This window comes from Rhinoraja longicauda, chromosome 25 (assembly GCF_053455715.1).
Source record: "Rhinoraja longicauda isolate Sanriku21f chromosome 25, sRhiLon1.1, whole genome shotgun sequence".
NCBI classification, from domain to species: Eukaryota; Metazoa; Chordata; class Chondrichthyes; order Rajiformes; family Arhynchobatidae; genus Rhinoraja; species Rhinoraja longicauda.
In genome coordinates this window covers 31,957,413-32,101,591 of record NC_135977.1, presented here as the reverse complement: position 1 = coordinate 32,101,591, position 144,179 = coordinate 31,957,413, and positions in this window count along the sequence as shown.

Below are 144,179 nucleotides of genomic sequence, written 5' to 3'. Positions count from 1 at the left end.
AAATTATACTTATACCAAGTATACAGACCCAAGCTAATTAACCTACAAAACTGTACATCTTTGAAGTGTGGGAGGAAACCAAAGATCTCGGAGAAAACCCACATGGTCACAGGGAGAACGTACAAGCTCCGTACAGGCAAGCACCCGTGGTAGGGATCGAACCCACATCTCTGGTGTTGCAAGTGATGTAAGGCAGCAACTCTACTACTGCACTACTGTGGCTGCCTTCAGTTTACACCGAAGATAGACACAAAATGCTTAGTGACTCAGTGGGACAGGCAGCATCTCTGGAGAGAAGGAATGGGTGACGTTTAGGGTCAAGGCCCTTCTTCAGACTTAAGAAAGGTCTTGACTCGAAATGGCACCCAAAAGATTGGCCAGTCCAGACTTGGGATGTTGTGTACAATTCTGTTTTTTTACGCTGCAGAAATAAAGTGGTAGCAATAGAGAGAGTATAAAAGAGACTAGAATGTAGACTTAAATATTTCAGAGCACTTTTGTAAATTGCCCAATGCTTTATATTCTTTGTTTCTGGGAATCTACATGTGTCGGTAAATTAAATGCAAAGGAGAGGGGTGAATCCCTGTGGCATTAAAAGGAAGGCTTGATGGATCAGCTGGCCTGGTCTTACCCCTTCCAAAAGCATGCTTGAATATTCTCTTCTGGTTCAACGTCATTCAGAGGGTCCACAGAGGGAAACCAATTGTTAGATGATTTAAACAAACGGTGTAAAAGGGTCTCGACCCGAAATGTCACCCATTCCTTCTATCCAGAGATACTGCCTGTCCCGCTGAGTTACTCCAACATTTAGAAAGTATTTATTTCACAAAATGCTGGAGTAATTCAGCAGGTCAGGCAGCATCTCAGGAGATAAGGAATGGGTGACGTTTCGGGTCGAGACCATTTTACACCGTTTGTTTAAATCATCTAACAATTGGTTTCCCTCTGTGGACCCTCTGAATGACGTTGAACCGGAAGAGAATATTCAAGCATGCTTTTGGAAGGGGTAAGAACAGGCCAGCTGATCCATCAAGCCTTCCTTTTAATGCCACAGGGATTCACCCCTCTCCTTTGCATTTAATTTACCGACACATGTAGATTCCCAGAAACAAAGAATATAAAGCGATTTATTCACAAAATGCTGGAGTAACTCAGCAGGTCAGGCAGCATCTCGGGAGAGAAGGAATGGGTGACGTTTCGGGTCGAGACCCTTCTTCAGACTGATGTCGGGGGTGGGACAAAGGAAGGATATAGGTGGAGACAGGAAGATGGAGGGAGATCTGGGAAGGAGGAGGGGAAGGGAGGGACAGAGGAGCTATCTGAAGTTGGAGAAGTCGACGTTCATACCACCGGGCTGCAAACTGCCCAGGCGAAATATGAGGTGCTGCTCCTCCAACTTCCGGCGGGCCTCACCATGGCACTGGAGGAGGCCCATGACAGAGAGGTCAGACTGGGAATGGGAGGGGGAGTTAAAGTGCTGGGCCACCGGGAGATCAGTTGCGTTAATGCGGACCGAGCGCAGGTGTTCAGCGAAGCGATCGCCGAGCCTGCGCTTGGTTTCGCCGATATAGATAAGTTGACATCTAGAGCAGCGGATGCAATAGATGAGGTTGGAGGAGGTGCAGGTGAACCTCTGTCTCACCTGGAAAGAATGTTTGGGTCCTTTGATGGAGTTGAGGGGGGAGGTAAAGGGGGAGGTAAAGGGAGGTAAAAGAATATAAAGCATTGGGCAATTTACAAAAGTGCCCTTGAGGTCTCGACCCGAAACGTCACCCATTCCTTCTCTCCTGAGATGCTGCCTGACCTGCTGAGTTAATCCAGCATTTTGTGAAATAAATACCTTCGATTTGTACCAGCATCTGCAGTTATTTTCTTACTGCAACATTTAGAGTCTATCTGCAGTTTTTTGTTTCGGTATCTAAGCTTTGAATGTTTAACTCTTTTCTTGCTTTTAAACTGGGATCATTTTGTTTCAGCGATTAAATTGTTAATGGTCTCATCAGCAGAAATAGCTGCTGTTCTCTGTGATGTTGTCAGTCTGATTGAGAGTCTTCACACATGAGTCTTACTGATTCACCAATGCAAATTAGTGGTGTTTGCATCACTGTAAACAGCAGGGTTCCCTCTTTCTACAGAAGTGATCACTGATCCGCTCCATTCCAAATGTCTGATCAAAAGCCTGACATTCTGAAAATCATGTAAATTGAATGAAACATTGTGAAGAGAAATGATCATTGCAAATAGGTACTGTGAGATTCACCACGCTCTGTAGACATGCAATAAAGTTTTCTTTTTTTTACAATAATTATACGATTAAACGTTACAAAGGTTGGGGGGAAAAAACATCTCTTGGGTATTTAGAAAGTCAAAGCGATACTTTAATATCTCTGAAAGACAGCCGATGGAGATTTTACAGTTGAGTTACTTCCAATAACTAACATGGAGGTGAATTGCTCTCATATCATCCCTTAGCACTTTCCTCTGACTCTGATTTCTTTCAACTAATTTACCTTTCGATGAGCAGTTGATACCAGACAAGAAAGTTATGCTGAGCATACAGAAACCGCAGATTAGGCCTCAGCTGGATGATTTATCTTGTTCTGGACACCACACCTGATGCAGGATGACAGGGCTTTGCATGGGTTCACAAGAGGGCCGCACGGTGGCGCAGCGGTAGAGTTGCTGCCTTACAGTGAATGCAGCGCCGGAGACCCGGTTCGATCCCAACTACTGGCGCTGTCTGTACGGAGTTTGTACATTCACCCCGTGACCCGCGTGGGTTTTCCCCAAGGTCTTTGGTTACCACACTCCAAAGACGTACAGGTTTGTAGGTTAATTGGCTTGGTATAAATGTAAAAAATTTCCCTAGTGTGTGTAGGATAGTGTTAATGTGCGAGGGTCGCTGGTCGGTGTGGACTGGGTCAATATGTTGCTAAATGAGCCTGGCCTGGTCACCGGTGTTTCAGTGATAGAGCACATTTTGAGGATAGTGATCATAACACTATACGTTTTAAGATGTTTTGAATAGGGAGAAGGCTGGACCTTGCAGGAAAATTGGAGTAAGGCAAACTACAATGATATTAGTGTGTAGGGAGAAACGACAGATGCTGGTTTAAACCGAAGATAGACACAAAAAGCTGAAGTTACTCAGCGGGTCAGACAGGAATAGGTAACGTTTCAGGTTGAGAACCTTCTTCAGATTGAACCTTCTTCAATCTGAAGAAGGTTCTCAACCTGAAACGTCACCTATTCCTGTCTGTCCCGCTGAGTAACTTCAGTTTTTTGTGTCTATCTTCGGATCAAACCAGCATCTGTCAGGAGAAAGGGCAATGAGAGATATAGACGATGGTGTAGAGAGATATAGAACAAATGATTGAAAGGTATGTACAAACGTAACAATGATGAAGGGAACGGGCCAATGTTAGCTGTGGCCTAGGTGAAAACGAGTATAGACAATGAGACTCAACAAGACGACTTTGAAGTTGGTACGACTTGGGTGGGGGAGGGATGGAGAGAGAGGGAACGCAATGAGTTACTTGAAGTTAGAGAAATCAAAATCATACCACTGGGTTGTAATCAGCCCAAGTGAAATATGAGGTGCTGTTCCTCCAATTTTGTTTGGCCTCACTCTGACAATGGAAGAGGCCCAGGACAGAAAGGTCAGTGTGGGAATGGGAAGGGGAATTAAAGTGTTTGGCAACTGGGAGATCAGGTAGGTTCAGGCGGGCTGTGAAGGTGTTCAGCGAAAAGACCGCCCAGTCTGCGTTTGGTCTCGCCGATGTATAAGAGTCCACACCTTGAACAACAGATTCAGTCGATGAGGTTAGAGGAGGTGCAAGTGAACCTCTGCCTAACCCGGAAGGACTGTTGGGATCCCTGAGCGGAATGGAGGGGGGAGATAAAGGGACAGGTGTTGCATCTCCTGCGGTCGCAGGGGAAGGTACCTGGGGAGGGGGTGGTTGGTTGGGAAGGGATGAGTTAACCAGGGAGTTACGGAGGGAACGGTCTCTGCGGAAAATGGAAAGGGTTGCAGATGGGAAGATGTGACTACTGGTGGGATCCTGTTGGATGTGCCAAAAACGTCAGAGGATTATGTGTTTTATGGAACAGCTGATGGGGTGAAAGGTGAAGTCTAGGGGGGCTCTGTCCCTGGTGCGACTGGGGGGAGGGGGAGCAAGATATCAAGGAGACCCTACTGAGGGCCTCATCTATGATGGAAGAGTGGAACCCCCGTTCCCTAAAGAACGAGAACATCTCGGATGTCCTGGCATGGAACACAGCATCTTGGGCACAGATGCGGCGTGGACGGAAGAATTGGGAGTAGGGGATAGTCTTTGCAGGAAGCAGGGTGGGAAGATGTGTAGTCGAGATAGTTATGGGAGTCAATAAGGTTTATAATAGACGTCAGTCGATAGTCTATCTCCTGTGATGGAGACGGTGACATCGAGAAAGGGGAGGGAGGTGTTGGAGATGGTCCAAGTGAATTAAAATGATCATATATAATATAATATAATATAATATAATATAATATAATATAATATAATATAATATAATATAATATAATATAACATAATATAATATAATATAATATAATATAATATAATATAATATAATATAATATAATATAATATAATATAATATAATATAATATAATATAATATAATATAATATAATATATTAGATAATGATAATAAATGATAAATGATAACGGTCCAAATGATATTAGGCAGGAGGTCGGGGGGGTACACCAGAGGCAATTGTTATTGAGTAAATCCACATCTGACGTTTAAAGGCCCATTGGTCGATGTTCAGAACTGGCATGTTCCAATAAGGAGCAGGGATAAGAATGGGAATGTAAGAGAATCTTGGATGACCAAAGATATGTAAATATGGTCAAAAAGACAAAAGAAGCCCATGCAAGATTTGAGAGGGCCTTTGAGGAATATAAAGAAAGGAGGAAAGAAGTCAGGTGGGGGATTGGAAGGGCCAAACGTGGGCACAAAATGGCTGGTGAGTCTGATTAAATTAAATGGGTGGCACACTGGCGCAGTGGTAGAGTTGCTGCCTTCCAGCACCAGATCCCGACTACGGGTACTGTCTGTACAGAGCTTGTACGTTCTCCCTGTGACCGCGTGGGTTTTCTCCCGGTGCTCTGGTCTCCTCCCACATTCCAAGGGTCCAGATGTGCAGGTTAATTGGCTTCTGCAAATTGTCCCACGTGTGGAGAATGAAAATAGTGTACAGGTGATCATGATCAACGTGGACTCTATGGGCAGAACGGCCTGGTTCAACGACATATCTCTAATCTAAACTAAACTAAACCCTGAAGCATTTAATGCCGACACTCAGAACAAGAAGATGACCAGGTAGAAGATTCGGCCGCTCAAGGATGAAGGGCAAAATTTGTGCTTGTAGTTTGGGGATGTAGGTGAGGCACGAAGCAAGTACCTTTCACCAAGAGGAAGGATATGAAGGACGTGAGATCAGTGTGGAGAATATTAATATGCAAGGGCAGTTTGAGATTGAGGAGGAGGAGGAGGAGGAGGAGGTGCAGGGGCTATTGAAGAACATTAAGGTGGATAAACCCCCAGGGTCTGATGGGATTTAACCCAAGTTATTCAGAGAGGCAAGAGAGGAGATTGTGGGAGTTTTGTCAAGGATATTGACAACTTCTCCAGTCATAGATGAGATCTCAGAGAAGTGGAAAGCAGCCAACATTGTTCCTCTATTTAAGAAGGAGAGCAGGGAGGATCCAGGGAATTATGGGCTGGTGAGCCTCATGTCAGTGCTAGGGAAACTGTTGGTGAGGATTCTTCAGGACAGGGTTTACTCCCATTTGGAAGATAATGAGTTAATTAGGGACTGTAAACTTGGGCAGCTTGCAGCCCAGCAGTATGAACATCGACTTCTCCAACTTTAGATAGTTCCTCTGTCACTCTCTTCCCCTCCCCCTTCCCAGATCTCCCTCTATCTTCCTGTCTCCACCTATATCCTTCCTTTGTCCCGCCCCCCCTGACATCAGTCTGAAGAAGGGTCTCGACCCGAAACGTCACCCATTCCTTCTCTCCTGAGATGCTGCCTGACCTGCTGAGTTACTCCAGCATTTTGTGGTTAATTAGGGACAGTCAGCATGGCTTTGTACACGGAAGGTCGTGAGTTACTAAAGGAAAACATTTTTAGTTTCTTTTAAACTGGCCCTCATGGAATGAACAAACCAACTGATTTTTTTCTTAGGCAGTCTTTTAGTTTTAGAGAAACAGGCCCTTTCGGCCCACCGAGCCCGTGCCGCCCAGCGATCCCCGCACATTAACACTATCCTATACCCGCTAGGGACAATTTTTTTTGTTGCATTTACCAACCCAATTAACCTGCAAACCTGTACGTCTTTGGAGTGTGGTAGGAAACCGAAGATCTCGGAGAAAACCCATGTAGGTCACGGGGAGAACGTACAAACTCCGTACAGACAGCACCCGTAGTCGGGATGGAACCCGGGTCTCCGGCGCTGCATTCGCTGTAAGGCAGCAACTCTACCGCTGCGCCACCGTGCAACCAGTCCTTTGGGTTTATGAATAACTTGCTATATTCAGGTCCTGTGGGTTTTGAAGTGGCTGATGGGGCCTGTGTAGGAACTGCAGATAGTCCACCAGTGGAGCAGGTCGGGTCCAATAGTGTTGGATGGATGGTAGTTTGGGAGAGGTACATCTTCCGCTGTTTACACAGGGAATGCATGCGCTCCTAACACATGGCTCTCAAGGTTCTCAATTTCATCCCAAACGTTCCTTCTTTGCTTTTTTTGGACAGTCATTGGTCAGGGATCTCCAATAGTCAGTGAGGATGCTGTAATTTTCACGGGGGATGTCAATACTTCTTCCAGTTAGAGTCACGGAGCCATACAGCATGGAAACAAGCCCTTCAGAGCAACTCATCCACACCAACCACAACTCCCCATCTAAGGTAGTCGGATTTGCCCACGTTGGGCCCATATCCCTCTCAACCTTTCCTATCATAATCTGGTAATATTGGGACCCTTCAGGGTCGCCCCCCTGACCCCCTGAAGGGTCTCGACCCGAAACGTCACCCATTCCTTCTCTCCTGAGATTCTGCCTGACCTGCTGAATTACTCCAGCATTTTGTGAATAAATACCTTCGATTTGTACCAGCATCTGCAGTTATTTTCTTACACAGATCTCAAATCGCCAGGAACTACTGCTAATCGGTGTCAGATTTGCACTCTTGATTATTAAAAACTCCCTTTCTCAGTCAACTAAAAACTTTGCTTGCACATTGGGGCTGGATCACTGATGTCTGCCTTCGCCAAAACATGGCTCCTGGGGCTTGTAGGTGGTCGGTATTTCCCTGGTTCATGTGGTGAGCCTTTATTCTCAGAGGGTGGTGCTGTGCAGCGGAGGCAGGTTAGTTGAGGACCATTCAGTGGATGTCTGGCTTGGAGCTTGGTTGGTTGGAGCTGGCACAAACACACGTGTTACCTGCACACTGCAACACGGCTACTGAAGATCAGCTAAACCTGTCTCCGGAGGGTAGTTGCCTTAGGTTTCCCGCACGGTCTCAGCTGACAAATTATTATTGTGCATTCCCCATTTAGAAGCAATCAAATCATTCTTGCTGTACACAGTGAAACAATGTAAAACCATTCCAAATTTATCGTGGTGAGTGTTTTTGCATTTATAAGCAGTAAATAAATGACTGTAATAATGCATTATAGATTAATGCAATTACTGAACCTTAAAGGTACCAATATTGCAAAATACACAAGAGCCCAGTGAATTATAGCAGATTCTGCCTTACTCAGGGAAAACCTCACTATCAATATTGGCTTCTATGCAGTCTAGTTTAAGGCAATGCTGCATTCACATCTGATAAATAAATCATGAGGCAATACAATATATACCACTGAAGTCAAAAGGGGTTTGAATAATGTATAGTCGCAGAGCCCTGTGATTCATTTATTGGGAAGGACTCTGTCTGCTAAGGTCTTCAAGGACAACAGCAAGGAGAAATGCTATAGGGTGTGACGGTCACTTCAACAAGGCCTGCAATATTGCCAAGGCAGTTTATCTTCCAGCATCCTCTGAATGCAACTTTCAGACATCAGAACGTAAGAATTATTTTTCTGCTAGTTTGCACCACTGTGATGAAACGTTCAATTGCTCACATGTGTCCTTTGACAGTCATTATCCATTATGGGAAACTGGCAGGCAGGAAAAGACCTGCCCCATACATTATGTGCCTTTTCGTTCTCAGCACTCTCACTATTTGTCCACACAGCACTTTTCACCAGTACCTACTATTATACATGCCCGTCGGATCAATTAAACGCATTTGCCTCTAAGAATCAGAAAACCTTGCAATGAAACGAAGAATCAACTAATCTGATGAAGCTAAGACGATGGCATTTGAAACAACATACTCTTCAGCAGCACCTCCAAAGAGGACTTTTTACCACGCTCCATCTTTCTATTTCCTTCATTATGCATTTTCAGCTGTCTGCGAAGCAGATGTCTAACCCCTTTGACAACTTCAGATCATTTTGTAGTCAGAAACTGATGGAAAACCCTTGCGGAAAGAGGAAACGTTAATTCCATCAGTCTGGCCTTGCTAAAGCATTGTCAATAGTCAATAGTCAATAGTCGTTTATTTGTTACATACACATAAATGTGTAGTGAAATGAAAAATTACCCGCAGTTCAACAATAAGACCAATAAGAATAATCAATAAAAATGCAATAACACATACAGTCATAAGCCAACACCAAACAAAAGAAACATCCATCACAGTGAGTCTCCTCCAGTCCAGAACAAGGGGCCACAGTTTAAGAATAAGGGGTAGGCCATTTAGAACTGAGATGAGGAAAAACTTTTTCAGTCAGAGAGTTGTGAATCTGTGGAAGGCAGTGGAGGCCAATTCACTGAATGCATTCAAGAGAGAGCTAGATAGAGCTCTTAAGGATAGTGGAGTCAGGGGGTATGGGGAGAAGGCAGGAACGGGGTACTGATTGAGAATGATCAGCCATGATCACATTGAATGGCGGTGCTGGTTCGAAGGGCCGAATGCACCTATTGTCTATTGTCTATTGTCCCTCCTCACTGTGATGGAAGGCCAGAATGTCTTTTCTCTTCCCTGCCGTCTTCTCCCGCGGTCAGGCTGTTGGAGTTGCCACGTCGGGGCGGTCGGGACTCCCGACATTGAAGCCCCCGCCGGGGATCCCTTAAGAAAAGCATTGAACTTGTTCTCAGAGGCACGAGTCAGAGCAAATAGATTGAATTCATTCCTTTGAAAGAGATGCCAAGGTTAACAAAACACTACTTGCCCGAGAGTGTTTATGTGAAGCAATACACATAACTTAGGAGACAGCCTCCCGGTCCATCGTTCTATGGTGGCTCTCAGAGCAACCCAGCAATCCCATTCACCGTGTACTTCCCTGAAATCTATTGTCTCTCACATGCCCTTCAATCCTCCCAATCTCCCCACCACCCACCTACACTGAAGGTTATCTACTGTAGCTGGTTTACCTGCCAACATGTCTCCAGGACACGGTGAGGAAACTGGAGCACTCAGGGTCACAGGATGAATGTACCAACTCCACTGAGACAGCTCCATGGGTTACTGGAGCTACAAGGCAGCAGCACTAACTGCTGCACCACAGTGCCACCTTATTGTTATAGCTCCTCCCTACATAGAGCATAGAGTCAGAGTCTGAAGAAGGGTCTCGACCTGAAACGTCATCCATTCCTTCTCTCCTGAGATGCTGCCTGACCCGCTGAGTTACTCCAGCATTTTGTGAATAAATACCTTTGAGTCAGAGTATAGAAGTGAGATCGACTGATTGACCAATTGGTGCCAGCACAACAACCCTGACTCTCAATGTTAGTAAGACACCAGCACTGGCTGCCTCCTTTCTACTGTTTTTTATATTTTAAGTATATGTTAAAGTTTGTTTTAGTGTTTCTTGGTTTGTTTTATATGGGGTGTGTGGGGGAGGGGTTTGGGGGAAACTTTTTTCAATCTCTTACCTCGACGGAGATGTGATTTTTCTCCGTGTCGTATCTCCGTCCCCACTGCGGCCTAACATCGAGGAGTGGGCGGCCATTCCTGGAGACCGTCCCGGCGCTCCAAGCCACGGGCACGGCGCGACTTTAACATCGTAGAGCTGCGATCCTTTGCCGAGGATCGACTGTGGAGAGCTCCAACCGCAGGGCCGGTGGACTTTAACACCGCGAAGCCCGCGGTCTCTAATAAGAAGAGGTCGATTCAGGAGCTCCACGCTGTGGAGAGAGTTTGTCAACCTTCCCGACGCGGGGAGTTTCAATCATCCCGACGCGAGGGCCTCGGACATTGGACAGTCGGCAGCAGCGACCGTGGACGGTTCAGCAGCCCCGACCGCGGGTGAACAAAGAGGAAGGTGATCGAACTTTATTACCTTCCATCACAGTGAGGAATGTGGAATCCACTGTGATGGGTGTTCATGTTAAATGTTATTTTATGTGGCTGTGTGTCTTGTTGCGTTTTACTTAGTATGGCTGTATGGTAACTCCAATTTCACTGCACCTTAATTGGTACATGTGTCAATTAAATTGAATCTTGAATTTTGGATCTTGAATCTTGAACTGACATTGGAAGAGGAAGATTGCGGACCCACAATCCTGTTTATATCAACAGGATTGTGGAGAAAGTCAAAAACCTCAAATTCCTGGGCATGCATATTTCCAAAGATCTTTCCTGGACCCAGCACACTGATACAATTATAAGCACATCAACGCCTCTACCTCCTGAGAAGATTACGGAGATTCGGTGTGTGAGAGAGGATCCTCTTGAACTTCTACAGGGGTAAGGTAGAGAGCACATTGACTGGTTGCATCACGGCCTGGTTCAGCAACTTGAATGCCCAGGAGTGAAGAAGACTGCAAGAAGTTGTGAACACTGCCCAGTTCATCACCGGCTCTGACCTCCCCACCATCGAAGGGATTTACCAGAGTCACTGCCTCAAAAAGGCAGCCAGCATCATCAGAGACCCACACCACCCTGACCACACAACTCAGCAGGACAGGCAGCATCTCTAGAGAGAAGGAATGGGTGATGTTTCGGGTCGAGATGCTTCTTCGGACTGATGTCAGGGAAGGGGGCAGGACAAAGAAAGGATGTAGGTGGAGACAGTAAGGCTGGTGGGAAAACTGGGAAGGAGGAGAGGATGGAGAGAGATGGAAAGCAAGGGCTACTTGAAGTTAGAGAAGTCAATGTTCATACCGCTGGGGTGTAAGCTACCCAAGCGAAATATGAGGTGCTGTTCCTCCAATTTGCAGTGGGCCTCACTATGACACTGGAGGAGGATGACAGAGAGGTCAGACTGGGAGTGGAAGGGGGAGTTGAAGTGCTCAGCCACTGGGAGATCCGGTTGGTTAAGGTGGACTGAGCGAAGGTGTTGAGCGAAACGATCCCCGAGCATGAGTTTGGTCTCGCCGATGTAAAGAAGTTGACATCTGGAACAGTGGATACAGTAGATGAGGTTGGAGGAGATGCAGGTGAACCTCTGCCTCATCTGGAAAGACAGTTTGGGTCCTTGGATGGAGTCGAGGGGGGAGGTAAAGGGGCAGGTGTTGCATCTCCTGCAGTTGCAGGGAAAAGTGCCCGGGGATGGGGTGGTTTGGATAGGAAGGGACGAGTGGACCAGGGAGTTACGGAGGGAACGGTCTCTGCGGAACGCAGAAAGGGGAGGGGATGGGAAGATGTGGCCAGTAGTGGGGTCCCGTTGGAGGTGACGGAAATGTTGGAGGATAATTTGTTGTATATGCTGGGTGATGGGGTGGAAGGTGAGGACGAGGGGGAATCTATCCTTGTTACGAATGGAGGGAGGGGGAGCAAGAGCGGAGCTGCGGGATATAGAGGAGGCCCTAGTGAGAGCCTCATCTATAATGGAAGAGGGGAAGCCCTGTTTCCTAAAGAATGAGTGCATGTATATATATATATATATATATATGTGTGTGTGATCTATATAAATGCGTATTTGTGAGTATTTGTGTCTATATACACACACTGATCTTTCTTTTCTCTCTCGTTATTATTATTGTTTACAGTGCACTATGTTTACATATTGTGTTGTGCTGCTGTAAGTAAGAATTTCATTGTTCTATCTGGGACATATGACAATAAAAACACTCTTGACTCTTAACTCATATCAGAAATATTATCATGTTCTGAAGTTGACTACCTTTGATTGTGCGGCATCCTGAAGTTTAAGGTTATTGATCGAGGATATGCAGGGTGACAATTGTGAACCTACTCTTTGGAGATTAAATTACCTGCAAGACACGGAGTGTTACTGCTGCCCAGAGCTGCCATCATAACAGATTTTTTAATGGAAGGAATGTATGAGTGGAAGAGATAGCAAACCTATCTCGTTAGCCAAACACCAGTAAACGGGGCGGACACGGTGGCGCAGCGGTAGAGTTGCTGCCTTACAGCGCTTGCAGCGCCAGAGACCCGGGTTCAATCCCGACTATGGGTGCTGTCTGTACAGAGTTTGTAATTCTCCCCGTGACCGCATGGGTTTTTCTCCGGGATCTTTGGTTTCCCCCCACACTCCAAAGATGTACAGGTATGCAGGTTAATTGGTGTATGTGTAAATTGGCCCTAGTGGGTGCAGGATAGTGCTAATGTGCGGGGATCGCTGGTCGGCGCGGACTCGGTGGGCTGAAGGGCCTGTTTCCGCGCTGTATCTCTAAACTAAACTAAACCAGTAAACATGGAGAAGTCCTGAGAAGCACAACAATATGGCTCGTACTTCACACCATTTCAATGTTGTTGTCACTCAGGCATGAGTGACATTTATGGCAATCATGCCACACATTGACTCGACTATAGACCCGGGCTGACTAAAACCCAACATTGTACTCTAAGGAAACCCTTAACACTTGAATCAAAAACGGACGCACATGTACAGAGCCATTAATGCACTGGCATAATCACATTTGGTTGTGACAAATAGCACATCCATGAAAGGGACTGAACACCATACATGGCCCCAAGTTACTCAGTTTGATGTGGGAGTTCACATACATTAATGAATGCATGCAACGTTCATCTCCAAACATTAGCTTTTCATTTATTCCTTTATTTCACACCCAGAGGAAAAGCATAAAGTGGGCATGATTTCATTAGGATGATGGCATCAGGTGGTTTTTACATGAAGGTATAAATTTCCTTTGTTCACCAGAGCAGCGGCGATTCCACTCGTCTGGAAGATGCTTGAGGTTATTGAATTATGTAAAATGAAGCCTCTGTTTTTATTTCAGACTAACAAAAGAATTAGCTGGTTTGAAGGAAATGCTAAATCATGTTGATTGTAAATGTCAGGGAATCTCAACGATCATAGAAACATAGAAACGTAGAAAATAGGGGCAGGAGGAGGCCATTCGGCCCTTCGAGCCAGCACCGCCATTCATTGTGATCATGGCTGATCATGCACAATCAGTAACCCGTGCCCAATTTCTCCCTATAACCCTTGATTCCACTAGCCCCTAGAGCTCTATCTAACTCTCTCTTAAATCCATCCAGTGATTTGGCCTCCACTGCCCTCTGTGGCAGAGAATTCCACAAATTCACAACTCTCTGGGTGAAAAAGTTCCTTCTCACCTCAGTTTTAAATGGCCTCCCCTTTATTCTGAGACTGTGTCCCCTGGTTCTGGACTCGCCCAACATTGGGAACATTTTTCCTGCATCTAGCTTGTCCAGTCCTTTTATAATTTTATGTTTCTATAAGATCCTTTCCTGAAAATGCTGGTCCTGGAAATTATTCCAGCAAGTTAAAATAACAAGTGAAACCGCTGCAATCTCACACGTGTTAATAACAAGCATCACCATTCTGCTATCATTTCCAAACAAAGAATAGGGGCAATTATGCCAGATCTCCAGGTCACATCAAAGTGTTGAGTTCATTGCTATGTATTTTGTTCCTCGAGTCGTGGAGTCATCAGCAACATGTCCTGGACCAGCCTTATTGAAGCAATGGCCCAGAAAGCACACTTAGAAACATAGAAAATAGGTGCAGGAGGAGGCCATTCAGCCCTTCGAGCCAGCACTACCATTCATTGTGATCGTGGCTGATCGTCCCCAATCAATAACCCGTACCTGCCTTCTCCCCATATCCCTTGATTCCACTAGCCCCTAGAGCTCTATCTAACACAACACCAACACCTCTACTTCCTTGGAGAGCTTTGGAAGTTCGGCATGTCCCCAACAACTCTCCCCAACTCCTACAGATACGCTGTAGACTGCAGTTAATCAGGATGCTTCACACCACGGGTTGGGAACCGCTCCATCCAAGACCGCAGGAAATTGCAGAGAATTGTGGACGCAGCGCAAACCAACCTCCCTTCCATTGACTCCATCTCCATCTCACGCTGCCTCGGCAAGTTCGCCAGCATAATCAAGGGCCATCTCCCCTCTTCTCCCCTCTCCCATCAGGCAAGTGGTACAGATGTTTGACAATGCACACCTCCAGATTCAGTGGCAGTTTATTCCCAGGGATAATCAACTGAACCATCCTATCACCAACTATGGGGTGGTCCTGACACACCATCACCCTCATTGGAGATGCTCGGACTATCTTTAATCGGACTTTACTGCACGTTATCCTTTATCTGTACACTGTGGGTGCCCTGGTCATAATCATGTACAGTCTATTCTTTAACAGGATAGCGTGCAACAAAAAGGCTTTTCACTGTAGCTCACTACACATGACAATAATAAACGAAAGTCCCGTCTGACAAACAACATCTCATTTACACTAATCCTATTAGCAAGATTAATTCAGACAGGGCTCATGAGGAATGTAAACATAGAAACATAGAAAATAGGTGCAGGAGGTGGCCATTTGGCCCTTCGAGCCAGCACCGCCATTCATTGTGGTCATGGCTGATCATCTACAATCAGTAACCTGTGCCTGCCTTCTCCCCATATCCCTTGATTCCACTAGCCCCTAGACCTGTATCTAACTCTCTTTTAAATCCATCCAGTGAATTGGCCTCCACTGCCCTCTGTGGCAGAGAATTCCACAAATTCACAACTCTCTGGGTGAAAAAGTTTTTTCTCACCTCAGTTTTAAATGGCCTCCCCTTTTTTCTTAGACTGTGTCCCCTGGTTCTGGACTCCCCCAACATTAGGAACATTTTTCCTGCATCCAGCTTGTCTAGTTCTTTTATAATTTTATACGTCTCTATAAGATCCCCTCTCATCCTTCTAAACTCCAGTGAATACAAGCCCAGTCTTTCCAAGAAAGCAAGAAGGAGGTCATAGAGTCATAGTGTCATGCAGGGCGGAAACAAGCCCTTCAGCCCAACTTGCCCACACCGACCAACATGCCCCATCTACACTAGACCCACCTGGCTACATACGGCCCATATCCCTCTGAAACTATCCTACTTGCGTACCTGTCAACTCTTAACTATATCCTCTGGCAACTTGTTCCACACAGCTATCACCCTTTGTATAAAGAGTTGCCCCACAGGTTCCCCATCAGAACTGCTCCCTCCATCGACTCCTTTAAGTCCAGGCTCAAAACCTATTTCTACTCCCTAGCGTTTGAGGCTCATTGAGGAGGAGCTGTGAACTGTTTGCGTGCTACTGTATGTTTCATTTTTTTTCCCATTGGAACCTAATCAGATGTACAGCACTTTGGTCAACGTGGGTTGTTTTTAAATGTGCTATACAAATAAAAATTGACTTGACTTGACCTCTATAAGATTATGCCTCATCCTCTTGTGCTCCAAGGAATAATGTCCCAGCCCGCTCAACCTCCCCCTGCAGTTCAAGCCCTCAAGTCCTGGCAACAACCTTGTGAATCTTCTCTGCACCCTTTCCAGCTTAACAACATATTTCCTATAACAAGGTGACCAAAACTGAACACAGTACTCCAGATGTGACATCAACAATGTCTTGTACAACTGTAACATAACCTCCCAACTTCTGTACTCAATACTCTGATTAATGAGGGCCAAAGCGCCAAAAGCCTTCCTGACCACTGTATCTACCTGTGGTGGAACTCTCAAGGAACTATGTACCTGCACTCCTAGATCCCTCTGCTCTACAACACTCCCCAGGGCCCTGACATTCAATGTGAAAGTCCTGCCCTGGTTAGACTTTCCAAAGTGCAACACTTTGCACTTATTTGTATTTAAACATTAATGACTTAGATGAAGGGATTAAAAGTACCATTAGCAAATTTGCAGATGATACTCAGCTGGGGGGTAGTGTGAATTGTGAGGAAGATGCAATAAGGCTGCAGGGTGACTTGGACAGGTTGTGTGAGTGGGCGGATACATGGCAGATGCAGTTTAATGTAGATAAGTGTGAGGTTATTCACTTTGGAAGTTAGAATAGAAAGGCAGATTATTATCTGAATGGTGTCAAGTTAGGAAGAGGGGATGTTCAACGAGATCTGGGTGTCCTAGTGCATCAGTCACTGAAAGGAAGCATGCAGGTACAGCAGGCAGTGAAGAAAGCCAATGGAATGTTGGCCTTCATAACAAGAGGAGTTGAGTACAAAGAGGTCCTTCTACAGTTGTACTGGGCCCTGGTGAGACCGCACCTGGAGTACTGTGTGCAGTTTTGGTCTCCAAATTTGAGGAAGGATATTCTTGCTATTGAGGGCGTGCAGCGTAGGTTCACTAGGTTAATTCCCGGAATGGCGGGACTGTCGTATGTTGAAAGGCTGGAGCAATTAGGCTTGTATACACTGGAATTTAGAAGGATGAGGGGGGATCTTATTGAAACATATAAGATAATTAGGGGATTGGACACATTAGAGGCAGGAAACATGTTCCCAATGTTGGGGGAGTCCAGAACAAGGGGCCACAGTTTAAGAATAAGGGGTAGGCCATTTAGAACGGAGATGAGGAAGAACTTTTTCAGTCAGAGAGTGGTGAAGGTGTGGAATTCTCTGCCTCAGAAGGCAGTGGAGGCCAGTTCGTTGGATGCTTTCAAGAGAGAGCTGGATAGAGCTCTTAAGGATAGCGGAGTGAGGGGGTATGGGGAGAAGGCAGGAACGGGGTACTGATTGAGAGTGATCAGCCATGATCGCATTGAATGGCGGTGCTGGCTCGAAGGGCTGAATGGCCTACTCCTGCACCTATTGTAAAAATAAAATTAAAAAATATAAAAAATTTAAAATCCATTAACCAGTCTGGATAGACTAGGCTTATACTGGATAGACTAGGCTTATATTGGATAGACTAGGCTTATACTGGATAGACTAGGTTTATACTATGCAGGAAAAATGTTCCCAATGTTGGGGGAGTCCAGAACCAGGGGCCACAGTCTTAGAATAAAAGGGAGGCCATTTAAAACTGAGGTGAGAAGGAACCTTTTCACCCAGAGAGTTGTGAATTTGTGGAATTCTCTGCCACAGAGGGCAGTGGAGGCCAAATCACTGGATGAATTTAAGAGAGAGTTAGATAGAGCTCTGGGGACTAGTGGAATCAAGGGATATGGGGAGAGGTTGGGCACAGGTTACTGATTGTGGATGATCATCCATGATCACAATGAGTGGCGGTGCTGGCTCGAAGGGCTGAATGGCCTCCTCCTGCGCCTATTTTCTTTGTTTCTATGTTTCTATAACCTTCCAGAGTAGCCTATCATGCAGAACCTTGTCAAATGCCTTGCTGAAATCGCTATAAGCAACGTCTACTCCTTTGGCCTCTCAACCTCTTTTGGTTACATCGTCAAAAAGCTTGATCAGATTCATGAGACATGATCTCCCATGTGCAAATCCATGCTGACTATCCCTAATCAACCCTTGTCTATGTAAATGCATGTATACCTTATCCCTCAGAATACTCCAGTAACTTCCTGACCACAGATGTTAGACTCACGGGCCTGTAGTTCCCAGGTTTTTCCTTGCAGCCCTTCTTAAATAGATTCCACTATATGGACTTCCTGCACCTCCTGATGACAAATAAATCTCAGCTAAGGCACCTGCAATTTCTTCTCTAGCTTCCCACAGTGTCCTCGGATATATCTGATCAGGCCAGAGAGATTGGTCTACCTTCATACGCGTTGGGATATTCAGTACCTCCTCGACCACCATACAGGCCGCCCTCAAGACACTTCATTACTACCTCTAGGTCCCTGGTCCTCATGTCTTTCTCTACAGTAAATACAGAGGAGAAATATTGAGGACCTTGCCCATCTCTCATGGCTCCAACAGAGATGACCGCTTTGATTCCTGAGGGGCCATATTCTCTCTGGTTACCCTTAATGCACTTAAAAAATCTTTTGGGATTATCCTTAATATTACCTTCCAGAGCTATATCCTGCCCCCTTTTTCGCCCAGCCGTTTTCCTTTTTTTAGTGTGCACCTCCGTGCCTGAAACTCTTCCCGGGATACACTTGATCCCAGCCTTCTATACCTGTCCCATTCCTCCTTCTTATTCTTGACCAGAGCCTACATTTCTCTCATCGTCCAAGCTTCCTTATGCCGACCTGCCTTGACCTTCACTCTAACAGGAGTATGCATGTCCTGAACTCTTGTCACCACATTTTCAACAACATCCGGCATTCCGGACATTCATTTTCCTGCAAACATCCTGTTCCAATCAACTTGAGCAAGTTCCTGTCCAATACCACCACAGTTGGCCTTGGCCCAATTTAGAATTGTAGCTCGTGGGACTGCCCTGTCTTTATCCACAGCTGTCATATAGCAATCAGTGGTTGCCGGTCCCTAAAGGCTCATCCACGAACATTTCACCCACTTGACCTTTCCAATTCCCTATGATGAGATCAAGCATTGTCTCTCCCATGTGGGGCCTTTACATATTGTCTGAGGAAACTTTCCTGACTGAACACATTTGACAAATTCTGCTCCATCTAAACCTTTTTTGCACTATGAAATTCCCAGCCAATATTGGGAAAGTTCATATCCCCTATTATAACAAGTTTATTAGACCTACAACAGTCTGCAATCTCCTGGCATAAATGCTCCTAATTCCTGTTGACTATTTGGGGCCTCCAAACATGATGATCATCTATCTCTTTCCTATTTCTCAGATCCACCCATAAAGTCTCACTGGACAAACCATCAATAATGTCATCTCTAACTTCTGCTGTGACATTCTCCTTAATCAATAAAGCAACACCCCATCCTCTTCTACCCCCACCTATGACATTCCTGTAGCAACAGTACCCTGAACATTAAGCTGTCTCCCTTAACCAGTCCCTCCCTTAACCAAGTTTCTGTAATGGCAACAACATCCCATTCACAAGTACCTAGGGTTGCCAACTGTCCCATATTAGCCGGGACATCCCGTATGTTGGGCTAAATTGGTTTGTCCCGTACGGGACCGCCCTTGTCCCGTATTAGGCCCGGGGGGGCATTATAGGCTCAGACACTGTTGGCTCGAACACTGTAGGCCCGGCCACTGTAGGCCCAGAGACTGCTGTAGACCCAGACACTGTAGGCCTAGACACTGTAGGCCCGGGGGCTGCTCTAGGCCCGGACAGGGTATGCCCAGAGGCCCAGGTGCCGCCTAACGGAGATTGCGTAGCAACCTGCCTCCCGGCCCGGGCAGCCGCCGTTGGTGGAGCGGGAGCACGTGGCCACTGGCTGGGTGAGGTCACGTGGGGCGCGGGGCAGTGACGTCACCTTTTGTCCCTTATTTGGGCGTGAGAAGTTGGCAACCCTACAAGTACCCTATCCATGCCGTGGGTTCATCTGCCATATCCATCAGGCCTCTCGCGTTACAATAACTGCAATTCAACTGAACGGTCCTTTCTCGCTTAGCTCCTGTCTATTCTTCCCACTGAGCTATATTTTATCACCATCCATACTGACTTCCATTCTCTCACTCCTCAGTCCTGCCCCATTTACAATCTAGTTTAAACTCATTGACCCCCCTGACTCTCAGTCTGAAGAACGGGCCTCAACCCAAACGAGAAAGGCTAATTTTGAGGAGATGAGAAAGGATTTAAAAGGAGTGAAATGGAAATTGTTGTTTTATGAAAAGGATATAATAGAGAAATGGAGGATATTTAAAGGTGAAATTTTGAGAGTACAGAGTCTTTATGTCCCTGTTCGGTGGAAAGGAAAGAATAATAATTTGAAAGAGCCGTGGTTTTCCAGGGAAATTGGACACTTGGTTCGGAAAAAGAGGGAGATATACAATAAATATAAGCGGCAGGGAGTAAATGAGGTTCTTGAGGAATATAAAGAATGTAAAAGGAATCTTAAGAAGGAAATTAGAAAAGCGAAAAAAAGATATGAGGCTGCTTTGGCAAGTAATGTAAAAGTAAACCCCAAGGGGTTCTACAGATATGTCAATAGCAAAAGGATAGTGAGGGATAAAATTGGTCCATTAGAAAGTCAGAGTGGACAGCTATGTGCTGAGCCGGATGAAATGGGGGAGATATTAAACAATTTCTTTTCTTCGGTATTTACCGAGGAGAAGGATATTGAATTATGTGAGGTAAGCGAAACAAGTAGAGTAGTGATGGAAATTAGGAGGATTAAAGAAGAGGAGGTACGGACACTTTTGAAGAATATAAAAGTGGATAAGTCTCCAGGTCCTGATAGGATATTCCCTAGGACATTGAGGGAAGTTAGTGCAGAAATAGCAGGGGCTATGACGGAAATATTTCAAACGTCATTAGAAATGGGGATGGTGCCGGAAGATTGGCGCATTGCGCATGTTGTGCCGTTGTTTAAAAAAGGTTCTAAAAGTAAACCTAGCAATTATAGACCTATTAGTTTGACGTCTGTGGTGGGAAAATTAATGGAAAAGATACTTAGGGACAATATATATAATTATTTGGATAATCAAGGCCTGATTAGAAACAGTCAACATGGATTTGTGCCTGGAAGGTCATGTTTGACTAATCTTCTTGAATTTTTTGAAGAGGTTACCAGGGAAATTGATAAGGGCAAGGCTGTGGATGTTGTCTATATGGACTTCAGTAAGGCATTTGACAAGGTTCCACATGGAAGGTTGATTAAGAAGGTTAAATCGTTGGGTATTAATAGTGAGGTTGCAAGATGGATTCAACAATGGCTGAATGGGAGATACCAGAGGGTAACGGTTGACAATTGTATGTCAGGTTGGAGGCCAGTGTCTAGTGGAGTGCCCCAAGGATCTGTGTTGGGTCCACTGTTGTTTGTCATTTACATTAATGATCTGGATGATGGTGTGGCAAATTGGATTAGTAAATATGCAGATGATACTAAGATAGGTGGAGTAGTTGATAGTGAGGTAGATTTTCAAAGTCTACAGAGAGACTTAGGCCTTTTGGAAGGGTGGGCTGAAAGATGGCAGATGGAGTTTAATGCTGATAAGTGTGAGGTGCTGCATTTTGGTAGGACAAATCAAAATAGGACGTACAGGGTAAATGGTAGGGAATTGAGGAATGCAGTGGAACAGAGGGATCTGGGAATAACTGTGCATTGTTCCCTGAAGGTGGAATCTCATGTGGATAGGGTGGTGAAGAAGGCGTTTGGTATGCTTGCCTTTATAAATCAGAGCATCGAGTATAGAAGTTGGGATGTAATGTTGAAATTGTACAGGGCATTGGTGAGGCCGAATCTGGAGTATGGTGTGCAGTTCTGGTCGCCAAATTATAGGAAGGATGTCGACAAAATGGAGAGGGTACAGAGGAGATTTACTAGAATGTTGCCTGGGTTTCAGCACTTAGGCTACAGAGAGAGGTTGAACAGGTTGGGTCTTTATTCTTTGGAGCGTAGAAGGTTGAGGGGGGACTTGATAGAGGTTTTTTAAATTTTGAGAGGGACGGACAGAGTTGACGTGGGTAGGCTTTTCCCTTTGAGAGTGGGGAAGATTCCAACAAGGGGACATAGCTTCAGAATTGAGGGACAAAGGTTTAGGGGTAACATGAGGGGGAACTTCTTTACTCAGAGGGTTGTGGCTGTATGGAATGGACTTCCGGTGGAAGTGGTGGAGGCTGGCTCGATTTTATTATTTAAGAGTAAATTGGATAGGTATATGGATAGGAGGGAATTGGAGGGTTATGGTCTGAGTGCAGGTAGATGAGACTAGGTCAGGGAGAATGGTCGGCGTGGAGTGGTAGGGCCGGACAGGCCTGTTTCCATGCTGTAGTTGTTATATGTTGTTATATGTTATTCCATTTCTTCAGAGATGCTGCCTGTCCCACTGAGTTACTTCAGCATTTTGTGTCTATCTTCGGTGTAAACCTGCATCTGCTGTTCCTTCGTACATAGTTTAAACCCATCCCAATAGACAATAGACAATAGGTGCAGGAGTAGGCCATTCAGCCCTTCGAGCCAGCACCGCCATTCAATGCGATCATGGCTGATCACTCTCAATCAGTACCCCGTTCCTGCCTTCTCCCCATACCCCCTCACTCCGCTATCCTTAAGAGCTCTATCCAGCTCTCTCTTGAAAGCATCCAACGAACTGGCCTCCACTGCCTTCTGAGGCAGAGAATTCCACACCTTCACCACTCTCTGACTGAAAAAGTTCTTCCTCATCTCCGTTCTAAATGGCCTACCCCTTATTCTTAAACTGTGGCCCCTTGTTCTGGACTCCCCCAACATTGGGAACATGTTTCCTGCCTCTAATGTGTCCAATCCCCTAATTATCTTATATGTTTCAATAAGATCCCCCCTCATCCTTCTAAATTCCAGTGTATACAAGCCTAATTGCTCCAGCCTTTCAACATACGACAGTCCCGCCATTCCGGGAATTAACCTAGTGAACCTACGCTGCACGCCCTCAATAGCAACTTCAATGAATGACAGTAGATTAACTACTGATTAACAAGGTATAGTTACCTTGCGAATCTCTCAAATAATCGAGCTCCATTTTCACCTCAAGTTTATCCTGTTGGGCATGATGTTTGCAAACTTACATTCGTGAAGTTTAGTTTACGTGAAGTTTAAAGATACCGAGCAGAAACAGGCCCTTCGGCCCATCGAGTCTGCACCGACCAGTGATCCCCGTACATTAAAGGGCCTGTCCCACTTTAGGCGATTTTAAGGCGACTGCCGGTGACTAGGCTGTCGCTGACAGTTCACCGGGTGTCGTGGGCATGATCGTGAGGAGTCTTCCAAAGATCATAGTGGATCTCAGCGCGTCGCCTAGAAATCAAACGGTTTGAAATCTCTCTGCGACAGTTGGCTTGTCGCCAGGTATCGTTGCTTATTGCGGGCGCTGTCACCTGTTGTCCCCAGGTTTGCTAGGTTCTCTTAGATGCATTTAGAAACACATTGTATTAAAATAAGTAAAGTCATTTCAAAATATCATAAAATGCTTGTGTTTAACCAATTTATTTACCGTCAGGATATTTGACAGGTAAATTGGAGGCCAGGTAAGGTAAGCGTGGGAATTGACGGTCAGGTAAGCATGGGAATTTTCGCGATGTTTATGGCCATCAGCCATTACATTTAAAGTGGGCTCCCATCCCAGATATGCAACCCAGAAACCAGATATGCATCTCCCGTACATTTTCAAAGAATGCCCACACACCTTTCACAAAAATCCACTTAACCACTTTTTAAGTTATTTTTTTAATACAGCTATTAGTAAACTGGAAGTAAATCCAGTTTATTCCTTATTACAGTGAAGCTTGGTTTTTGAGTAACCCATACAAGATGTTATAGTTCAAAACTCTCAAGTACTTGCCGACTTGTCAGTGATTTCAGCGAAAATTAGGACGTCGGAGAAGCATTGACAGCGTGGGAATTTCACGATGTTTCAGAAGACGCTGTAATCTCGACTTGACTCGGCATTGTCGTGGTCATTGTCGTCGGGTAAAAGAACAGTTCAGTGATCTGCTACGACTTTGACAGTCGCCGGCAGTGGCCTAAAAAATCACCTAAAGTGGGACAGGCCGTTAACACTACTCTACACACACTAGGGACAATTCACACCTACACCAAGCCAATTAACCTGCATACCTGTACGTCTTTGGAGTGTGGGAGGAAACCCAAGATCTCGGAGAAAACCCACGCGGTTACGGGGAGAAGGTACAAACTCCGCACAGACAGCACCCGCAGTCGGGATTGAACCCGGGTCTCCAGTGCTGCAAGCGCTGCAAGGCAGCAACTCTACCGCTGCGCCACCGTGCCTCCCTAGATTCACTACAGAAACCTTTACCTAAGGTTTACCCCACTCCACAACCCATCACGACCAAACCCACCCTCCCTTTTCCTACACCACAAATGATTTTGTATTATTATCTCATTGGCAAGCAAAGCCCCATACAAAATGCCCACATTTAGAAAGTTAGCCATCGTCGGGTGCTTGAGTTCAGCAACTATTTTGACATGAAGATAGACACAGAAAGCTGGAGTGACTCAGTGGGACAGGCAGCATCTCTGGAGAGAAGGAATGGGTGATGTTTCGGGTCGAGACCCTTCTTCAGACTAGTTATTTTGACATGATTGTATTATACATTCCCTTCTAAGAATAAAGGGGAGGCCATTTAAAACTGAGGTGAGAAGGAACCTTTTCACCCAGAGGGTTGTGAATTTGTGGAATTCTCTGCCACAGAGGGCAGTGGAGGCCAATTCACTGGATGAATTTAAAAGAGAGTTAGATAGACCTCCAGGGGCTAGTGGAATCAAGGGATATGGGGAGAAGGCAGGCACGGGTTACTGATTGTGGATGATCAGCCGTGATCACAATGAATGGCGGTGCTGGCTCGAAGGGCCTAATGGCCTCCTCCTGCACCTATTTCCTATGTTTCTATGTTTTGTATACATGTAGTCTCTGCAACCATAATCCAGTTGGTACCATTCTCTACGGCACTCTCCACCATTAGCTCAAAGCCTGGTCGACTTTACATCAGAAACTACAACAAACCCGTTGTGGATTTCCATGTGGTAATCACTGTTCTCTGTGCCTCAGCGACACAGCATTCTTCCCGCTATGCAGTGACTTCATGCGCACAGAGTCAACGACATCTTACCTAAATGCAACCAGGCAGCTACTGCACAGCAGCAGCTAAACCTTTTGTGGTGGGCGGATGATTCCATGGTGTTAATCTAAATAAAAGCATTGCTTAAAGCAGGTTATTTTGCCAGAGAAGTCTTGCACATTCCCAATGTGCACTACCAACCAAAGACAAAAATAGCATTCCTAGTATGTATTGATGGGCTTCCGGAACGGAGTATACAAACATATTAATAAGGTAGACACAAACATATTAACAAGAATTTAAAAAAATTTAAAGTGCTTCAGCCCAGACTTGGAAGGATCAATTTGAGTTCAGTACATCAACAATGCCCACTCTGCATGCTCCAATTACCACCATGTTTTAAGTCAGTGTGTGTTATTTGAGCTGGGTTTGCTAAGATTCAACTGTGCTGTGCTCATAGCAGACTTCCTCTCTTATTCAGATTAAAACACAGGTCACAAATGTGGTTTGAAAACGTAGTGTCACAGCCACCGAGTGCCCAGTGTAGATAGTGGCACAGTGTGCCCAGTATAGGTGGCAGTGCCCAGTATAGATGGCACACTGTACCCACTGTAGGTGGCACAGAGTACCCAGTATAGGTGGCATAGAGTACCCAGTATAGGTGGTAGCACAGAGTGCCCAGTATAGATGGCACAGTGCCCAATATAAATGGCACAGAGTACCCAATATAGATGGCACAGTGCCCAGTATAGGTGGTGGCACAGAGTACCCAGTATAGGTGGAAGTACTGTGCCCAGTCTAGGTGGCAGCACCTTGCCCAGAATGGGTGGCAGAAGTGCCCAGTATAGGTGGCAGTACTGAGTGCACAGTACAGGTGGCAGTACTGGGTGCCCAGTGCAGGTGGCAGTACTGAGTGCTCAGTATAGGTGGCAGCACTGTGCCCAGTACAGGTGGCAATACCGAGTGCCCAGTATAGGTGGCAGCACTGTGCCCAGTCCAGTTGGCAGTATTGAGTGCCCAGTATAGGTGGCAGTACTGGGAGCCCATATAGGTGTCAGCACTGTGCCTAGTCTAGGTGGCAGCACTGAGTGCCCAGAACAGGTAGCAGCACCGTGCCCAGTATAGGTGGCAGAAGTGCACAGTATAGGTGGCAATACTGGGAGCCCAGTATACATGGCAGTACTGAATGCCCAGTCTAGGTGGCAGCACTTAGTGCCCAGTATACATGGCAGTACCGTGCCCGATACAGGGGGCAGTACTGAATGCCCAGTCAAGGTGGCAGCACTGAGTGTCCAGTATAAGTGGCAGTACTGAGTGCCCAGTACAGGTGGCAGCACTGAGTGTCCATTATAGGTGGCAGAAGTGCCCAGTACAGGTGGCAGCACTGAGTGCCCAGTACAGGTGGCAGTACCGAGTGCCCAGTACAGGTGGCGGTACTGAGTGCCCGGTACAGGTGGCAGTACCGAGTGCCCAGTACAGGTGGCAGCACTGAGTGCCCAGTATAGGTGGCAGAAGTGCCCAGTATAGGTGGCAGAAGTGCCCAGTACAGGTGGCAGCACTGAGTGCCCAGTACAGGTGGCAGTACCGAGTGCCCAGTACAGGGGGTGGTACTGAGTGCCCAGTACAGGTGGCAGTACCGAGTGCCCAGTACAGGTGGCGGTACTGAGTGCCCAGTACAGGGGGCGGTACTGAGTGCCCAGTACAGGTGGCAGTACCGAGTGCCCAGTACAGGTGGCGGTACTGAGTGCCCAGTACAGGGGGCGGTACTGAGTGCCCAGTACAGGTGGCAGTACCGAGTGCCCAGTACAGGTGGCGGTACTGAGTGCCCGGTACAGGTGGCGGTACTGAGTGCCCAGTACAGGTGGCAGTACTGAGTGCCCAGTACAGGTGGCAGCACTGAGTGCCCAGTACAGGTGGCAGCTATAAATTGGGGCTTTTTTTTGCTTGTCCAAGTGGATTCTGCTTTACATGTGTCCGTTTTCTTTCATTGCTTTCTGAAGAGATACCTTTGGGGCATTTATATTGCATGGCATTAGTCATAGAATAATCAAATTAGCAACTGGCATCTGTTCACCAAGCAGAAGCTTCGTATTAATTATGCATGCAAATCAGTTTATAATTAAAATTATATATAACAACACAAATGTTCCCAACACCCTCTGCTCACTTGAAGCTGAAGCAAGAGCTGTAGCATTATTTTGTTCTCAAAGGAGAAAAATAAAATCTGTCAGGTTCTTGATAAAAAAAATTGTCTGTGTGTGTCTCTACATAACTAATTTTAAATTCCTGTCAACAAGGTTCGGTAAGGTTCATTCTGATACCCAGCACAGGCATAAAGGCAGACATGGTAGGAGCAAGGCTCAGCTATTCTAATGATGACTCTCCTTTTATTATAAGAAAATAACTGCAGATGCTGGTACAAATCGAAGGTATTTATTCACAAAATGCTGGAGTAACTCAGCAGGTCAGGCAGCATCTCGGGAGAGAAGGAATGGGTGACGTTTCGGGTCGAGACCCTTCTTCAGTCTGAAGGAGGATCTCGACCCGAAACATCACCCATTCCTTCTCTCCTGTGATGCTGCCTGACCTGCTGAGTTACTCCAGCATTTTGTGAATAAATACTCTCCTTTTTAAAATATTTTTCGCTGGGCTTTTGTTGCACAAGATGCTAATGCATTCCTACAAATAAACTTTCTCCACTGCTTTTTGTTATTAAAACACAAAATCAGCCAGCGTTTGTAGGCACTCCCTCAGGATGGTAGATGACCAGCGAGCAACATAATGTGCCCGTGATTCACACCTGATTGCAGAGCCCACACCCACTTCTGCAGCCCCCTTCCATCAATCCATCCCATCTTCACCCCTTCTTCAATACCCTCCTCTCCCTGGACCCTTCCTCACTCCGCCAATCCCCTTTCCCGCAATTCCTTCCAACTGCTATCGTTCTCACCTCCTCTCATTCAACCGCTTTTGTCTAGGATGACACGGTGGCGCAGCGGTAGAGTTGCTGCCTCACAGCCACTGCAGCGCCAGGGACCCGGGTTCGATCCCGACTACGGGTGCTGTCTGTACGGAGTCTGTATGTTCTTCCCATGACCTGCGTGCCTCCTGTCCCTGTCTTCCACTCTTTGCACTTGGTTTTCTGATCTCTGCTTCCCTCACCAGCTCTCCATGTCCCCCTCTCCAACTCTCCGAACATTGTGCCCCCCCCAACCCACACTCCATCTCCCACTTTCCTCCCCTCTGTTCTCTGCCCCTGCTCTCCACTCCCACCACATCCTCTCTCTCTCTCTCTCTCTCTCTCTCTCTCTCTCTCTCTCTCTCTCTCTCTAACGTCGACACCCTCCCCAACTCCCCAGCCCTCTACTCTCCATCACCTTCCTACTCCCTTCCCCCTCCTCACCTTCCTCCTTTCCTCCCCCCTCTCCAGGCTCACAATCAAGTTGATTCATGCTCACTCATTATCCCCAGGGTGGCACGTTGGCACAGCGGGCAGAGCTGCTGCCTTACAGCACCAGAGACCCGGGTTCCATCCTGACTATGGGTGTTACCTGTACGGAGTTTGTACGTTCTCCCCGTGACCTGCGTGGGTTTTCTCCAGGATCTCCAATTTCCTCCCACACTCCAAGGACGTACAGGTTTGTAGGTTAATTGGCTTGTTCAATTTGTAAATTGTCCCTAGTGTGTGTAGGCTGGTGTTAGTGTGCGGGGATCGCTGGTCAGCGCAGACCCTGAGGGTCAAAAGGCCTGTTTTTACGTAAAATGCCTGCATAATTTAATTTTCTATATGACATCTGAGTCTATGTGCCTTTGATGCTGATGCAAGTCGGTTTCTGTAGAACCTGGTCTTCACTGTACTGGTGAACATAACAATAAACTCGACGTGACTAGACAAGGCTTGAAATTCCTCCAGATGCACATTAATTATCCACATAACATTCACTGGAGGGTTAGGATTGGTAATCAACTAAAGAAGGAATCTCTAAATGAGCAGATTAATGTTCTTGTAATGGCTCCATAAGTCTTTAGTACACCGTCACTATATGTGTGTGTGTATATGTGTGTGTATAGTGTGTGTGTGTGTGTGTGTGTGTGTGTGTGTGTGTGTGTGTGTGTGTGTGTGTGTGTGTGTGTGTGTGTGTGTGTGTGTGTGTGTGTGTGTGTGTGTGTGTGTGTGTGTGTGTGTGTGTGTGTGTGTGTGTGTGTGTGTGTGTGTGTGTGTGTGTGTGTGTGTGTGTATGTGTGTGTGTGTGTGTGTGTGTGTGTGTGTGTGCGTGTGCCCACATTATCTCTGTTTTCTGGGAAACGGAGCATATAACGTACCCAGTTCAACACAAAATGCCGGTCATATGGGCGGTGCCTGTCGAAGTGTGATTGTATTCATAGTCCAGCCACCACTAATAGCTTTGCTGTATAAAGTCAATTTATCAGTGTCTTCTGGTTGAACAGCCAAAGTGTTATGCTTGAAAATGGAATGTGCACAGATAACTTATTTTTCCTGTTTTATGTATTTTTTTCCTGAGTAACTACAGCTTTGCTGAAATATCATTGACACATGTTCGACTGACTGACAGCACTAACAGACAACGTGAGTCATGGTAATAACAGTTGCAAAACATCTCAATCCCAGCAATGTCATAGTAATCTTACCGTGAGACAAGCATTACGGTCACCAATGATTTAGGTTAATGCACCATTTGCTCCACTGATAGGTTGTATGCTGAGCTTGACACTGCGGATGATTACCTCATTACCTCCATCACCACCCCGTCTCTCCCAGGCCTCCTGCCTTAACGTTAAGCCACTGGAATTCAGAATCGTTCAGTTATCACCTCCAACTCCGACTCCACGTTTAGGAACATCTCTCTCCTCCTCATCATCTTTGATTTGTGAACTTCAATCTCCATTTCCTGATGCTTTCAAACCGTTCCACAATGACAAACTATAAATCCAAAGGTTGTAAAATCAAGATCATAGAGTGATACAGTGTGGAAACAGGCCCTTCGGCCCAGTTTGCCCACACCGGCCAACATGTCCCAGTTACACTAGCCCCACCTGCCCGCGTTTAGTCCATATCCCTTCAAACCCATCCTGCCCATGTACCTGCCTAACTGTTTCTTAAACATTGGGGTAGCTCCTGCCTCAACTAACTCCTCTGGCAGCTTGCTCCATACACCCACCACCCTTTGTGTGAAAAAGTTACCCCTATTAAATCTTTTCCCCTTCATCTTAAACCTATGTCCTCTGGTCCTCGAGTCACCTACGCTGGGCAAGAGACTCTGTGTATCTACCCGATCTATTCCTCTCATGATTTTATACACTGGTGTGTCCTTCTGCAACGCTCTGAGTTTCTTCATGTGTACTTCAGGCTAGCAACAGGAGTATAACCACAGACTCACCAGAGCAATGGTGAGCAATTGATGTTTGTGACATTAGTGGTTGAAGGTTGAACCGAGGATTATTTCATGCCTCTCGCACACTGGAAACACAGTGGGAGTTTTTGATTTCTTCTTTTCATGTGATTACATAAACTGAAGCAAAGTATTGAATACTCAGCAAATGCAAGGAAGGGCTGTAAATATTCACCTGACATCAGTGGAAAGAAAAACAGAGACAGAGTATTTAATTGTTATATGTGCCAGGAGCAGAACAATCACATTCTTAATTGCCGCAACTTTACAGGCACTGCAGCACAACAAATAAGTATACATGAATCAATCATATCAGAAGGTCATGAGTGATACAAGCAGAATTAGGCCATTCGGCCCATCAAGTCTACTCTGCCATTCAATCATGGCTGATCTATCTCTCCCTCCGAACCCCATTCTCCTGCCTTCTCCCCACAACCCCTGACACCCGTACTAATCAAGAATCTATCTATCTCTGCCTTAAAATATCCATTGACTTGGCCTCCACAGCCTTCTGTGGCAAATAATTCCACAGATAATGATATATTATCAGTAATACTAGGTAACCAGATCATAATAGTGCAAAACCAAAGTACACAGTGCAAAGTAAATGGAGTTACTAGCAGATTGTTGCTGAGGTAGGTTAGTGTAGTGGTTAGTGTTGTGATTAGTGTGTGGTTAGTGTGTGGTTATAGTGGTTGGTGTTGTGGTTAGTGTAGTGGTTAGTGTTGTGGTTAGTGTTGTGGTTAGTGTTGTGGTTAGTGTAATGGTTAGTGTAGTGGTTAGTGTAGTGGTTAGTGTAGTGGTTAGTGTAGTGGTTAGTGTTGCAGTTAGTGTAGTGGTTAGTGTAGTGGTTAGTATAGTGGTTAGTGTAGTGGTTAGTGTAGTGGTTAGTGTTGTGGTTAGTGTAGTGGTTAGTGTAGTGGTTAGTGTTGTGGCTAGTGTAGTGGTTAGTGTAGTAGTTAGTGTAGTGGTTAGTGTTGTGGTTAGTGTAGTGGTTAGTGTAGTGGTTAGTGTGTGGTTATAGTGGTTAGTGTAGTGGTTAGTGTAGTGGTTAGTGTAGTGGTTAGTGTGTGGTTATAATGGTTAGTGTAGTGGTTAGTGTAGTGGTTAGTGTAGTGGTTAGTGTAGTGGTTAGTGTAGTGGTTAGTGTTGTGCAATGTGGTTCTAGAGCCTGATTGTTGATGGGAAGATGCTGTTCATGAACCACAAAATGGTGATTGTCTGGCTCCTGTACCTTCTTCCCGATGTGAGAAGGGTTATGAGAGTGCGGTCAGGGTGAAGTAGGTCGATAAAGATACTAGCTGCTTCTTTGAACCACATCACTGTTGATCACTTCATTGGTGGGGAGGTTGTTGCTCGTGATGGACTGGGCAATGTCTACCACTGTCTTTCTGCAGCGCCATTATTCTCGAGCATTTGAGTGATGACAATAGGCCATGATGCAAGCAGTCAGTGTGCACTCTACTAAACACCCTGTAAAAGATTGATAGAGTATTCAGTAACACGCAAACTCTCTTTGATCTACACTACAAGTAGATGCCTTGATGAGCTTTCTTTGTGATTGCATCAAAGAGCTGGGTCCAGGACATATCTTCAGAGATACACACACTCAGGAATTTGAAGTTGTTCATTCTCTTCACCACCCATCCCATCGTTGAAGACAGGTTCATGAATCCTCAGCTTTTCACTCCCTGAAGTCAATCAGCTTGGCCTTGCTAACGTTGAGAACTAGATTGTACTCCTCCACAGTTCAATCAGAGTATCAACCCACCTCCTGTGCACTGACTCAACGGTACCCATTATCAGACACATTATGATGGAATATTCACTAAGATTAAAGATGGCGTGGAGCCGTTTCTTGCTACACAGTCATGGTATGGAAAGAGTGGAACATGGGACCGGGCACACAGCCTTGAACTGCCGCTGTGCTGATGATCGTCAAGGAGAAAGTGTTGTTGCCATTTTGTGCAAATTCAGGTCTGCTGATGAGGAAGTCGAGGATCCAATTGCACAGGGACGAACAGCGAGCAGCCTGAGGAAGGGTCTCGACCCGAAACGTCACCCATTCCTTCTATCCAGAGATGCTGCCTGTCCCGCTGAGTTACTCCAGCATTTTGTGTCTCTCTCAGTACCCTGAGTTTGACGATGTTTAGGGTGGATGATGGAGTCGAATGGCAAACTGTAGTCAATGAATTACACCCTGATGTGTGGCTTCTTTGAGTCTAAGTGGTTCAACATAGAGTGGAGACCCAGCAAGATTGCATCTGCTATTGGTCTGTTGTGGTGGTAGGTGAATTGTAATGAGTCCAGGCAGTGTTGCAGTGATAATTGTTTAGGTTCCAGAGCGGCCGCTGTTAAATTCTCAGCTAGTTAAAATTCCCCGCTGTTTATCTTGGGGGTTTTTACAGAGGTGCCGGAGTGGCGCTGCGGTGAGCCCTGGCAACTCTGCACCCCTGGGTCCAGGTCTGTACAAGGCAGGGGTTGATATGCCTCATTACCAACCTTTCAAAGCGCTTTTGGGACCATTTTTAAAAGGTAACTAGACCAAGTGGGCCCAAACCTCTCCTACATTGGTGCAGCACCCTCTTTCCACCCCTCCCCTCTCTCCTCCTCCCTTCCCCCCTCCCCTCCTCCCCACTCCCATCTTCCCCCTCCCTTCCCCCCTCCCCTTCACCCCCTCCCCTCCCCCCCCACTCCACCCCCCTCAAACCCCCTTATCCTCTCTCCTCCACCCCTCTCTCCCCCTCCCTCTCTCTCTCCCCCCATTCCATCCCCCTCAACCCCCCCTTATCCTCCCTCCTCCACCCCTCTCTCCCTCTCCACCCCTCTCTCCCTCTCCCCCTCCCACCCTCCCTCCCTAGGAAATAGATTTAAACTTTAAAATGTGAATAATTTAAAAAATATAACATCGATTTCAATTAAACTTCTTCCATTAGCACCAAAGGGACGACGGTGAGTTAGGTGGGCCTAACATTGTCGCGCTACCGTGTACCATTTTGGCTGTAGTTCAGGAACAAACAAACAAACAAACAAGAGTTTTAGTACATGGATGAGATAACTAGCAGAACCATATTGACTTTCATTAGCAGATCTATTGGAAACTGTTGATTCTGATCAATGTGGACCTCAGTTCAACATGACTTCTGCACATTGTGACACAGGTGAGAGGCAGATGAGACCTAATCTCCCGCTTCACCAGTGGACCGCACTGGGCTCAGGGATTGAGAAACTACCTGCATCAGGTCCCTCAGGTTAACTACCGGTAGCTGACATAGGCTGTGTGATCCAATTCATTTGAATAGGGTTACCAATTTCAACAAAACATTAATTGCAGGTAAACAGTTTTTTATTTTATTTAATAAGGGTATTTTCAAATCAAGGTACTCTTTTTTTAAATTATTGAAATCGATTCTACTAGTTTTTAGATGTTATTGGTCACTAGAGATTGAAAAACCTTTGGCATACACAAAACGCTGGAGGAACTCAGCGGGTCAGGCAGCATCTCATAGTTATAGGTGACGTTTCGGGTCGAGTCCTCAGATTCGAATAGTTTTTAAGTCTCCAGTGATCAGAAACATTTAAAAGCTAGTCAAAGGTGGTTTGAGAACTACAAGCTGTGAAAGACAATGCAGTCCAGGGTGGAGTCTTGGGATCTTATCCTGGGGCAGATGGTGGGAGGACCGCAAGCACCAGGCTTGCAGGTTTGGACCAACAAGGACATGGGAGAAGCTGACCAGATGTAAATCCATGCTGTGTGGTCTGAAACGTTCCAGATCCTCGTGTCCTTCCTCGCCCCCACATCCAACCCAGCCAGCATAGAGATCTCCTGCGGTCATGTGCGGGAAGGAACTGCAGAGGCTGGTTTACACCGAAAATAGAAAAAAAAAGGCTGGAGTACCAGAGGGTCAGGTATCATCTCTGGAGGGAAGGAATAGGTGACTTTTCGGTTCAAATCTTTTCCTCCAGCACCTCATGTTTCGCTTGGGCAGCTTACAACCCAGTGGTATTAATATTGATTTCTCTAACATCAAGTAACCCTTGCATCACCTCTCTCTCCGCCCCTCCCCCACCCTAATCATTGTAGTAGTTTCACTGTCATCCTGTTGAGTTTGACTGCCTGTATAACTCGTGATCACCTACCCCGCAGCCAACAATGGACCATTGTGGGCTCCACCTTTCCTTGATCATCGTTGCTTTTTGCATATCTTTCGTTCATTTGTTCTATGTGCCTTCGAAATCTCTCCTATCCCTTGCACCTGACTCTCAGTCTGAAGAAGGGTCTCGACCCGAAACGTCACCCATTCCTTCTCTCCAGAGATGCTGCCTGACCCGCTGAGTTACTGCAGCATGTTGTGCCCCATTTGCAGTTATCCTTGTTTGGTTTACAGGAAAAGGGAGGAAGGAAGTGGAGTAAACAAAAGGTGAGGTCTTTGTGAAAGGAAGGAAACAGAAGAGATCATCTGGCAAATGCAGGCTGGATCAGGCAGGAGGGAATGTTCATGCAGCAAGGAAAGGAACAAGATATGGTTCTTGAGATGGGACCAACGGAGACAGTTACTTATACAGACAATGCAGCAATTAGTTCAGGCAGCATCTGTGGAAGGAGAAACAGAGCTCACATTTCAGGTTTGGGACCCTTTGTTGCAACTACAAATGAGGGACTGGGGTCTGTGCTCATTATCAATCAATCAATCAATTAATTAAGTAATACTTTACTGTCACGTGTGACAAGCCACAGTCAAATTCTTTGTTTCGCATACCGAACGTTTGCGAAGAGTTGCCATATAAAGGGCGCCAAAGACCCCCCCCCCCCCCCTCCCGCACCAGATCCCCCTTTGTTCCCTCCCCCCTCATGGCGGTTCCCTCCACGTGGGCGTTGCTTTGTTCTCTTCCCCCAAGTCACGGCGACCCCCCCCCACGCCAGATCCTCCATTGCTCTCTAAAACTGGGAGGCTTGAAAGTAGCCAATTGAAAGAGGAAGTGCTGCTCCTTGACCTGACCATAAGGACAGCAAGGTCCGGCCAGACCATTTCACATGTCACTGTCCTTTATGGTCAGGTGTGCATACCCCTTACAAACAGCATAGCTGTAACACTCGGTTTATCTTTGTGTTAGTAGTGTCTGTCTATGTGTGAGCTTTGGCCTTTAATAAACGTAGTGAAATGCCTGTGTATGTGCTTGCCTCATTGATCTAAATAAATGAATGAAAGTTGTTCTCATAGCGCAGCGCATGTGTCAGCGTTTGATTTTAATGGTCAATAGAAATTCAATAAATTCCGACACCTATTTTTTTTTTAAATCACCATAATCAACTTTATTCAAAAACAATATATTCATATGAAAGATGGAAAACTGCATGCCAAAATCTTTTTTTTTTAACGGACACTTCACACGAATGCAAAATATACCTAGAAATGTCACTGGATGGACCTTGCTGTCAGTTTGTTCACGTGTGAGTTGTGCTTGTGACACCTCCACATAAGTGCAGGTTGTCGTTGGTTGTCTTAGCTTGCCGTGGTCCCTGTCGTAGTGGACGTCCTAGGTAGCAAAGACTGAGTCGCCGGTTGTCGTCAGCTTGCCGTCTCCTATGTGGTAGGTTGTCTTAGCTTGTCGCGGGCATTGTCGCGGGCATTGTCGTGGTCATTGTCGTGGTCATTGTCGTGGTCATTGTCGTGGTCATTGTCGTGGTCATTGTCGCGGTCATTGTCGCGGGCATTGTCGTGGTCATTGTCATGGTCATTGTCGTGGTCATTGTCGTGGTCATTGTCGTGGTCATTGTCGTGGTCATTGTCGTGGTCATTGTCGCGGTCATTGTCACGGGCATTGTCGTGGTCATTGTCGTGGTCATTGTCGTGGTCATTGTCGTGGTCATTGTCGTGGTCATTGTCGTGGTCATTGTCGTGGTCATTGTCATGGTCATTGTCGTGGTCATTGTCGTGGTCATTGTCGTGGACATTGTCGTAGGGTTAATTTTTTCGGCGATCTGCTACGACTTTGACAGTCGCCGGCAGTCGCCTAAAAAATTGCCTAAGTGGGACAGGCCCTTTAATCTATATAGACACAAAATGCTGGAGTAACTCAGCGGGACAGGCAGCATCTCTGTAGAGAATGTATGGGTGACGATTCGGGTCGTGACCCTTCTTCAGACAGATTAATCTGAAGAAGGGTCTTGACCCGAAACGTCACCCATTCCTTCTCTCCAGAGATGCTGCCTGTCCCGCTGAGTTACATAGAAACATAGAAAATAGGTGCAGGAGGAGGCCATTTAGCCCTCACAACCAGCACTGCCATTCATTGTGATCATGGTTGATCATCTACAATCAGTAACCTACAATCAGTAGCCTTCTCCCCATATCCCTTGATTCTAATTGACCCTAGAGCTCTATCTAACTCTCTTTTAAATTCATCCAGTGAATTGACCTCCACTGCCCTCTGTGGCAGAGAATTCCACAAATTCACAACTCTGGGTGAAAAAGTTTCTTCTCACCTCAGTTTTAAATGGCGTCCCCTTTATTCCTAGACTGTGTCCCCTGGTTCTGGACTCCCCCAACATTGGGAACATTTTCCCTGCATCTAGCTTGTCTAGTCCTTTTATACTTTTTATACGTCTCTATAAGGTTTTGTATAAGATCCAGCATTTTGTGTCTATCTTCGGTTCCAACCAGCATCTGCAGTTCCTTCCTACACATATAAATCTATATGGATCTTTACAACATCTTCCTTCGTCAATCATCTTCAAAGTTGTTTGCTCAGAATTTCCTGGGCAGCAGAAAACCTCAGATGTCATGTCTAAATGATTATATTTACACTTGATGCTCAACTTGCACACACACACAAGCAGAGGTATTGTACGCAAATGTGTGTATTCGCGCGCACACACACGTTTTCTCTCTCACATCAAGACACCCATAGAGAGGAGGAATGCACGCATGCTTTCCCCATTCACATGATATATTTAATCCTGAAGCAGAACTTACACAGATGAGCTTTGCTCAGTTTTTCTAGGTGTGGCTATTATTGTTTGGGATTTTACCATATTTGCTGATACTGAAACTATGGTGTGCGTATTCATTGCTCTCTACATCTGCATCTGATGCAGGGCAATGAGAGCACGTACCATGGTTTCAGTTCCAGCACACTAGACACAACATGGGATTGGCATGCAGAGAGGTATGCACAATAATGTACGCACATGTGTGCACTCACGCACACGCACACACACACACACACACACACACTCTCACATCAAGACATACAGAGCAAATACATGCATCTTTCCCCATTCACATGAAATATTTATCATGATGCTTAACTTGCACGTACACAGACAGAGGTACGCACAGTAATCTAGTTTAGTTTTGTTTTGTTTTGAGAGTCTGCACTGACCAGCGATCCCCGCACACTAACACTATCCTACACACACTAGGGACAATTCACACATCCACCAAGCCAATTTAACTACATACCTGTACGTCTTTGGAGTGTGGGAGGAAACCGAAGATCTCGGAGAAAACCCACGCGGTCACGGGGCGAACGTGCAAACTCCGCACAGACAGCGCCCGTAGTCGGGATCGAACCCGGGTCTCCGGCGCTGCAAGCGCTGTAAGGCAGCAACTCTACCGCTGCGCCACCGTACAGACACACACACACACACACACACAGACACAGACACAGGCGCACACACACACACACACACACACACACACACACACACACACACACACACACACACACACACACACACACACACACACACAGACACACACACACACACACAGACACACACACACACACACACAGATACACACACACACACACACACACACAGACACACACACACACACACACACACACACACACACACACACACACACACACACACACACAGACAGACAGACACACACACACACACACACACACACACACACATACACACACAGCCACACACACACACACACACAGACACAGACACAGGCGCACACACACACACACACACACACACACACACACAGACACAGACACACACACACACACACACACACACACACACACACTCTCTCACACACACACACAATCTCAGATCAAGACACACACACACAGAGGACAAAATCATACACGCTTTCCCCATTTACATTGTGTATTCAATATAATGGCAGCAACCAGTGTGTGGGGTAGTTGGGTGCTGGGTGGGCAATGGGAAGGTCCTTACCCCATGTAACACTTTGCAATGTAACCCAAAGCATCCACCGTGAGATGGAAAGGAGCGCGAGACCAGTGAACATAATAGGAAGCGTATTTTCATGGCACAGTCAAAATTGAATAAGAACGTACAAATGCAAGTGATGAAAAAGAATTCTCTTTGAATTCATGGAAGATTTCGCTTCTTGTAGAGATAGCACAGAAAGAAAGAACTGAGGCCGAGCTCATTTGAATTTTAACAGGTTTTATATTCCTCAAAGTGTGGTTCTTGCATCTTCAGCCATAACATTTAGAGTGCTATTTTACCTGAATAATGTGTGAACAAAAATTAACTTTAAAAGACAGATTCCAATTTTTAAAATAGAAAATTGAGTTACACTTGAAGGAGAGTTGAACATTCAGAGGATTCTGACACATGAGGAGGAGCAACTTAACTTTAAAGAGATTTCTTCTCGCATAAGTTTTATAGCCCCATCAGATCTAAGATAATGATATGTCTTAGGAATGCTAATAAGTTGAGAACTCACATCTGCATTCCCTGTACAGTACACAAAAAGATTGGCAGTCCTTTTAATGTGGGAATTCAATCCTGTCGAAGGCGAGTTAGATAAATTGTGTAGGAAAATATACCTGCAGATGCTGTTACGAATCCAAGGCTAGTTGGGCAAGATCATTTCACAGACAAGATAAAGGGGGATTATCCCCCAATCACTGAAATGCCTGAAGGAAAGCAATTGTAATTGGAAAAGATGGTGAAACATAACAGTGTGAGTTGTATCGGAGAACTCAAGTATTTTTAGCTATACATCAATGCAAACATCTTCGCATATATAAACAGAAAATGCTGGAAGTACTCAACAGATCAGGCAGCATCGTGGAGGCTAAAACAAATTTAACAGGGTGGCACGGTAGCACAGCGGTAGAGCTACTGCCTTACAACGGCAGAGACTCGGGTTCGATCCTGACTACGGGCGCCGTCTGTACGGAGTTTGTACGTTCTCTCCGTGACCTGCGTGAGTTTTCTCCGAGATCTTCGGTTTCCTCCCACACTCCAAAGACGTAAAGGTTTGTAGGTTAATTGGCTTGGTGTAAATATAAAATTGTCCCTAGTGTGTAGGATAGTGTTAATGTGCAGGGATCACTGGTCGGCACAGACTCGGTGGACTGAAAGGCCTATTTTGCGTGCTGTATTTCTAAACTAAACTAAACTAAACAGTTCAGATTATTGATCCTTTGTCAGAACTCTTGTTGAAGCTGACTTTCCTGATTAACTTTTGACTTGGAACAAATTATACATACTGACTTGTTAATGGTTCCTGTAATTAGTGAAGAATAGAATTCACTTCTTATAGAGATGCAATGGAATGTAAATATCACTGATACAGTAGGTATTTACTATCAAACCATAAATAACCACTGAGGTGAGACTGTTACTGGTCCATTCATTCCATGTTTAGTTTGGAGATACAGCATAGAAAAAGGCTCTTCGGCCCATCGAGTCCATGCCAACCTTGGATCAACTGTTCACACTAGTTCTATCTTATCCCAGTGTAATCACTCGCTCCACCTTAGGGGCAATCTACAGAGGCTAATTGCCCTACAACCTTGTGTGTCTTTAAGATGTGGGAGGAAACCAGAGCACCTGGAGAAAACACTCATGGTCACAGGGAGAACGTACAAACTCCACACAAACAGCACCCGAGGTCAGGATAGAACCCATATCCCTGGTGCTGGGAGGTTAAGTTAAGAATCTTAAGAAGCTGAAGAAGCTTAAGAATTTAAGAATCTTAGGAAAGTTAAGAATTCACACGATATGAATGTATGGCAAACCAAATTCCTCGTATGTTGCAAAACATACTTGGCTAATAAGTCACGATTATGATTATGATTATGATTATGATTCACTTGATTTCTTTCCCTGGCCTGCTGAGTTTTACAACCCTTTCTGTTTTTTTCAGATTTTAAGCATCTTCAGGTTTTTTTTATTTCAATCATCTTCACAGTGAAGAATTCATTCAATTTGGTATTTTCTCTGCAATGAGATATAATTTCTGCCACTTTCTTAGAACTCAAAAGTTAAAATGCTAAGCAAGTACAAAATTATTCATTTATCCTACAAACCTAGCATGTGAGTTCAAGTATTTTCTGTTGTGTAAAATGCAAAACGTTACCTGCAATAGCCCAGGAGAAGAATGTATTCACCTTGATACAGAGATTCTGCTTTCAAACTCTTGGTTCACCTGTTTGATCTCTTAAAGCAAAACATACCATTCAGGTTCACCTTCACCTGCTGAGCTCATGTTAAAGGTGTAAGAAGGAACTGCAGATGCTGGTTTAAACCGAAGATAGACACAAAAAGCTGGAGTAACTCAGCGGGACAGGCAGCATCTCTGGAGAGAAGGAATGGGTGACGTTTCAGGTCGAGACCCTTCTTCAGACTTCAGACTGAAGAAGGGTCTCGACCCGAAACGTCACCCATTCCTTCTCTCCAGAGATGCCGCCTGTCCCGCTGAGTTACTCCAGCATTTTGTGTCTATCTTGAGCTCATGCCAAAAAAAAACATGCGGAAATTTGAGGCACACTAGCAGAAATGGAGAAAACATTAATCTGAAGAAACAAAAGCCGTCTCCAACAAACCTGCGTTAACCTTTTCTACGAATTAGTGAAAAACAATTACAGGAAAAGCTTCTAAAAGTAGCAGGTGCCATGGGTAAGCATGCATGATGGATTACCTCAGAGCCAATGAATTCAGTGATTAATAACACACTCTTTAACAACAGAGACCAAGAAAAAAAACCATCATTCCTCCCCGAGATGCCATTCACATTATTAGCTTTCATCATCAGGCAGCAATCAGGGTGCACGATGCAATTAACTTCATGACCTTTGTGACTTTCGTTTGTATGCACTCCACGTCAAATAATATACACCCCAGAAGATGTATGAGTCTCACTCACAGCAAGTCAGCATGATGAACTTTGACCACAATTACTAATTTTACAAATGGCAAAAAAACAAAGTGCTGGTGGAACTCAGCAGGACAGGGAGCATCTGTGGAGGGAATCTGTGGACAGACAATGGGTCGGGTCGGGTCGGGTCGGGTTCCTTTTTCAGACTCTCAGTCAGTGGGGTCTGTGGTGGATGTCAGTCAGCGGTCTTCTCCATGTGATGAGGTCAGAGAGATCAAGAAAAGAGAGAGAGGTGCAAGAGATGGTCCAAGTGAATTTGAAGGCAGGATGGATGTGAGTGGTAACATTGATGAAATGTCTTGGGTGCAGGAGACAACCCAGATGCAGTCATCAACGTAGCAGAGAAAGAGTTGGACAATGGTGCCGAGGTACATTTGGATTAACAGAGAAACATAGAAACATAAAAAATAGGTGCAGGAGTCGGCCTTTCGCCCCTTCGAGCCAGCACCGTCATTCAATAAGATCATGGCTGATCTTTCAAAATCAGTACCCCGTTCCTGCTTTCTTCCCATATCCCTTGATTCCAATAGCCCTCAGAGCTGTACTTAACTCCCTTTTGAAAACATCCAGTGAATTGGCCTCCACTGCCTTCTGTGGCAGAGAATTCCACAGATTCACAAATCTCTGACTGAAAAAGTTTTTCCTCATCTCCTAAATGGCCTACGCCTTATTCTTAAACTGTGGCCCCTGGTTCCCAACCCCTCCTTCAATATCGGGAACATTTTTCCTGCATCTAGCCTGTCCAATCCTTTAAGAATTGTTTATGTTTCTATAACATCCCCTCTCATCCTTCTAAATTGCAGGGAATATAAGCCCAGTCGATTCATTAAGGAGCGTCCAACATAATTAACAAAAAAACAGCCATAGCTGGGACCCAAACGAGTGTCCATGATCTAAAGAAAGGCCCTGACCCCAAACATCATCTGTCCATTCTCTTCTCAGATGCTGCCTGACCCACTGAGTTACTCCAGCACTTTCTGCAGTCTCTTGTGTTTCCATTTTTCAAATGGCATTACCATGAGGCAGATACCATGTAGTTCTCAGTGCATTTATGGTCAATGTTTGCCATTCAAACATGATTGCTCTGACATTATCATTATTATTACATAGCCCATGTTTAGCTTTATTAATGCCAAGGACATAAATTATCATGTCACTCTTTCTCTTGTAAAAAATAGTTTATATGAGAAGATTAAATGTTGAATATATTAATAGCAGCTGGACATTTTCTCAAGATTTCATGAATCAATTAATTTTGTAGTAAGCTAATAGGAAGCCATTTTTGTTCTGTTTTCTTGTGTCAATTCTTATCCAATATGTTCAATTGCTCTGGTATTTTCCCCACACACTACTACATTCTTATTTATAAAGTATTTATATACTTACATTTTACAATTCGTTTACACTCTCCATTTGTTCTCAGCTGGATCTCAACCCACATTCCCTCTGTATAAAAATTAATTGTCTGACTTCTTTCTTCATTCTTTTGCTAGCAGTTTTATACCCTCCGGTAACTGCATAATGTTGGGTGGGTGCAGAAGATTGGATAAGGGAAAAGGAAATAGGAAGAGGGGAGGCACGGTGGCGCAGCGGTAGAGTTGCTGCCTTACAGCGAATGCAGCGCCGGAGACTCAGGTTCGATCCTGACTATGGGAGCTGTCTGTACGGAGTTTGTACGTTCTCCCCGTGACCTGCGTGGGTTTTCTCCGAGATCTTCAGTTTCCTCCCACACTCCAAAGACATACAGGTATGTATGTTAATTGGCTAGGTAAATTTAAAAATTGTCCCTAGTGGGTTTCGGATAGTTTTAGTGTGTGGGGGTCGCTGGTCGGCACAGACCCGGTGGGCTGAAGGGCCTGTTTCCGCGCTGTATCTCTAAAAAAAAAAGTCAGAGTATAATGACAAGATCTGGCATTTTCACAGTCTAGGAATCAACTACAGAGAAGGGCCCTACGCCTCAGAATTACCTCCACCTCAAAGCTGTCCAAAAGAGATTCATTCGGTTATTTCCTAGGTTAAAAAGATTGCCTTATCACTGGTAGCTAAAGAAATGAGATCATGCAAGAGTGCTGGAGTAACTCACCGGGTCAAGCAGCATTCTGGGGGGAATGGACAGGCCACGTTTCAGGTCAGGTCCCTTCTTCTGACTGATGGTGGTCAAAGCAGGGCGAAGGCTGGAAAAGAGGTGGAGGCAGGACAGGGCCTGCCAAGTGATAGGTGGATACAGGCGAAGGGGAGGTGGTTGATTGGCAGGTGGGTGGAGTGAGTGGTAGAGGATAGAGATGCAAAGAAGACAAAAGGATATCAGATGAGAAGGGAAGTGGAGTGAAATGTTATGGCAGAGGGAGAGATATGGGTGGAAGCGGATGGAGGGGGAAGTGGGAAATGGGTGGGATAGCAAGAGAAATGGATGCACTTTGGGGTGAGGGGAAAAAGAGAAGGCAAAGGGAGTTGTTACTTAAGATTCTAAAAGTTTACTGTTCATACTGTTGGGTTGAAAGCTACGCAGTGGAATATGAAATGCTGTTCCTCCATTTTGTCGGAAGCCTCACTCTAGCAGTAGAGGTGACCATGGGCAGAAGTGTTGGTGTAGGAATGGGAAGGAGAGTTAAAATGTTCAGCGACTGGGATAGAAATTGGTGCTCAGCAAAACAGTTGCCCAGTCTATGCTTGGTCTTGTCTATGTAAAGCTACAGGAGCAAGATGGACCACTCTGTTGAAATCGCCTATACTGAAGTGTAGGAGCCATTTTAGTAAGCAAAACCCGCCTTTCGCTATGCTTCTCGCAGTGTAATCAGTGTTCTGGGGGACAGTATGTGTGATGATACTGTTAAAATGCAGAATATATCTCATCTATCAATTCACAGATTTTTGTTATTTTTCGTTTAAAATGTTTCCGCCCACTAAAATGGCGTCATGACGTACTACGTTTTTTATCTTGATCCTCTAGTATCTTTGATGTAAAGGGTCTACATCGGGAGCATTAGATGAGGTTTGAGGCGGTGCCTATGATGCTCTGTCTCGCCAGGGAAGGGCTGCCCGGGGTCCCTGGATGGAAGTGAGGGAGAAGGTGTGGGGACAGTTGTTACATCACCTGTGGTTGCAAATGAAAGTACCTGGGGCAGGGACAGTTTGGATGGGAAGGGAAGAGTGGATCAGGGAGTTGCGGAGGGAGAGGTCACTGTTGGAAAGGGGTGGGGATGGGAAGACGTGACTGGCGGAGGGATCACATAGAAGGTGGTGGAATTGTTGGAGAGGCTGATGGCATGAGAGGTGAGGACAGGTAGGGTGAGCCGGGCTCCTCTAACATAGATGGGTCAGCATTTTAAGTCGTTCAATTTCACTGATATTCAACCCAATTTTACACGTAACTACGCATGAAGGACATTCCAAGGTTTCTTAAACTTGCTGTTGACACTAATATAAGAAATAAAAAGAATTGATGGGCTTTATTAAAAATTAAGCAAATACTCCATTACATGCTCAAGCAGTTTAAGAAAATAACTGCAGATGCTGGTACAAATCGATTTATTCACAAAATGCTGGAGTAACTCAGCAGGTCAGGCAGCATCTCAGGAGCGAAGGAATGGGTGATGTTTCGGGTCGAGACCCTTCTTCAGTCTGAAGAAGGGTCTCGACCCAAAACGTCACCCATTCCTTCTCTCCCGAGATGCTGCCTGACCTGCTGAGTTACTCCAGCATTTTGTGAATGCTCAAACAGTTTTCTTTATCCTCTACCAGGGAAGGTTAGTTTTCTGCCCTTTTAGTTTAGTTGTTTAGAGATATAGAGTGGAAACAGGCCATTTGGCCCATCGAGTCCGAGCTCACCCGGTGATCCCCGTACACTAGCACTATCCTACACTATCACTAGGGACCAATTTACAGATTTTTTTTTACTGAAGCCAATTAAGCTACAAACCTGTATGTCTTTGGAGTGTGAGAGGAAACCGGAGCACCATGGAAAACGTACGTGGACACAAGGGAGAACGTACAAACTCCGTAGAGATAACACCCGTAGTCAGGATGGAACCCAGGCCTCTGGCGCTGTAAGGCAGCAGCTCTACCGCTGTGCCACCATGCCGCCCTTATTGCGCACGGAAGGTTTATTTCAATGCAAGGTCAGTTTCAGATCCGATCAAGATGACGAGGCCCTGGTTGTCTCCAACTGTCTACTGAGGTGGGGCCAAGTGAAACAGCGCACACTGGCAGACAAAATGGTAGGAAGTACAGAGTGGAGCAGAGACAACACAGTTCACTGGAGTAACAACCAACAGAGCAGGGTGTAGGGGCAAAGACGCAGTGTCCAGGAACATCCAGAACATATAATCAGCCCTGTCAGCAGCTCAGTGGAACAACAGTCTGAAGAAGGGTCTCGACCCGAAACGTCACCCCTTCCTTCCCTCCAGAGATGCTGCCTGACCCGCTGAGTTACTCCAGCATTTTGTGTCTACCTTCAATTTAAATCAGCATCTGCAGTTATTTTTCCTACCACAGTTGATGAGAGACATCTGCAACCTGGGATGGCTCAATAATGTCTACAGACTCCGTGAAATCTTATGGCATCAGGTCGAGGAAGCCCCTTCCTAATTACAACTTATCCTCCTCACTCAGCTGATGGGCCAGTATTCCTCCTTGCATGGAAGGATCACTGGAAGTAGAAAAGGCACAGAATGGATGGAGACTATCATTGAGAGTAGCTCGATAGCACTACTAGCCGAGTCTTCAATGACAGAGCTATGCAACCCCACTATCAATGGATCGGATCAAAGCTCTGCAGACTATTAGTTTATTAGTTTATTATAGTCACGCACACCGAGGTACAGTGAAAAGGTTTTGTTTGCATGTTATCCAGTCGAAGAAAAGACTATGCATGATTACAATCAGGTCATCCACAGTGTGCAGAAATGGGATAAAGGGATAAAGGGTATGATATTTAGTGTAAGATAAAGTCTGATCAAGTCTGATTAAAGAATGTTCACAGGTCCCCGATGAGGCAGATGGGAGGTCAGATGATGAGTTGCCTAATTACAGCTATGAAGAAACTGTCCCTGTATCTGGAGGTGTGCGCGTTCAAACTTCTGACCCTCTTTCTTGGTGCGAGAAGGGTGAAGAGGAAGTGGCCAGGGTGAGACTGATCCTTGATTCTGCTGCTGGCGGCCTTGCTGAGGCAGCGTGAAGTGCAGATGGAGTCAATGGGAGGCAGCTTGGTTGGTGTGATGGTCTGGTCCATGTCTATGTTCTGCCACAGCTGAAGAGAGGAGAAGACTGGTTCACAATTAACAGCAGAACCCATCATCTGAGTGCTAAAGGTAAGGCTGACACATTCATAGCTGTGTTCAGTCAAAAGATGCCAATTACACGATTGATCTCAGCTTCTTTCTGAAATTCCCACCGACACAAAAGCCAGTTTACAGCCAATCTGATTTACTCCACATGATATCAAGACATGCCTGAGGGTGCCGGATGCAGCAAAAGCCAAAGAGCCAGACAACATCTCTGCTGTGAAGATCCCCATCCCAGAGCCCGGTGGCACGGTGGCGCAGCGGTAGAGTTGCCGCCTTACAGCGAATGCAGCGCCGGAGACTCAGATTCGATCCTGACTACGAGCGCCGTCTGTACGGAGTTTGTACGTTCTCCTCGTGACCTGTATGGGTTTTTTCCGAGATCTTCGGTTTCCTCCCACACTCCAAAGACGTACAGGTATGTAGGTTAATTGACTGGGTAAATGTAAAAATTGTCCCTGGTGTGTGTAGGATGGCATTAATGTGCGGAAATCGCTGGTCGGCCGGACTCGATGGGCCGAAGGGCCTGTTTCCACGCTGTATCCCTAAACTAAACTAAACTAAACCAATTGGACAATTCTACCAAGATTGTTACTCACTCTCCTTGCTTTATAAATGTGCAGTCGATGGTTAACTTATGACGATCACATGCTGAAGATTTATAACATTAGTGACTCAAGAGGCAGCAGACTGAGCAAAGCCAAATTGGTGGAGGAGCCCATTGGGTCAGGCAGAATCTGTGGAGGGGATGGGCAGATAACCTTTAGATTTATGACCCTTTGTCAAACTGATAAAAGTCTGAAAAAGGGTCATGTCCCAAAATGTTCTCGATCCAATTCCCCTCACAGATGCTGCCTGACCAGCTGTTCCTAGCGGTAGAGTTGCTGCTTTACAGCGAATGCAGCGCCGGAGACTCAGGTTCGATCCTGACTACGGGTGCTGCACTGTAAGGAGTTTGTACGTTCTGCCCGTGACCTGCGTGGGTTTTCTCCGAGATCTTCGGTTTCCTCCCGCACTCCAAAGGCGTACAGGTATGTAGGTTAATTGGCTGGGTAAATGTAAAAATTGTCCCTAGTGGGTGTAGGATAGTGTTAATGTACGGGGATCCTTGAAGAGACAGGGTTTCTAGGACCTCATGGTCAGAGTCATTCTCTCTCTCTCTCTCTCTCTTTCCCACATCTCCCTCTCTCTCCCACTAATACTGTCCTATTCATCCCCCAGTGGCAGTGCCACTTCTCAATAACTCCCCGTGCCCCCAATGAGCAACTGGTTTTATAAAGCCTTGGTATCAGAACAAAAATCACTTCAGTGTTTATGTATCCTTGTAAATGTTAGCAAATTAAAATAGCCACAGAAATCTACAAACTCCTGCAGGATCAGTCAACATCTATTGTGCCCTGTACAGTTAACAGGAGGGCACGGTGGTAGAGTTGCTGCATTACAGCACCAGAGACCTAGTTCTAATCCTGACTGTGGGTGCTGTCAGTACAGAGTTTGTACATTCTTCCTGTGACCGAGTGGGTTTTCTCCAGGAGCTCCGGTTTCCTCCCACACTCCAAAGATTTGTAGGTTAATTGGCCTCTCTAAATTGTCCCTAGTGTGTAGGACAGAACTAGTGTATAGGTGGCCGTTGATCGGCACAGACTCGGTCGACCAAAGGGCCTGTTTCAGCACCGTATGTCTGAACCAAACTGAACTAAATTAATGATCTGTTCAAATTGCAGAGTTTGCACATGTTATTGATTATTAACTCTTCAACTGTGCAAGGTTAAGGGAAGATGTCAGCTGTCACAATGAGCTCCAAAATTGTCTTGCCAACAACAAAGCAGCATTGCACACTGATTGTTGATGTGATCTCTGCATGCTTCCAGTAGAGGTTCACTATGGACTGGATTGTCCTCACTAATATCATTCATCTCACAAATGAGTCCTTGTGCCAGATACGCCATGATGGAAATCTAAATCCAATAAAAAGGAGATCCTAGAAGAATTTTGTCATCAAAAGTCTTTTTAAATGGTCAACTAAAATCTTGACCAGGGCGTGCAGAGTAGGTTTACTAGGTTAATTCCCAGAATTGCGGGACTATCAAATGTTGAAAGACTGGAGCAACTAGGCTTGTATACACTGGAATTTAGAAGGATGAGAGGAGATCTTATCGAAACGTATAAGATTATTAAGGGGTTGGACACGTTAGAGGCAGGAAACATGTTCCCAATGTTGGGGGAGTCCAGAACAAGGGGCCACAGTTTAAGAATAAGGGGTAGGCCATTTAGAACTGAGAAGAGGAAAAACTTTTTCAGTCAGAGAGTTGTGAATCTGTGGAATTCTCTGCCTCAGAAGGCAGTGGAGGCCAATTCTCTGAATGCATTCAAGAGAGAGCTGGATAGAGCTCTTAAGGATAGCGGAGTCAGGGGGTATGGGGAGAAGGCAGGAACGGGGTACTGATTGAGAATGATCAGCCATGATCACATTGAATGGCGGTGCTGGCTCGAAGGGCCGAATGGCCTCCTCCTGCACCTATTGTCTATTGTCTATTGTCTATTGATTTTGGCCTAATTGATCCCCACCCGATTTTCTTCATTTCTAAAAGTTGGACAACAGGAATAATCTAGCTAGTTAAGAAATTACATTTTATATCCATTATACAGTTACTTCATATGGCAGTGCTATTGTAAATCATGTTTACATATTGAATGATAGGGATTTTTTCCAGGTGCATCTCTGTTTGAAAGGGAATTCAGGATCGATTTTGCGCTGTCAACGAATCCTATCTGATTTTTTTTTGGAGCACTTAATCTAGAAGTCGTAGGGTTGACTTAGTTCTATTATGAGCATGGAATGTTCTCTACCCAATTCCCTTTTACGCCTGACACCCATGTCAATCCCCGCAATGGCGGAACTAACAAATGTTGAAAGAATGGGTCGACTGGGCTTGTATTCATTGGAATTTGGAAGGATGAGAGGGGATCTTATACAAACATAAAATTCTTAAGAGATTGGACAGGCAAGATGCAGGAAAAATGTTCCCGATGTTGGGGGAGTCCAGAACCAGGGTTCACAGTTTAAGAATAAGGAGTAGGCCATTTAGGACTGAGATGAGGGAAAACTTTTTTCACCCAGAGAGTTGTGAATCTGTGGAATTCTCTGCCACAGAAAGTAGTGGAGGCCAATTCACTGGATGTTTTCAAGAGAGAGTTAGATATAATTCTTTGGGCTAAAGGAATCAAGGGTTATGGGGAGAAAGCAGGAACGAGGTACTGATTTTGGATGATCACCCATGATCATATTGAATGGCCGTGCTGGCTCGATGGGCCGAATGGCCTACTCCTGCACCTATTTTCTATGTTTCTATGATTGAATACTCTTCAGCGCTGTAATAGAGAAATCCATCCAGTGGTTTAATGCAGGATATAATGATGAGCAGATTATCCGGTCGGCACACAATCCTGGATCATTGAGCCAGAGCCTGATCGCAGTCCAATGTGAGAAGGATACCATATAAATTATCTAGCAGTTAAGAAACGCGTGCCTGTCCAATACAATTGTTAGTCAAGCAAAACAATCCAATTTACCATTTTTATTCATTTCCATTATCCAAGTAAATTCCCTGTTCGAGCCTAACATTACGTGGCAAACTCGTTATGTTTTTATCAGGGTTTATTTGTGTTCAAATACTATAATCAGCGGAGGCTGTTAGAACTTGTTTTCCCATTATAAGTATGAACAGACTCTGTGTATAAAAGCTCAAACATTGGCATTTGCTTCATTTCTGGCCGGACACCAAACCAACCATTCTCACCAACTCACTGCTCCTTTTCGATTTCAATTGGCAATGGACACAAATCACAACTTGCTTAGAGTTTGCTAAAGAAATAATTAATGCCATTTGAGACTTTTGAACAAACTCAGAGAACAAATCCATCACTATTTACAGTTATGAGTGGGCATGGGGCAAATCAAATTACTTTTAAACCACTCTGCTAATAAAAGGCAAGTGCAACTGTATTCAATACAATTCCATGCACCTCGGGAGAATCATTTTAATGGCATTACATTATTCTGGCAGCATTAATTTATTACATACAGAATTCCACCGACATTGAATTTAAAGCTTGAATGTCAGTTTGTTTTAAGAGATTGGGACAAGGTCTGTGATTCAAATTACGACAAGATGAATATGATTTTTTTTTAAACAAATGTATCACACATTAGCTATTAACTGTAAGTATGTTGAGCGTACGTTCAATACCTGATCCATGAAGCTTAGATTAGTTGTTAGTTAGTTCTCACATACACTGCAAGACCACTGACAAGAAAATTCCCTACCAATCCTGGAAGCTAGCTGGGACTCGCAGCGTAAGATCTAGCAGAGTTTAAAACTGAAATATTCCTTCGCAGTGAGTGTGAACAATCATGTTGTCTCCGACCATCAAATTTTGCCAGGAAACATAATGGTCAATCTTAACCCAACCTGCCCCTTACAGATTGGGTCTGAATCTTGCGTTATTCCTTGCTGAATTTTGTTCTCCATGGGTCATGGAAGTGCATTAATGTGCAGCGTTTAGCAACAGGACCACACTGCATTCCATGCTTTTTATCTGCCTAGTTAAAAATTCCACTAGACAATAGACAATAGACAATAGGTGCAGGAGGAGGCCATTCGGCCCTTCGAGCCAGCACCACCATTCAATGTGATCATGGCTGATCATTCTCAATCAGTACCCCGTTCCTGCCTTCTCCCCATACCCCCTGACTCCGCTATCCTTAAGAGCTCTATCCAGCTCTCTCTTGAATGCATTCATAGAATTGGCCCCCACTGCCTTCTGAGGCAGAGAATTACACAGATTCACAACTCTCTGACTGAAAAAGTTTTTCCTCATCTGTTCTAAATGGCCTACCCCTTATTCTTAAACTGTGGCCCCTTGTTCTGGACTCCCCCAACATTGGGAACATGTTTCCTGCCTCTAACGTGTTCAACCCCTTAATAATCATATACGTTTCAATAAGATCTCCTCTCATCCTTCTAAATTCCAGTGTATACAAGCCTAGTCGCTCCAGTCTTTCAACATATGATAGTCCCGCCATTCCGGGAATTAACCTAGTAAACCTACGCTGCACGCCCTCAATAGCAAGAATATCCTTCCTCAAATTTGGAGACCAAAACTGCACACAGTACTCCAGGTGCGGTCTCACTAGGGCCCTGTACAACTGCAGAAGGACCTCTTTGCTCCTATACTCAACTCCTCTTGTTATGAAGGCCAACATTCCATTGGCTTTCTTCACTGCCTGCTCTCCCTGCATGCTTCCTTTCAGTGACTGATGCACTAGGACACCCAGATCTCGTTGTACGTCCCCTGTTCCTAACTTGACACCATTCAGATAATACTCTGCCTTCCTATTCTTACAACCAAAGTGGATAACCTCACACTTATCCACATTAAACTGCATCTGCCATGCATCCGCCCACTCACACAACCTGTCCAAGTCACCCTAGAGAAGCCCCATGCTTTCCTGTGTCTGGATGCCATTTCCCAGTGTCAAACCATGTAGCAGAGGAGGCTTCTGCAATCCTTGGGCCCTGAAGTGCAGGCAGAATTTTGAGCAAAGATTAGTGCAATTACAAGAGTTTATAGTCACGCTGAGACACATAACTGAGTGTTGGAGCCACATCTACACTGTTCCCAATCCCTTGCATTGATGTGAGGGAAATAATGGGCTATGCCACATTTTCATGCAATTAGAATGCAACTCTTTGTTTTAATAATCTTTAAATAAAACTAGTGGCATGACGTCATATTGTTTTGATTGCAGTAGAGAGTGGGGGAATCTCTGCATGAATATTAACCCTCCAGGATCTTCAGTGGCCACATATGGCCAATGTGTTGTGAATGCATTAACAGCTAAGATCCAAAGATCTACAGGAAAGATGGTCAAGTTAGCTGTGGTGACAAGGTGGCATAGCGGTAGAGCTACAGCAATGCAGCGCCAGGGACCCGGGTTCGATCCCGACAGCGGGTGCTGTCTGTATGGCGTTTGTACGTTCTCCCCGCGATCCGCGTGGGTTTTCTCCAAGATCTTCGCTTCCCTCCCACACTCCAAAGATGTACAGGTTTGTAGGTTAATTGGCTTAATGTAAATGTAAAATTGTCCCTCGTGTGTGTGTAGGGTAATGTTAACGTGTGGGGACCACTGGTTGGTGTGGTCTCGGTGGGCCATGCTGCATCTCTAAACTAAACTAAACTAAAGTTAGATCTGGTGCTTATATTAAGATAGATTTCTCATATTCTCAGGCAATGACATTCATCTGTGCATAGAGGACAACTCGCTTTGTTGACTTGTACCAATTTGAAACCAAACATTAAAGTTGGCAAAATAAGACACAAAGTGCTGGAATAACTTAGCGGGTCATGAAGCATCTCTGGAGAACATGGATAGATGACGTTTCGGGTCGGGGTCCTTCTTGAGACTATAAGTAACGCTTTGGGACAGGACCCTTCTTCAGACAAGTAGGTGATGTTTCGGGTGGAAACCCTTCTTCAGACTCTCCAAAAATTAAATCCTCCTTTCAAGGTGGCAATATTAGTCGGAAACGATTTAATGTCTGCATGCAGTAATTGACAGTCTCCCACTTTAGCTTGTTTAGTTTAAATGGGTTAATGACTCCACTTAAGCAACAAGCACGAGAAATCATAGTTGTGTGTTTGCATTCGTCTGCCATCATTATCTCCTGTCCATTTTTAACAGTAATTTCTAGTCTTTAGTGCATGCAAAACAATTGTAATCTTTCCCTATGGGCTTAATATTACTGTGGAGAATGATTTTACTTTAATGTATTTTATTGGAGCATTAAGGACTTTTGGTTTGTTAAGCACCATTTAGTGGGAAATGCGTACAATTTATACATGGCTCAGTTCACAGGAGGGGTGTCAAGGGTTATGGGGAGAAGGCAGGAAAATGGGATTAGGAGGCAGAGATCAGCCATGATCGAATGGTGGAGTAGACCCGATGGGCCGGAAGGTCTAATTCTACTCCGAAAACCTGTGAACTTGTTAAAGGCACCTGCCTTAAAGCTGCAGAATCAAAGCAGCCTTAAAGCTCTCATGCAGAGAGCCGGCATTAGGCAAAGTGGAGCGATGGAGGGTAGATCTCACTGTTCCAAACGTGCAACAACCAGGGTGCAGCAACAAGGATCCAGCATCCGCTGGAAGATGAGAGGGAACCACAAGGAATGACGGAAGCTGCAGACAAAATAAATTGAATTAATCCACAGATTGCATGCGAGAGAACAACTTTGACTTCACCTTCCAAGACGGCAATTCATTGATGCAGTCATAAATAAAGTCTGCCATCTTCTGGAATCAAACTGCAGTGAGGGACATTATTGCAGAAGAAAGAATTGTGCTCTGGTTTGTCCATTAACATCATCAAATTCTACCTTAATTCTACCCCTTCAGGATAACTACGAAAAGATACACAAGAAAATGTGTCTGGCGTGTATAATTTATTCTAATGGATCCTTGATTTATTTATTTATATATGATGAAAATATCTGCTTATTGTTACATTGCTGATTAAAATTAGTCATACAGCATGGAATCAGATGTCTAGGCCCACCGTGTCCAATCAATTACCTAACTGTGCTGATTGCCAACTTCAATAAAGGTGATCACGTATTTCACTTGTTATTCAGTTGTTCTTTCTCCTCCAGGAATTTGGTAATATCTGTTCTAAACAGTGTAGATATAGTTGCTTGCATTTATCTCTGAGCTCAAATTCAGGAGGTTTAAACTGTTTAAACTGTTGTTTAAACTGGGCTTAAACTGTTGAAACACATGTTTAAACTGTTTTGTTGTATTCTTAATGTTTTATGCTTTTATTCTTAATTGTTTACTGTATGCCCGTGTTGTTACTTGCCAGCGGAGCACCAAGGCACATTCCTTGTATGTGTACGTACTTGGCCCATAAACTTATTCATTCATTCATTCAAGTTCCTTGGAAAAAATATTACGGGCAATTTGACCTGGACCAGCAACATTGAAGCTAAGGCCCAGAAAGCCTCTACTTCCTTAGAAGCCTTGGGATGTTCGGCATGTCTCTAACAACCCTCACCAACTCCCACAGATGGGCCATAGAAAGCATCTTTTTGGGATGCATCACAACCTGGATTGGGAGCAACGCTATCCAAGACCCCAAGAAATTACAGACAATAGACAATAGACAATAGGTGCAAGAGTAGGCCATCCGGCCCTTCGAGCCAGCACCGCCATTCATCGTGATCATGGCTGATCATGCACAATCAGTACCCCATTCCTGCCTTCTCCCCATATCCCTTGACTCTGCTATCATTAAGAGCTCCATCTAACTCTCTCTTGAAAGCATCCAGAGAATTGATCTCCGCTGCCTTCTAAGGCAGAGAATTCCACGGTTTCACTACTCTCTGGGTGAAAAAGTTTTTCCTCATCTCCGTTCTAAATGGGCTAGCCCTTATTCTTAAACTGTGGCCCCTGGTTCGGGACTCCCCCAATATTGGGAACATGTTTCCTGCCTCTAGCGTGTCCAATCCCTTAATAATCTTATATGTTTCAATAAGATCCCCTCTCATCCTTCTAAATTCCAGGGCATACAAGCCTAGTCGCTCCAGCCATTCAGCGTATGATCACATTGAATGGTGGTCCTGGCTCGAAGGGCCGAATGGCCTACTCCTGCACCTATTGTCTACGACAGTCTCGCCATTCCGGGAAAAGTTGTGGACGTAGCCCAGATCATCACACAAACCAGCCTCCCTTCCATCAACTCTATCTACACTTCACACTGCCTTGGCAAGGCCGCCAGCATAATTAAGGACCAGTCTCACCCCGGTCACTCCCTCTTCTCCCCTCTCCCATCGGGCAGGAGATACAGAGGTTTGAAAACCCAGAACTCCAGTTTCAGGAATAATTTCTTCCCAGCTATTATCATGAAACTGAATCGTCCTCTCCTCAGCTAGAGTGTGGTCCTCACCTCTCATCTACCTCGTTGGAGATCTTCGAAGTTTCAGATTTTAATCGGACTTCAATGTTAAAACTTTGCACTAATTGTTGTACCATTTATCCATTATATTTGCACTGTGGACAGTTTGATTGTATTCCTGTGTCGTTTCCTGACTGGATAGGACTCAGATGAAAGCCTTTCACTGCATATTGGTACACACGACAATAGTAATAAACTAAACTAGACTAAACTAGACCATTCTGCACACATTGTCTCTGCTGACTCTTTGTTCTAGAATCTATATTGGTAAATGTTCAAACCAGCCATTGTAATCCAGAGCTGTGTTGGCCTTCAGAGAACAATATTTGTAGGTGTCATCGAGAGATAAGGCATGAAACTAGTTGCATTGACCAACAACCACCCATATTAAGACACCGATTCCTGGACTAACTCAGCCCAGCAGGCAGCATCTCTGCATTTTACACTGACTTTATATTAATCCCATGTTATACTCTCACCAACTTCACACCTCACCTACACACTTGCAATGGTGGTGCAGTGGTAGAGCTACTGCCTCACAGCACCAGAGTCCCAGGTTCGATCCTGACTACGGACGCTTGTCTGTACGGAGTTTGTACATTCTCCCCCTGACCTGTGAGGGTTTTCTCCGAGATCTTCGGTTTCCTCCCACACTCCAAAGACCTACAGGTTTTGTTGGTTCATTGGCTTGGTATAAATGTAAATTGTCCCTAGTGTGTGTAGGATAGTGTTGGTGTGCGGGCATCGCTGGTCAGCACGGACTCGGTGGGCTGAAGGGCCTGTGACAATGCTGTATCTCTAAACTAAACTAAACCCAACCAAGAACAATTTGCAGCAGCCAATTTACCTCCCAGCGCGCACATGTTTGCGATGTGGGAGGAGACTGGTACCCGGAGAAAACCCACATCTTCATAGGGAAAATTTAGTTTAGTTTAGTTTAGTTTAGAGATACAGCGCAGAAACAGGCCCTTCAGCCCACCGAGTCCACGCCGACCATCGATCCCCACACATTAACACTATCCTACACACACTGGGAACAATTTACATTTACACCAAGCCAATTAACCTACATACCTGAACGTCTTTGGAGTGCGGGAGGAAACCGAAGATCTTGGAGAAAACCCATGCAGGTCACGGGGAGAACGTACAAACTCCTTACAAACAGCACCCGTGGTCAGGATGGAACCCAGGTCTCTGGCGCTGCAAGCGCTGTAAGGCAGCAACTCTACCGCTGCGCCACCGCGCAAATGTGCAAACTCCAGACAGAGAGTGCCCGAGATCAGTATTGAACCTGGGACTCTGGAGGTAGGAGGTAATGGATTTACCAGCCATGCCACTGTGCCGCCCAGAGTTATAGCAATGCTTTGACATTGAGACAGTAACGTGGCATCAAATTAAAAGAATCCTCCATGATCTTTTTGAATGGCAGAGCAGATGTGAGGGTGGAATGGGCTGATTAAGGGCCACAGTTATGAAAATCTGATAAATCTATCAAATTTAAATGTGATAAATAATGTAATTGACAGAAACATCAGCTCCTGTTGCTGTTTCCTATGTTCTTATGTTTCTTCGTATTGATTACTCAGTCAAACATTGCCTCGTGCTGGCCCAAGGCAATGCAGGATCATTTAGATTTTGCAACAAATAAAGGCAAATAATTTAACTCCTGACAAGCTACACGTTATAAGGCAGAAGGTTAAGAAAGGTTTACATGGAATCTGCTGCAGTCAGAGACTCATGACTCAGAAATGTTGATTGAGGCATTATATATTTTCACTGGGATTTGAGCTGATTTTCCAAACAGCTATAGGTTATGCATAATAACTAGGTCCATGTACAGTTTCTCAATGGTAACACAAGGCCACAATAACATCGGTTAATTCTGCATACTAGAAGTGCCAACAGAGTTATTTAAAGGCAACAGATAGGAAACTCTGTTTAAACGTGATAAATAATGTCATTAATAGATATATCAAACACAGGTTTTATGTGCAAGATATAAGAAAATAACTGCAGATGCTGGTACAAATCGAAGGTATTTATTCACAAAATGCTGGAGTAACTCGACCCGAAACGTTGCCCATTCCCTCGCCCAAGATGCTGCCTGACCTGCTGAGTTACTCCAGCATTTTGTGAATAAATACAGGTTTTATGTGCAATCATTTACTCTCTTCTGGCACAGGAGAGTTTCATGAAATTTAATGTTTCTCTTCACTAAAAAGGTGAGTTTATCCGTGTGCATTGTGCATCAGGCTGATTAATACACGATACACATTGCATACTTAGAACGGTACAGCACAGGGACAGGCCATTCAGCCCAGAATGTTTGTGCCGAACATGATACCAACCCTTATCCGTCTAGATATAATCCATATCCCTCCATTCAATACATATATATGTGTCTATTCAAAAGTCTATTTGAAAAATTAATACTGACTAGCTAATTAATTTATTGCATCATATGGGAGGTGCATTCCCAATCTCGTTGTACCCCTGTACAATGACAATAAAGATGTATTGTATTGTATTGTATTGTATTGTAATGCCACTATCATATCTGCACCACTACCATCCCCAGCAAAGCATTCCAGGTACATCTCCTTTGAAATTTGTACCTCTCACCTTAGAGTGATAGAGGTACATAGTCATAGAATGATGCAGTTTGGAAACAGGCCCATCGGCCCAACTTGCCCATACCGGCCAACATGTCCCAGCTACATTACTCCCACCTGCCTGCGCTCAGTCCATATCCCTCCAAACGTGTCCTATCCATGTACCTGTCTAACTGTTTCTTAAACGTTGGGATAGTCCCAGCCTCAACTACCGCCTCTGGCAGCTTGTTCCATACACCCACCAACATGTGTGTGAAAGAGTTTCCCCCTCAGATTCCTATTAAATCTTTCCCCCTTCACCTTAAACCTACGCCCTCTGGTCCTGGATTTCCCCACTCTGGGCAAGAGATTCCGTGCATCTACCCGATCTATTCCTCTCATGATCTTCTATAAGATCACCCCTCATCATCCTGCGCTCCAAGGAATAGAGACCCAGCCTCCTCAAACTCTGCCTTTTGCTCAGACCCTCTAGTCCTGGCAACATCTTAAACCTTAAAGCTATGCCCTCTTGTAGTTGATATTACTATCCTGGGAAATAGGTTCTGATGGTCTAACCTATATATACCTCTCATAAATGTCTATATTTTGTCTGCTCTCCACGCAACCACCTACATACTGGAGAAAGCAATCCAAGTCTGTCCAATCTCCTGCTGCACCTATTATTTAGTTTAGTTTAGTTTAGAGATACAGCGCCGAAACAGGCCCTTCAGCCCATCTCGTGTGGTGCCAACCCAGTGCTCCCCACACATTAACACCATCGTATGCACTTTACACTTTACACTGGACAATTTACGCTTTACCTACATACCTGTACGTCTTTGGAGCGTCTTTGGAAACCGAAGATCTCAGAGAAAACGCACGCGGCCACGGGGAGAACGTACAAACTGCGTACAGACAGCACCCGTAGTCGGGATCGAACCCGCTCTCGAATATGCTCCAATCCAGGCAAGATTCTGGTAAACCTCCTCTGTGTCCTATCCAAAGCCTCCACATCCTCCCTGCAATGGGGCCACCAGAACTACATGCAGTCAGTGAAAGAATATGACAGAGTGAAAGGTATCACAAAATGCTGGAGTAACTCAGCAGGTCAGGCAGCATCTAGGAGAGAGGGAATGTGTGACGTTTCGGGCCGGCAGAGTGAAAGGAGGAGGTAGGTTACATTGACCTGTGCATTCACTTTCCTGCCTCTTCAAACTTTAGTGAAAGTCACCATCAGGAAAGAGATACAGATTACTTGGCATTTTTCCAGTTGCTGACAGAACTTGGCACAAAGGCAATTTATACATTTTAAAATAAAAGCTACATTTCTGCAAGTCAAGAGTTGCAGCTTCAATCGATTGATAATGGAAACTTCAGAAATTGGTGCAGTTTTACAAACATATCATAGAGTCTCTCAGCACAGAATCAGGTCCTTCGGCCCAAATCGTCCATGCCGACCAAGATGCCCATCTAGGTTTGTCCAATTTGCCTGTATTTGGTCCACAAACCTCCAAACCTTTCGTATCCACACGTGCTCCATCCAGCCTGAATCCAGAACTTGAGGCTTCACTGCTGCACTCACTCACACAGCAGCACAATCCATCAGCAAAGATCTTCCTCAGGTGGTGGAACCCGACAGCCCTGCGCCAAGCTATTCCCATGCTCCTTCCACACTGATGCAGAGGGCCATTGAAGTGATGATCAGAAGCATTTTAAAAAACGCTTCATGGATGAAAAATTAATATAATCAAACGAAAAAATGTAAAAGCACAAAAATTAATAAACTCACTTAAGGTCATAAGTGATAGGGACAGAATTAGGCCATTCGGCCCATCAGGTCTACTCTGCCATTCAATCATGGCTAATCTATCTCTCCCTCCTAATCCCATTCACCTGCCTTCTCCCCGAAGTACCTGACAAAGTAGCAAATTAATATGTTTTTTTTAAATATATACCTTTCCAATATAATCAATGACCCCATTGAACGAAAAGGCCTGTGCGAGATGTAAGCGTGAGTGCATGCAACCCCTCAGCTCGACACATTAGGAACCCTGCACCTGGACAACAGTGGGGTTGAAGGTCGGATGCACTCGTCAAGTGTCTGACCCTCACCAAGTGTCTGGCTCCCACGTTATAAAGGCACAGGCATCAGGAACGAGCTGGCCTACAACGCAGGTAGACACAGAATGCTGGAGTAACTCAGCGGGTCAGGCAGCATCTCGGGAGAGAAGGAATGGGTGACGTTTCGGGACCCGAAACGTCACCCATTCCTTCTCTCCCGAGATGCTGCCTGACCCGCTGAGTTACTCCAGCATTTTGTGTCTACCTTCGATTTAAACCAGCATCTGCAGTTATTTTCCTACACATATGACCTACCACGCAGGTAACCTCAGGTGCTTCATGAAACGACTCACACCAATCCACTGGAATCCCCACCTTTAACTTTTTACTCAACTACTCATTTATATCAATATTGTTTGACGGACATTGTTGTGCATAAATTGACCACCGTAGAACCCTATATGGCAGCAAAGATTATACATCAAATATACTTAATTAGCTGCAAAGTATTTGAAGTTTTCTGGATTCATTATCTATATGTCAGAGAGATGAGAGGGAAGTATTCAAGAAATTCAGAGAAAGTTCAAGCAAGAGCCACCCAACATTGGCACACAATAAGCTGATTCTAACTTTAGGAAACATAGAAACATAGAAAATAGGTGCAGGAGGAGGTCATTCGGCCCTTCGAGCTAGCACCGCCATTCGTTGTGATCATGGCTGATCATCCCCAATCAATAACCCGTGCCTGCCTTCTCCCCATATCCCTTGATTCCACCAGCCCCTAGAGCTCTATCTAACTCTCTCTTAAATCCATCCAGTGATTTGGCTTCCACTGCCCTCTGTGGCAGAGAATTCCACAAATTCACAACTCTCTGGGTTAAAAAGTTTTTTCTTACCTCAGTTTTAAATGGCCTCCCCTTTATTCTAAGACTGTGGCCCCTGGTTCTGGACTCGCCCAACATTGGGAACATTTTTCCTGCATCTAGCTTGTCCAGTCCTTTTATAATTTTATATGTCTCTATAAGATCCCCTCTCGTCCTTCTAAACTCCAGTGAATACAAGCTAGTCTTTTCAATCTTTCCTCATATGACAGTCCCGCCATCCCAGGGATCAATCTAGTGAACCTAGGCTGCACTGCCTCAATTATTAGGATGTCCTTCCTCAAATTAGGAGACCAAAACTGTACACAATACTCCAGATGTGGTCTCACCAGGGCCCTATACAACCGCAGAAGAACCTCTTTATTCCTATACTGAAATCCTCTCGTTATGAAGGCCAACATTCCATTAGCTTTCTTCACTGCCTGCTGTACCTGCACACCAATTTTCAGTGGCTGGTGTACAAGGACACCCAGGCCTCGCTGCACCTCCCCCTTACCTAACCAAACACCATTGAGATAATAATCTGCCTCCTTGTTGTTGCCGCCAAAGTGGATAACCTCACATTTATCTATATTATACTGCATCTGCCACGCATCACTCAATCTGTCCAGGTCACCCTGCAACCTCCTAATATCCTCTTCACAGTGTACACTGCCACCCAGCTTTGTGTCATCCGCAAACTTGCTAGTGTTACTTCTAATTCTTTCTTCCAAATCATTAATATATATATCGTAAACAGTTGCGGCCCCAACACCGAGCCTTGCGGCACTCCACTCGCCACTGCCTGCCATTCTGAAAAGGACTCGTTTACTCCTACTCTTTGCTTCCTGTCTGCCAACCAATTCTCTATCCATGTCAACACCCTACTCCCAATACCATGTGCTCTAATTTTAGTCACCAATCTCCCATGCGGGACCTTATCAAAGGCTTTCTGAAAGTCTAGATACACTACATCCACTGGCTCCCCTTCATCCATTTTACTTGTCACATCCTCAAAAAATTACAGAAGATTAGTCAAGCATGATTTCCCTTTCACAAATCCATGCTGACTTGGACTTATCCTTTTACTGCTATCCAAATGCACCGTTATTACCTCTTTAATAATTGACTCCAGCATCTTTCTCACCACCGAAGTCAGGCTAACTGGTCTGTAATTCCCTGTTTTCTCTCTCGCTCCTTTCTTGAAAAGTGGGATAACATTAGCTATCCTCCAATCCACAAGAACTGATCCTGAATCTATTGAACATTGGAAAATGATCACCAATGCGTCCACTATTTCTAGAGCCACCTCCCTGAGGACCCTGGGATGCAGACCATCAGGCCCAGGGGATTTATCATCCTTCAGTCCCACTAGTCTACCCAATACTATTTCTCGCCTAATGAAAATTTCTTTCAGTTCCTCTATCCCACTAGATCCTCTGTCCTCTAGTACATCTGGGAGGTTGTTTGTGTCTTCCTTAGTGAAGACAGATCTGAAGTGCCTGTTCAACTCTTCTGCCATTTCCTTGTTACCCATAATAATTTCACCCGTGTCTGCCTTCAAGGGACCCACATTTGACTTTGCTACTCTTTTTCTCTTAACATATCTAAAGAAGCTTTTACTGTCCTTATTTATATTCTTGGCCAGCTTCCCCTCGTACTTCATCTTTTCAGCCCGTATTGCCCGTTTTGTTACCTTCTGTTGTCCTATGAAAGTTTCCCAATCCTCCGGCTTCCGGCTACTCTTTGCTGTTATACATCTTTTCTTTTAGTTTTATTCCATCCCTAACTTCCCTTGTCAGCCACGGTTGCCTCCTACACCCCTTAGAATCTTTCTTCCGCTTTGGAATGAAATGATCCTGCGTCTTCCGGATTATGCCCTGAAATTCCTGCCATTGCTGTTCCACCGTCATTCCTGCTAGGATCCCTTTCCAGTCGACCTTGGCCAGCTCCTCTCCCATGCCTTCATAGTCGCCTTTGTTCAACTGCAATACTGACACTTCCGATTTAACCTTCTCCCTCTCAAATTGCAGATTAAAACTAATCATATTATGATCACTAGGACATTAACACAATCCTACACACACTGGGGACAATTTACACATACACCAAGCCAATTAACATACAAAAACCTGTACGTCTTTGGAGTGTGGGAGGAAACCGAAGATCTCGGAGAAAACCCATGCAGGTCACGGGGAGAACGTACAAACTCCATACAGACAGCACCCGTAGTCGGGACCGAACCCGGGTCACCGGCGCTGCAAGGCAGTAGCTCTACCGCTGCATCACCGTGACTGCCCTATTAATTTGTCATTCATTTTAATAAATTAAAAAGTTTAAAAGCCCGATATTTGTGCAAATAGCCCGGTCCTTAGTGTAACTCAGACTGTTCATAGTTCATTGTGTAGTTAGTGTTTGGAAGGTTCAAGGGCATAATAGTTATTGGGAAGAAACTGCTCTTGAGCAGGTCTTGAGAAGTTCTTGAGAAGTTTTCAGACTTCTACATCATCTTCAAAATAGTTGGAGTGAGTTGTGAGCGTGGCCAGGGTGGTGTGGGTCGTTGATGATGTTGGTTGGCTTCATGAGGCAGTAGCTCTTATACATCCCTTCGGTGCTGAGGAGGTCAGCACCCATTTTTAATTTATTCGTGTCATCACACAACTGTCTGCCAATAGTGAGCAAATGTTAGTGCCACGTCGTTGGCCTCTGCAAGATCCTTCACAGTGCATGTGTCATGTAGCACGTCACAGCTCAGGAGATGTTCCATAGTCTGGAGGCCCCATCCACACTTGCAGCCTGCCGCCCCCATCCACACTTGCAGCCTGCCGCCCCCATGATGGACTGTGCGTCCCAACGGTTCTCATGCATAGGTCTTTGAAAGTAGCAGGACATGTTGTGATATGTTAGCCAAGCATATGGGACCTTGTTCTTCATAAATAGAGGCACTAGAAACATAGAAACATAGAATATAGGTGCAGTAGTAGGCCATTCGGCCCTTCGAGCCAGCACCGCCATTCAATGTGATCATGGCTGATCATCCAAGATCAGTACCCCGTTCCTGCTTTTTCCCCATATCCCTGAGTCAAAGAGCTGCAAAAATATTTGCTGAACGTTACTAACTGTGTGTCACAGTGATGCAGCGGTAGAGTTGCTACCTTACAGCTTCAGCGACCCGGGTTATCATATCATATCATATCATATATATACAGCCGGAAACAGGCCTTTTCGGCCCTCCAAGTCCGTGCCGCCCAGCGATCCCCGTACATTAACACTATCCTACACCCACTAGGGACAATTTTTACATTTACCCAGCCAATTAACCTACATACCTGTACGTCTTTGGAGTGTGGGAGGAAACCAAAGATCTCGGAGAAAACCCACGCAGGTCACGGGGAGAACGTACAAACTCCTTACAGTGCAGCACCCGTAGTCAGGATCAAACCTGAGTCTCCGGCGCTGCATTCGCTGTAAAGCAGCAACTCTACCACTGCGCTACCGTGCCGCCCGTTCTATGAGGGCTGTCTGTACGGAGTTTGTATATTATCCCCCTGACCTGCGTGGGTTTTCTCTGAGTGCTCCGGTTTCCTCCCACACTCCAAATACGTACAGGTTTGTAGATTGACTGGCTTCGGTAAAATTGTATCATCTGAAAACTTACTAATCTTGTCATTTATTTCACAAAATGCTGGAGTAACTCAGCAGGTCAGGCAGCATCTCAGGAGAGAAGGAATGGGTGACGTTTCGGGTCGAGACCCTTCTTAAATATGATAAAATACTCACTAGAACTTTTCATCTCCAACTGCCGGCGTGACATTAACCGCCTCAAATTCTCCACTCCCCTGACTAACTCCAACCTCTCCCCTCCTGAACGTGCAGCCCTCCACTCACTCTGCAACAACCCGGACTTAATCATCAAACCTGCTAAAATACCACATCTACTAATCTTGTCATATACGTTCTCATCCAAATCATTGATATAGATCACAAACAGTAACGGGCCCAGCACCAAACCCTGAGGCACACCACTAATCACAGGCCTCCAGTCCGAGAAGCAATCTTCCACCCTCTGTTTCCTTCCATGGAGCCAATTTGCTATCCATTCAGCTATCTCTCCTTGGATCCCATGTGATTAAACCTCCCAGAACAGCCTACCATGTGGAACCTTGCCAAATGCGTTGCTGAAGTCCACGTATACAACATCTACAGCTCTACCCACATCAACCTTTTTGGATAAATCTTCAAAAAAAACTCAGATTCATGAGGCACGACCTCCCACGTACAAAACCACGCTGACTCTCTTTAATCAGCCCTTGTCCATCTAAATGCATGGATATCTTCCCTCAGAATGCTCTCTGGTAACTTTCCAACTCTGTGTGCTATTGTGACATTATGGTTCCGTCTGTTTTGCAAGCTTGTCCAACATGACTGACAGTGCTGCAATTAGGTTTTTTACACAAACTCTCACACTCCATGTCCTTTCTTTGACGTTCTTGCACAAAGAACATGGCTCCTGTAGGTATTACAGCAACCTAGTTGGTCTGACACCCCCCCACCCCCAAACATCATTGCAGCATCTATTCATTCAAGGCCAAGGCCTTCTGAAGCTAGAAAACTGGAGCTTGCATTATGGCATTATCCTTTAGGGGCTGTCTTCAAAGATCACACTTGTCAGGTGACAACAGCTGTGAGAACATTGGACACATAGGTGGTGAACATCGCACTAAAATATCATGTCCGCTTCAGTGCCCGGTAGTCAGGGGAACTGAGCACTGCTCGTCTTTGAACCTCACATTGAAGTTCTCAATCCTTAAGGCCATTTCATGTAAAGTGTTGGTCATTGCCAAACACAACTTTGACATTTAGTTTCGTTTTTTTTAGTTTAGTGATACAGCGCGGAAACGTGCCCTTCGGCCCACCGAGCCAGCACCGACCAGCGATCCCCGCACACTAACAGTTTAAGGATAAGGAGGAAGTCTTTTAGGACCGAGATGAGAACGTTTTTTTTCACACAGAGAGTGGTGAATCTGTGGAATTCTCTGCCACAGAAGGTAGTTGAGGCCAGTTCATTGGCTATATTTAAGAGGGAGTTAGATGTGGCCCTTGTGGCTAAAGGGATCAGGGGGTATGGAGAGAAGGCAGGTACGGGATACTGAGTTGGATGATCAGCCATGACCATATTGAATGGCGGTGCAGGCTCGAAGGGCCGAATGGCCTACTCCTGCACCTATTTTCTATGTTTCTATGTTTCTAACACTATCCTACAAACACTAGGGACAAATTTACGCATACTCCAAGCCAATTAACCTACAAACCTGTACGTCTTTGGAGTGTGGGAGGAAACCGATGATCTCGGAGAAAACCCACGCAGGTCACGGGGAGAACGTACAAACTCCGTACAGGCAGCACCCGTAATCAGGATCGAACCCACGTCTAGAAAGAGCTGTGAGGCAGCAACTCTACCGCTGCACCACCGTGGCCAATCTCACAATGGGCAGTGTGTACAAACGGCAGGGTGTACAAAAGTCATCACTAAAAGCAAGGTAGTGGTGGTATTTTTATTCCTTTAGAAATGCTGATATAAATTGAGCAGCAAAGCAGGGATAAGTTTCCTGCTTTTGTTAAAATGATATTGGAGGGAGGCACTGCTGAGCAACCTATGGAGTAGGACGTGTGGTTAGGGTCTCCCGCAGATTTCGATCAAAACTGTTATTCATCGGCGCTTTTTTGATAATAATTTTGAGGAAAGATATTCCAGTGGATTTTGTGCTGGCTATTTGATGTTTTGGACGAGTTATTATGGCTACTAAAAGCACCAGAGCTCATTTGCTTTGGAAATTCATTTGATAAAATGTTGGCTGATAAAACAGTTTGTGAATTTGTTTCAAGCTCAATTGATGAGTTTCTCTCCTTTAACCAGAGTGAATCTACATCTTTTTCATTAATTTGGGAGTCGCTGAAAGCTTTTCGTAGAGGGCAGATTATTTCATATTCCTCCTATTCGACTAAAAAACGCAATGCCAGGCTTACAGAGCTTACATCTGCTATTAATAGCCTCGATCAAGAATGATCATCCGATCCATCTCCAGAACTATTTAAGAAGTGTCTTAATCTTCAGGCAGAGTTGATCTTATTTCTACCAGAAGATCGACTGTTGTTACAAACCCATGCTACTTATTATGAACGTGGTGACAAAGCAAATCGATTACTGGCACACCAATTAAAACGTCAGTTCACCTCACGTCTTATACCTCAAATTAATATTGTTTCTAACATGACTGTTACGGATCCTGTGGAAATTAATGCCACATTTAAATGATTTTATTCTTCCCTATACAAATCAGAATTCCCTGCTGATACTACCAAAATGAATCAGTTCCTGGCCAAGCTTGAGAATCCTACCATTGATTCTGACCGTGCAAAAGAATTGGACGCCCCACTTTCGCTTGAAGAACTACGTTTTGCAATTAGAACAATGCAATCTAACAAAGCCCCAGGTCCTGATGGATTTCCAATAGAGTTTCTAAAGTAATTTATTGATAAATTGGCGCCTCTACTTTTGTTGATGTTCAATGAATCTTTGGAAAATGGTTTGTTACCTCCCACACTGACTCAAGCTTCGATAGTTCTTCTTTTAAAGAAAGATAAAGACCCCACTTTCTATGGTTCTTACAGACCTCTGTCTTTACTGAATGCTGATGGAAATGTTCTGGCCAAAATGATTGCTCTTCCTTTAGAGGGTTTTGCCTAGTATTATTTCTGAGGAACAGAATGGCTTTATTAAGGAACGCCATTTATTTTTTAACACTCGGACTATTTTAAATATTATTCACTCAACACATTCTGATCATTTACCTGAGATTGTAATCTCATTAGATGCTGAGAATGCATTCGATAGGGTTGATGCGGCACGGTGGCGCAGCGGTAGAGTTGCTGCCTTACAGCGAATGCAGCTCCGGAGACTCAGGTTCGATCCTGACTATGGGTGCTGTACTGTACGGAGTTTGTACGTTCTCCCCGTGACCTTCGTGGGTTTTCTCCGAGATCTTCGGTTTCCTCCCACACTCCAAAGACGTACAGGTTTGTAGGTTAATTGGCTGGGCAAATGTAAAAATTGTCCCTAGTGGGTGTAGGATAGTGTTAATGTGCGGGGATCGCTGGGCGGCACGGACCCGGTGGGCCAAAGGGCCTGTTTCTGCGCTGTATCTCTAAATCTAAATCTAAAGTCTGGGTACCTATTCGCAGTATTGAAGAAATTTGGTTTTGGAGATAAATCTATCAATTGGATAAGATTACTGTACGCATCCGCACAAGCTAGTGTTCAAACAAATGATATTCGTTCTGAATACTGCGCTAGAACATGGGACACTAGAACAGGGCTGTCCTTTATCTCCATCTCTCTTCACTTTGGCTATTGAACCACTGGCCATTTCTTTAAGGTCCTCCACTTCCTTCAAAGGTGTTATTGGTAACGGTGTTGAATATCGTTTATCTCTGAATGCGGATGATTTGTTGCTGTATAGTCAATAGTGGTTTATTTGTCACATACACATAAATGTGTAGTAAAATGAAACATTACCCGCAGTTGAACAATAAGACCAATAAGATTAATCAATAAAAATGCAATAACACATACAATCACAACTAACACCAAACAAAAAGAAACATCCATCACAGTGAGTCTCCTCCAGTCCCTCCTCACTGTGATGGAAGGCCAGAATGTATTTTTCTCTTCCCTGCCGTCTTGTCCCGCGGTCAGGCTGTTGGAGTTGCCACGTCGGGGCGGTCGGGGCTCCCGATATTGAAGCCCCCGCTGGGCGGTGAAAAAAAATCCCGCGGCCTATTTCAGGCCGCGCCGGATGGTGAAAGGTCCGTGGCGGGCCGACCCAAGCCCCGCGATTCGGGGCGGGCGGACACGTTGCCTCTGCCGCTGCCGGAGCTCCCGATGTCGGCCCCCATCCAGGGGCCTGCGGGCTTCCGACGTCCACGCGGCCCGCGCCGGAGCCTCCGGAGACGAGTCGCAGCCGTTCCCGCAGCATTCGCAGGCAGCCAGCGCCGCAGGTGGTGAGTCCGGACCGCGGGCTCTGCGGACCAGAGACCCAGGTGGTCCCAGGTGCATGGCCGGTGGTAGGCCGCAACGGGAACGGAGACACGATACAGAACACAGGTCGCGTCTCCGTTCTGGAGAGAGAATGTTACAGTTACAGTTCCCGTTCCCTCCCACCCCCCCCCCCCAAAACATAACATACAACACTACATCATATTAACACTACAATTGAGACAAAAACAACAAAAAACACAAAAGACAGACGGACTGCAGGCAACTGACCCTGCATCTTGGCTTCTGGGTATTCTATCTAGTCTGGATATTTTTAGTTCTTTTCCAGAATATAAACTAAATCTTCAAAAGAGTGAATGTTACCCCATTAACGCAGCAGGTTTGCAACTTCAGAAAGCTGATTTGCCCTTTAAAATCACTCGTTCTGGATTCAAGTATCTTGGCATCAATGTGACGCGTACATTCTCAGGTCTTTTGTCTGCCAACTGTACCCCGCTCATGACTAAAGTGAAATCTGATTTTCAGAGATGGAATAATCTGCCTCTCTCTTTAATTGGGAAGATTAATGTTGTTAAAATGAATGTTTTGCCTAAATTTCTTTATTTGTTTCAATCGATTCCCTTATTCTTACCAAAACATTTTTTTCACTCCTTAGACCAGATGATTAGCTCTTTTATTTGGGGTGCGTAAATCATTACTCCAACGACGTAAGTGCAGTGGTGGTCTCGCTTTACTGAACTTTCAATTCTACTACTGGGCTACACACATTTATAAAATACGTTATTGGGCTGATTTGCCTCATTTAGCTTGGTGCGAACTGGAAGCCCCCTCTTGCCCCCCTTCATCCTCTATCTCTGGTCTTGTATATTCCTCTCTTCCAACCAAGATTTCATTGTTTATCAAAAATCCTGTTGTGCTCAATACTTTAAAGATTTGGTATCAATACAGGAAACATTTCAAATTTGTAGCTGCATCCCCTTTAGGTCTATTATGTAACAATCACCTGTTTCCTCCCTCACATTTGGATTCGACTTGTTCGGTATGGCATAACAAAGGTATACGATGTTTTCTTGATTTGTTTTCAGATGGTACTTTTAACAGCTTTACCAATTTATCATAGTGGTATGGATTACCAGCAAATCATTTTTTTAGGCACTTCCACGTTAAGACACTTTGTTTCTGAATGTCTTTCTAATTTTCCCTCTTCACCTCCACAACAAACATGGGATGGTTTGCTTACTTTCAAGACACAACAAAGATGGATTGTTTCAGAGATGTATAACCGCATTCTGGATCTTTGCGATCAGTCCAACTCTAAAACAAGGGCTGCTCGGGAGGAAGAGCTGGGACTTCAGCGGTGGGATAACGTTGTGGGTGGGCTATGTACTGACACATCTTGCACTCGTCTTGCACTCATACAGTTTAAGGTTCTACACAGGGTCCATTTTTCTAAATCAAGACAGTCTGGGATTTATCCAGAGGTGGAAGATAAATGTGATGTATGTTCGGGCCCACGCTGTCATTTGAGCCATATGTTTTTCCCTTGTCCACGATTACATAATGTTTGCTCTGGCTACTTTAATATAATGTCTACTGCAATGGGAATACATCTACAGCCCTATCCATTGACAGCCACCTTTGGGACCCCGGATGGTCGATTAAACTCTGTGCAAAAAGAAGTTATTAATTTTACATCTTTAATAGCCAGACGTTGCCTACTCCTACAGTGGAAATCTCCTAACCCTCCCTCTGTGTCACTGTGGCTCGAAGATGCAGTGTTTTTTCTTAAACTTGGGAAAATTAAAGAAAACATTGAGGGGATGTACTGATAATTTCTTTCACAAATGGCAACCTTTTTTATCATACTTCACAGGTCTGCTAAGGGCTGATTTGTTAAATTCTGTTATGTGTAGGTGCACGCTTCATTCTTAATTAGCCCAGATGAGCTGGGTGTGGTGTGTGACTGATTGTATGGTTGGATTCGTGGGATTTTGCATTTTTTTTTTTTTCATTATTTCTATTTCTTTCATGTTGCTGTATATTCTTGTAGTTTTCCTTTGTGTTTTATTCGAGTGTTTCTTATTAATATGTCTCTTTTCTTCTTTGTGTTAATTTATTTAAAATGTACATCTGCACGTTCATTGTTATGTCATTTAACTCCGTTCTGAATAAAAATATTTTGCGAAAAAAATGATATTGGAGGACCAGGAGACAGATCTCTGTTTTAGTCAAGAAATTCTACCTCAGAGATTAACTGCCAGGCAAGATTGTATTGAAATCACTGGAGTGCAACTTGAGCTCAGTCCCACCTTATCCAGAGAAGGTTAAAAACATTGTAGACGTTATCTGGGTAAAATGGACTACACTGCAAAATGAATACACCTTTGGGATCTCAAAATCCTTAAAAATATATATCTTTTTCCCACCCCCACCCCCTCCCCTGACATCAGTCTGAAGAAGTGTCTTGACCCGAAACGTCACCCATCCCTTCTCAACTGCGGTGCTGCCCGACCCGCTGAGTTACTCCAGCATTTTGCGTCTACCTAAAATTATCAATATTTCTTCCATCAAAGGCCCCACAGCCTCAGAACACCAAAGCCTGCATTCGACTCTGACCTCTGTGTATATTTTGCACGTTTTCCCTGCAACTGAGTGGGTTTCCTCTGGTTACCTCCGACATGTCCTGTGTTAAATTGTCGCTAACGTGTTGGGAGTTTGTGATTAAATGGATAATATAGACCTAATGTGAACAGGTGACCAATGGCTGGCATGGACTCAGTGGGCCGAAGGGCCTGCTTCCATGCTGTATCTCTAAACTAAACTAAACTCTTTGGATCTTGGGGGCTTGAGGGGTAGCACCTATCTAGAATGGTGAGATGAAACATTAGTTGCATGGTGGATCTCTTATAGGAATTCTTTGACTTCACACTCTAAACAGAAGATTGAATGAAGCAAGTCTCTGAATTTCATAGTTGAAGTCTAAACGTGACCTGGATCTGGATGGTTCAGAGTTTCTGATTTATATCATCCCCTTCTGTGATTTTCCTGCCCTCCTACTCTACGACCTCCCCCTCTCTGATTTATAGAAATATACACCATGAAAACCAGCCCTTCAGCCACCAAGCCCACACCAACCATCTGGCCACCCCAACCCCCACATTATTTCACAACAGTTCTACATTATTCCAGCTATTCCAGTTTCACATCCATTCATTCCCCTGCACACTGGGGGCAATTTTACAGAGGCCAATTAACCTACAAACCTGCATGTCTTTCAGATGTAAGAGGAAACCGGAGCACCCGGACAAAACCCACACGGTCACAGGGAGAACATGCAAACTCCACACCTCCAAGGTGAGGATCGAACCCGGGTCTCTGGCGCTGTGAGCTAGCAACCACACTAGTTGTGCCACCATGATCCCTTTGGAACACTTTCCGGCTCAGAAGTCCCGAGATGTCACATGGTCCAAGGTCCCTTATGAAGGGTTGTTTTCAATTATTGAAACAAACCGCCTAATCACTTGATATTTCTAGTCCATTAGGAGGTGACATTAAGGCTTGTTCATTGACAACATCAACATCAAACGTTAGAGACCTTGTTTAAAAGGAAACTGCAGTAACATCTGACGGGATTGCACTGAGGATCTGATGTAGACCTAATGCATCAACAGGCCTGAGTTAAGTAATGTTCGTAGTCAGAAGAGGTGCGAATTGTGAAGCCAGAGGAAGGAATATAGGGGTAAAGAGGAGTGGGTGGGGAGAAATGAGTGCAAATCCAGGTGGGGCACAGCAATGTTGTAATAAGTAAGTAAAGCAAAAAAACATTTAAAGTCACTTTACTCCCAAATCTTTTCAATGGAAATAAAATAAAATCAACTAAATATTGATAGACTTTCCTCTCAGATTGATCGGCGTTTCACACTGTGACTTGCAGCCGGGCCAGTTTCTGTGCTGGATGAAGTCTTGCAGACTGGCCACACATTCACCTACATGACAACAGCCCAAGAAGAAGGGTCTCCACCCAAAACATCACCCATTCCTTCTCTCCAGAGATGCTGCCTGGCCCACTGAGTTACTCCAGCATTTTGTGTTTATCTTCAGTGTAAACTAGCGCCTGCACTTCCTTCCTACACATGGGGAAATCTTTCTGGGTTTAAACTGAAACTCTCTCTCTTTGTCCCTCCTTCCCTCCCTCCCTCCCTCCCTCCCTCCATCCCTCCCGCTCTCCCTCTTTCTCTCTTTCTCTCCCTCTCTCCCTCCCCCTCTCCCCCTCTCTCTCCCCCTCTCTCTCCCCCTCTCTCTCCCCCTCTCTCTCCCCCTCTCTCTCTCCCTCTCTCTCCCTCTCTCTCCCTCTCTCTCCCTCTCTCTTCCATCCATCTGCGGGGGATGGTGGTGCTGCTTGGCGTTGTCGTGCTTGGAGAGGGGGATTTTTCGTCCGTGGTGATGTTTCTTTGTGTGACTGACTAGGCCGATCCGTGCCAGGCCGATCCTTCCACAGTTTCCACAGGTGACTCGTCTCTGGTCGTTGTTCTGGGGAGTCTCTCCGTGGCTGCCGTCTTTGACCATATCGTGGCGTTTGTGCCTGTGCTCCAGGGACTTGATATATATGCTGTTGTGATGTTTCATGGCCGCCTGGAGGTCCGTCCTCCACCTGCCACGGCCCTCAGCCCAATTAGTCTAGGGCGTCCCGCTCACTGTTCGCGGGGAGTTTATTCCGGCCGCTGTGCGTCGGGAGCTGCCGACATCTGTGTTGGTCCGTTTGCGGGAGAAGGTGGGCGCCCTGTCTCCTGTCCAACGTTTCGCCATGGGGTGGCTCCTGCCCACGTGCCGCCGGCTTTCATGGACTGTGCGTATGTTTTGTATGCCGAGACGCCCACAGGTGGGCTTTGCAGGGCCCGTATGAGGGTCTCTTCCAGGTGCTGCAGCACGGGCCTACTACTTTTGTTTTGGACATGGGCGGTTGGCGGGAGACTGTGCCTGTGGCTCGTTTTAAGCCGGCCCACTTGGACCTTGGCGAGCCAGTGCAGGTTTTGAAGCCGGCCCACTTGGACCTTGGCGAGCCAGTGCGGGTTTTGAAGCCGGCCCATTTGGACCTTGGCGAGCCAGTGCGGGTGGCCCAGCCTCATTGTCGGGGGCATCCGCCGTCCCGGTTGCTCCCGAATTCGTCCGTGCCGGGGGTGTCCCCTGTGCGTGGGGCCGTATGCACGAGGTCCGGCCCCCTCATTGGTCTTCCGTGCCTCTGGTTCTGGGGAGGGGGGGCCTGTGGCGGTCCCTCGTGGTGAGCCGCGCGTGGTGCGGACCCTCGGCTCGGGGGATGGGGTCACGGAACATGGAATGGGGAGGAGGGGCAGTGGGTAGTGGAGTTCCAGGAGGAGTTGAACTGGTTAGGGGTTTGGGGAGCTGTATGGTGCTTGAGGAATAAAGAAAACTTCGCTTGACACGTGTCCTGCTTCAACGTCGGGGTCACAAATGTAATAAAGCAAGCGTTGTGAATCAAACGGGTTTTATTAACGAAACAGTGGTTGAACACACAAGCATTTAGTTAGGAGCAAAGTTAGGTGCTGGTTGCTGTTGAGAGGAGCACCACACGTCTGTTCACTCGAGGGCTGGAGGTTCAGCTCCTCATCTCCAACTGTCAACTGTCATCTCCCTGTCATGTGATCGTTCCAGTTCTGGTGACGAAGGTTCAATCAGTAAGTGGCTTGACCCCTAGGTAGCGCCACATCATGTCCCTTTTAATGGTGTCCTGGTAGCGGAGCTACGGTCTTCCTCCTGGTCTCCGAGCATTGGCAACCTCCCCATAACGCACGCCCATTGTCTATCCTGTGTATATGTCCCAGCCAGCAGAGGCGCTGCTGCTGGAGGGTAGCAGGGATGCTCGGCATGTTGGTTAGAGAGAGGGCAGGTTCATTGGTGATTTTTGTCCTGCCAAGAAACTCCCAGGATGCAGCGAAGACAGCGAAAATGGAAGTGATTCCATTTCTGCTCTTGATGTTGATAGGTCGTTCCAAGCTTCACTACTGTAAAGTAGCGTGCTCAATACGCAGGCTTTGTAGACAGTGAGTTTCCTGTTCTTCTATGCCCGCTTGGTTCGTCTCCCAAAGGTAGTTGCTGCCTTTCCTGTGCGTGAGTTCATTTCCTCTTCCAAAGAGAGGCTTTCAGTCACCATGGATCCCAAGTAGGAGAATGTTTTGAGGGATTCCAGTAAAGTGGTGTTTCAGCTGAGTTGATGGAGGAGTGGGGTGCCCTGACCCATGACAACAGTCTTCTTAATGCTGATTGTCAGTCGATATTCACTGCAGGCATGAGACATCTTGTTCATCAGCCTTTGAAGTCCCCCTTCTGATGGGTCGATGGGGGATGAGTCATCATCATCAGCGGACAGGAGTTCTCTGTTTTTTTATTATCAAAAAATGTATTCAATTATTTTAAAACAGTATTTACAATACAATAAAACAGAACCGAACCCACCACCAGAGTACAATACAAACAAATATACCAAATGAAACTATTATACAATATATTACAATCCCCATCCAGGATGCATCCAAACCCCCGCGGTGCCCAGCGGTCCCGGAAACCCCCCAGGGTGCCCGTGGACAGCGCGTAGTCCCTCTCCAACACCACCCGGGCACGGACGTAACCCCGGAAAAGGGGCAGGCAGCCGGCTCGGGCAGAGCCCTCTTCCCCCTGGCTCCGTGAGTCGCGGACGGCCAGCTTGGCCAGGCCCAGGAGCAACCCAACCCAACCAGGACACAGGACTTGTCTCAGGAGCACAGTTTTCGCCTTTGACTTGGGCTTGCTGGATTGAAGAGTTTCCCAACACTTCTGGTGTGGAGGTAGTCTCCTTCTGAGTCTGTCAGGAAGGCAAAGGACAGAAGGGCAGATAGGAAGATGCCGAACAGAGTCGGGCCTGGGACAGAGTCGGCCCTTGCTTCACTCCGCTTCTCATGGGGAAGCGTTCAGACGTGGTGCTGTCAAACTGCACTGTCCCATGCATGTTTCCGTGACAGGCCTGGATGAAGTTTAGGTGTGGTGGGCACCCAAACATCTCCAGCACCTGGTAAAGGCCACATCTGCGGACACAATCAAATGCTTTTGTGAGATCCACGAATGCGATGAATAATGATCGGCACGGTGGCGCAGCGGTAGAGTTGCTGCTTTCCAGCGAATGCAGCGCCGGAGACTCAGGTTCGATCCTGACTACGGGTGCTGCACTGTAAGGAGTTTGTACGTTCTCCCCGTGACCTGCGTGGGTTTTCTCCGAGATCTTCGGTTTCCTCCCACACTCCAAAGACGTACAGGCATGTAGGTTAATTGGCTGGGTAAATGTAAAAAATTGTCCCTAGTGGGTGTAGGATAGTGTTAATGTACGGGGATCACTGGGCGGCACGGACTTGGTGGGCCGAAAGGGCCTGTTTCCGGCTGTATATATATGATATATGATATATATATATGATCTCTCCTGAGATGCTGCCTGACCTGCTGAGTTACTCCAGCATTTTGTGAATAAATACCTTCGATTTGTACCAACATCTGCAGTTATTTCCTTATATTGCGCGTGATTTGAGGGACCCCACCCTATCTCCAGCAGAGCAGGAGAAGGGAGTGGAGGTATGGCAAGAGTTGATGGTCTCCGTGCTTGAGTTCAGCAGATATGCTGTCCTGCCCAGGAGCCTTCCCCACTGCGAGACGGTTGATAGCTTTATCCAGTGAATGCAACAATGGTTGATCATCGACCTCACTCATCACTGACATCCGAGGGAAATCATCATGAGCTGTAGTGGAGGTGTCTTCCTCACATGAGTGTAGCTGAGAGTAGTGTTCCACCCAGTGATCCAGCTGCTTCTCTGTGTCAGTGATGGTGATGCCGGTCTGCGGACTTCAAAGGAACAATCTTGGAAACGGACGGGCCTATTGCTGGGCTTATGCCATTGTACACGGCACAAAGGTTCCACAGCTGCTTGCAGCTTGGATTTCCTTGCAGAATTCTTCCCAGTATCTGTTCGCATAGTGCCCTGCTGCTGTCTGCGTGGATGCTTTTGCAAGCCTTAGGTCTGAGGTTTGGTTGTACATCAAGTGCAATGTGAGCAGAGCGCTTAACTTCGATGATTTAACGACATTTCATCGGAGTAAGCCTCAAACCAGTCTGTATTCTTGCGCTCTACTTTCCTGTTGGCAAGTGAAGCTGTTGTAAATGGCCGTTTAAGGATTCCCGTGCCTCGTTTGCGTTCCCTTGAGGGTCCAGGGTTGGGAGTGTTTGAGAAATGCTGATGTTCACTGTTGGAGATGTTGATGTGGGGTTGGCCTTTCTTCGTTGATGTATGCAGCTTGCGTGGGAGCTGCTTCGCCAAGCTCTTGATAAGTGAGTGGTCTGTGTCGCAGTGGGCGCTGTGATAAGCACGAGTGTGGACAACACAAGGCAGATCTTGTCTTCTTGTGATGAGTACATCGTTGGTGCCAGTAACCTGAGTGGGGGTGACACCATGATACCTTGTGGCGATGCTTACCCTGGGAGGTGTTTGTGATGCAGAGTTCGTTTTGTGTGCATAGTTCGAGCAATCGCTGTCCATTCTCGTTCATCTTCCCGACGCCGTGATGGCCAATGCAATTTGGCCATGATTCTCTGTCTGCACCAACGGGGGCATTAAAATCACCAAGGAGGAAGATCTTCTCTCCATATGGGATGCACGTTAGGTAGTCATGTAGATTGTCATAGAATCAGTCCTTGCCTTCAGCCGTGGCCCCCAGGATTCGTGCATATGCACTGATGATGTTGATGAAACCTTCTTTTGAAGAAGGGCAGAGAGACACGAGGCGCTCAGATTATGCTGTGGGGGTCTCCACAGGAGTCTGTTGGAGACAGCGAATCCAGTATTTTGTGTTCAACTTCAGTGTAAACCAGTACCTGCAGTACCTTCCTACACATGGTGAAATCTTTCGGGGTTTAAACTGAAACACTCTATGAAAGTTTTTGAAAGGGACCTGGGTTATTTTTCTCATGCATTCCAGTATCATCTTGTAAGAAACAGAAAATTGATTCCATCTCTCAATCAATTACCTTGCAATGTTAATCCTGTGATCCAAATGGCCTTCCATTTCGGAAAAACACCTGCAGTGCTGAATCAGGCCATGTGTCAACATGCAGCTGGATTCCGAGCGTGTCTGTTTTAGAGATGACACTCAAGAATTGATCAGGATTGAGACCAGCCATGTTATTCAGGCAAGCATTTTAACATGAAACTAGACCAAGTGTGGGCCCATTCCTCGTAGGGTTTCCATTGTGACTTGGGGAAAATTGCGTTTCTTCTTTAAAATAAATTGGGTATTTTAAAATAAAATAAATCTCAATGAAATAAATATGCTGTGTAAAATAAAGAGGCCGAGTTGGATCAGAGGTCTTTCCCAAAAATGGGCGGCCGGGCGGGGAGTGTCTCCCGGGTCCGTGGGCGGGGGAGGGGGGACAGGGAAGGGGGGAGGGTGCCACTTACCTCGGCCCTTGGGGCCAGCACTGCAGCCAGAGCGAGCCGTCGACCCAAAGCCTCTCCTGTATTGGTCTAGTCCCCTCACCCCACCCCCCCCCCCCTCACCCCACTCGCCCTTTCTTTATAATAAATTGCTTTTTTTTAAAAGGAAATGAACATCAATGAAATAAAGATCCTACGTAAAATAAAGAGGTCGAGCGGGAGTTGGGAGCCAATCAATGGACCCCACGTGGGGGTGAGCGGCAGGAGAAAACCAGGACGTGTGGGTGACCAACCAAACCAGGACACGCCGGCAACCAATCAAACCAGGACGTGCCGGCGACCAATCAAACCAGGACGTGCCGGCAACCAATCAAACCAGGACGTGCCGGCGACCAATCAAACCAGGACGTGTCGGCAACCAATCAAACCAGGACGTGCCGGTGACCATCCAAACCAGGACACGTTGGCGACCAATCAGAGTGGGGAGTGCTGGCTCTCCCCCCGTGTGGGGAGCCGGGCCAATCGGGCGTCGAGCAGAGGGTCTCAACCAATCAATGAACCCCACATGGGGGTGAGCGGCAGGAACAGACCAGGACGCGTCAGCGACCAATCAGAGCAGGGAGCGCCGGCCCTCCTCACGTCGGACCCGGACCAATCGGGCGTCGAGCATGTGGTCTGAGCTAAACACAAAATGGCAGCCAACCGTGCACGCGCTGATCCAGAGGACATCCGTTGGGCCAAAAGCTCTTCTGCATTGGTGTAGCACCCTCCCCTCCCTGACTCCCCCTCTTTCCCCTCCTCCCCACTCCATCCCCCCTCAACCTCCCTTTCGACCCCCTCCTCCCCCCACTCTATCCCACCCCTGTCTTCCCACCCCACTCACCCCCTCCCTCCCCACTCCATCCCCCCTCACCCACTCCATCCCCCCCTCCCAATCAACCCCCCCCCCCACCCAACCACTCCATCCCCCCCCGTCCCTTCCCCATCACCCCCACTCCCTCCTCCCCTCTTGTCCCCACCTCCCCCCACTCGGGCCCAGCAACCATACCGATACGTGCACCGGTTGGCGAGCTGGGCGTGTCCCCCGGGGACAGGCCGGGAGCAGCAGCCCAACGGATGCGTGGAACCACTGGTGGCACAAGCCACTTCCTGCCTGCAGGCGGCGCTGTTTGGCGGCAGGGGCGGGGGGAACGGCGAACGGTGAATGGTGGCTCCTACCGATGCGTGCACCCATTTGTGGGCGGGGAGCGTCCCCCAGGTCCTGGCCCGTGCGTTCAGCGCTGTTCATCAGCGAGCTGCGGCAAACGATGGAGAGCGGAGAGGCAGCGCGGTTTTGTGGCGGGCGACGGCCATCTTGTTAGGCTTCTGGTGCCACCTCAGGCACCACGCTGCACTATGGGAAGAAGGTCAGGCGCGAGGCATGCCGGGACGGGCGGCTGTCCTCTCGCTGTTACTCCGGGAGGGGGTGGTGGGAGAGCATGTGTTACAGACCTCATTGGTTCAAGTCAGGTCCTGCACTTCCTCATTGGCCAGCATCCTCCCTCCCCCCACCTCCCCTCCCCCCTTCTCCCCCGAACTCCCAGCCCCTCCCCCCCGAACCCCCTCCACCCTCCCCTCACTCCCCCATCACCCCCCATCCCCCCACACCCCACTCACCTCCTCCCCTCCCCCCCCCACTTTCTGTCATGGGCCTCCTCCAGTGCTATAGTGAGGCCCACTGGAAATTGGAGGAACAGCACCTCTTATTTCGCTTGGACAGTTTGCAGCCCAGCAGTATGAACATCGACTTCTCCAACTTTAGATAGTTCCTCTGTCCCTCTCTTCCCCTCCCCCTTCCCAGTTCTCCCTCTATCTTCCTGTCTCCACCTATATCCTTCCTTTGTCCCGCCCCCCTGACATCAGTCTGAAGAAGGGTCTCGACCCGAAACGTCACCCATTCCTTTTCTCCTTGATGCTGCCTGACCTGCTGAGTTACTCCAGCATTTTGTGATACCTTCGATTTGTACCAGCATCTGCAGTTATTTTCGTACACTACTGTAGATATATAGATATATAGATAGATAGATAAGTGGTAAAATGCAGCAAGATTAGCTCTCTGGAGCAAGTTGATGCGCAACGTGACTTGCAGCGAGGTTTAGACATTGGCAGTTAAAGCAAATAAACGTGCTGGAGGGATAACAATCATTTGGCAACCGCAGCCTGAAATAAATCTTCCAGCCTTTGTATCTTTGATGGCAATGTCCTTATCGGTGACCTTTAGAGGTGCAGCAGCAGTTTATCAACCATCCTCACAGCTTGCTTTAAAGAACAGGCTTAGAAATCAAATCTGATCGCCCAAGGTAGGGAACTGAGTCCATATTTACAGTACTGAAATTGGTCAAAGTTTAAAGGAATAAATGACTGAAAATCCTAAACATTCTATTCTGAATCTCAGTATTTTAGACACTTCCTGCCTACGAACAGACTTCAACATTTTACTTATTACATAGGGAAATAACTGCAGATGCTGGTACAAATCGAAGGTATTTATTCACAAAATGCTGGAGTAACTCAGCAGGTCAGGCAGCATCTTGGAGAGAAGGAATGGGCGACGTTTCGGGTCGGGACCCTTCTTCAGTCTGATGTCAGGGGGGCGGGACAAAGAAAGGATACAGATGGAGACAGGAAAACAGTGGGAGAACTGGGAAGGGGGAGGGGGAGGGGAAGAGAGGGACAGGGAAACTATCTAAAGTCTGAAGAAGGGTCTTGACCCGAAACGTCACCCATTCCTTCTCTCCAAGATGCTGCCTGACCCGCTGAGTTACCCCAGCATGTTGTGATACCTTTTATTTATTACAGGTTAAAATGAGCCCGTTTGGTCTTGAGAATGATAGCCTTCCCCTCGAAGTGATCGCTTTCACAAGGAATTTCTCTGATGTTCAGCCAGGCAGATTATTCAACTGCACGACAACCACCCCTGAGACGGAAAACATAACAACGAAATCCTTCTGGTTTTAGTGTAGTTCAGTTTAGAGATACAGCATGGCACAGGTCCTTCAGCCCACCAAGTTCACACGAGTCCAGTTGTCCCAGTTTCTCATCCACTCTCTACACACTGCAACGTGCAGAGGCAAATTAACCTACAAACTCACGCATCTTTGGGAAGCAGGAGGAAATCAGAGCACTCAAGGAAATCCTTGCGGTCAGAGGAAGAGTGTGAAACTCCATACAGACAGCATCATACCTCGGTCTCTGGTTAACAAAGCTCTGTAAAAGTTTTTGAAATAAGCCTGTGTTCTCCTTACGCTTTGTGATATGAAACAGTAATTTAGTTCCGCCTTTTAATCAATCGCCTCATCCACGTTATTTTCTTGTAAAACAGTGTCTCTCCCTTCTTATTTTCTCGACAGCTCAGCAAGGTATTTTCCCTCGTATGCCATTAGATTTTAGAGATTTAGATTTAGAGATACAGCGTGGAAACAGGCCCTTCGGCCCACCGGGTCCGCGCCGCCCAGCGATCCCCACACATTAACACTATCCTACACACACTAGGGACTCCTGCCTACCTTGTGGTGCAGCGGTAGAGTTGCTGCCTTACAGCACTTGCAGCACCTATAGGTCTGGGCGGCACAATGGCATGGCTGGTAAAGCCGCTACCTCCTACCTCCAGAGCCCCAGGTTCAATATTGATCTCGGGTGCTCTCTGTCTGGAGTTTGCACATTTGTGCGGTGGCGCAGCGGTAGAGTTGCTGCCTTACATTGAATGCAGCGCCGGAGACCTAGGTTCAATCCCGACTACGGGTGCTGTCTGTACGGAGTTTGTACGTTCTCCCCGTGACCTGCGTGGGTTTTCTCCGAGATCTTCAGTTTCCTCCCACACTCCAAAGACGTGCAGGTTTGTAGGTTAATTGGCTTGGGTGTGTATACGTGGTATAAGTGTAACTTGTCCCTCGTGTGTGTAGGTTTGTGTTAATGCGCAGGGATCGCTGGTCGGTGCGGACTCAGTGGGCCGAAGGGCCTGTATCAGCGTGGTCTCTCTAAACGTAGCTAAACTAAACCTACGCTCAGAGTTAGAGTTGTTTATTGGCCTACTGTCATGTCGCTGGGACGTGAGAGCAAACCCATGTGGTGACAGGAAGAGCGTGCAAAGTCCACACAGTCCACGCATTCAAGGTCAGGATTTAACACAAATCCATGAGGCAATGAGTCCGCAGCACTAACTGCGGTCCTATCATGCACCAGAGGCCCACTGAGGGCTTCGCTGGAATCTGACCTAATGACACAAGTCCACATATACATTCAACATTACCTGGAGTACTGTGTGCAGTTTTGGTCTCCAAATTTGAGGAAGGATATTCTTGCTATTGAGGGCGTGCAGCGTACGTTCACTAGGTTAATTCCCGGAATGGCAGGACTGTCGTATGTTGAAAGGCTGGAGCGATTGGGCTTGTATACACTGGAATTTAGAAGGATGAGGGGGGATCTTATTGAAACATATAAGATAATTAGGGGATTGGACACATTAGAGGCAGGAAACATGTTCCCAATGTTGGGGGAGTCCAGAACAAGGGGCCACAGTTTAAGAATAAGGGGTAGGCCATTTAGAACGGAGATGAGGAAGAACCTTTTCAGTCAGAGAGTGGTGAAGGTGTGGAATTCTCTGCCTCAGAAGGTAGTGGAGGCCAGTTCGTTGGAAGCTTTCAAGAGAGAGCTGGATAGAGCTCTTAAGGATAGCGGAGTGAGGGGGTATGGGGAGAAGGCAGGAACGGGGTACTGATTGAGATTGATCAGCCATGATCGCATTGAATGGCGGTGCTGGCTCGAAGGGCTGAATGGCCTACTCCTGCACCTATTGTCTATTGTCTTAACATCAAATGGTAATTTGACACAGGGGATGCACAGATTAATGCCACATCAATGCCAATTATCCCCTTCCATCTAGATTCCTGTGTACAATCTAGTATTTTCCAGACTAAGTCCAAACTAAGAGACGCCAAATATTGATGGGGATTTTTTTAGAGTTAAGAAACAGCAGCTAGAAAATCTTCAATGTGCAAGACACAAAGTAGCACATAGAAAAGATAGAAATAGAGAAAATAGGTGCAGGAGTTGGCCAATCGGCCCTTCGAGTCACCACCGGCATTCAATATGATCGTGGCTGATCATTAGTAAATCATTAGTTGTTTGGAATCTGAGCCTACACCCATTACAGTTATAGAGTCATAGAATGTGGAAACAGGCCCTTCAGCCCATCCTGCCCACGCAAACCAACATGTCCCACCACTTGTCCCATCTGCCTGCATTTGGCCCATTATTCCTCTAAATCCATCCTATCCTTGTACCTGTCTAAATGTTTCTTAAACATTCCCATAGTACCTGCTCAACTACCTCCACCAGGTGGGGTGAAAAGGGGAGGTGAGGATGAAGATTGAAAGGCACATGGCAGATTTCCAATATCATTTCAGATAATACAAATGTTCCCTCTCTTCTCCCGTCTTCAGCAAGGCTTCAGGTTAAATATTCAAAACTCACAGAGTCCGACATCTTCCATGTTGATTAGCATGGTTGCAGATGACAGTAAAGTGGGTCATATCATATCATATATATACAGCCGGAAACAGGCCTTTTCGGCCCACCAAGTCCGCGCCGCCCAGCGATTCCCGTACATTAACACTATCCTACACCCACTAGGGACAATTTTTACATTTACCCAGCCAATTAACCTACATACCTGTACGCCTTTGGAGTGTGGGAGGAAACCGAAGATCTCGGAGAAAACCCACGCAGGTCACGGGGAGAACGTACAAACTCCTTACAGTGCAGCACCCGTAGTCAGGATCAAACCTGAGTCTCCGGCGCTGCATTCGCTGTAAAGCAGCAACTCTACCGCTGCGCTACCGTGCCGCCCTATTGGGTCATATTGTAGACAGTGAAGATGGTTGTTAAAAATCGCAACTGGATCTTGACCAGTTGGCCAGGTGGGCTGAGGAATGGTTGATGGAATTTAGTACAGAGAAATGTGAGGTGTTGCATTTTGAGAAGTCAAACATAGGCAGGACCCACACAGTGAACGGCAGGGCTCTGGGGAGTGTCATGGAGCAGAGGGATCTAGGAGTGCAGGTAACATTGTTCCTTGAAAGTGGCACCACAGGTAGCCACAGGGTGGTCAAAAACACTTTTGCCACATCGTCCTTCATCAGTCAGAGCGTAGAAGTTAGGAGGTCGTGCTGCAGTTATATAAGACTTTGGTGAGGCCGCATTTGGAGTGTAATGTTCAGTTTAGGGCACTTTGTTATATGATGTTGTCAAGCTGGAAAGGGTACAGAGAAGATTTACGAGGATGTTGCCAGGACTCGAGTGCCTGAGCTGTAGGAAGCGTTTGAGCAGGCTAGGGCTCTACTTCGCAGTACGCAGGAGGATGAGGGGTGATCTTATAGAGTTGTACAAAATCATGAGAGGGAATAGATCAGGTAGATGCACAGAGTGTCTGGCCCAGAGTTGGGGAATCAAGAACCAGAGGATATAGGTTTAAGGTGAGGAGGGAAAGATCTAATAGGAATCTGAGGGGTAACTTTCTCTCACAAAGAATGGTGGGTATATGGAATGAGCTGCCAGAAGTTGAAGCAGGGACTATTAGAACGTTTAAAAAACATTTAGATAGATACATGGATAGGACAGGTTTAGAGGGATATGGGCCAAGTGCAGGCAGATGTGACTGGCGTAGGTGGGACATGTTGGTCGGTGTGGGCAGGTTGGGCCGAAGGGCCTGTTTCCCTACCATATGACTCTATGACTCCATGCTGTGCTACATACTGTATTTTCATTGCGGTCACTTCTGCAATGATTTCCTTCATTTTCCGCAGTACAATGCACTTCCCCTTTAAGAGATGGAGACTGGGTTAATGTAGAGCAGGCTGGTTTACACCAATATTACAACACGCAAAATGGCTCAAATGTGATAAAGCAGACTCCAGCGCTGCCAAAGTCATTATAAAACTAGCAGGCAGCACAATGTTGATGCAGTGCCCACACTGAGTTGAACAAAGCAGGGTTAATTGCACAGCGTGATCCAGCTACCTTTTATTTAAGAAGTTATTTTAGCTGCCAATTCTAGACTAGGGGCATACGTACACCAAAAGACCAGGCCACAGGTGAGAAAACAACCATTTTGTGGCCACTGAGAGTAGAACTTTAGTAAACAAAGTGAAGAATAGTACTAAATTATCAGTGGGAAAGATTTAAAACAGCACACAAAGGAAGCAATAATATTCAACTACTAACAAGACTCCTTTAGTTTTAGTTTAGTTTGGAGATACAGCATGGAAACAGGCTCCTCGGCCAACCGAGTCCGTACCGACCAGCGATCCCCGCATAATAACACAACTCTACACACACTAGGGACAATTTACACACACACCAAGCCAATTAACCTACAAACCTGTACGGCTTTGGAGTGTGGGAGAAAACTGAAGATCTCGGAGAAAACCCACGCAGGTCACGGGGAGAACGGAAGGCAGCAACTCTACTGCTGCGCCACTGTGTCACCTCTCAGGAAATATTGACGATGAGGAGAGAGTTAAATACGAGGCATCGGCTGAAGAAGGGTCTCGACCCGCAACGTCACCCATTCCTTCTGTCCGGAGATGCTGCCTGTCCCGCTGAGTTACTCCAGCATTTTGTGTCTACAGGCCACAGGCATGAATAAGGGAGAAAAGGGCGGGAGAAAAATAAAATAAACCATCAGGAAGGAAAGGGAGAAATATGAAATTAAATTATCGACAAATTGAAACGAAGTTATAAAAAATAGGTATGAGAATAGGTTCAGCACAGGATGGAAAGGATATAAATGGAGAATGTAGTAATAAAACCGTGGAAATATTAATGATGACTATGATCAATGTTTATCAGAGTATCTGATCAGCCAGGCCTGGTATCAGGGTATTAGATGAGAGTGCATTTAAAATAAAGAGGAAAATAGTAAATAAAGTCAAGGTGGATCAAACCTTATACAGATTATGTGTACTCACAGGAGATAGCATAAGCACAATTAGAGCACAGGACAGGAACAGAGGCCCATTGGCCCACCTTGCCTGTGCCTAACATTATACCAAGACCAACTCTTACCTGCTTGGACAAATTCCGCCATACCCTGCATATCCACATGTCTAATCTAATAGTTCCTTAAGGCAGCACGGTGGCGTAGCGGTAGAGCTACTGCCTTACAGCGCCAAAGACCCTGGTTCGATCCTGACTACGGGTGCTGTCTGTACGGAGTTTGTACGTTCTCCCCATGACTGTGTGGGTTTTCTCCGAGATCTTCGGTTTCCTCCCACGCTCCAAAGACGTGCAGGTCTGCAGATTAATTGGCTTGGTATAAATGTTTAAAAAAATTGTCCCTGGAATGTGTAGGATAGTGTTAATGTGCGGGGATCACTGGTCGGTGCAGACTCGGTGGGTCGAAGGGCCTGTTTCTGCACTGTATCTCTAAACTAAATTAAACTAAACCAAATACTACTATTGTATCAGCCGCTGCCTCCACCAACCGTACATTCCAGGCACTCAAAACCCTCTGTAAAACATGGGCCTCACACTCCTTTAAACTTTGCCCTTCCCACCTGAAAGCCAAACCCTCTAGTATTTGATATTTCCATCCTGATAGCTTTAGACGTGTTTAATTATGTAGTAGCTGGAGGTGTAATGCTAGAGATGGGCAGATAGCCGATATTTTACCCATATTTAAGAGGAGACTAGAATGTGCCCCAGGAGAAAACCAAACCAGTCATCTTATCATTAGTAGTAGGAACATTAATGGAGTCCATACTATAAGGGAAAATGAGAATCTCGTAACCAACAATAATCTGAGGAACAGATAGCATTGATTTCCAAATGTTTTGCTCTAGCAATCCCGCAGAGGCGGTAACAGAGAAAGTCGACTAGGATGCTGTTGTAAATTTCGAAAGGGAGAGTGCATCTAGATTCCCAAAAGGCTTCCGATCAGGGGCCACGCATTAGACATTGGATTGTCAGGACATGCATTTACAAGTAGCACAATACAACACCAGCTCGCTCCAAACAAAAAGCTAGTAGGAAGCTAGAAAGTCAGCTCACACAAGGATCAGTGCAAGGGCCAGTGTTTAAGAGGCCTTTGGTTAGGCACATGGAAATGCAGGGAATGGAGGGGTATTGATGTGGGACTAATAGTGAGGACTAATAATTAATAAATATGGATGTGGATTGTGCTAATGTGGTGACAGGAAAGCTCAGACAAAGCCGAAGAGGAATTCCATTGCTTATGCAGGTCCCATCATTGCAACAGAAATTTGGATCTACTATTAATGAATTTAGACGTGTAGATAATCATCTCATTCTGTTCGTCACCGAGTTAAGTCTTTCTGAGTTCCATTCTGTAATTGAGACCTCAAGTTACCGTTAATCAAGTTTCTGAATGATCTTGTCATCATCTCATAGAGTCCTACAGCACAGAAAGAGGCCCTTCGGCCCATCGTGTCCGCGCCGCCCGTTACCAAACATAGTCTAATTTTAATCCCATTTTCCCGCATTTGGACCGTAGCCCTGAATGTTGTAGCATTTCAAGTGCCCATCCAAATGCCTCTTAAACGTTGTGAGTGTTCCCGCCTCCACCACCACCCCAGGCAGTGAGTTCCAGACTCCAACCACCCTCTGGGTGAAAAAGTTCTTTCTCACATCCCCCCGAAACCTCCCTCCCCTTACCCTGTATCTATGTCCCCTCGTTGTTGAACCTTCCACCAGTGGAAGAAGTTCCCCGCCATCTACCTTATCTATGCCCCTCTATGTACTAAAACTCTCGTTTGTTTGTTTGTTTGTTGCTGAACTACAGCCGAAATGGTACACGATAGCGCGACAGTTTTAGGCCCACCTTACTCACCTTGCAGGGAGTGGTGATAATAGCTGACGACATAGAGTAACTCCCTGTGGCCCGAGACGAGGCACCATCCACTGGCCTCACACTGCAAGGCTCACCATCGTCTCCTCTGAAAGTTATCCCAGGAGTGAACAACAATCATAAGGTCATAAGATCATAAGTGACAGGAGCAGAATTAGGCCATTCAGCCCATCAAGTCTACACCGCCATTCAACATGGCTGGTCTATCTCTCCCTCCTAACCCCATTCTCCTGCCTTTTAGTTTAGTTTAGTTTAGTTTAGTTTAGTTTAGTTTAGAGATACAGCGCGGAAACAGGCCCTTCGGCCCACCGGTTCGGCGCCGACCAGCGATCCCCGCATATTAACACTATTCTACACACACAATTAAAAAATATATTTTACCAAGCCAATTAACCTACAAACCTGTACGTCTTTGGAGTGTGGGAGGAAACTGAAGATCTCGGAGGAAACCCACGCAGGTCACGGGGAGAACGTGCCAACTCCGTACAGACAGCACTTTTAGTCAGGATCGAACCCGGGTCTACGGCGCTGCATTTGCTGTAAGGCAGCAACTCTACCGCTGTGCCACCGTGACCGCTATGCCTTTCCCCCTTAATCCCTGACACCCGTACTAATCAAGAATCTACCTATCTCTACCTCTACCTGTGTCCCAGCGGGTATACTTGCAGACTGGAGAACCAGTCTAACTACTCGTTGTTTGAGGGTCAGTTTGGATGCTGACATTCTGAGGGGGGAGCAGGAGTCTCGGTTCCTCCACTGCCAACTGGACTTTCACGGACCAGGCAACAGTGTGACCAATTGTTGTTGGCCAGATTGCATGATTGCCACCGTAGCCTCCAGCACCCTGCTGAGACTGGCAGATAAACCCTGGAGCACAGCTGTCTGCTCTGCTAGCAGCACCAGTGTCCTGTAGAGAAGCGATCTGCTGCCCCTGGGAGGCAGACTGCTGCTGGTTCAGGGTCAGCCCAGCTCTAGAGGACTAGGACAGTGTCTCAATGATGGCTGAAACATGCTCTCTCAGCCACCATGGTTCGATACGATACGATACGATAGAACTTTATTTATCCCCAGAGGGAAATTGATCTGCCAACAGTCATAGCAACACAAAATACATGACGCATGTTCCTTGGCATTATCGTTACCTAGGATGGAAGACCTGAAGATAGGCACAAAAACCAGGAGTAACTCAGCGGGATAGACCTGACCTACTCTCAAGAGGACCTCTGCTCAGTCCGCCTTAACCTACTTGATCTCCCGGTGGGTCAGCACTTCAACTCCCCCTCCCATTCCCAATCTGACCATTCTGTCCTGGGCCTCCTCCATTGTCAGAGTGAGGCCCAGTTCAAATTGGAGGAACAGCACCTCATATTTAACTTGGGTAGCTTACACCCCAGTGGTATGAACATTGACTTCTATAACTTCAGATAGCACTTGCTTTCCCTCTCTATCCCCCTCCCCCTTCCCAGTTCTCCCACCAGTCTTACTGTCTCCGACTACATTCTATCTCTGTCCCGCCCCCTCCCCTGACATCAGTCTGAAGAAGGGTCTCGACCCAAAACGTCACCCATTCCTTCTCTCCAGAGATGCTGCCTGACCTGCTGAGTTACTCCAGCATTTTGTGTCGACCTTTGCTAAATGTCAAATGTCAATGTTGGAAGATGAATGTGTGAAGGGTTGGAAAGAAGCGCTCCAGTGCGCGGCTCCAGTGCGCGGATCCAGTGTGCGGCTCCAGTGCGCGGCTCCAGTGCGCGGCTCCAGTGCGCGGATCCAGTGCGCGGATCCAGTGCGCGGCTCCAGTGCGCGGATCCAGTGCGCGGCTCCAGTGCGCGGATCCAGTGCGCGGCTCCAGTGCGCGGCTCCAGTGCGCGGCTCCAGTGCGCGGCTCCAGTGCGCGGCTCCAGTGCGCGGATCCAGTGCGCGGATCCAGTGCGCGGATCCAGTGCGCGGATCCAGTGCGCGGATACCGGGGCGCGGCTCCAGTGCGCGGCTCCAGTGCGCGGCTCCAGTGCGCGGATCCAGTGCGCGGCTCCAGTGCGCGGATCCAGTGCGCAGCTCCAAGAACATGGCTCCTTTTGTGGGTTTCTTGGACGTAGCAGAATATGAAGAGTGATGACATTAGGTCATAGAGCTATATCATGTTAGGCCTTGGGCCCAGCAAGTCCACACCCATTAATTCCACACCAATCACATTTTATTCTCCCTGCCTTCCATTCAGCTCGTCAGATTCTACCACTCACATCTCAGGGACAATTTACATTGGCCAATTAACCTACCAACATGCACATGTCCGGGTTGGCCACATAGAAACCTAGACAATAGGCGCAGGAGAAGGCCATTCGGCCTTTCGAGTCAGCACCCCCATTCAATATGATCATGGCTGATCATCCAGAATCAGTAGCCTGTTCCTGCCTTTTCCCTATATCCCTTGATTCCGTTAGCCCGAAGAGCTCTATCTAACTCTCTCTTGAATGCATCCAGTGAATTGGCCTCCACTGCCTTCTGTGGCAGAGAATTCCACAGATTCACAACTCTCTGAATGAAAATGTTTTCCCTCATCTCAGTCCTAAATGGCCTACCCCTTATTCGTAAACTGTGACTCCTGGTTCTGGACTTTCCCAACATTGAGAACATTTTTCCTGCATCTAGCCTGTTTAATGCCTTAAGAATTTTATATGTTTCTATAAGATCCCCTCTCATCCTTCTAAATTCCAGTGAATACAAGCCCAGTCGATCCATTCTTTCACCATATGTTAGTCCCGCCATCCCGGGAATTAACCTGGTGAACCTACACTGCACTACCTCAATAGCAACAATGTCCTTCCTGAAATTAGGAGACCAAAACTACACACAATATTCCAGGTGCGGTCTCACCAGGGCCCTGTACAACTGCAGTAGGACCCCCTTGCTGCTACACTCAAATCCTCTCGCTATGAAGGTCAACATGTCATGAGCTTTCTTCACTGCCTGCTGTACCTGCACGCTTACTTTCAGTGACTGATGTCCAAGGACACCTCGGTCTTGTTGCACCTCCCCCTTTCCGAATCTGACAACATTCCAATAATAATCTGCCTTCTTGTTCTTGCCACCAAAGTGGATAACCTCACATTTATCCACATTATACTGCATCTGCCCACTCACCTAACCTATCCAAGTCACCCTGCAGCCTCATAGCATCCTCCTCACAGCTCACACTGCCACCCAGCTTTGTGTCATCCGCAAACTTGGAGATGTCATATTCAATCCCCTCGTCTAAATCGTTAATATATATTGTAAATAACTGGGGTCCCAGCACCGAGCCTTGCGGCACCTCTTATCATTCTGAAAAGGACCCGTTAATTCCTACTCTTTGCTTCCTGTCTGCCAACCAGTTCTCTATCCATGTCAATACCCTACCCCCAATACCATGTGCTCTAATTTTGCACACTAATCTCACACTAATCCTTGTACATCAGTACATCATTGGATCAGTTCCTGTAGACTGGAGGGTAGCCAGAGTCTATAGAACCTTGGAAAATGTTCACCAATGCATCCACGATTTCTCCAGGTGCAACCTCCTTGAGTACTCTGGGATGCAGACCATCAGGCCCTGGGGATTTATCTGCCTTCAGTCCCAACCGTTCACACAACACCATTTCATGACTATTGTGAATTTTATTTCAGTTCCTCCGTCACACAAGATTCTCGGTCCCCTAGTATTTCTGGGAGATTGTTTGTGTCTTCCTTAGTGAAGACAGAACCAAAGTACTTGTTTAACTGGTCTGCCATTTCCTTTTTTCCCCTTATAAATAGACCTGTTTCTGACTGTAAGAGACCTACATTTGGACACAGGTGGAGAACATTGACCACAATGCTATTCAGGTTTATTGGATGTTCCAACATTCTCCATCCAACTCAGCTCCAAATATTTTATATCCTCATCTTGCAATCTTGTGTGTAAAATGAGTAACAGAGTAACATCTATGCCAGGGGTGGCCAAACCACGGCTCGCGAGCTACATGCGGCTCTTTGACCTTTAATATGCGGCTCTTGGAAATATGTTGGCTGAGCTCCTTTTTTCATCACAGTTAATATAAAAGGTAAATAAGAAAACATTTCAAGCTTTATAATTATTTACTGGGTATGAATTGAGACCCCATTGGAATAAAACGTAAGTTTAATGTTCATGGTTAGTAAAAATATTTAAGTTTATGTCTTGCGGCTCTTTTGTTCAAACATCTGAACTTTATCGTATGTGGCTCTTACATTAAGCAAGTTTGGCCACCCCTGATCTATTGGCTTTGTGTGAACGTTTGATATTCTGGCACCTCTATTTGCACAAGGAGTTATTCCAAACTTGTCTGCTCTCCTTTTAAGGAAAAGCAGCCTTGGCCTAACCTCCCTTAGCACCCTCCTTACAATTAGAGTCATAGAGTCATAGAGTGAAACAGCCTGGAAACAAGCCCTTCGGCCCAACTTGCCCTCACCGACCAACATGTCCCGTCTACATTAGTCCCACTTGCCTGTATTGGGCCCATATCCCTCTAAACCTATCCTATCCATGTACCTGTCCAAATGTTTCTTAAAACATTGCAACAGTACCTGCCTCAACTACCTCTTCCGCCAGCTCGTTCCACACCCACCACCATTTGTGTGATGTTACTTCTCAGGTTCCTATTAAATCTTTCCCCCCTCACCTTAAACCTATGTTGTCTGGTCCTCAATTCCCCTAATCTGGGCGAGTGTGCATCTACCCGATCTATTCCTCTCATGATTTTGTACACCTCTATAAGATCACCTCTCATCCTCCTGCGTTCACGTCCCTGGCTGGAAGGGCCGAATGACCTACTCCTGCACCTATTGTCTATGGTCTCACACAACACCACTTCATTCTCTTCCAGTTTCATTCCTGATAGAACATGACTTCCCTATCAATCCGGTTTGTTAACTTTGCCACTTACAGCATGTTGTCGGCACCATAATTATTTCCCACTAAACCAATGTTTAATGTGGCACAGAATCCTTCTGGACCAGTGGCACCACCAGTTTTATAGCACAGCATGGTGGCATAGCGGTAGAGTTGCTGCCTTACGGCGCCAGAGACCCGGGTTTGATCCCGACTACGGGTGCTATCTGTAAGGAATTTGAACGTTTTCCCTGCGACCACTTGGGTTTTCTCTGAGATCTTCAGTTTCCTCCCATACTCTAAAGAGGTAGAGGTTTGCAGGTTAATTGGCTTGGCGTAATTGTTATTTGCCCATGGTGCATAGGAGAGTGTTAATGTGTGGGGATCGCTGGTCGGCACGGACTCAGTGGGCTGAAGGGCCTGTTTCTGTGCTGCATCTCTAAACTAAACTAATCTAAACTTGTATAGGTGGCTAAAAAAGTGACCGGTGTTGTTCCTTTGTTTAGGAAAGGAAGTAGGGAGAATCCAGAGAGCAATAGACCATTGAGCCTGATGTCAGTGGCAGGGAATATTGGAGGGAATTCTTCAAGATATGATTTACTTCCATTTGGAAAAGAATGGGCTAGTTACACACAGCCAGCATGCCTTTGTGTTCAGCAAGGGTCAAGAGTGGTTTTATTGTCATATGTCCCGAAACGGAACAATGAAATACTTACTTGCAGCAGAACGACAGATATGTAAACATAGTACACTGTAAAGACCATAATTAAAAAAAGTTCAGTATAACTAACAAGCAAAAAGTCAAAAGCAATGCTTCCAAACCTATGTCGCTCGGAACCTATTTGGACTTTGTAGTGTTTAATGGCCTGAGGATTGTAGAGAAGAAGCTGATCCTGAACCCGGACGTTACAGTTTTTGGGCTCCTGTACCTTCTCCCCGATGGCAGGGGTGAGATGAGTGTGTGGCCAGGGTGGTGTGGGTCTCTGATGATGCCGGCTGCCTTTTTGAGGCAGCGACTCCAGTAAATCCCTTCGATGGTGGGGAGGTCAGAGCCGGGCAGTGTTCACCACTTTTTGCTGCCTTCTCCGCTCCTGGGCATTTGTGTTGCTGAACCAGGCCGTGATGCAACCTGTCAACACGCTCTCTATTGTGCACCTGAAGAAGTTCAAGGGTGTATTTGTTGACGTACTGAATCTCTGTAATCTTCTCAGGAAGTAGAGACGTTGATGGGCTTCCTCAATGTGATGGGTCCAGGACAGATCTTCAGAGATATCCACGCCCTGGAATTTGAAGTTTATGACCCTCTCCACCCTCATCCCATCAACGAAGACAAGTCTGTAGATCCTCGACCTTCCAGTTCGAAAGTCAACAATAAGTTCCTTGGTTTTACCGACGTTGCGAGCAAGATTGTTGATCTGGCACCATTTGTGCAGTCGATCGATCTCCCTCCTATACTCTGACTCATCATCATCTGATGGTGGTGTCCAACAATGGCGGTGTTATTGGCGAATTTGAAGATGAGTTGGAACTGTGCCCGGCTGCACAGTCATGGGTACGGAGTGAGTAGAGCAGGGGGCTGTGCACACAGCCTTGAGGAGCTCCTGGGCTGATGGTTACCAAGGAGGTAGTGTTGCTGCCAATTCGTACAAATTGTGGCCCGTTGATGAGGAAGTCGAGGGTCCAGTTGTAAGGAAATGCACAGAGACCCAGTTAGACAATAGACAATAGACAATAGGTGCAGGAGGAGGCCATTTGGCCCCTCGAACCAGCACCACCATTCAATGTGATCATGGCTGATCATTCTCAATCAGTACCCCGTTCCTGCCTTCTCCCCATACCCCCTGACTCCACTATCCTTAACAGCTCTATCTAGCTCTCTCTTGAATGCATTCAGAGAATTAGCCCCCACTGCCTTCTGAGGCAGAGAATTCCACAGATTTACAACTCTCTAACTGAAATAGTTTTTCCTCATCTCAGTTCTAAATGGCCTACCCCTTATTCTTAAACTGTGGCCCCTGGTTCTGGACTCCCCCAACATTGGGAACATGTTTCCTGCCTCTAACGTGTCCAACCCCTTAATAATCTTATATGTTTCGATAAGATCCCTTCTCATCCTTCTAAAGTTCCATGATTTTGTTCACCTGTTTGGAGGGGATGATGGTGTTGAGCTGTAAGTCTATGAACAACAGCCTGACGCATGTGTTTTTATGGTCAAGTGGTCCAGTGCAGAGTGGAGACCCAGTGAGATCGCCTCCTCCGTTGACCTGTTGTGGCGGTAAGCAAATTTTACTGGGTCCAGTTACTGGTTGAGGTAGGAGTTGAGGCCTCTCAAAGCACGTCACCGCCACAGACGTTAGTGCCGCCACTTGGTAGTCGTTGAGGCACGTCACCTTACTCTTCCAAGGCACCGGTATTATTGATGCCTTTTTAAAGCAGGTGGGAATCTCAGACCTCAGTAATGAGAGGTTGCAAATGTCCACAAAAGCTCCAGCCAGTCGGTCTGCACAGGTTTTGAGAACACGCCCAGATAGACCATCAGGTCCAGACACTTTCCAAGGGTTCACCCTTCTGAAAGATCTTCTGACGTCGGCCTCTGTGACGGTGATTGCAATACCATCGGGGCAGTGGGGACCTGAGAAGGCTCATCAGCGTACTCCCTATCAAAGCGTGTCGAGAACGCACTCTCATCTGGGAGTTATAACTTTGTCATATGGATTCAGAACTGGGTTATTCATAGAAGACAGAAGGTTGTGGTTCAGGTAGATATTCTGGATGGAGGTCTGATCAGTGGAGTTCCCCAGGGATCTGTTTGTGATATATATAAATGACCTAGACGTACATGTAGTGTAAGAAAATAACTGCAGATGCTGGTACAAATCGAAGGTATTTATTTCACAAAATGCTGGAGTAACTCAGCAGGTCAGGCAGCATCTCAGGAGAGAAGGAATGGGTCTGAAGACCCGAAACATCACCCATTCCTTCTCTCCTGAGATGCTGCCTGACCTGCTGAGTTACTCCAGCATTTTGTGAAATAAATAGACGTAAATGTAAATGGGTTGGTGAGTACGTTTGCTGAAGTCACCAAAATTGGAGGAGTGTAGACAGTGAGGAAAGCTGTCATGAGATTCAGCAGGATATAGATTAGCTGCAGAAATGGGCAGAGAAATGGCAGAGTGAGTTTAACCCGCGCAAGTGTGAGGTGTTGCATATTGGCAGTGAAGTATACATTTAACGGTAAGACCCTTAACAGCATTGATGTGCAGAGGGATCTTGGAGTCCAAGTTCATAGCTCACTGAAGGTGGCAGCACACATGGACAGGGGGGTAGGGAATGCTGCCAGGATTAGAGCATTTCAACAGCTGGGAGAGGTTGGATAGACTTGAATAGTTTTCTCATGAACGTCAGAGGTTGAGGGTTAGACTTGATAGAGATATATTACAATTATGAGAAGCTTAGATAGCGGAGGCAGTCGGAATCTTTTCCCCAGGGTGGAGATGTCTAATCCCAGGGGGCTGTAAGGTGAGAGGGGGAAAGTTTGATACAGATGTGCAGGGCAAGCTTTTTACAAAGAGGGTGGTGGAACACATTACCATGGGCAGTGGTGGAGGCAGGAACGACAGTAGCATTAAAGAAGCTTTTAGATCGGCACATAGAAGTGCAAGGAACAGAGGGATATGGATCATGTGCAGGTACATGCATGTGTCAAGCATCATGTTCGGCACAAACATTGTGGGCTGAAAGGCCACAATGTTTTGAACTGTTTTATGTCCTAATAGCATTTGATCTTGCATTCGTCCGTTCCAAATTTCCTTCGTATTTAATGTGTTAGGAAGGAACTGCAGATACTGATTTAAACCGAAAAAAACCACAAAATGTGGAGTAACTCAGCGGGACAGGCAGCATCCCTGGAGAGAAGGAATGGGTGACGTTTCGGGTCGAGACCCTTCTTCAGACTCTAGTCTCGACCCGAAACCTCACGCACTCCTTATCTCCAGAGATGCTGCCTGTCCTGTTGAGTTACTCCAGCATTCTGTGTCTATCTTCCTTCATATTTAGTTACCACCAATTGTTCCGGTAAATGATGACATATTAGGACATATTAAGGAACATTTGCACAGTTAATTTCTGCATTCCATTTACAAGGCTCTGTCAACATCCATACGTGTACGGAATATCAACGGATTATTCAATGGGAAGAGCATTTCAATATCAAGTATTTAAACAGCCTGGATCTCTGCTGCCCCAGCTTTGTCAGATCATCACGATGACCCAAGAGGATTAGTCCCTTTCCAAATCTGCCGTCTGTTACATTTTAATATATGAAATCCCCACTCATCGCGTTTGTTTCCAAGAATCTAGAGTGTTCTATTATCATATGTCCCAGATAGAACAATGAAATTTCTTACTTGCAACAGCACAACACAATAAGTAAACATAGTACACAGTAAACAATATAATAAACGAGGAAAAAATCTTAAGTGGTCTATATTTACACATATGGATGCACGTGTGCATGTGTGTGTGTATGTATATATGTATCTGCATATATATATATATATATGTATAGACACATATATACATATATATATGTATAGACACATATATGCATTTATGTGTACGTTTATAAAAACATAAAAAACAAACAAAAATAGTGCATAAAGACAAAACCAATCCCCCAAGTCTAGTTTAAAGCTTATTTGAGGTTGTAGTGTTTAATCATTTCGCTGATCAGTCCAACTCAACCACCCTGATCTCCCGGTGGCTCAGCACTTCAATTCCCCCTCCTTTTCCCAATCTGATCTCTCTGTCCTGGGCCTCCTCCATTGTCAGAGTGAGGCCCAGCACAAATTGGAGGAACAGCTCCTCATATTTCGCTTGGGTAGTTTACCCCCCAGAGGAATGAACATTGGCTTCTCCCACTTCAGGTAGTCCTTGCTTCCCCTCTCTATCCCCTCTCCCTTCCCAGTTTTCCCACTATTCTTCCTGTCTCCGACTACATCCTATCTTTGTCCCGCCCCCTCCCCTGACATCAGTCTGAAGAAGGGTCTCGACCAGAAACGTCATCCATTCCTTCTCTCCCGAGATGCTGCCTGACCCGCTGAGTTACTCCAGCATTTTGTGTCTACCCCAGATTTCTAAACATTTCTGTATTCATTTTTGAGAGATGCATTTTTTTGTGAATTCCCCAAACGCAGGACAAAGCTTCCTGAAAGATATAATGTTCAACAAAATATAGAAATTATTAATGTAGGTTGTAGCAATTAATACGATTGTCAAGGTGCGGTTAAGTATTGTTCAATCCAAACACTGAGGAATGAACGCTTGCCAAAAATCCAGAAGAGCCACATTATTAAAGGCCTTATCAGGGTTAAGAATAAAGGCATTGAAAGGCTGCAGAGTAGAAGAAAATATCCCTTGCCCCACTTCGTGCCATGGTAGGGGAAGAGCATGCCCCACTTCGTGCCATGGTAGGGGAAGAGCATGCCAATGAAGGACAGAAATTTAGTTTAGTTTAGTTTAGTTTAGATATACAGAGGGGAAACAGGCTCTTCGGCCCACCGAGTCCGCGCCGACCAGCGATCCCCGCACACTGACACAATCCTACACACTAGGGCCAATTTCTACAATTTTTACAAAACCAATTCACCAACAAACCTGTACGTCTTTGGAGTGTGGGAAGAAAGCAAAGCTCCTGCTGAAAACCCACGCAGGCCACGGGGCGAAGGTATAAGCTCCGATTAGACAGCACCCGTAGTCAGGATCAAACCCAAGTCTCTGGTGCTGTAAGGCCGCAACTCTACCGCTGCACCATCGTACTACCCTAAAGATGAGCAGTTTAAGAACAACGAGGGAAAGTTTGGCAATAGAAGTCATTGAGGGCAGAGTGATAGTCGATCAGGAGTTTGCTTAAAATAATGGACATAAGGGTGCTTCTGAATGAGAGGGACACTGTTGGAGAGAGAAGTAGTATAAGAAAATAACTGCAGATGCTGGTACAAATCGATTTATGAAGAAGGGTCTCGACCCGAAACGTCACCCATTCCTTCTCTCCCGAGATGCTGCCTGACCTGCTGAGTTACTCCAGCATTTTGTGAATAAATCTGTTGGAGAGAGGGTATTTATAGACAATAGACAATAGGTGCAGGAATAGGCCATTCGGCCCTTCGAGTCAGCACCACCATTCAATGTGATCATGGCTGATCATTCTCAATCAGTACCCCGTTCCTGCCTTCTCCCCATACCCCCTGACTCCGCTATCCTTAAGAGCTCTATCTAGCTCTCTCTTGAATGCATTCAGAGAATTGGCCTTCACTGCCTTCTGAGGCAGAGAATTTAAGGAGATAAGTCGATAATTTAGGATGAGAGGGAATTTTATAGAAATGTATAAAATTATAAAAGAACTGGATAAGCTAGATGCAGGAAAAAAATGTTCCCAATGTTGGGGGAGTCCAGAACCAGGGGCCATAGTCTAAGAGTAAAGGGGAGGCCATTTAAAACTGAGGTGAGAAAAAAAGATTCACCCAGAGAGTTGTAAATTTGTGGAATTCTCTGCCACAGAAGGCAGTGGAGGCCAATTCACTGGATGAATTCAAAAGGGAGTTAGAGCTCTAGGGGCTAGCAGAATCTATGGATATAGGGTGAAGGCAGGCATGGATTACTGATTGTGAATGATCAGCCATGATCACAATGAATGGTGGTGCTAACTCGAAGGGCCAAATGGCCTCCTGCACCTATTTTCTATGTTTCTATGTCTAATAAGCACATGAGCAAAGGATAAATTCTTATTCTGAGCACGTACTGGAAAGTTGCTTTCTTTCAACACAAACATATTACAAATATTGGATAAATTACAATAATTTTAAATTCTCTCTGCGTAACAGCACGTTGGAGTCAATTTTCATGATAAAACTCCAAATAACCAGGGTATTCAGGATTTCATCTCCCTTGCTCCTCAATTAGTAGTTTTATAATAAAAATTTGCGTTTGTAAGGTTTATGCTTATGGATTAAATCATCGGTCGCATTGTACCAATTACTGTTGATAACTGCTCAGTAATTATCTTCTTCGTGCTTTCTCTGCTTTTTAATTCACCACTGATGCCAAATTAAACCATCCTTTGGAACATACAACGTAATAATGCAAATTGAGGATAATAATTCATTAGTCGACTAAGGTGTTGCTCATTGCATTTTATGTTAATAATCAAAACCCTTTTAACTCAGAGTATCAGTTGTGATTGAGTGATGCTGTGATTTTTATTATTCTTTACTTCATCTTAACTTTAACTCCTTCAGAGACTGATGTTCACAATTGAGAATTAGCTTACTTCTAAGGCATAATTATTTTCCCTTTCCAAACTTATGATAATAATAATAATAATAAAGTATCTTTATTGTCATCCAAAAACATGTTTTTGGACGAAATTACGTTCCCCACAGACAACAATGAGAGGCAATAAAAATGAAAGCAATCAAACACACAATCACAAAAACCAACATAAAACAAAAAACATCCATCACAGTGAGTCTCCTCCAGTCACCTCCTCACTGTGATTTTTAGATTTTTTAGAGATACAGCGCGGAAACAGGCTCTTCGGCCCACCGAGCCCGCGTCGCCCAACGATCCCCGCACATTAACACTATCCTACACACACTGGGGACAATTTTTACATTTTACCCAGTCAATTAACCTACATACCTGTACGTCTTTGGAGTGTGGGAGGAAACCGAAGATCTCGGAGAAAACCCACGCGGGTCACGGGGAGAACGTACAAACTCCGTACAGACGGCGCCCGTAGTCAGGATCGAACCTGAGTCTCCGGCGCTGCATTCGCTGTAAGGCAGCAACTCTACCGCTGCGCCACCGTGCCGCTCTTTTGGAAGGCCAGAATGTCTTCTCTCTTCCCTGCCGTCTTCTCCCGGCTGTTGAAATTGCCATGTCGGGGCGATCGGGACTCCCGACATTGAAGCCCCTGTGGAAAATTCCGCGGCCTATTGCAGGCCGCACCGGACGGTGAAAGGTCCGCAGCGGGCCGACCCAAGCCCCGCGATTCGGGGCGGATGAAGACGTTGCTGCTGCCGGAGCTCCCGAAGTCGGCCCCCACCCAGGGGCCTGCGAGCTTCCGACGTCCACAGGGCGGGCGGCCCGCGCCCGAAGCCTCCGAAGGCGAGTCGCAGCCGCCCTCACAGCGCCACCACAGCCTCCGAAGGCAGCCAGCTCCGCAGATGGTGAATACAGTCTGGTCCGCGGGCTCTGCGAACCAGAGCCCCAGGTGGTCCCAGCTGGAGGCCGCCAGCCCCAGGTGTTTGGCCGATGGTAGGCCGCAGCGGGAACGGAGACACCACCCAGAAAACAAAGGTCAGGTCTCCGTACGGAAGAGACAATGTTTATAGTTCCCCCCCCCCCCCACACACATAGTACACAACCACAAAAAAGACTACATCACATCCAACACTTACAATGAACACAAAAAACAAATATAAACAAAAAGACAACGGACTGCAGGTGAGCTGCAGCTGCTGCCTAGCACCGCCGTACGAAATGCGTGTATCTATTTGTAAGAAGGAGTTGTGGCGTGCGATAAATGCCACACTGACCTGATGTGTGATGTGTTCTGTGCCATGTTACACCAATTTACTGAACCATGGCTTATATTCATGCGGCACATCAACATATGTAATAAGCCAAGATACTTGGCCGAAGAGTAATCAAAATAAAAGTGAATGGTGCAAATATTTGGACAGCCCAGCTGTCTTTAACCTCCCCTGCTCCTCCCCTTCTCCTAGATTGTATCAACACACCTGTGTCACCTGAGCTCTTGGACTCCACCACAGAACAGGTCTCTGCTCTCTCCCCACTTTCCTCTCTCTGCAGTTTTGAAGAAAGGTTGTTGATTTGAAACGTCAACTCCACTTCTCTCTCCACAGATGCTCCTTGTGCTGGTGGGTATCTCCTGCAATTCCTACTTTTATTTCAAATTTTCCAGCATCTGCCGTATTTTGGGGGTTTTTTTAAACAATGTCCCTAGGACATTGAGGGAAGTTAGTGCAGAAGTAGCAGGGGCTATGACGGAAATATTTCAAACGTCATTAGAAACAGGGATGGTGCCGGAAGATTGGCGCATTGCGCATGTTGTGCCTTTGTTTAAAAAAGGTTCTAAAAGTAAACCTAGCAATTATAGACCTATTAGTTTGACGTCTGTGGTGGGAAAATTAATGGAAAAGATACTTAGGGACAATATATATAAATATTTGGATAATCAAGGCCTGATTAGAAACAGTCAACATGGATTTGTGCCTGGAAGGTCATGTTTGACTAATCTTCTTGAATTTTTTGAAGAGGTTACCAGGGAAATTGATAAGGGCAAGGCTGTGGATGTTGTCTATATGGACTTCAGTAAGGCATTTGACAAGGTTCCACATGGAAGGTTGATTAAGAAGGTTAAATCGTTGGGTATTAATAGTGAGGTTGCAAGATGGATTCAACAATGGCTGAATGGGAGATACCAGAGGGTAACGGTTGACAATTGTATGTCAGGTTGGAGGCCAGTGTCTAGTGGAGTGCCCCAAGGATCTGTGTTGGGTCCACTGTTGTTTGTCATTTACATTAATGATCTGGATGATGGTGTGGCAAATTGGATTAGTAAATATGCAGATGATACTAAGATAGGTGGAGTAGTTGATAGTGAGGTAGATTTTCAAAGTCTACAGAGAGACTTGGGCCTTTTGGAAGGGTGGGCTGAAAGATGGCAGATGGAGTTTAATGCTGATAAGTGTGAGGTGCTGCATTTTGGTAGGACAAATCAAAATAGGACGTACAGGGTAAATGGTAGGGAATTGAGGAATGCAGTGGAACAGAGGGATCTGGGAATAACTGTGCATTGTTCCCTGAAGGTGGAATCTCATGTGGATAGGGTGGTGAAGAAGGCGTTTGGTATGCTTGCCTTTATAAATCAGAGCATCGAGTATAGAAGTTGGGATGTAATGTTGAAATTGTACAGGGCATTGGTGAGGCCGAATCTGGAGTATGGTGTGCAGTTCTGGTCGCCAAATTATAGGAAGGATGTCGACAAAATGGAGAGGGTACAGAGGAGATTTACTAGAATGTTGCCTGGGTTTCAGCACTTAGGCTACAGAGAGAGGTTGAACAGGTTGGGTCTTTATTCTTTGGAGCGTAGAAGGTTGAGGGGGGACTTGATAGAGGTTTTTAAAATTTTGAGAGGGACGGACAGAGTTGACGTGGGTAGGCTTTTCCCTTTGAGAGTGGGGAAGATTCCAACAAGGGGACATAGCTTCAGAATTGAGGGACAAAGGTTTAGGGGTAACATGAGGGGGAACTTCTTTACTCAGAGGGTTGTGGCTGTATGGAATGGGCTTCCGGTGGAAGTGGTGGAGGCTGGCTCGATTTTATTATTTAAGAGTAAATTGGATAGGTATATGGATAGGAGGGGATTGGAGGGTTATGGTCTGAGTGCAGGTAGATGAGACTAGGTCAGGGAGAATGGTCGGCGTGGACTGGTAGGGCCGGACAGGCCTGTTTCCATGCTGTAGTTGTTATATGTTGTTATATGTTAATGTGATTTAATGTTGATTATTAAATTGAGTGATTTATTCACAAAATGCTGGAGTAACTCAGCAGGTCAGGCAGCATCTCAGGAGAGAAGGGATGGGCGACGTTTCGGGTCGAGACCCTTCATCAGACTGAAGAGGGGTCTCGACCCGAAACGTCGCCCATTCCTTCTCTCCTGAGATGCTGCCTGACCTGCTGAGTTACTCCAGCATTTTGTGAATAAATACCTTCGATTTGTACCAGCATCTGCAGTTATTTTCTTAGATGAAATTGAGTGAAGTTTCAATTTTTTCATTTGGCATTCTAGAGAATGTATATCATTTAAATGTAATATTCACCCATTAATATCTCTCAGAGTTGCTCTGTAAACTGTATTATTGTGGACCAAGTAAACGTACAATATAATTGTAAAGGGTAGGTTTGGAGATCGTATTTCCTCTTCCAGGGTAACCTAGGACAGGCGTCATTTTACACAGATATGAAGCAAGATATTAGCTCAGTGGGGTTCATGAGTCTGTGGAAATCTAATTCTCAAAACGCAGTGGAAACAGAGTCTTGTTAAGACAAAGCTAGATAACTTCTTGAGAAGCGAGAAGGTGAAGGATTACTGGAGGCATGTGCAGATGAGGGGAGGGTTTTATTCACAAAATGCTGGAGTAACTCAGCAGGTCAGGCAGCATCTCAGGAGAGAAGGAATGGGTGACGTTTCGGGTCGAGACCCTTCTTCAGACTGATGTCAGGGGGGGCGGGACAAAGGAAGGATATAGGTGGAGACAGGAAGATAGTGGGAGATCTGGGAAGGGGGAGGGGAAGAGAGGGACAGAGGAACTATCTAAAGTGGGAGAAGTCGATGTTCATACCACTGGGCTGCAAACTGCCCAGGCGAAATATGAGGTGCTGTTCCTCCAATTTCCGGTGGGCCTCACTATGGCACTGGAGGAGGCCCATGACAGGAAGGTCAGACTGGGAATGGAAGGGGGAGTTGAAGTGCTCAGCCACCGGGAGACCAGTTTGGCAAACGCGGACCGAGCGCAGGTGTTGAGCGAAGCGATCGCCGAGCCTGCGCTTGGTTTCGCTGATGTAAATAAGTTGACATCTGGAGCAGCGGATGCAATAGATGAGGTTGGAGGAGGTGCAGGTGAACCTCTGTCTCACCTGGAAAGACTGTTTGGGTCCCATAATCTCATTGAATGGCCGAGGAGGCTTTGAGGGACAGTGTTGACCTCCTGCTCCTAATTTGTGTGATGGTGCATGTGCAAGGGCTTGCAGCACGGCTCCATCTACACCACACTGTCTCGGGAAATCAGCCATTATAATCAAGGATAACTCATACTCCAGTCATTCCCTGCTGTGTCCTCTCCTGTTCGGCAGAGGTTTAATAAACACATTCACTATCAGATCCAACAACAGCTTCTTCCCTACTATGGTCGGACTCTTGAACAGACCTTTCATATGCTTTCACAGGGTTTATCCCTGTTCTCCCAATCTAACTCGTTGCAAACCATGCACTTTTTTAATCTGCACTTTCTCTGTAGCTGTGACACTATTTTCTGCGCCCTGTTTCCTCTCTCTTTCTGCTCCATATGTTGCAGTGACTGTTTGATTGTAATCATGGTTGGATAATTCTCCTGGATAACGTGCAAAGCAGAGTTTTCTACTGTATCTTAACACATGTGGCAAAAATAAAACAATACTCCAAAGACGTACAGGTATGTAGGTTAATTGGCTGGGTAAATATTTAAAAATTTTAAAAAATTGTCCCTAGTGGGTGTAGGATAGTGTTAATGTGCGGGGATCGCTGGGCGGCACGGACTTGGCGGGCCGAAAAGGCCTGTTTCCGGCTGTATATATATGATATGATATGATATGATAACAGACGAATGGAAGAAGTACAAACAAGGAATTGCAGACGCTGGTTTACAAAAAAAGACAGAGTGCTGGAGTAACTCAGTGGGTCGGGCAGCATCTCTGGAAAACATGGATAGGTGACGTTTCAGATCAGGACCCTTGTTCAGAAACGTCACCTATCCATATTCTCTAGATTTACTGCCTGACCGGTTGAGTTACTCCAGCGCATTGTCTCAAAAAGGGAAGAGAGGTTGCTTGCTATTGAGGGCGTGCAGCGTAGGTTTACTAGGTTAATTCCCGGAATAGCGGGACTATCATATGTTGAAAGACTGGAGCGACTAGGCTTGTATACACTGGAATTTAGAAGGATGAGAGGAGATCTTATCGAAACATATAAGATTATTAAGGGGTTGGACACGTTAGAGGCAGGAAACATGTTCCCAATGTTGGGGGAGTCCAGAACAAGGGGCCACAGTTTAAGAATAAGGGGTAGGCCATTTAGAACTGAGATGAGGAAAAACCTTTTCAGTCAGAGAGTTGTGAATCTGTGGAATTCTCTGCCTCAGAAGGCAGTGGAGGCCAATTCTCTGAAGGCATTCAAGAGAGAGCTAGATAGAGCTCTTAAGGATAGCGGAGTCAGGGGGTATGAGGAGAAGGCAGGAACGGGGTACTGATTGAGAATGATCAGCCATGATCACATAGAATGGCGGTGCTGGCTCGAAGGGCCGAATGGCCTCCTCCTGCACCTATTGTCTATTGTCTATCGTCTATAACAAGGCAGGAAGGAAGACAATGAGATATTTGCTGTGGACTCCATACCATTCTACTCTTCAGATTGCTTTGTTATTTAGGCCAGGAGTACAGCGCTGTAACGATTCATCTCCACCCTGAGCCACTGGTAGCTCCTGCAGCAGCGAGTCTGCTGCCTGATTACTCCCTGGTTGAGCCCGGCAGATGTTTCCATTATAATTGCACTCCGGGGGAAACATGGACGATTTGTTTGCTACGTTCTGTCATATAAAGAACAATCTGTTGTTGCATGAATGGCAAATAAATGTTTAATGACCTTAAGCGCACCCATTGGTTTCCGTAGAAGCGTGGAAAAGTCTGATGCTATTGAAGGATTTGGAAATACTCAATTCAGTGCGTTTGGAAAGCTGGCCTTGCCTGCGGGGTCAATACACAACCTCTGCTATCCCCCCCCCGGACAGCTGCCTATCACACAGGCAGCAGATCTACACTTGATTTGTTACTGCTCTATGCCTGTGCATCTCCCTCACACACACACACACACACACACACTCTCAAGTTCCCCAGTCAACCATCTGTGCTTAAAGCAAATTTTATTCAAGGTACAAATATCATATAACCAGCCTATAAATATCAAATGAACAAACTGCTTGGAAAATAATTTCTCAGCTGTCCAAGAGGCAGAGAGGTACCCGAAATGAACAAATACACATGCACATATCAGTCTGAAGAAGGGTCTCGACCCGAAACGTCACCCATTCCCTCTCTCCTAGATGCTGCCTGACCTGCTGAGTTACTCCAGCATTTTGTGATACCTTCGATTTGTACCAGCATCTGCAGTTATTTTCCTAAATACACATGCACACTCTGGTTAACAAAATAAACCCTGACACCAATTTGCTGTGTTTTCTGCTTAGCAATAAACTGCAGATGCAGGTTTACACCAAGGATAGACTCAAAATGCTGGAGCAACTCAGTGGGACAGACAGCATCTCTGGAGAGAAGGAACGGGTAATGTTTTGGGTCGAGACCCTTCCTCAGACTGCTGTATTTTCTTCCTGTTGTGCGAAAGCTCTGATGTACACAACTTCTGATGATTCCTTTTTGAATGGAGATACAAAATACTGCATTCTCATTCCCGGCACTAGGTCCAGCCAGTGTAGAAGCTGGGACCTACGACAAGGGTGGAGTCTGAGGGGATAGCTGCATGGATGGGCAGGGAGGAGGAGGAGAGAGTGAGGGGGGGGGGGGGGGAGCAGAAGGTGGAGGGGAGAGACAATAGGGAGGTGGCAGGGAGGAGGGTGGAAGCCAGAGGGTGCGGATGGAGACATGTCATGGCATAGGGAAGGGGACAAGGCGAGGAGAGGAAATGGTGAAAGGAGATTAAGGAGAAGAGCGGAACCAGAGTGGAGATGTCGAATGTGAGGGAGGTCCATGACTCTATGACTATGTGCAAGGAGGAGAGGGAAGGATGTAGGAGGGGGAAGCAAGCGGAGAGGAAGCAGAGGAAGGGGAGGTGTGGGAGAGAAGGACAATGCAGAAGGGAAGAAGGACTGGGGAAGGGAATAGAGGAGTAGTGGAGGCAAAATAAGCAAGAGATAATGGAGAGAGAGATTTGGGAAGGAGATTGAAAGAGGTGTTAGGTTCAGGAAGGCATGGGCAGTGAAGGGGCCGGAGAAGTGGAAAGGAGATGGAGAAGGGAGCGGAGGATCAGACAGGACAGTGAAGGAAAGGAGCGGGAGGTGAGATCAGGCTGACATTACCTGAGCAGACCCTCTTACCTGATGCATTGTGTAAGACTTGGGTGTGGGATTGCAGAACAACCTCTCACATCATTACGTTGCCTGCCAGAGTGAAAGTATCATATCATATCATATCATATATATACAGCCGGAAACAGGCCTTTTCGGCCCACCAAGTCCGCGCCGCCCAGCGATCCCCGTACATTAACACTATCCTACACCCACTAGGGACAATTTTTACATTTACCCAGCCAATTAACCTACATACCTGTACGTCTTTGGAGTGTGGGAGGAAACCGAAGATCTCGGAGAAAACCCACGCAGGTCACGGGGAGAACGTACAAACTCCGTACAGTGCAGCACCCGTAGTCAGGATCGAACCTGAGTCTCCGGCGCTGCATTCGCTGTAAAGCAGCAACTCTACCGCTGCGCCACCGTGCCGCCCTTTACGAGAGTGGAAAGCTACAGCCTCGCTGTTATGGATTCCCACAACGGCCCGTTTCCCAGTTGAGATTGTCTGACCTGTGTCACTTAAGCAGCTTCATAATATCTGGACCTGTGTCTTCTGATTCCAAGGCTGACTCAGAAATGCAATCTTAATGGCATTATTTTGATGAAAATGTATCTGCTCCTTCATATTTAAAACGTCAACTGCATTGTGCAGCCTGTATATCTTCATTTTTTTTCTGCCTGAACGAAATACTAGTTAATTGTTGTGCTGGTCAACATATTTAATATGTGTACATGTATGTCATCAATCAACTACACATTCTCAGTCACAGACACCATGTCTTCATTGCGTAACCCAAAGCAACAAAGGTGCTCACGCTCACTAAGCTACCCAGTTATGGGAGCTATTATAACTGACCTTAACCCATGGTTAATCTGCCCACCACACACATGCATTTTCTAACATAAGCCATGGGATAAAGACCAGGAACAAAATCCTTAGCCACATCCCATTACCCTCGAAGGTATTTATTCACAAAATGCTGGAGTAACTCAGCAGGTCAGGCAGCATCTCAGGAGAGAAGGAATGGGTGACGTTTCGGGTCGAGACCCTTCTTCAGACTGATGTCAGGGGGGCGGGACAAAGGAAGGGTAGAGGTGGAGACAGGAAGATAGAGGGAGATCTGGGAAGGAGGAGGGGAAGAGAGGGACAGAAGAACTATCTAAAGTTGGAGAAGTCGATGTTCATACCACTGGGCTGCAAGCTCCCAGGCGAAATATGAGGTGCTGTTCCTCCAATTTCCGGTGGGACTCACTATGGCACTGGAGGAGGCCCATGACAGAAAGGTCAGACTAGGAATGGGAGGGGGAGTTGAAGTGCTCGGCCACCGGGAGACCAGTTTCGCCAACGCGGACCGAGCGCAGGTGTTGAGCGAAGCGATCGCCGAGCCTGCGCTTGGTTTCGCCGATGTAAATAAGTTGACATCTGGAGCAGCGGATGCAATAGATGAGGTTGGAGGAGGTGCAGGTGAACCTCTGTCTCACCTGGAAAGACTGTTTGGGTCCTTGGATGGAGTTGAGGGGGGAGGTAAAGGGACAGGTGTTGCATCTCGTGCGGTTGCAGGGGAAAGTGCCCGGGGATGGGGTGGTTTGGGTAGGAAGGGATTACCCTCCCAGGGAATTAAGGAAGGGCCTTCCTACTGTATAAGTCTTTAACTTACCATTCTATGCTTTTGACAGGTCAGCCATCATATGCTGTCATTGTCCAATTTGTAGTGAAGAACTATGAAAAACTGCAAGCAGATAAAAATATTGAGAGACCCTATTGCTTTTGAGAGGGAGCACAATATTATGTACAGATGCTCCCTGACTTACGATGCTTCTGGGTACCCAGTTGGTCTGGGGACATCCATTCTCTCCAGGTTCTACAGATGCACCATCGAGTCCACTCTGACCTGCTGCGTCACTGTCTGGCATGGGACCTGTTCAGCTGCAGACAGGAAGGCCCTGCAGACAATGTGGTGTGAAGACAGCCCAGCACATCACTGGGGCCAGATTCCCTGCCTTCAGTGACATTTACATAGGAAGGTGCAAAAGTAGAGCCTGCAGCATCACGAGGGACTCCTCTCACCCCTTCCAAGGTCTGTTTGATCCGCTGCCTTCCGGAAGAAAGCTGAGGACCATTAGCTGCGGAACCACCAGGTTCAGGAACAGCTCTTTCCCTCAGGCTGTTCGTCCACTGAACTGCCCCCTCTGACTCAGGGTGGGGGGGGGGGGTGGGGGGGTAGCACCTCACCTAGCACTCTGCACTTTATAATCTCATCTAACGTGCAATCAATAAGTTACCTGCTCTCATTGATGGTTTTAAATTCACCTTTTGCATGCTTTAAACTCTAGGTTAAATGCTTTACCTTTTACCGTTTACATGCTTTAATCCCCTGTCTATATGTGTTGTATTGTATTGCACTGTCTAATTTTATTGCACTGTATGGTATTGTACTGCACTGTCATCCCCTGTCTATATGTATTGTATTGCACTGTCTAATTGTATTGTACTGTATCGTATTGTACTGCACTGTCATCCCCTGTCTATATGTGTTGTGTTGCACTGTGGCCCCCGGAGGCACTCTGTTTCGTCCCATTCATTGCCTGATCTGTAAGGAGTGGAATGACAAATAAACTAAACTCTAAATTCCATTCGACTTGCGATATTTTGACTTTACGCTGGTGCAAAAGCGATACATATTTAGTAGAAACCGTATTTTGAATTTTGAATTCCCGGGCTAGCGATGTGCGTTTTCGGCCTACGATATTTTCGATTTACGATGGGTTTATCGGAGCGTAACCCCAGTTTAAGTCGAGGAGCACCTGAATCGTGTGCCCTCTCAAAGCAAACCGCAATCCATGAATGTAAAATCATGTTCAAGTCTTCCACTACACGATCATCAGTAAAGGTGTCTTCCAGGCCATTACAATACTTGTACCACTGTGGCAAAGTACCACAGTATTAAGTTACCCATCTAAATATGTCCTTGGCTATCAAAATTCAATAATTTCTTCCAAGGTCACCAGCATCAAGGTCCTTTTTCAATAACTTTCTAAACTACATGTTATTATGGTCTTGAGACTAACTTACAGTAAGTGAAGACTTAGCCAAACTTTAGAGAGAATTAATATTGCACATCGAAAGGCAAAAACGACCAAATGAAATACATTTCTGCATGAACTAAAAATAAAATGGTTTGCTGAAGTTTTACGTCTTAAACAATTCTCCTTTAAATTAGGTAATAAAAGTCAATGACATTTTAATATGTGGGGAGAATGCGCTGTGGGGAAAGTTAATGGGTAAGTGAGAATGACCTGTGAGCTAGCATAGGTTAGATGGGCCAAACGTCACCCATTCCTTCTCTCCAGAGATGCTGCCTGTCCCGCTGAGTTACTCCAGCAGTTTTTGTCTAAGATTATTATCCTCACCTGACCAAAATCGAAATGCTGTGTTTTGCTTTCATTTTAAGTTTATTTCTCTGTGCGTATTAGGCATATTTAAGAAGGTCCAACTGCTTGGCCATTGTCTCCAGGAGCTTCACGCATGCCCTCTTGCTTTCTCCATTGATTGTCAGTCTTGCTCGCTACAGGGCAAGCCCCCTTACATTAGCCAACTAAGAAGCAAATAGACCTTGCATTACAGATCAACGATTATGAACAACACTCTTTTCCATTTCTATCATACAGTGGCACCATAGAAAGCATTTTATCGGGATGCATCACAGCTTGGTTTGGGAACACAAAAAGCTGGAGCAACTCAGCAGAACAGGCAGCATCTCTGGAGAGAAGGAATGGGTGACGTTTCAGGTCGAGACCCTTCTTCAGACTGAGTTACTCCAGCTATTTGTGTCTATCTTCGGTTTAAACCAGCATCTGCAGTTCTTTCCTACACATATGGTTTGGGAACAGCTCCATCCAAGACCGCAAGAAATTACAGTGAATTGTGGACGCAGCCCAGACCATCACACAAACCAACCTCCCTTCTATTGACTCTATTTATACCTCACGCTGCCTCGGCAAGGCCAGCAGCAAAATCAAGGACGTTTCACCCTGGCTCCCCTCTCCCATCGGGCAAAAGGTATAAAAGTGTGAAAACGCACACCTCCAGATTCAGGGACAGTTTCTTCCCAGCTGTGATCAGGCAACTGAACCATCTTACCACAACCAGAGAGCAGTGCTGAACTACTATCTACCTCTTTGGTGACTCTCGGACTATCTTTGATCGGACTTTGCTGCCTTTACCTTGCACTAGACGTTATTCCCTTATCATGTATCTATACACTGTAAATGGATCACTTGTAATCATGCATGGTCTTTCTGCTGACTGATTAGCATGTAACAAAAGCTTTTCACTGTACCTCGGTAAACTAAACTGAACTGAACTGAAAGATTTATATAGCAAATAGATAAATACATTCAATTAAATTATTTTTTAAACGTGTTCCAATTACTTTCCTCCAGAATTACTTGAGGTTCGGCCTGAAAATCAATCTTCACCATTTGGAAACCCCGTCAATATTGAAGGATTAACCACCCATCACAAGTTCAGTATTAATCCTAAACTTTAACGAATGTTTTTCTATTTTATTGCACACCTCTGTTGCAAACATTGAAGTGGATTTCTTCAGGGTAACATAATTTCTGTAAGCAACAAATGTTATAACTACAAGTTGGCGTGAAGAATCATCTTGTTGTCAAGGGTATCTTCCCAGTGCCGATCATTTGCTAACTCTCAACATAAAGTCTCTCAGAGGAAATTTATCAGACCATTATCCACAAGTTACAGGATTGCAATTTTACTCAAACGCTAGAAGTTGAAAAGTCTGCAGAAAATGTCATTAGATTGAAATATTGGTGTGAAAGGCAAATGTTACACATCGATCTTCTGTTGCAGAAACAGTCTAATTTTCATTTCCAGCAAAATCAATGAAAATGAAAATCAGGCACTTTGGATAAAGGACAACCAATCTCAAACAACGGTAGTTCCACACTCCAGCAGCAACATGGAAATCTACCACCACTTCTCGAAAAGGTAGCCTGTTCTTTCTCTTTAATTTGTTCAGACTCTGTGGTTTCCCAACGTGTACAATATGTACTTTTCCCTTTCAATGATTTTACACCTGCTCCAGTAAGTGAGTCTTTTACCAGCAACCATTCATCAAGTCCTACTTACTCTGTCTGAAGAGGACACGTGAGTAGATCGAGCGTCTCAAGTTACTGCCAAGGGCTTGATTGGGGCAGCAGTTAAAGAAATAAGTGAAGCATTCTTTCTCCAGAATGACACAGAAAGCTGGTGTAACTCAGCGGGACAGGCAGTACCTCTGGAGAGAAGCTGCCTGTCTCTGGAGTTTGCTTCACTCATCCCCATGAGAGGCGGACGATCTTCATGACTTGGACCGCCTTCACCTCTCCAGTATTGTAACTCCAGTAAAGGTGACCCAGTGTTTAGTGGGAGCTATTCGCCCTCTTTCTCACATGAGCCAATGCTTATAAATGTCTCTAAAGCTCTACCTGACATCCTTTGATCAACAGTCTTCAATAGACTTCTTTGCTTGCTCTTCCAGCATTGACTTGCAAAGCAAAGACTTGCAAAGTTTTACTTCCTGGTTCCTCAAGTTATACATTAGTGATTCCATCTTTAAACATGCACCCCTTATCCATCACTTTCTTTGGGTAACGTGAAAAGCTAGTGAGTCCTTTGCAGTATCCAACATCTGATAGAAACGTGAGAATTCAGTGGTGCGCATCAAATAGCCAATTAATCCCTTAGAAGGTTTCAGAAACTTCTTAGAAGGCGGCACGGTGGCGCAGCGGTAGAGTTGCTGCCTTACAGCGAATGCAGCGCCGGAGACTCAGGTTCGTTCCTGACTACGGGCGCCGTCTGTACGGAGTTTGTACGACCTCCCCGTGACCTGCGTGGGTTTTCTCCGAGATCTTCGGTTTCCTCCCACACTCCAAAGACGTACAGGTACGTAGGTTAATTGGCTTGGTAAATGTAGAAATTGTCCGTAGTGGGTATAGGATAGTGTTAATGTGCGGGGCTCGCTGGGCGTGGCAGACCCCGGTGGGCTGAAAGTGCCTGTTTCAGCGCTGTATCTCTAAATCTAAAATTTAAGAAGCTTAACAACAGGTTTTTTTTTTAACCAATAGTTTTTAAATCTTGCCTTTACTGGTGGAGATTGCTTTAATTCTTCCCAAAATATACAAAGATATGGCAATGTAAAATGTTTAGTTCAATTTGTTATTGTTACATATACCGAGGTACAGTGAAAAAATTTTTTGTTGCGTGCTATGCATTCAAAGAAAAAACTACACATGATCACATTCAAGACGGCCACATTGTACAAATAAAGGATAAAGCATTCAGAGCAAGATAAAGTCCTTAAGATAGTTCAAAGTTCTCCAAATGAGGTAGATGGGAGGTCAGGAATGCACTCTAGCTGGTGAGAGGACGTTTCAGTTGCCTGATATCAGCTGAGAAGAAACTGTCCCAGAATCTGGAGGTGTGCATTTGTAAACTTCTATGCCGTTTGCCCAATGGGAGAGGGGAGAAGAGGGAGTGACTGGTCCTTGATGTTGCTGCTGGCCTTGCCGAGGCAGCGTGAAGTGTGGATGGAGTTAATGGAAGGGAGGTTGGTTTGTGTGATGGTCTGGGCTGCTGGCCTTGCCGAGGCAGCGTGAAGTGTGGATGGAGTTAATGGAAGGGAGGTTGGTTTGTGTGATGGTCTGGGCTGCTGGCCTTGCCGAGGCAGCGTGAAGTGTGGATGGAGTTAATGGAAGGGAGGTTGGTTTGCGTAATGGTCTGGGCTAAGGCTCCAACTCTCTGCAATTTCTTGCGGTCCTGGATGGACAGGTTCCTAAACTCTGCTGCGATGCATCCTCATCATGTGCTTTCTGTGGCACATCTGCAGACGTTGGTGAGAGTTGTTGGGGACATGCCAAACTTCCTCAGCCTTCTACGCGATCAGTTGGCTATTTGATGCCCACCAGTGAATTCACACATTTCCAAGATGCTATATGATACGATGGAACTATATTAATCCCAGGAGGGAAATTGGTCTGCCAACAGTCATAAAAACACAACATGATACATGAAACATGAAATTAAAGAGACGAGTGGAAAGTCCAGGATTGGGTATGTGCAAAGATTGGGGACGAGGGGAGGGGGGGGGGGGGGGGGGAGGGATAAGGGGAGTCAGTCTCAGTCTACCCCATGACAGAAGGGGGAGGAGTTGTACAGTTTGATAGCCACAGGGAAGAAGGATCTCCTGTGGCGTTCTGTGCTGCATCTTGGTGGGACCAGTCTGTTGCTGAAGGTGCTCCTCAGGTTGACCAGTGTGTCGTGGAGGGGGTGAGCTGTATTGTCCAGGATGCTCCGCAGTTTGAGGAGCATCCTCCCCTACAAGACCACCTTCAGTGAATACAACTCCACCCCCAGGACGGAGCCAGCCTTCCTGATGAGTTTGTTGATTCTATTGGTGTCCGCGGCCTTCGCCCTGCTGCCCCGGCACACGGCAGCGAAGAAGATGGCACTGGCCACCACCGATTGGTAGAACATCTGCAGCATCTTACTGCAGACGTTGAAAGAGCTGAGCCTTCTGAAAAAGTACAGCCGGCTCTGTCCCTTCTTATACAGGGCCTCAGTGTTCCTGGACCAGTCCAGTTTACTGTCCAGGTAAACTCCAAGGCACTTGTACTCCTTGGCAAACTGTACATCCACACCCTTGATGGAGACAGGGGACAGGGGTGTTCCTCTCCCCCTAAAGTCCACCACTAGCTCCTTAGTCTTGTTGAGCTGCAGGTGATTCAGCCCACACCACTCAACAAAGTCTGTATTCACCTTCCCTCCCAAATGTTGTGTTGGGCGCACCAGCTTTTCACTGTAACCGATGAAAGGAATGGAGAGAGAAGCAGAACACACATACCCTGAAAGTTTGCTCTCTACTCCCATTGGCATTGCTCACCTGCCACATTTCTGACGATATCTTTAAACCATTCAACGTTTTTAAATTACCCCTTTGCATCCAATTGCCATTGAATGACTGGTCTGCTCTGTCCACATCAATCCCAATGGAACTTCTCACCAGGCGCTGAGCATTTGGTGATATCTTGCTGTTCACCCCCTCTGCAAGTACGCAACTACATTATTGTCATGAGGTCCTAAGGGATAGGAGTAGAATTAGGCCATTCGGCCCATCATGTCTACTCTGCCTTTCAATCATGGCTGATCTATCTCTCCCTCCTAACCCCATACTCCTGCCTTCTCCCCGTAACTTTTGACACCTGTACTCATCCAAAATCTATCCATCTCTGTATTAAAAACATCCACTGACGTGGCCTCCACAGCCTTCTCTTTTGCAATACATTTTGGAAAGCTCAAGGCAGGGAAAATCCTGAAATCAACCAGAAATCCCTTATGAGACGTGCAATCAGTTACTGGATTTGTGCTTGATTTGGTCCCCAATCGCATCAATCTTTCATGCTTTCACATTCACATTCCTGTCATGTAAACGTCCCCGACATCTCCTCGCTGGAGTATAACCTTTGCAAAGTACACAGAGATTATAGCTTAGCCCGATGTTTCACTTCACATTATAACTTCTTAACCGTGTCAAACACTGTGACAGCAAACCATTCCCCTTCTGAGTGGTATTGGTGTGGTGTAGCGTTAAACGCTGATTCAGAAAGAAGGTTATACAATACAATACAATATATCTTTATTGTCATTGTACAGGGGTACAACGAGATTGGGAATGCGCCTCCCATACGATGCAATAAATCAATTATCTAGTCAGTATTAATTTAAACAACCCAATGAAACAAATTGTAACAGTTTTAAAACAGAATAAAGTGCAAGTAGATCTGTGCCGGTTCACTGTGCGATGTGACCATCCGGCTCAGCAGGACCAGTTCATAGCAGCTATGGCCCTGGGGATGAAGCTGTTCCTGCGTCTGGAGGTGCGGGCATAGAAGGCCTTGTATCGTCTGCCCGATGGTAGAGGTTCGAACAGACTGTTGCAGGGGTGTGAAGAGTCTTTGTGGATGCTGGTGGCTTTTCTGAGGCATCGTGTGTTGTAGATGCCCTCCAAGGCTGGTAGCTGTGTTCCGATGGTCCTCTGAGCTCTATGGACTACCCGCTGAAGAGCTTTCCTCTCTGCCTCCATTTATATATAAACAGGTAGAAGGAATTTTATTTCACCTGGCTCATCTTTTTGAAATAAACCAGGACAGGGAATGGGGGAAGGGGGAACCTTGAAATAAGCAGTCTTTACCTGGCTTCATTCCTGCATGCAATGCAGGGATGTGAATTACATTAGGGATGATTAACGTTCAATATTCACCAGTCTGATGATTTTATTTGTGTGTGGCTGCATGGACTCTTCTACGGTCAATGCAGTTCTGTTGTCGCATCAATTGGTGCATTTCACCTCCCAGACATGGGCCGCATGAGAGGCCATGCAAGCTGTTGTAGAGAGACAAAGTGCAACGTCAAATCCACAAGCACGTATCCCAGAGTCCTGTATAAAAGAATGAATCACTGTCGAGCTCATAACCAGTGTTCATCGCAACCTTGGCAATCTCTTTGTTACGAGCATAATGTTGAACTACAACATTCAAAGAAATAATGATATAATTGCTGGAGTAACTCAGCGGGTCAGGCAGCGTCTCAGGAGAGAAGGAATGGGTGAGGTTTCGGGTCGAGACCCTTCTTCAGACTGATGATAAAGGTAGTAATCTTCTTGGTCTCCTTGCAGTCAATGATGAGTTGTTTAAATTATAGTTCTGCAAGGAGAACCTTAATCATCATTATAGTTCTGGGGGTTTTGAACGGAGTGATGAATCGAGTGTGGGAACAGCAAGCTCAGCCACAGAGCCGGCACGTGATAAACGGCTGGGTTGGAAATGTCACGCACTCCGTCTGTTGCGTTCAATCAGCCTCTGTGTCAGACCACTGGAGAAACATGAAGTGTGTCGGTGATTCCCTGTCAACCTCTCCTCTACTTCAGCTTTGAGGACATCCATGAAGCATCTTTTCTGTCCATCTGGAAACCTCTGGAAGTGATGGAGCTCCATTCGAGTCGGTGCCTTTGGGCCAATGGAACGCCCACTAAGCCTGACTGCAGCCTGAATGATGGGGATGTTGGCCTTGGACACAACTCAAAAATTGATTTGTTGGGGGATTTAGAGAATTGAGCAGAAGTTTCGCTGGCACACCTGCAGTGGAAGAGCTGTCACCTGAAGGTAATGTAGATATCTAGTGCATAGGAGTTTGATAGAGAACATCTCTAACTGGTTGCCTCACGGCCACTTCGGCAACCTGGGCATGATGGAATGAAGGTAGTAGTCTTCAGAGAGTGGTAGACATTGCCCGGTCCATCACCAGTATTGAACTTCCTACCATTGAAAGGATCGAGAGGAGGCACTACCTCAAAATGGCAGACGATATCATCAAAGCCCCATATTGCCTTGGCCACATTCTCATTTCACTTCTACCATCGGAAAGAAGGTATAAGAGTCTGAAAATTGTGACCACCACCTTCAAGAATAGCTTCTTCCCAACAGCCATCAGGCTCTATCTACCCAAGACTAAGCTCAACTATGAACGTCGACGGACTAACTTTGGTTGCACTAATTACTATGCGGTTTTGCACTCGTATTGTGGTTATTCATCTATTGGGGATTTGTTGTAGTTTGTCTGTGTGTGTGTTGTGTTTGCAGGCCTGTTATGCTGCTACCAGTAAGTATTTCATCGTTCCATTGTGAGTATATACAACAATTAAACAATAGGGACTCAACTCTTGAATCATTCTAAGTTGAAGATCTTGGTCTTTTAACATTTTTACCTCAAATGAAGGCTTGCTGGCTCATTGAAAGTGTTGGAGAATTTCATCCAAGATGCTTGCCTTTGCTAAGTGATGAGAAAGGATCCACAAGGACTCGGGTCTTGACATGCATCGTGATTGTCAGTGGAAGTTGTTGCACAGCAAGTGTACATTGCTGAATGACCTACGTCTTTCGGATGCTAAGTCCATAACCTGTACTCTCATATATCCTGGTGAAGGAAACAACAATGGTTTGGAGCTTTCTGTCCAAGTGTGCTATGTACAGGTTGAAGTCGGAGTGTGAAATGTGTAGGAAGGAACTGCTGATGATAGACACAAAATGCTGGAGTAATTCAGTGGGTCAGGCAACATCTCTGGATAGAGGAAATAGGTGACGTTCTGGGTCAAGACCCTTCTTCAGACTGAGAGTCCGGGGGAAGGCAAACCAGAGGCATTCACTCTTCGCATCCACATATCTCTTCGTTATCACCTCTTCCACAGCCAACAATGGACCATTGTGAGCTCCACCTTTCCTTGGCCATCCCTGCCAGCTCTGATTTGTTCTGAACCTTTTCATACCTCTCATTTCCCTTTCCCCCTGACTCTCAGGGTCTCGGCCCGACAGGTAACCCATTCCTTCTCTCCAGCGATGCTGCCTGACTCGCTGAGTTACTCCAGCATTTTGCGTCTATCTTTGAAGTGTCGAATGATGTGCAATAAACCAATTGGCCAATGCAACTATAATTGCTTATTTTGCAAAAAAATAAATAACACTGATCATATCACATGGACTTGGAGAACATCCGTCCATGACAACCAAGAGTGTGTAATGTGATATATCTGCTTTGAAGCTGACTCAGCATGCCCTAGCATTAATTTGGGTTAGAGAGAATGTGTATCCCAAAATCATCTAGACCTGAAACTAGATTTATAGAAATAAACTGCAGATGCAGGTTTATACCGAGGATAGATTAAAAAAAAAGTGCTGGGCCGGCAACAGATGACCAAGGAAGGGTGGAGCCCACAATGGCCCATTGTTGGCTGGCGAAGAGGCGATCTCAAAGGGAAACAAGGATGCAAACACTAGTAGCTGTGGAGAGGAAATTGCGGGAGCCCTGGTTGAAATTTAGGAGTCGTCCTTAAATACAGGAGAGGTGCCGGAAGACTGGAGGGTGTCAAATGTTGTGCCTCTTTTCAAGAAGGGCTGCAGGGAAAATGCTGGGAATTATAGGCCGTTGAGCTTAACATCTGTAGTTGGAAAGTTACTGGAGAGTATTCTGAGGGATAGGTTACACAGGCATTTGGATGGGCAAGGGCTGATTTGGGACAGTCAGCATGGTTTTGTACGTGGGAGGTCGTGTCTCACAAATCTGATTGATTTTTTTGAAGACGTGACCAAAAAGGTCGATGAGGGCAGAGCTGTAGATGTTGTGTACATGGACTTCAGTAAGGCCTTCGACAAGATTCCGCATGGTAGGCTGCTCTGGGAGGTTCGGTCACATGGGATCCAAGGAGAGATAGCTGAATGGATAGCAAATTGGCTCCATGGAAGGAAGCAGAGGGTGATGGTGGAAGGTTGCTTCTCGGACTGGAGGCCTGTGACTAGTGGTGTGCCTCAGGGTTCGGTGCTGGGTCCGTTATTGTTTGAGGAAAGACATTCTTGCTATTGAGGGAGTGCAGCGTAGGTTCATGAGGTTAATTTCCGGGATGGCGGGACTGTCGTATGGTGAAAGAATGGAGCGACTGGGCTTGTATTCACTAGTTTTTGCATTGGTCTTCACAGATGAGGAAGTACCACATGTCATTATGGAGAACAAAAGGGAAGTAATGATGAACTTTAAGGGGGGGTGACCTATTAAGGCTTCTAGCAGCTTTCTAGGTAAATAAATTGCTGGAACTGGGAAAAGATGTATCCCAGGCTTAAAAGAAGGAATGAAAGAAATACCACAAGGTCCAACTTATGGCCCTTTTAAAAGCTGTTTGCCTTCAGATATGGTGCAGGATGACTAGAGGCTTGCTGATGTGGTTCAGTTGATTCATGAACAAGGGGAGTAGGGGAAAAGCTGAGTAAATAAAGTCCAGATAACATAACATTAGGGATTGATTAAACCCATTGAAAGACAGAGCATGGAAACAGGTCCTTCAGCCCTCTGAGTGCGTGCCGACCATCGATCTCCCTGAGAGTTGGAGTTGGAGGAAACTTCTAAGGGATGGCATGAATGAACATGAAGAGCAGCACTTGGGCAGGAATCCTTCTCCATCCATCCCGCTGCCTTGAGTGATCGCTGGAGTGAAGATAGACCCTGCTGATCACAGCCCCCACAGCTGCCGGTTAACAGGAGGATCAGGGAGTGGAGCAGCAAAGAACTGTAATCAAGGGGGAAGACTTATTACATCCCTCCCCCTATATTCCCTCCTCTTCCCCTTTCCTTCTTTGTGTGGTCTCTCCCGGCCCCATTCCTCCACCTCTCCCCACCACCTCTCACAACCCCTCTCGCCAGTTTCATCTCTTCCCATTCCCTCTTTCCTCTCTCTTTCTCTCTTTCTCTCTCTTCACCTTCCACCTCATCTCCTCTCTTTAGTTTCCTCCCCTTTCTCCCTCTTTCCCCTTTCACTCCATGTCTCCTTTCCTTCCTCTTCCCTGCTCCCTTTCTTTCCCACCCTCAAAAATTGGTCCTCTTTTCAGCTTCTTTCATGTTACAATATCTTGTCCAAAACAAGAAATGTAAGTGGCGGTGAGTATTTAATAATGGATCGTGTGGTCCCTTCCGATGGATCAACTGGGACAAAGCAAAAGGCCGGGATTAGAACACTGAGATCTGTGACTTGTAAGATGGAGCAAACACTAAGACGTTTACAGAACTAGATGCGAATTTATGAAAGGGTTTTAATGTGATGAGAATTTAAAGTCGTTTTATTAGAGGTTATTGGGACACAAGTGTTGCTTAGTTTAGTTTAGAGATACTGCACAGGAACAGACCCTTCGTGCCAATCCTCGCACTAACACGATCCGACACACACTGGGGACAATTTACAATTTTATACCAATCCTATTAACTTACAAACCTGTACATATTTGGAACGTGGGAGGGAACTGAAGATTTCTGAGAAAACCCATGCTGGTCACAGCGAGGACGTACAAACTCCATACAGGCAGCACCCGCAGTCAGGATCGAACCCCCAGGTAAAGCAGCAACTAACATTGGGCCACCATGCCACCCTTAAGCTGTTGCTTAACTAAGGATTTAAAGCATTGATTTATCTTTTCATCAAAATCAATCTTTTTATTTGCATGACCACATGTGATTTTTTTTTAATTATTTCACGTTAACCCTGAGGAGTCAAAAGGGAAATTAAAAGGGAAATTAAAATCACAAAACTTTCACATTTCAGTCTTTAATTTGTATGATTGAAATTTAATGGTTATTGACAATTTATAAATTACCTGATGACAAACATGTAGCAAATAAATTATCGAAACAATCTTGAAACTTCCTTCTTTAAACCCACAATTGGATTTATGGGCTTATTTATGTATTCATATTCTGACTCTGCTTTGTGTATCAAAAACTTAAGACTGTTTGCAAAGAAAAGATTTCAGATTTGATTGGCCACAGTCCAAAGGAAATGTATATTTATGGATTTTTGATGTGTGAACAAGCAGCTAGTCCTGAATGCATTTAATTGGGGAAAAGGAAATTGCAAAGCCATCCACTGATTTAATATCCCCACAATATTTCTGGACATATTTTGCCCCAGTGCCAAAAATGTAGTAAGACAATAGACAATAGACAATAGACAATAGGTGCAGGAGTAGGCCATTCAGCCCTTCGAGCCAGCACCGCCATTCAATGCGATCATGGCTGATCACTCTCAATCAGTACCCCGTTCCTGCCTTCTCCCCATACCCCCTCACTCCGCTATCCTTAAAGGCTCTATCCAGCTCTCTCTTGAAAGCATCCAACGAACTGGCCTCCACTGCCTTCTGAGGCAGAGAATTCCACACCTTCACCACTCTCTGACTGAAAAAGTTCTTCCTCATCTCCGTTCTAAATGGCCTACCCCTTATTCTTAAACTGTGGCCCCTTGTTCTGGACTCCCCCAACATTGGGAACATGTTTCCTGCCTCTAATGTGTCCAAGTAATCATGATAAAGGTAGGATCTAATGGCCATGCCTCCAGAAGTAGCCACGGCCTAATCACTCGTATCACAGACGAATATCTTCATGCTGCCATTTCCTTGGAGTGCCCCAGTTATTATAGAGTCATAGCGTGATACAGCGTGGAAACAGGCCCTTCGGCCCAACTTGCCCATACCGGCCAACATGTCCCAGCTACACTGGTCCCACCTGCCCGCGTTTGGTCCACATCATTCCTATAACTCTATGACTCTACAACACACGTGACTGTGATAGTGAGTCTGGGTTAAAACGTGTCCGTACAGCCAGAGAGCCGCAAGTATCTCAGAGGGGGAGGAGTGAGAGAGGGTCTCACACAACCCCTGGCAGAGAGAGGATGAGTAGGCATACTTGGAGGAGATTGCTAAACCTCTACACTCATTACTCTGACTGATGAAGGCTAATGTGTCAAATGCCTTCTTGACCACCCGATCTACCTGTAATGCCACTTTCACGGAACTCTGTTCCTGCTCTCCTAGATTCCTCTGCTCCACAACACTCCCCAGAGCCCTACCATTCACTGTGTGGGTCCGGCCCAGGTATGACTTCCCAAATTGCAATGCTTCGCACTTCTCTGGATTAAGTTCGTTTGACCATTTCTCAGCCCACCTGGCCACCTGATCAAGACCCTGCTGCAATTTTTGACAACCATTTTTGCTATCTACTCGACCCTTTTGTATCATCTGCAAACTTGCTAATCTGGCCATGTACGTTCTCATCCAAATCATTGATATAGATGGCAAACAGCAATGGCCCCAGCACCGAACCCTGAGGCCCACCACTATCTCTCCTTGGGTCCCATGCGATCTAACCTTCCAGAGCAGCCTACCATGCGGAACCTTGTCAAATGCCTTGCTGAAATCCATATCGGCAACGCCTACAACCCTGCCCTCATCAGCCTTTTTGGTCACATCTTCAAAAAACAATTAGATTCATGGACAGGAAATTGCAGGAGCCCTGGCTGGGATTTACGATTTGTCATTAAATACAGGAGAGGTGCCGGAAGACTGGAGGGTGGGAAATGCTGTGCCTCTATTCAAGAAGGGTTGCAGGAAAAAGCTGGGAACTACAGGCCAGTGAGCCTAACATTGTGGTTGGAAAGTGACTGGAAAGTATTCTAAAGGATAAGACGTACACGGATTTGGATGGTCAAGGGCTTTTATCATATCATATCATATCATATATATATAGCCGGAAACAGGCCTTTTCGGCCCTCCAAGTCCGTGCCGCCCAGCGATCCCTGCACATTAACACCATCCTACACCCACTAGGGACAATTTTTACATTTACCCAGCCAATTAACCTACAAACCCGTACGTCTTTGGAGTGTCCCATGAGTGTGATAAATAGTGGAGGAAAATACTCAATCGAGCGATTGCAAGGGCAAGAGGGGCCAAGAGAAGGTTTTTACGAGTTAGATTAAAGAAACTCCCAAAGGTTTTTACACCTATATTAAAAACAAAAGGATAACTAGAGAGAAGGTAAGACTGATCAATGATAAAGGAAGGAATGTGTTTAGTTTAGTTTAGTTTAGTCTAGTTTAGTTTATTGTCATGTGTACTGAGGTACAGTGAAAAAGCTTTTGCTGCGTGCTATCCAGTCGGTGGAAAGACAACACGTGGTTACAATCGACAGTGTACAGCCATCCGCAGTGTGCAGTGTTGCTGTGGGAGTAGAGATTTAAAAGAGTGGAGCGATGTAATAAACGTGATTGCAGATCCACTTCGGTGACAGGACGCAAAGAGTCGCCTGGGTTGGGCGCCGTGTGTTTGGAGTCTGGCGATGAAGGCAAGATACTAAACATGTACTGTGCATCTGTTTTCTCCAAGGAGAACGATATGACGACTGTGTGGAGAATACTAATATGCAAGGGCAATTTGAGATTAAGAATGGGAGGTAATGGGGCTCTTGAAGAGCATTACCATGGATAAATCCCCAGAGCCTAACGGGATCTATCCCAGGTTATTGAGGAAAGGCAAGAGAGGAGATTGCGGGTGCTTTGATTAAGATCTTTGCAGCTTCTCGAGCTGCAGGGGAGGTCCCAGAAGACTGGAGAGTAGCTAATGTTGTTCCTTTGTTTAAGAGAAGTAGACAGAATCCAAGGAATTTAGGTTGGTTAACCTCACGCCAGGGTTTTCGAGATGATTCTTCGGAATAGAATTTACTCCAGTTTAGAAGAGAATGGGTTAATTAGGGAGAGTCAGCATGGCTTTGTGCACAACAGGTCATATCTTACTAACTAGATCAAATTTATTGATGAAGTGATGAAGGTGATCAATGAGGGTAGAGCAGCGAATGTTGTCTGTGGGGATTTTAGTAAAGCATTTCATAAAGTCCCTCAAGCTGCTCTGAGCTGGGCGATTAAGATTCATAGCATTAACAGTGACTTTGTCATATGGATTCAGAACTGGCTTACTGATAGGGTTGTGGTGGAAAGACAATATGCACCTTTGGAGTTAATGGGAAATATATATGAATAACGGCATGACCCTTAACTGCACTGATGTACAGAAGGTTTTTGAGCTCCAAGTCCACAACTCCCTAACAGTGGCAACACAAGTAGATAGAGTGGTAACACAAGTAGATAGAGTGGTAAAGAAGGCATGTGGTACGCTTGCTTTAGAACACCATAGTTGCAGGGAGACCTGAAAGAAGTATATATAATTATGAGAGGCATAGATGGGGTAGACAGTCAGAACCTTTTTCTCAGGATGGAAAAATCAATTACTAGAGTGCATCGTTTTTAGATTTAGATTTAGAGATACAGCGTGGAAACAGGCCCTTCGGCCCACCGATTCCGCGCCGCCCAGCGATCCCCGCACATTAACACAATCCTACACCCACTAGGGACAATTTTTACATTTACCCAGTTAATTAACCTACAAACCTGTGCGTCTTTGGAGTGTGGGAGGAAACCGAAGATCTCGGAGAAAACCCACGCAGGTCACGGGGAGAATGTACAAACTCCATACAGACAGCACACGTAGTCAGGATCGAACTTGAGTCTCCGGCGCTGCATTCGCTGTAAGGCAGCAACTCTACCGCTGCGCCACCGTGCCGCCTCAGGTTTTAAGGTGAGTGGGGCAAAGTTTAAAGGAGATGTGTGGGGCCATTTATTTCACACAGAGGGTGGTGAGTGTTTGGAACGTGCTGCCTGGGTTGGTGGTTAAAGCGCAGACAATAGTGGCATTTAAGGGACTTTTGGATAGGCACATGATGTGTAGGGACTTGAGGTGTATGGATTATGCATGGGCAGATAAGACTTGGTCTCAGCATCATTTTCAGCACAGACATTGTGGGCCAAAGGGCCTTTCTTGTGCTGTACTTTTCTAAGTTCTATGTTCTAAAGGGAGCTGATTGCACTTGCTTCTCCTGCACCAGAGACCAGCGGAGAGGAAGTGCGTGCAGTTTTGTTATGCTGTGGGTTTGCCGACAACACTGGATATTATTGATGGCAGATTTGTGAGTCCACAGCCTGCGGTGCCATGTGTAGGAAGGAACTGCAGATGTTGGTTTAAACTGAAAATGGACACAAAATGCTGGAGTAACTCAGCGGGACAGACAGCATTTCTGAAGAGAAGGAATGGATGACGTTTCGGGTCCAGACGTCTGAAGTCTGAAGAAGGGTTCCGACCCGAAACGTCACCTTCTCTCCGGAGATGTTGCCTGTCCCACTGAGTTACTCCAGCATTTTGTGTCTATGTGCTGTGTGATGCATGAGTATAGGTATCCAATCATACACATAATTACTGCAGCCCCAGCATGAGATTGGTCATCAAAAGATGAACTTCCGGAGTTGATGGGAACGTGAAGAGAAAAGGTTACAGAGAAAGTTAATGGGGAAATGGGATTGCTGACCTGACCTGGCGTAGACTTGATGGTACAAAATGGCTCCTTCGACATGGGAAATATAAAAGTGAGGCAAGAATGGAGAAAAGGGAGGAGAGGGAATAGCGAGAAACTGATCTCCCAGTCTCTGAAGACTTCCTCAGTTTTCATCTTGCAGAGCAAACTTGAAAGCTGTTGCTCGAACTGACTCAAGACATCCCAGAATTTGGGTCCTGTAAAAGAAACTCACCAAAGCTGTGGCTCGATCCAATGCCCAATGTAATTTGGCTCTTGTGACACTCTGTCCTGACTGATCAAGGCACAGCAATGCAGACTTGAATAAATAGCTAGTTGCCATAACCAGTGCAGGCCAACATCCAAGCATTTGAAGTGGTTATCTATGATTAACCATAACCCACCAAGTCGGACTAACATGTTATGGGGCATGTGAGAGATTCTCTTCAAGCCTCTGGTACGCTTTAAAGATTTAAACCTAAATGAAGAACCTCAGACTGAAGAAGGGTCTCGACCCAAAAAGGTCACCCATTTCTTCTCCCCAGAGATGCTGCCTGTCCCGCTGAGTTACTCCAGCTTTTTGTGTCTATCTCAATGAAGGACCTGATGGGGTTCAAATTTGGCCATGATGTTATGGGACGAAGTTTAGTAAGTAAAAATTGGTGATGAAGTGGGGCCAAGGAGTCTGTTTCTGCCCTGTGACTTTCAGAATCTAAGACAAGGAAATGTGCAACAAATGAAGGGATGTTTTGGGGTGTGAAGGAACAGGGGGGTGCTGTGAACGTACATCCACAGGTCTTTCAAGGTAATGGAACAGATCAAAAAATTGTGATTCAAAAAGCATTCAGGATGGTTTCCTTCAATTGTTGGAGGAATAGATTATAAATGAGGAGTGTGGCATAAGGATTGGAGCTGTTGACGTTTCAGAAGGTATCCTGGGCCAAAAAGGTTAGCTGTTTGTTACTTATGAATCAAAACACAAATTTCCCTTCACCACTCACCGAGTGTCAAGAAGAATTTTGGTGCAGAGCAAGAATCATAAATAAGCAACTATTGGAGCTGCTGTCTCACAACTCCAATGACAAGTTCAATCCTGTCCATGTGGTGTTTGTACATTCTCCTCGTGTCACTGTGTGCTTCCTCCCACAGTAAATTTGATGGGTTAACCAGCTACAGTAAATTGCAATGTTGTGTAGGTGAGTGGTAGAATGTGGGGCAAGTTGATGGAAATATTTAGTTTAGTTTAGTTTAGTTTAGAAATACAGCATGCAAACAGGCCCTTCAGCCTACCGAGTCCACGCTGGCCATCGATCACCCTTACACTAGGTCTACGTTATCCCAGTTTTGCATCCTACTCACTAGTGGAAATTTACAGAAGCCAATTAACCTGCACGTCTTTGGAGTGTGGGAGGAAACCGGAGCACCCGGAGAAAACCCACGCAGGACGTGGGGAGAACGTACAAACTCCGTACAGGCAGCACCTGTAGTCAGGATGGAACCCAGGTCGCTGATGCTGTAAGGCAGCAACTCTACCGCTGCACCACCTTTGTGCCACCGTGAGAGGTCGGTAAAAACAGAAATACCAATCTCACTCAGATGGTATTTGTGGAGCTGTGTGCTGGAAAATTAAACTAAATTAAGTGGCTCTTTGTGAAGTGGTACAACCACAGAGGGCCAAATGGTCTCTTGTTTCTTAGTTCTTGGTCCTCCAAAATATTCCAAATGGAATTTAAACGGATGGACTTAAGCAAGAAGGGCTTCTTGGAGAAGAAGAGCTGCCTTAAATTTAGTTGCGTCTGGTTGAGTAACTATGGTAGGGCGAAGACTCTTCCATGCTTTAATTGTGCGAGGGAAGAATGAGTTGCTATACATATCTGTCTTGATAGCTGGTACCCATTTGTGGACCCAAAATGGTCTCCATTTGTGTTGTAAATTTTCTGATTGGCCACAATAAGTTTCCAAGTTTGGACAGTCTAATCTATAGGCTCTTTAAAGCTCTTTCCTCAAGAGGAAGATTATTGACCTGAGAAGTTAAATGTAGCTACTGCTTTCTAAAAGTGTTAAACGATATGACATTAAATGTGTTCATGTTCGGCTAAATACAGATTATTTTGCAATTTCATTGGAAGTGGGCGCTTTGGGCTTGTCATTCTGTGTGCAGATTATTGTTATCTGTCACTTTTTGTGACAAGTTTGCACTTTGATTCCACTTAAAGACATTAAAAACAACTAGGTACTGATTTGTTTTATATATGTGATCTGAATTTAGTTTCTATTTGGAGCCTGAAACAAATTCTGCAATAATTTGGCAATGTGACGTAAAGTAGACCTCATGTAAAAAGCACACGGACAGTCTGAATGAGTTGTAACTGGTGGCCAATACACTCTGGTCTCTTGCCTCCAACAGGCACTTCTACTGTTGTTAAAGTATGGTTTTATTGCGGTTATAACAGTTTGATGAAATACATGCACACATCAAATACTCAGTTTGTTTTGTGATTCAGGCCAATTCACTGGATGAATTTAAAAGAGAGTTCGATAGAGCTCTTGGGACTAGTGGAATCAAGGGATATGGGGAGAAGGCAGGCACAGGTTACTGATTGTGGATGATCAGCCATGACCACAATGAATGGCGGTGCTGGCTCGAAGGGCCAAATGGCCTCCTCCTGCACCTATTTTCTATGTTTCCATGATCAAGCTGAAGTCAATTTGTGGACCTTCTGAGAAAAGAACCTGATCCATGGTGTTATGCCTGAAAGGAAGGGCATTTAACAAGAGGATTAATTTAACACAAGGTACCTGATCAATTCTATGGCCACATTCACATGGAATTCACATTTCAGTGCAGCTTATCACAATCTTTTCAAATGCAATTAAGGATGGATAATAAATGCTGGTTTTACCAACTAACCCGACATCCTTTATATTAGAAACATAGAAACATAGAAAATAGGTGCAGGAGTAGGCCATTCGGTCCTTCGAGTCGAGTCGATGGCTGATCATCCTAAATCAGTACCCTGTTCCTGCTTTCTCCCCATATCCCTTGATTTCAATAACCCTAAGAGTTCTATCTAACTCTCTCTTGAAAACATCCAGTGAATTGGCCTCCACTGCCTTCTGTGGCAGAGAATTCCACATATTCACAACTCTCTGGGTGAAGAAGTTGTTGCATTTCAAAAATATTTGACTGGCAGTCAGCAGTTTTTGGATATGAATTGGTATCTATATAATTGAAGTCTTATCCTTGCTTTAGGAGTTCCATGAACATCTGGAGAAGGCAAACATTAAGCAATAACTTGCAGGGCACTGCAGTGGTGGAACCAGTAGAGCACTCCTGGGTTGGATCCTGACCTCGGGTGCTGTTTGTATGGAATTAGCAATTTCACCCTGTGACCAAGTGGGCGTCCTCTGAATGCAACAGTTTCTTCCCACATCCGTGGACAGGTAGATTGATAGGTTAACTGGCCATTGTAAACTGGCTGAGTGTGTGGGTGAGTGGTAGAATTTGGGTGGAGTTTAGTTTAGTGTAGAGATACAGCGTGGAAACATGCCCTTCAGCCCACCAAGTTCAAGGTGACCAGCGATCCCCACACACTAATACCATCCTACACACACCAGGGACAATTTTACATGTATACCAAGCCAATTAACCTACAAACCCGTACGTCTTTGGAGTGTGGGGGGAAATCGAAGGTCTCGGAGAAAACCCACGCAGGTCACGGGGAAAACCCGGGTCTCTGGCACTGTAAGGCAGCAAATCTACCGTTGTACCACCCTGCCTGCTGTCACTTGAGAACGTGTGGACATTTTTTAATGGGATCAGTGTAAATGGGTGGTGATTGGTTGGTGTGGACTTGATGGGCTGAAGGGCCTGTTTCCATGCTGTATCTCTCGATGTTTGTACGACCTTTACGGAACCACAGCTGATCCTTGTTGAAGTGAGTGATAAAAATGCAGTTTTTTCAACCGTAATGTATCAGGCTGTTAATGTACATCGTTCACTTGTCTATTATCGTGTCTCTTCACTGGCTTTTTTTTTTTTTGCAAGTTGGTTGAGTGAGCACTGATTTCCCTGCAACAATTTCAAAGAAACCACTGGTTTCTTTTATGACATGACTCCTGAGACAGATAATCAGAGAGGCAGGTGACGACTTGGAAACGCCACAAGGTTTAAGTGAAAATGATATTGGTGTTAATATTTGTTCATCGGATGATTTACATCCTGAATATTAGATTAGGAAGTGATGTACTCAGTTAGTAATCAGTCACTGGCTGAGCACATTAGACTCATGACAGAAAATTAGTTTCCTTATTTACGACAAGTGAGTTGATGGTTCTAATGGAGGGCTGCTACTCGTATCTGCACTGTTTAGCACGTATTAAAATAAAATGTTGCTTCTCCACAAACATGTTAGACCTAATGAAAATAGAACGTGAAGAAGGGTCTCGACCCGAAACGCCACCCATTCCTTCTCTCCAGAGATGTTGCCTGTGCCGCTGAGTTACTCCAGCATTTTGTGTCTATCCTTGTACTTAACAAGATTTATATTTGTATCAAGGAACTGCAGATGCTGCTTTAAACCCACATCATAATCATAATACTTGATTAGCCAAGTATGTTTTGCAACATACGAGGAATTTCATTTGCCGTACAGTCATGCCAATAAAAAGCAACAGAACACACAAAATACATTTTAACATGAACACCCTGTGTGAACAGGAATGACCCCTCCACATTCCTCACTGTGATGGAAGGCAAAAAAAGTTCAAGGGATATGGGGAGAAAACAGGAACGGGGTACTGATTTTGGATGATCAGCCATGATCACATTGAATGGTGGTGCTGGCTCGAAACAAATGGCCGACTCTTGCACCTATTTTCTATGTTTCATTGGTTCTAAACCAAAGATAGGCACAAAATGCTGGAGTAACTCAGCGGGATAGACAGGATCAGTGGAGAGAAGGAATGGATGAGGTTTCGGGTCGAGACCCTTCTTCAGACTGACGTCAGGGGGCAGGGAGATAGATAGATAAGGAAGTGTGAAGGTGTGAAAACAGGGCAAAAAGAATGGAGAGCAAGGAAAATGTAGAATAGATCATTGTAAGCTGGAGTGGGTAACAAAGCAAACAGAGATAAAATGTAGTCGGAGACAGTAAGACTTGTTGGAGAACTGGGAAGGGGAGGGATGGAGAGAGAGAGAGAGGGAAAGCAAGGGTTACTTGAAGTTAGAGAAGTCAATGTTCATAGCGCTGGGGTGTAAGCTACCCAAGCGAAATATGAGGTATTGTTCCTCCAATTTGCGCTGGGCCTCACATTGACAATGGAGGAGGCCCAGGACAGAAAGGTCAGTGTGGGAATGGGAGGGGGAGTTAAAGCGTACTGGGAGATTAAGTAGGTTCAGGCGGACCCAGGTGGAGGTGTTCAGTGAAACGATCGCCGAGCCTGCGCTTGGTCTCGGTGACATCCAGGACTCCACACCTGGAACAGTAGATACAGTAGATGATTTATATTTGATTACCTGATTACATTTAATAGTTTCTGGACATACGATTTTTTAGAATATTCGTGTTTGATGCTTTTATATGGTGATTTGGCTTGAATAAAAAAATAATGTTAAATCCTATGTAGTTTTGATTAAATAAGAGACATACTGCATTAACTGGGGCAAACCAGTGGAATTACTGACTTACAGCTCCATAGACCCGGGTTCAATCCTGACTACAGGTGCTATTTGTATGGAGCTTGTACGTTCTCCCCATGACTACGTGGGCTTTCTCCTGATGCTCCGGTTTCCTCCCACATCCCAAATACGCACAGGTTTGTAGGTTAATTGGCTTCTGTAAATTGTGCCTTGGGTGTAGGAACATCGTTGATCAGCGTGGACTCGATGGGCCGAAGGGCCTGTTTCCACACTGTACCATCTCTGAACTAAACTAAACTAAAACTCTAAAACTTCATGAAAAAAGCAGAACACTTAAGAAAACATCAGTGATTGATTGATTCAAGGAGGAAAATGTAACTTGCAAAGATTAAGAAGTCTTGACATTCCCACCAGTCACTCTCTGCTCACTGGACATTTACAACAGGAGGAATTCATAGGCAGTACCAGCAACTTGAGAACTTGAGGGCGGCACAGTGGCGTAGCGGTAGAGTTACTGCCTTAAGGGCCTGTCCCACTTTAGGCGATTTTAAGGTGACTGCCGGTGACTAGGCTGTCACCGACAGTTTGCCGGGTGTTGCGGCCATGATCGTGAGGAGTCTTCCATGAATCGTAGTGGATCTCAGCGCGTCGCTGAGAAATCAACCGGAGTGAAATTTCTTGGTGACAGCTGGCTTGTCGCCAGGTATCGTTGCTTATTGCGGGCGCTGTCTCACGCTGTCCCCAGGTTTGCCAGGTTCTCTTAGATGCATTTAGAAGCACATTATATTAAAATAAGTAAAGTCATTTCAAAATATCATAAAATGCTTGTGTTTAACCAATTTATTTACCGTCAGGACATTTGGCAGGTAGATTGGAGGCAACAGTTTGACAGTCAGGTAAGCGTGGGAATTTCGCGATGTTTATGGCCATCAGCGATTACATTTAAAGTGGGCTCCCAACCCAGATATGCAACCCAGAAACCAGATATGCACCTCCTGTACATTTTCAAAGAATGCCCACACTCCGCCAAAAAATCCATTTAACCACTTTTAAAATATATATTTTTAATACTGCTATTAGTAAACTGGAAGTAAATCCAGTTTATTCCTTGTTACAGTGATGCTTGGTTTTTAAGTAACCCATATAAGATGTTATAGTTCAAAACTCTCAAGTACTTACCGACTTGTCAGTGATTTCAGCGAAAATTAGGACGTCGGAGAAGCATTGACAGTGTGGGAATTTCGCGATGTTTCCGAAGACGCTGTAATCTCGACCTGACTCTGCATTGTCGTGGTCATTGTCGTGGTCATTGTCGTCGGGTAAAAGAAAAGTTCGGCGATCTGCTACAACTTTGACAGTCGCCGGCAGTCGCCTTAAAATCGCCCAAAGTGGGACAGGCCCTTTAGTCAGCATCGAACCTGGATCTCTGGCGCTGTAAAGGGCATGTCCCACTTTAGGCGATTTTAAGGCGACTGAAATCACTGACAAGTCGGTAAGTACTTGAGAGTTTTGAAATATAACATCTTGTATGGGTTACTTGAAAACCAAGCTTCACTGTAACAAGGCATCAACTGGATTGACTTCCAGTGTGGGAGGAAATTGAAGATCTGGGAGATAACCTACAGAGTACAGACAGCACCCGTGGTCAGGATCGAACCCAGGTCTCTGGTGCTGCAAGCGCTGTGAGGCAGCAACTCTACCGCTGCTCCACCATGGCTGCTCATGGATAAGGCTTTGGAGGCTTCTGTATTAAGGGAAATGTGACCGATGGAGAGCTAGCAGCTTCCAGCAAGAGGGAAATAAATGAGAGCAGGAGAAGGAATCAATTCTGAAATCGTTTTCAATACCAACTGTGAGGCATGCGCAGATAAATGACACAGGAGAAATTTGGGAGAGAAATTGTAGAAGGAAAAATCAAAAGGAGAGAGAGATTGAAAGCTGTAATCAGCTTTTAGCTTTGAACATACTATGCATAAATGATATAGCTGAAGATCAAAGTGTTTGTTGGAGCCAGTATGAAGCACAATATATAAATCAACCCTTTGTTTTGAACCCAGCACAAGTTGTTTTGCTCTTGGCATTTTGCGCCAGAGATTAATAGGCCAGGATTGAAATGGCTGGCAGGTACAGTTTTCCTCTTTGCCCCACCACTGAAGACTAGTTTCACCTTCAACATGACCACTGAGAAGGCTGGAGGGAGGCAACACTCAGGAAGGTTGAGATTCTGAGGCATTAGGCTCTCACCTGCCTACTTTTCTTCATTTTCACCCGAAATAACTTCCGTCAGCAAACAAGAGGTTTATCAGATGGTGCCCATCGTTCACTGTCAGCTTAAGCTGATCTTAATTCCAATATGTCACTAAGCTCCAGCTTTTCCTAAAATTAAGTGTTCACTAGAAAGAAATGCCAGACAGTCTTTATCCTGCCTGCAAGGGTTATAGGAATTCAACATGGATTATTGCAGAAAAAGCTGAAACGTGGATGAAATAAAATTATTTGATAACTCATTCACGGCTGCTGCCATTCAAGTCAGATGGTAGTCTCTGTTTTCTTGGGATTATAAAATTATACAGAAGGAGGCCATAGATAGACACAAAATGCTGGAGTAACTCAGCGGGTCAGGCAGCATCTCTGGAGAGAAAGAATGGGCGACGTTTCGGATCGAGATCTTTCTTCAGGTCAGTCTGAAGAAGGGTCTCGACCCGAAACGTCACCCATTCCTTCTCTCCTGAGATGCTGCCTAACCTGCTGAGTTACTCCAGCATTTTGTGAATAAATACCTTCGATTTGTACCAGCATCTGCAGTTATTTTCTTATATTATATTTCTTCAGACCGATGTCAGGGGAGAGGGAGACACATAGATAAGGAAGTGAAAGGTGTGAAAACAGGACAAAGGGGATGGAGACCAAGGAACATGTAGAATAGATCATTGTTAGCTGGGAGAAGGTAACAACAAAGCAAACACAGATAAAATGTAGTCGGAGACAGTCAGTCTGGTCAGAGAACTGGGAAGGGGGAGGGACTGGAGAGAGGAGAAAACAAGGGTTACTTGAAGTATTTCAGAAGTCAATGTTCATACAGCTGGGGTGCAAGCTGCCCAAGCAAAATATCAGGTGCTGTTCCTCCAATTTGCGCTGGGCCTCACTGGGCCTCAAGAAGACCAGGTCAGCTTGCAAAACAATTGTCCAGTTTGTCCCAATCCTTGTTCCCTTCACCGGAGCCCAGAATCACGTGGAATATGCAGCCAATGCCTTGAGGCATTTATAATCGACTCTGCTTCTCTCTCACTTGTTGAACTCCTGACCACAGCAGCTCAGTGCAGAAATGAAATATAAATTAATCTCTCCAGTTTGTATCACTGCCAATGAAGAATAATAAAACTAATGAGCCAACGCCTCCTGGCTCTCGGGAACTAAGTTCGACACAGCGCTGTCAGTGTGGAGTTTGCACATTCATCTCATGACCATGTGGGTTTGCGTTGGGTACTCCTGTTCCATCCTGCATCCCAATAGCATGCATGTAGGTTGAGAACTTGGTGGATATTAACCCTTAGAGTGGGTATGTGGCCATGGGGGTATTAACCCTTAGTGTGGGTATGTGGCCATGTGAGAGAGAATACGTTGCAAGGCCATGGGAAAGGAAGAACAGAGGGGCTGAAGCCAGCATGGATCCAATGCTGAATGGTCTCGTGTGTGAGAAACTCACTTTGCTCTTGGAGGGATGAGGGCTGAAGAATTTTTGCTAAAGGTTAGAATGGGCAAACTGCAGTCCTTCCCCTGATAGCCAAGATGGCTGACAGCAGATTACCAAAGGTGTACGTTATCACGACAGAATCAAAGAAAGGAAATAGATGGCAGCTTTGCGAGGAGCAGGGTGCAGATTTAAAGGAGATAACCCCTTTTGTTCAAACAGAAAGTGAGTGTGATGTGGAAACCATTGTTAGGCTTTCAAAATTAATTGTCAGTCCTCCACAGGGATGTTGGGCTGGTTGGCCTCGTTTTGTCCCACAACAATCCACAGACGGCTGTGGCACACAAGTCAGTGGATATTTTTAAGGCATAGGTAGATAGATTCTTGAATTTGCATGGGTGTAAGAGGGTTACGGGGAGAAGGCATGGGAATGGAGTTAGAAGGGAGAGATAGATCAGCCATGATTGAATGGCGGAGCAGATTTGATGGGCCGAATGGCCTAATTCTGCTCCTATCACCTATGAACAATCCTTGGATTCTGTGGCAGCTCCCCAGACAGGTGTTCTAGCAGCAGACCACTTTCCCACAGCCAACTTTGTAATGGGAAATGATGCCCAAAGAACTCCTGCCACCATGTCAGGGCATCCTCTGGGCAACACAACATCCAAATTGTAAACGCTGTCACGATATTGGAATCTTTATTCCCTGTCTAGAAATCAATAATTTGATCATATCTGAGCACACGGGAGTACTGGGAGAAAGATGACTATTTTCAGGCATCTCTGTTTTCCTCCTTTTCAATTTAGTAGATTATGTATTTGGAGTAGATTCTAACCTGTTGTCAATAAGGGTTGCCATTCTTCTCAGTTTTTTACAGCCCAGAATCCCCGAAGAGTTGCTGCCTCACAGCGCCAGAGACCCAGGTTCGATCCTGGCTACGGGCGCTGTCTGTACGGAGTTTGTACGTTCTCCCAGTGACCTGCATGGGTTTTCTCCGGGACTTTGGTTTCCTCCCACAGTCCAAAGACGTACAGGTTTGTAGGTTAATTGGCTTGGTATAAATGTAAAAATTGTCCCGTGTGTGTGTAAGGCAGTGTGTGGGGATCGCTGGTCGGTGTGGACTCAGTGGGCTTAAGGGCCTGTTTCTGTGCTGTATCTCTAAACTAAACAAACCCCCCCCCCTACATCAAAAATCTTCTAACCCCCCTCTCTAACTCCAGGTCCCTCAGGTCGGCCGACTTGGGGCTACTCACTATCCCGCGGTCTAGGCTTAAGCTCAGGGGTGACCGCGCTTTTGCGGTTGCAGCTCCTAGACTGTGGAACAGCATCCCTCTCCCCATCAGAACTGCCCCCTCCATCGACTCCTTTAAGTCCAGGCTCAAAACATATTTCTACTCCCTAGCGTTTGAGGCTCATTGAGGAGGCGCTGTGAACTGTTTGCGTGCTACTGTATGTTTCATTTTTTTTCCTTAGTACCTAATCAGATGTACAGCACTTTGGTCAACGTGGGTTGTTTTTAAATGTGCTATACAAATAAAATTGACTTGACTTGACTTGAGTAAATATGGAAAAGTCCTGAGAAGCACAATGTAGCTCTTACTTCACACCACTTAAATGTCATTGTGTTTAAAAGGCAATTGTGCAACATTCCCCTGCCTAGCATTCACGGCACAGTGGAGAGTTCTCATTGATTTGTGGAGTTGTTTCAACAACATCAATAACATTTGAAAATGTGTAAAGATGTTTCTGTTCCAATATATATTGGATAAACCAATTTGCTGAATCTGTGATAAATGGTAAAAATAACAAGATTAATCATTCATAGCACAGCAGTTATCAGACATTTATTAGATAGATGTTAATGTTAAAGTTGTGCTATGCTTGCCTGAGTGCTGGTACTCTCAGCTCTGAGTCTAACGTTTGTGGGTTCAAACTCCATTCCTTAACACATTGGGGAAAGTTCTAAAACTAATAATCAATGGCAGAATTACCAGTGTAGAATAATTAGAGTGACCTTCTTCAACGCTAATCTAACTAATCAACATGTTTGATATATAAACGAGTGTGTGGCCAGGGTGGGGTGTGGGTCTCTGATGATGCTGGCTGCCTTTTTGAGGCAGTGACTCTGGTAAATCTGGTGACTCTGGTGGGGAGGTCAGAGCTGGTGATGGACTGGGCAGTGGTCACAACTTTGTACAGTCTTCGTTGCTTCTGGGCATCCAAGTTGCCGAACCAGGCCGTGATACAACCAGTCAATATGCTCTCTATTGTACACCTGTAGAAGTTCAAGAGAGTCCTCTGTGAAAGGGAACAATTAATCGGCTGTGAAACACAGTGACCCTTGTTGTGAAAGGGAAACAGGATCTCCTACCCCTTTATCCTTCAGTCATTCGGTAAGTTCAATTATGGATGCTCTTCAGAGGCTGGAATGAAAGCAGATGAAAGAATGATTTATTATTTCATAGAATCATAGAATTATTTATATAGAAGCTGTAAGCAACAAGGAGAAAGAGCAGATTTATGACTTTGACACAAATAAGAAACAGTAGGAAGTGGCCACATCTCGTGGAGTTCACTTGACCCAGGAATTCTTGATGTTGACACAAAATAATAAAAATGAGGGATTGCTCCATTTCCTGAATCAACAGAATTTCAGCTTACTGTCATAGAATTCAACACCTCAGAAAACAAATGGCACATCAATGTGAAAGTACATGCATTCATGAGAGGAACCATCAACATTATTGCCTCACAATAAATTGTCATTCATAAACTTTTCTACAATTTGAAATGCATTTCTATTCAGTTATGAATAATTGTGATTTTCTTCTGATGATTGTATTTTTATCTGTGTTTAATGTTCAGGCTGTCGAGCTGTTGCAAGTAAGAAATTTGTTTTTCAGTTGCCAGTCCATTTAACAATTAAACACTGTCGATGCTTGAAGCTGCACATTGCCATCACTGTGAGTGAACGAGCATATAATTAATTGGTTCTGTACTCTTCTCTGAATGAAAATAATAAATCACGAGTCAATATCATTCAATATACATGTCCGTTTTCTCAGGTATTTACGAATCTGTCCATTTCACATCACACAATGAGCCTAATGTGAAGCAACATCTAACACGTCCACTTATGCAATGAGGCTGAGATTAATTTTAACTTTTGGCAGCTGTTTCATTCTGGAAGGGGAAGAGGGTCGTCCAGCCAACTCGAAGAGCCACGCCTCTTAATATCCCACTATATAACGTCCTGACTAACCGCTGGCTAACACAAAGTGACTACCCGACCATTCCATTTATAAGCCTGCCACTGTGGTGCAGCAGAGATAGACTCCTGGTTGTTTAGTTTAGTGGTAGAGCGCGGAAACAGGCCCATCAGCCCACTGAGTGTGCATCGACCAGCGATCACTATCTTACACACACGAGGGACAATTTACACTTATAGCAAGCCAATGAACCCACTAACCTGCACGTCGTTGGAGGGTGGGCGGAAACCGAAGATATCGGAGAAAACCCAAGCGGGGAGAACTTACAAACTCCGTACAGACAGCACCCGTAGTCGGGATCAAACCCGGGTCTCTGGCCCTGCAAGCGCTGCAAGGCAGCAACTCTACCGCTGCACCACCTGCTCCCGGAACGGGTAGGGTATATGATGAAGGTCGGCGGCAGTGAGAAGTGTACCAAGGATTGGGAAGAGGTCATCATCCAGTCAGTGGGAGGGTGACCCAGATTCTGGAGGTCAATGGATTTGTAGTGGATTTGTGAAGCATTTCCAGCCTCCCTGGTCTTATAATGGTGTTGACATTACCACTACAGGATAAACACGTGTCGAACATAACTCTAACTTCAAGTAACCCTCCCCTCCTCTCTCTCTCTCCATTCCCCCCCCCCACCCAAGTTGTACCAGCTTCAAAGTCGTCTTGTCGAGTCTCATTGTCTGTACTCATTTTCACCTGGCACACAGCCGGCAATGGCCTGTTTCCTTTATCACCACTACTTTTTTGCATTTCTTTCATTCATTTCTCTACATCATCGTCTATATTTCTTGTTTCCCTTTCCCCTGACTCTCAGTCTGAAGAAGGGTCTCGACCCGAAACGTCACCTATTCCTTTTCTCCAGAGATGCTGTCTGACTCGTTGAGTTACTCCGGCTTTTTGTGCCTGTCTTAACTCTAAACCAATGCTTAGTGCAACTGAATGTTATCATTTGTGTTACTTTAGCATTAACTTCTCATTTGAGATATCGTTCCAGCTTATCACGTCATACACTAAATCACAAGCCTCACGACTTGGACTCAAACACTACCCATGAATGAATAGGCCAGACTTACTCTGTTGCTCATTGATAGTCTTCTCAAACTCAGGAACCTCGTTTGATGTGACTGTTGTTCCTGGTTAGTCCCCGGCGATGTCTCAGACCGCCCTTCTTTGATATGATCTTCCCTTTAATCTTCTAAGGGAAGCCTTTGTGCGGCACGGTGGCGCAGCGGTAGAGTTGCCGCCTTACAGCGAATGCAGCGCCGGAGACTCAGGTTCGATCCTGACTACGGGCGCCGTCTGTACGGAGTTTGTACGTTCTCCCCGTGACCTGCGTGGGTTTTCTCCGAGATCTTCGGTTTGCTCCCACACTCCAAAGACGTACAGGTATGTAGGTTAATTGGCTGGGTAAATGTTAAAAATTGTCCCTAGAGGGTGTAGGATAGTGTTAATGTGCGGGGATCGCTGGGCGGCGCGGACCCGGTGGGCCGAAGGGCCTGTTTCTGCGCTGTATCTCTAAATCTAAAAAAAATAACCAAGGCTCTCATGATTGTGAAGTCAATCATTTCAAGTTGTCAAACATCCAAGAGCTGAATAAACAAAACACATCTTTGTCCGTTATTCCTAGGCTAGAGAATTCAAAATTGTGTTGCTTGTAAATATTTCCCTTCTCATCATAAGGAATGACATGCAGAAATGCCTGTTGACAACTTTATCCTTTCAAGGCTACACGACATGGCAGTAAAGATATCTTCAGCTATATTCTTGCCAGATGTCAATTCCGTGATCATTGTCATTGTGCTTTGTTTTGTGGTCCCAGCATTTCTCTCTGTGTCTGTCCAGCTCGGGGCATTTTCCCAAAGCCTGGTGCAATATTTGGCATCTTGTCACCAGCGACAAGTTGGCGTTGGCACGGTGGCGCAGCGGTAGAGTTGCTGCCTCACAACGCCAGAGACATGGGTTCGATCCTGACTACGGGCGCTGTCTGTACGGAGTTTGTACCTTCTCCCTGTGGCTGCATGGTGCTCCTCATTCATCCCAAAGGTGAGCAGGTTTGTAGGTTAATTGGCTTTGGTAAGTTGTAAAGTTGTCTCTAGTGTGTAGGATACTGCCAGTGTACGGGAGTCTAAAGTCTAAAGTGTAAAGGGAGTTTAAAAACATGACAGGCCATCTACCTTTCAAAACATTCACTTCCCTTCACGCCTGACTTGCACAGAGGTTTCTGCAATATAGGAAACAAGCGGGGATTAACCATTTGGCTCCATTTACCACCTTACTTAGTTCGGCTTCATCTATTTTGCTCATTACAGCCATAGACAAGTGTAGGTGATGACAATAGACAATAGACAATAGACAATAGACAATAGACAATGGGTGCAGGAGGAGGCTATTCGACCCCTCGAGCCAGCACCACCATTCAATGTGATCATGGCTGATCATTCTCAATCAGTACCCCGTTCCTGCCTTCTCCTCATACCCCCTGACTCCGCTATCCTTAAGAGCTCTATCTAGCTCTCTCTTGAATGCATTCAGAGAATTGGCCTCCACTGCCTTCTGAGGCAGAGAATTCCACAGATTTACAACTCTCTGACTGAAAATGTTTTTCCTCATCTCAGTTCTAAATGGCCTACCCCTTATTCTTAAACTGTGGCCCCTGGTTCTGGACTCCCCCAACATTGGGAACATGTTTCCTGCCTCTAACGTGTCCAACCCCTTAATAATCTTATATGTTTCAATAAGATCCCCTCTCATCCTTCTAAATTCCGGTGTATACAAGTATATTATTGAAGGTATATTATTTGTGAACCTTGTATTAATCCAGATCATTGCATTCAGCTGGTGTTAAGATTGGAGTTGGGCCTCAGTGATACCACTGGAACAGTGATACCATCTGAACGTGGAAACAAAGCTATTCCATCTCCAAAATCCAAGCAATTTAGGATGGCATTGTTTGCATTTTCCAGGAATTCAAGAAAGTGGAAATCAATAGGTATTAGAGGAGCAAAAACCGTAAATAATTGCAGTCGTATCTCCACAAGGATCGACTCTGCACAGGATGTGCTCCTTCTACCTGCAAGTAGACACCCCCCTACCCCCCCCCCCCCCCCCCCCCCCATTGTGGGGGTCTGCACAAAGCTGGTCCAGGGAAGCAGAGGAATATCTTTGAGATTGTTTGGAGTTGGTAGACTAGGCAATGTTCAAGGCTATTGTGGCACGGTGGTGCAGCGGTAGAGTTGCTGCCTTACAGCACCGGAGACCTGGGTTCGATCCTGACCTCGGATGCTGTCTGTACGGTGTTTGTAAGTTCTTCCTGTGACCACGTGGGTTTTCTCTGGGTGCTCCGGTTTCCTCCCACATTCCAAAGACATGCAGATTTGTAGGTTATTTGGCCTCTGTAAAAATTGAAAATGATCCCTAATGTATGTGACTGATTGAGCTAGTGTGCGGGGATCACTGGCCAGCACGGACTCAGTGGGCCGAAGGGCCTGTTTCCGCACTGTATCTCTAAAAGTCTAAACAAAAAATCTAAAAAAAAGACTCGGACACCGACCTAAAGCAATACTGTGACCAACTTCATGAGGAGATGTGTGGTCCCACCATACACATTCAAATGTTTCCCAACCAGAAGCCTTAGAGGAACCAGGAGACCCACAAACTACAGAGGAACAGATTTAGATTTAGATTTTAGATTTAGAGATACAGCGCGGAAACAGGCCCTTCGGCCCACCGAGTCTGTGCCGCCCAGCGATCCCCGCACATTAACACTATCCTACACACACTAGGGACAATTTTTTTAAAACATTTACTTAGTCAATTAACCTACATACCTGTACGTCTTTGGAGTATGGGAGGAAACCGAAGATCTCGGAGAAAACCCACGCAGGTCACGGGGAGAACGTACAAACTCCGTACAGACAGCACCCGTAGTCAGGATCGAACCTGAGTCTCTGGCGCTGCATTCGCTGTAAGGCAGCAACTCTACCGCTGCGCCACCATATCTTCAATATGATCATGGCTGATCATCCAAAATCAGTTCCCCAATCCTGCTTTCTCCCCATATCCCTTGATTCCGTTAGTCACATCTAACTCTCTCTTCAATACATCCAGTGAATTGGCCTCCACCGCCTTCTGTGGCAGAGGGTGGTGAATCTGTTGAATTCTTTGCCACAGAAGGTTCGATCCTCACTATGGGTGCTGTCTGTACGGAGTTTGTACGTTCTCCCCGTGACCTGCGTGGGTTTTACCGAGATCTTC